At 42.8% G+C, this 144,179-nt stretch overlaps 5 protein-coding genes across 9 annotated transcripts in view; 3 read left to right on the top strand and 2 right to left on the bottom strand.

Moving 5' to 3' along the window:
- Positions 1 to 13,215, top strand: part of LOC124048485 (DDB1- and CUL4-associated factor 7) — a 21,086-nt gene extending 7,871 nt beyond the window's left edge. Inside the window, exons 3-7 of one of the 2 annotated variants that reach the window (XM_046369326.1) lie at positions 8,659 to 8,770; positions 9,062 to 9,180; positions 9,510 to 9,719; positions 10,335 to 10,452; positions 11,093 to 13,215. In XM_046369326.1, coding sequence (XP_046225282.1) covers positions 8,659 to 8,770; positions 9,062 to 9,180; positions 9,510 to 9,719; positions 10,335 to 10,452; positions 11,093 to 11,268 — 735 coding nt within the window. In that variant the 3' untranslated portion in view covers positions 11,269 to 13,215. The remainder of the gene's footprint in view (positions 1 to 8,658; positions 8,771 to 9,061; positions 9,181 to 9,509; positions 9,720 to 10,334; positions 10,453 to 11,092) is intronic. The other variant, XM_046369327.1, reaches the window with a different exon arrangement.
- Positions 13,216 to 24,160: 10,945 nt separating this feature from the next.
- Positions 24,161 to 57,813, bottom strand: kcnh6b (potassium voltage-gated channel, subfamily H (eag-related), member 6b). Its single transcript, XM_046369319.1, has 12 exons — positions 57,387 to 57,813; positions 56,043 to 56,236; positions 31,199 to 31,624; positions 30,337 to 30,730; positions 29,941 to 30,140; positions 29,251 to 29,503; positions 28,194 to 28,387; positions 27,896 to 28,007; positions 27,546 to 27,806; positions 27,220 to 27,409; positions 25,360 to 25,552; positions 24,161 to 25,229 (listed from the first exon to the last, which is right to left on the bottom strand). Exons 1-12 carry the CDS (start codon positions 57,433 to 57,435, stop codon positions 24,945 to 24,947), a joined length of 2,751 nt encoding a protein of 916 aa, XP_046225275.1. The 5' UTR covers positions 57,436 to 57,813; the 3' UTR covers positions 24,161 to 24,944.
- On the top strand, positions 49,785 to 69,153 carry LOC124048483 (mitochondrial amidoxime-reducing component 1-like). Of its 2 annotated transcripts, none has more exons than XM_046369321.1 (2): positions 49,785 to 49,966; positions 68,020 to 69,153. In XM_046369321.1, exons 1-2 carry the CDS (start codon positions 49,923 to 49,925, stop codon positions 68,756 to 68,758), a joined length of 783 nt encoding a protein of 260 aa, XP_046225277.1. In that variant the 5' UTR covers positions 49,785 to 49,922; the 3' UTR covers positions 68,759 to 69,153. The 2 variants fall into 2 exon arrangements, with proteins under 2 accessions (XP_046225277.1, XP_046225276.1); XM_046369320.1 differs by lacking the exon at positions 49,785 to 49,966 and adding an exon at positions 65,232 to 65,855.
- Positions 69,154 to 69,426: 273 nt separating this feature from the next.
- On the bottom strand, positions 69,427 to 73,071 carry LOC124048484 (translational activator of cytochrome c oxidase 1). Of its 3 annotated transcripts, none has more exons than XM_046369323.1 (6): positions 73,003 to 73,071; positions 72,333 to 72,631; positions 72,105 to 72,214; positions 70,747 to 70,880; positions 70,427 to 70,589; positions 69,427 to 70,078 (listed from the first exon to the last, which is right to left on the bottom strand). In XM_046369323.1, the coding sequence occupies exons 2-6, from the start codon at positions 72,625 to 72,627 to the stop codon at positions 69,869 to 69,871; spliced, it is 912 nt and encodes a 303-aa protein (XP_046225279.1). In that variant the 5' UTR covers positions 72,628 to 72,631; positions 73,003 to 73,071; the 3' UTR covers positions 69,427 to 69,868. The 3 variants fall into 3 exon arrangements, with proteins under 3 accessions (XP_046225279.1, XP_046225278.1, XP_046225281.1); XM_046369322.1 differs by having other exon boundaries at positions 72,858 to 73,032; XM_046369325.1 differs by lacking the exon at positions 73,003 to 73,071 and adding an exon at positions 71,557 to 71,880 and having other exon boundaries at positions 72,333 to 72,353.
- A 1,125-nt stretch (positions 73,072 to 74,196) lies between these two features.
- Positions 74,197 to 140,338, top strand: pth3r (parathyroid hormone 3 receptor). The gene is made up of 13 exons (XM_046368067.1): positions 74,197 to 74,542; positions 108,886 to 108,991; positions 111,114 to 111,224; positions 113,023 to 113,147; positions 114,835 to 114,929; positions 123,632 to 123,785; positions 126,904 to 127,057; positions 132,108 to 132,168; positions 132,255 to 132,321; positions 132,623 to 132,717; positions 133,131 to 133,272; positions 134,741 to 134,782; positions 138,997 to 140,338. Exons 1-13 carry the CDS (start codon positions 74,480 to 74,482, stop codon positions 139,522 to 139,524), a joined length of 1,743 nt encoding a protein of 580 aa, XP_046224023.1. The 5' UTR covers positions 74,197 to 74,479; the 3' UTR covers positions 139,525 to 140,338.
- Positions 140,339 to 144,179: the final 3,841 nt, after the last annotated feature.

The following is a 144,179-nucleotide window of genomic DNA, read 5'->3' as shown; positions in this document are numbered from 1 at the left end:
TGATGATGGTGTTGGAGTCGTGCCTGGCCATGCAGTCATGAGTGAACAAGGAGTAAAGGTGGAGACTGAGCATGCACCCCTGAGGGGCCCCTGTGTTGAGGATCAGAGCAGTGGATGTGTTACCTACCCTTACCACATGGGGAGGCCCCTCAGGAAGTCTACAATCTAGTTGCAGAGGTGTTTAGTCCCAGGGTCCTGAGCATAGTGATGAGCTTTGAGGGCACTATGGTGTTGACCGCTGAGCTGCAGTCAATGAATAGCATTCTCACATAGGTGTTCCTTTTGTCCAGGTGGGAAAGGGCAGTGTGGAGTAGAGGTTGACCGATTATGATTTTTCAACGCCGATACCGATTATTGGAGGACCCCAAAAAAAAAACCATGCCGATTTAAATAAAACATTTTTTATTTTTTTTTTTTTATAATGAGAACATATGAAAGCTGGTGGTTCCTTTTTAACATGAGTCTTCAATATTCCCAGGTAGGAAGTGTTAGGTGGTTAAGAGAGGTAACAATTTCACCTGGTTAATATTGACTGCTAATCCTGGATTTCTTTTAGCTAAATATGCAGGTTTAAAAATATATACTTCTGTGTATTGATTTTAAGAAAGGCCTTGATGTTTATGGTCAGGAAGAAATTGTAGCAACGATACGCAACGCATCGATTATATGCAACGCAGGACACGCTAGATAAACTAGTAATATCATCAACCATGTGTAGTTAACTAGTGATTATAAATGATTGTCTTTTTGTAAGATAAGTTAATGCTAGCTAGCAACTTACTTTGGCTTACTGCATTCGCGTAACAGGTTGTCTCCTCGTGGAGTGCAATGTAATCAGGTGGTTAGAGCATTGGATTAGTTAACTGTAAGGTTGCAAAATTGAATCCCCCGAGCTGGCAAGGTAAAAACCTGACTTGCCTAGTTAAATAAAGATTAAATAAAGGTGTAAAAAAAAACAGCAAATCTGCGTCCAAAATACCGATTTCCGATTTGTTATGAAAACCTTGAATCGGCCACACCTCTAGTGTGGAGTGCAATAGAGATTGCATCATTTGTGGATCTGTTTGGGCGGTATGCAAATTGGAGTGGGTCTCGGGTTTCTCGATAATGGTGTTGATGTGAGCCATGACCATCCTTTCAAAGCACTTCATGGCTACAGATGTGAGTGCTACAGGTCGGTAGTCATTTAGGCAGGTTATCTTAGTGTTATTGGGCACAGGCACTGTGGTGGTCTGCTTGAAACATGATGATATTACAGAATCTGTCAGGGAGAGGTTGAAAATGACAGTGAAGACACTTGACAGTTGGTCACCGCATACTCGCAGTACATGTCCTGGTAATCTGTCTGGCCCTGCGGCCTTGTGAATGTTGACTTGTTTAATGGTCTTACTCACATTGTCTACGGAGAGCGTGATCACAGTCATCAGGAACAGCTGATGCGCTCATGCATGCTTCAGTGCCTCGAACTGAGCATAGAAGTCATTTAGCTCGTCTTTTACTTTTCTGGTAAGCCAAGAACTTGAGTAGAACATATCTTCCTCAGTGGACTATCCCGAAGCTGTGTGCCAGAATAGGAAAGAACTTATTCCAGCCATTAAAGCTGCCAGGGCGCGTGGGGACATTCCGCTATGACAGGCATTAGGTTTTGATGTTGGTGTGCTGTGCCTTTTTTTCCCTCCACTCATAGTGTTGTGTGTCCTTTCCTATCAACTTTAGTTTAATCTGTCCACAGAATATTTTGCCAGAATGTCTGTGGATCATCCAAGTGCTCTTTTAAGAACTTCAGACGTACAGCAATGTTTTGTTTGGACAGCAATGGTTTCTTCTGTGGTGTCCTCCATGAACACCATTCTTGTTTAGTGTTTTATGTATCATATACCTGTCAACAGAGATGTTAGCATGTTCCAGAGATTTCTGTAAGTCTTTAGCTGACACTCTAGGATTCTTCTTAACATTGTTGGACATTCTGCACTGTGCTCTTGTAGTTGTCTTTGAAGGATGGCCACTCCTATGGAGAGTAGCAACAGTGCTGAACTTTCTCCATTTACAGCCAATTTGTCTTACTGTGGACTGATGGACATCGAGGCTTTTAGAGATACTTTTGTAACCCTTTACAGCTTAATGCAAGTCAATAAGTCTTAATCTAAGGTCTTCTCCCCAATTTTGTGGTATCCAATTGGTAGTCTTGTCTCATCGGTGCAACTCGCGTATGGATTCGGGGGAAGCGACGGTCGAGAGCCGTGCATCCTCCAAAACACAGCCCAACCAAGCTGCACTGCTTCTTGACACAATGCCCACTTAACCCGGAAGCCAGCCGCACCAATGTGTTGGAGGAAACACCGTACACCTGGTGAGTGTCAGCGTGCATTGCACCAGGCTTGCCACAGGAGTCGCTAGTGCACGATGGGACAAGGAATCCTTGACGGCCAAACCCTCCCCTAACCCGGACAACGCTGGGCCAGTTGTGCGCTGCTCCATGGGTCTCCAGGTCGTGGCCGGCTGTGACAGAGCCTGGACTCCAACCCAGAATCTCTAGTGGCACAGCTAGTACTGCGATGCAGTGCCTTGCGCCACTCGGGAGGCCATCACATACTTTTTCTTGACACTATGTAGCTTTAGAACTAAGTTACTTGAAATCAATAACTTGCTAACATCAGAATATATTAGCCTTTTCAGAGACTCACAAAGATGATTAATTTGATGATCCAGCAGTAGCAATTCAAGGATATAACATCTATAGAAGAGACAGAAATGCTTATGCGGGAGGCGTTGCTGTATGTATTTAGAGCCATAACCCTGTAATGCTTAGAGAAGATCTGATGTCAAGTGTTATTGAGGAGTTGTGGTTGTAGGTTCAATTGGCACATCTGAAGCCAATATTTTGCGGTGTTGTAATAGGCCACCAAGCGCTAACAGCCACTGCTTCTTCCAATTATTGATAAACATGCACCTGTTAAGAAACTGACTTGGAACTGTTAAGGCTCCATGGATTGATGAGGAACTGAAAAACTATGGATGAAAGAGATGGGGCAAAAGGAGTGTCTAAGTCTGGCTGCACTTCCCGACTTACTGCAAATTGAGAAATTGTGACTAAACGCAACAACAAAAAAGAAGAACCTGTGTTATGAAGCCTAGATCAATAATATAAAAAAACGTTGGTGTACTTTAAATGAAAGACATTCAACCACAACTTTTATCGTATCAGATGGCTCATCACAAAACCATTTGATGTTGACAATGTTTTTAATGATTACTTCATTGGCAAATTGGGCAAACTTAGGCAGGAAATGCCAACCACGAACAGTGAGCCATTGTATTCATGCACAAAAATAAATTTGAATTTTGAAGTTAGTGGCAGAGGTGGAAAAATTATTAACGATCAATTATGACAAACCTGGCATTGACAACTTCGATGGAAAGCTACTGAGGATGGTAGGGGACTCAACTGCTATATGTCATATCTTTAATCTGTCCCTAGAGGGAAGTATTTGTCCTCAGGCCTGGAGGGAAGCTAGTCATTCCACTACCCAAGAGTGGTAAAGCAGCCTTTACTGGTTCAAACAACATACCTATCAGTTTGCTGCCAGCTCTAAGCAAATCGTTGGGAAAAAATTGTTTGACCAAATAAATGCTATTAATCTGTAAACAAATTCGCAACATACTTTCAGCATGCTTATAGAGAAGGGCACTCAACATTAACTGCACTGACACTAATGACTGATGATTGGTTGAAAGAAATTGATAAGAAGATTGTGGGAGTTGTACTTTTGGATTTCATTGCATCCTTTGATATTATTGACCATAACCTGTTGAAAACTTATGGCTTTTCAACCTCTGCCATATTGGGGATTCAGAGCTTTCTATCTAATATAACTCAAAGGGTTTTCTTTAATGGACGCTTCTCTAATGTCATATGTCAAATATTTACCAATGACCTACCACTGGCATTAAACAATGCATGTGTGTCCATGTATGCTGATGATTCAACCATACATGCATCAGCAACCACAGCCAATGAAGTCACCTGAAACGCTTAATAAAAAGTTGCAGTCTGTTTTGTAATGTGTGGCCAGTAATAAACTGGTCCTGAACATCTAAGAGTATTGTATTTGGTACAAATCATTCCCTAAGAACAAGACCTCAGCTGAATCTGGTCATGAATGGTGTGGCTGTTGAACAAGTTGAGGAGACTAAATTACTTGGCGTTACCTTAGTTTACAATCTAGCATAGTCAAAACAGATTCAATGGTTGTAAAGACGGGGAGAGGTCTGTCCGTAATAGAGATGCTCTGCTTTTTTGACACCACATTCCAAAAAGTAAGTCCTGCAGGCTCTAGTTTTGTCTTATCTTGATTATTGTCCAGTCATGTGGTCGACTGCTGCAAGGAAAGACCTAGTTAAGCTGCAGTTGGCCCAGAACAGAGCGGCACGTCTTGCTCTTCATTGTAATCAGAGGGCTGATATAAATACTACGCATGCAAGTCACTCTTGGCTAAGAGTTGAAGAGTGACTGACTGCACCACTTCGTTTTATAAGAAATGGTTAAATCCCAAACTGTTTGCATAGTCAACGTACACACACACACTTACCCCACCAGACATGCCACCAGGGGTCTTTTAACAGTCCCCAAATTAAGAACAAATTCAAGAAAGCGTACAGCATTATATAGTCATTATTGCATGGAACTCCGTTCCATATCATATTGCTCAAATGAACAGCAACTATTCTGCCCTTGAGTTGCGTTCCCATGCAAAACTAGACAGATAGCTAACAACTAAGTCTTCAATAAAACTCCCAAGGCGTGACTTTTCTTGAAGAGTTAGTTGTTAGCTATCTGTCTAGTTTTGCATGGGACCGCAACTCAAGGGCAGAATAGTGAAAAAACAAATATTTTTCCAAGGCTGAAGCGTGAAGAAATAACTACATTGAAAGACCTGCACCGTAGCGTTGTTTGTAGCTGCTTCTTTGCGTGCAAAACAAATTCTGAACTTCCTGTTTGCGTCGTCTCTCTAAGTACCAGAAAGCGCCACTAGGGGGCAAATAACACCATTGAACACAATGAAAATCCAATTTAACCATTGTAATAAAATAATCTGTTATCTTCTAACAGGATGGCAGCACAGCAACTCTGGTTTAAAAAACACATAAAGCAACTAGGGATGTACGATATATCAGTGAACATATCGGAGTCGGCGGATGTCTAGTTCAACAGCGATTTGAAAGCCGATGTGCATACCTATATAATGACGTAATGACGCCACGTAAAATTATGCACTACACGTGCCACACGGCATTCCTAACTTGGCCCACAATGTTTGCTGTGTGGATTGAGCAGTCAACAAGTCGACCAGTCATTTGAAAGAGTAAGAGCATTTTGGCGAGACAACTCAAAGGCGAAATCCATTAAAGCCAAGACAATGGAATTAATTTCCCTTGACAATCAACCGTTCTCTGTCGTGGGTGATGTTCGCTTTCGCCGACTGGTCGAGCACTGGTACACACTACCAAGTGCGCTATTCTTTTCAGATGTTGCCCTACTGGAGTTACACAGTAATAGCGTCACTGCTATTAGCTTCACAACATACATACTATGGAATGCTGTTTGGGTTTTTGTGTCAAAAAAATACAGTAGCACTGTCAAAGCTGTTCAAAAGTCTGCAAACACCGGCCACGAACAATGTGTTTTCAATACCGCATTGGTAATAAAGCATCTGTTAGACCGCAACTTCTGGGGTAGCTAGCTTTAGCTTGGTACCTAGCTAGCACCAATACAACCAGCCAGAAAAAATTACAAGTAGAAACTGCTGTCATTTTCATTATTCTTTGCAATGATTTAGGAATCCGTGTAAGGATTAGCTAGGTTGCCACTTGTTCTTCGCAAATTGAATTTAACTTAAATAAATAGCTAGCCAGCTACTTAACCCTGTTGCCCAAAGCTAACGTTATAAACAGCCAGCTAGCGTCATCTGGCCAGTGAAGCTCAACCTGGTCCGGTCGAGCTATCTGTTGTGAAGCTAGCCACAAAATGGATTAGGCACAATAGCGGAATTTGCAGTTTGCTTTCAAAATAAAGGTATGCCATTGACAGTGGTGCAAATTAATACAAATTGTATAATTATTCATGCAGAAGGCTAACTGCAAAGTCCACTGTTGTGGCTAATGCTTATAGTGGATAGCTTCACATAGATGGGTCCGACCACCCTTATTCAAATAAGAACGGTCTTATAAATTAGGGTTATTTTAGATGACACCTAGCTATATAGTTAGCTAGCTAAGTATAGCTACTGAAACGGATGTAGTTTCGCTATGTTTTTGGGGAAGAACATTGTTTGCATCCATGAGCTAGCTAGCTTTTTTTATGACCAGCACTGTAGGTGCACGAGACAACTTTAGCTGTTAGATGAATCGTCGTGACATATGAAATACGAGTGATGGGTAATCTGTGTAATAACTACGCAAAAATTAATGAACGCGTTAAATTATTGTGTGACGTGCAGTCATTTTCAGGTCCTGATTTGGTCAACAAGCTTAATTGACATGTCAAATAGTACAGTTAAATCCTAAACCAGGATTTCTATGGAACGTCGTTTGTCTTTGCCTGTCAAAAATATATACTATTTAACACGAATTGACATGTCAAATAACTATTTGTCAAGTCAAATAATGTTAAATAGTATATTTTTTTGACATGCAAAGACACAAATGACGTTCCATAGAAATCCTGGTTGAGAATGAAACGAATGAACAATGAAACTGCACAGGAAGTAAGTGCAAGAAATATAGATTTGGTAATGGGGCCATAAGTGCCCAAACGTTTTGGTGTGTGTGTAACCTTTAACTAGGCCAGTCAGTTAATTAAGAACAAATTCTTATTTACAATGATGGCCAAACCCAGATGACACTGGGCCAAATGTGCGCCGCCCTATGGGACTCCCAATCACGGCCGGATATGATAAAGCCTGGATTCGAACCAAGGACTGTAGTAATGCCTTTTGCACTGAGATGCAGTGCCTTAAACTGCTTCGTGTGTGTTAACTATTTAACTGTACTAGAATGCTTAAAAGGCTGCTAAAATTTCTAATATAGTTATAGTCGGTATATTTTTTTTGGCAAGGGAAATATCGGATATTGATATCGGCCAAAAATGACATATCGGTGCATCACAAAAAGCAACACCAAGGCACAACGCCTCTCCCCTATTTGATCTAGATAGTTTGTATGTATTGATATGTACTGGAAGCTATGGGTGCCTTTAAAAAATATATATATATATATATATACTTAAAAAAAAATTGTATGTAGTTTTGCTGTTATCGTCTGTTCTGTATTATGTCATGTTTTTTGTGGACCCTAGGAAAAGTAGCTGCTGCTTTTACAACCGCTAATGGGATCCTAATTTTATACCCAATACCTAGTGACTTTGAAGAGGTTCGGATCAATTGGCGCAACCGCTAAGGTGTTGGGTTGACAGTCACTTTGCCCGGGTTCGAGTCCCGGCTGGGACTACCCTCTTTGGGGAAATAATTTTATTGCAACTAGTATATGGATATTGGTCTCTGCTTTCTTGCTTTATCTCTGTACAACTGTCAAAAGCTCATAGCTGCATGTTGGCGTTATTTATAGGCTTGGCATATAAAGCAAAAAAGGGGAGGGTGGAGCAGGGTATTGGTGTTTCTGCTGCATTCAGTTGCCGCCAGGACCCCCCCAAAACTTTGGAGATGCTAAAACAGTCCACATTTGATTTTTTTTTTTAAACGAGCAATGAATTAGAAAAATCTGAACACCCCATAGCTGATCTATTTACCTAGTCGGCTTGTTGTGTGTTCTATGTGAGAGAAACATGCATTCTGACACGCATTCAATGCATACCAAATCTTGCAATCACCGGTGAAAACAAGTCTTACCTTTTTTTTAAAGTGGGGGATCCCAGCTTTCCACTTCTACTTTATTTATTTCTCAACTCCTAAATATACGTGAACTGCACCAATTTTAAATCTAGAGACCCCATTTGGGGTCTGTCTAGTGTTTCGCCCAATAGGTTAAATGCAGATGGGCAACCCCATGCTTCCGCCTATTTAATTATAGCCATAATGCTGCATCAGTTGGTCTACATATAATATAATAATAATAATAATAAGATAATAATAATATATGCCATTTAGCAGACGCTTTTATCCAAAGCGACTTACAGTCATGTGTGCATACATTCTACGTATGGGTGGTCCCGGGGATTGAACCCACTACCCTGGTGTTACAAGCGCCATGCTCTACCAACTGAGCTACACAGGACCACAGGTGATAATGCTTATTGCTAATGGCATACCTGATAATATAGACCAAGCATAGTCTAGATGTATGGTCCAATATCTATAAATATTTGTAACAAATCATTTTTCCAATATGTTGTGCTCATTTCTGGAGTTGGAAATGTATCTTTTAGATGGTGTCAGCATAATTACATTTTCATTCATTTTAGAGTAGAATGCCCTTTTTGAAAAGTTACCAGAACTGAGCTCCGCAGTCTTTCTACATAAAACTTATCCAGGGTGGACATACAAATTATCCAGGGGGGAACACTGGGGGGGGGGGGGGGGGTATAAATATGTCTGCTTCATTTGATGAGGTGATTTAAAAACAAACTTTTGTTGTTCCTGACAGGTGAGTGACACTGAGACTCGTCTGGAATGCCTGCTCAACAACAACAAAAACTCTGACTTCTGTGCACCGCTGACATCCTTTGACTGGAATGAGGTGGACCCTAACCTGCTGGGTGAGAATAACTTTATCCTTTTTTTTTTTATGGACAGACTACCTTACCAGATTCTCTGGATGCCTCTTCCAGATCGCCATTGACATTTAGTGTTAAAAATAAGCTAAACAATTGAGTCTTGAGCAAGTATGAGCTCCTGACGCCTCTTCACAAACAAGAGACAATAGCATATACCATTAGCTCTCCAGGTGTCATTGTTATACAGCCTTGGTTGGTCTCATTGAAAAATAAAATGGGGAAAAAAACGTGCTTAAGATCCCGTTCAATAAATCTTGTGTTTCTTCTCTGTAGGTACCTCCAGTATTGACACAACCTGCACTATCTGGGGCCTGGAGACAGGTCAGGTACTGGGCAGGGTCAACCTGGTGTCTGGCCATGTCAAGACTCAGCTCATCGCCCATGACAAAGAGGTAAAGACACTGCAGGGGTTAGGCCAGAGCTGAATTAAATTAAGTTCCAATATCCACACTTGCATACTATAAATATGTGGTAACGTATTGGCCATTCATGCTAAGTAGTGTGGATATTGGGCATGTAATGTCCAATATGTAATGGTCAATGTAATGTTCCAAGTGATCAATTAAATTACCGCCTCCACCCATTGTCAGTTGTACTTTAGGCAAGTATGGCTAAAATATCTGTCAAATCAGTAGACTATGAACAAACCATATTTTCTATCGGAACAGTAGATGTCACCTGATATTTCACCAAATGTCTGTCGTGTGTGTCCTTGTCGCAGGTCTACGACATCGCTTTCAGCCGAGCCGGTGGTGGCCGGGACATGTTTGCGTCGGTGGGGGCAGATGGCTCTGTGCGCATGTTTGACTTGCGCCACCTGGAGCACAGCACCATCATCTACGAGGACCCCCAGCACCACCCGCTGCTCCGCCTCTGCTGGAACAAACAAGACCCCAACTACCTGGCCACCATGGCGATGGATGGAATGGAGGTCAGCCCTGAATCTGTATGCCTGTCCGTCTGCATGACTGTCCCATACTTCATTGTACTGTATGTGATTGGATCAATGCTAATCTCCCTCACTAGCTTTAAGCACCAACTGTCAGAGCAGCTCACAGATTACTGCACCTGTACATAGCCCACCTATAATTTAGCCCAAACAACTACCTCTTTCCCTACTGGATTTAATTAATTAATAGATTTAGCTCCTTTGCACCCCATTATTTTTATTTCTACTTTGCCACCATGCCCTTTTTTTGCCTTTACCTTTCTTATCTCACCTCATTTGCTCACATCGTGTTTATACTGTATTATTGACTGTATGTTTGTTTTACTCCATGTGTAACTCTGTCGTTGTATGTGTCGAACCTGCTTGGCCAGGTCGCAATTGTAAATGAGAACTTGTTCTCAACTTGCCTACCTGGTTAAATAAAGGTGAAATAAAATAAATAAAATGCTACAGCAATTCAAATAATGCATGTTTGGTTATCTGGCTACAATATTGGACCAGTAAAAGTCAGTCAATTATGCTAAACAAAAATTCTAGTGGTCTATGATTATATGTATTCTACCTTAGCAGGTGCATTTTTCTCTCGGTCTGTCCCAGGTGGTGATCTTGGACGTCCGTGTGCCATGCACCCCAGTGGCCAGACTCAACAACCACCGTGCCTGTGTCAACGGCATCGCCTGGGCGCCCCACTCCTCCTGCCACATTTGTACAGCAGGTAAGCCCTCTGTTTCCTCCCGCTTATCTTATACAGTATTATCCATGTGCAAATGTGCCAACCAGCCATGTGCTAACCTTCCAAGTTAAAAAAAAAAAAAAAAATCCCTTTTCTTTTTTTCTTTAAAAAAAAAAGCAGTATATGGAAAATGCCAAAGACTTTGGGATTATTTGTACTTGAAAATGAAAACATAATAATATAGGATACATTTACTTAAATTGGTTTTTGGTTATAAAATGCAAAAGTTTGCGGATGGTGGCAGTGGCTAGGGGAACAAACTCAACTTGCAATGCACTCCGTCCTTCAATAGAGTGCTTACAAGGTATGGAAACATATGTTAATTTGTAATTTTGATGTATATTATTGATTAAATAATCCATAAGATTCTGTTGACACAAACATCTGACATTCTCAGAAAATATTAATATAAATGAAATGGCACATCTGCATCGCTGGTGAGATTTGATTTTATAAATCATTGTTCCATAACATCCCCATGGAATTATTTAGTGAAACTAGAGCACAGGGCTGAAAAAATATATACCATTGATTATCAAATCTGCCCTCGAGTAGCCCAGAACACAAGCATTGATTTCAGTCTACAATACACTAACTACTGTCCCCTTTCCTGTCCGGAAAGTAGCGGATGACCATCAGGCGCTGATCTGGGACATCCAGCAGATGCCCAGAGCCATCGAGGACCCCATCCTGGCCTACACGGCCGAAGGCGAGATCAATAACGTCCAGTGGGCATCCACCCAGCCTGACTGGATCGCAATCTGCTACAACAACTGCCTAGAGATTCTCCGCGTCTGACATAACCTGGGCTCAGCTCTTAGCGGGACAGTCTGAGGTGATCCTTGGAATCTGATCTGATCTGAGCTCAGTGTCGATGTCCTATTTTAATACAGTTGGTAAACATAGAGGGATAGTTTAACTCCGGCCCGCTCAAGAACGGACATGGCAACTTCATTTTTATGATCTGACGTCAACAGGGACTCCTGTTCATGTAGGACTGAACTGTATGATACTGGATTGTGTATGTGTTGCCCTTTTCATTTGAGGATAATGTTATAGATGCCCTTTACATTCAAAGGGGGGCGACAACGTTACCCACAGACAATGTTTACACCCTTCTGAGTAATTTACGGAAATGCTCAAGACTCCCTCTGGCTGCCTCTCAATTTAGAATTTTCTCAGAAGCTGTTATTTTTTTGACAGACATATGTTTGAATAAGATGCAGTTCATTGTGAGATTTTATGTTTGTGAAGGAAAAACAAGAACACAAATCAAGAGTAGCCAAAAGACTCATCACAATTATACCCACACTTACCAGGGCACTTTGTTTAAATCTGAGACTTTTCAGCATGTTGTTTGATAAGTGTATAGGCTTTAACATGTGAATGGATCTGTTTCTTGAAAGTGGTCTTTGGTAGAATCAGCAGTTGCTACATCCATTTTTGGACGTATACATTTAATGATGTGTACGTACCCATTTGATTCTTGAAGAATATAACTTATAAATGCTTCATGAGCTTAGTTCAAAGTCGTTCCAAATCAGAACCCAAAATATAAGCTCATGTTTGTAAACAAAGTAAATGTAAACACCGTATAGCCTCAAAACATGGTAAAACGATAGTTTTGATATCATGAATGGTCAGTACTTGCATCCATAGCAGTCTACGAATTTGAGTGGTTCGATTTCTCCAGCCCCAACCCCTCAGCTTTTGACCGAAGCGGGGGGCGGGGAGTCTCTCTTGTTATTGTTTCTACTGCCAATTCCGCTTTTAAGCTCTTAAAATGTTTAAATGCAGTATAATGTACGTAGTTATTAGTTGAGTGTGGCCATTGTAATTTACAATATCTTTATTCTCTTAACACCCCATTATGTCTGAATCACATAGTTTCAGATCATATGGTTATATTTAAAACGGGACTGAATTCAACTATTCAGGTATTCAAGTGTTTTTATCTTCACATTTACAGTTTTGCAATTGAACATAGTAACAATTGTGATATGAAAAACATCTTTATTTAATACAAACTACAGTAAATTTCTCCATTGAACTTATTTATCCACTACTTCATTACAGCTTTGCTATTCGTCTTCCTTGGTTCTGCCTGTAAAATATTGTAAAAAATGATCTTATTGCTAAAGGTAACCCTAAACACTTTGTGTATAAGCTAGATTAGGTAAATGTATATGAATTGTTGTAATGTACAGATGGGGATATTGTATTGTTGAGGTGCAAATGTCATATCAAGAAGTGGTTCTTCTTTTTACATTGTACTTCAAGCCTCTGTTGTAAGGGCTACCTACATAACACCGTCACAATGACATAAACAGCCATGTCAGCTGGTGTCAACCTTTTAAAAATGACACAAACCATTTAATATGTTTAGTCAGTGGTGGTGGGGAATAAGGGAGGGTTGTCAAAAATAGTTGCTTTATTAGTTTTTATTGGGCACGGGGGAGGGTAGTGCTTTTTGTTCTGTTTACATTCACTCTTTTTTGCAGGTTTTACTATATAATTTATTCTATCCTAGACAGATTTCCTCATCTGCTTGCGTGCACCCCCATATAGGTTGTTATCAATAAAACGTCACAATACGGTGCAGAGCGTTCGATTTGGCTGCTCTGGGTCAAGGAGAACCCCAGCTCTGCTAAAACCATTGACGGCTAAGCCTACGTGCTGTTTTCAAGGGATTGTTAAATAAATATGAACTGCACTGAACAAAAATAAATGCAACATGCAACAATTTCAAAGATTTTGATTTACAGTTCATATAAGGTAATCAGTCAATTTAAATTCATTTATTAGGCCCTAATCTATGGATTTCACATGACTGGGAATACAGATATGCATCTGTTGGTCACAGATGGGAAAAAAGAAGAGGGTCGTGGATCTGAAAACCAGTCAGTATCTGGTGTGACCACTATGTGCATCATACAGTGCGACACATCTCCTTCACATAGAGTTGTGGATTGCTGTCCCACTCCTCTTCAATGGCTGTGCGAGGTTGCGGGACATCCAGAGCATCCCAAACAGGCTCAATGGGGGACATGTCTGGTGAGTATGCAGGCCATGGAAGAACTGGGACATTATCAGCTCCCAGGAATTGTGTACAGATATTTGTGACATGGGGCCGTGCATTATCATACTGAGATGAGGTGATGGCGGCGGATAAATGGGCTTCAGGATCTCGTCACGGTATCGCCTTCAATAAAATGCAATCGTGTTCATTGTCAATAGTTTATGCCTGCCCATACCATAACCCCACCACCACGGGGCACTCTGTTCACAATGTTGACATTAGCAAACCGCTCTCCCACACAACGCCATAGATGCGGTCTGCCATCTGCCCGGTACAGTTGAAACCGGGATTCATTCAGTGAAGAGCACACTTCTCCAGCGGCCATCGAAGGTGAGCATTTGCTCACTGAAGTCGGTTACGATGCCGAACTGCAGTCAGGTCAAGAACTCAGTGAGGATGAAGAGCACGCAGATGAGCTTCCCATGATAGGCTTTTTGGCAGTTTGGGCTGAAATGATTTGTTTTTGCATACCCACAGTTTCATCAGTTGTCCGGGTGGCTGGTTTCAGACAATCTCGCATGTGAAGAAGCTGGATGTGGAGGTCCTGGCTGGCGTGGTTACACGTGGTCTGCGGTTGTGAGGCCCGGTTTGACGTACTGCCAAATTCTCTAAAATGACTGGAGGCGGCTTATGGTAGAGAAATTAACATTAATTTCTGGCTACAGCTCTGGTGAACATTCCTGCAGTCAGCATGCCAATTACTCAACTTGAGACATCTGTGGCATTGTGTTGTGTGACAAAGCTTCACATTTTTGTGGCCTTTTTATTGCCCCCAGCACAAGATGCACCTGTTTGAGCATGCTGTTTAATCAGCTTCTTGATATGCCACTCCTGTAAAGTGGATGGATTATCTTGGCAAACTGTAAATGCTGACTTAACAGTGATGTAAACAAAATTTGTGAACAACATTTGAGATAATTAAGATCCCAGAAATGCTGTTTCAGCTCATGAAACATAGCACTAACACTTAACATGTTGCGTTTTTAATTAAAAAAATTCAGCGTGCTTTGTTTGATTAAATATCATCACCTCTTGAAGCGCATAGAACTACACATTTCCGAATATTCCACGTTTGGCCACATCAGTTATGCAGCAAGTAATTGCATGCTTCTCATACTCAGTAAACATCATTTGATCATGTATTTTCATCTTATCCATTTGGCATGTTAGCTAGCTAGTAGATTAGGCTTTTGGAAAGAGGTTGACATCGGCAAGTCCTCGTCCTGGTAAAGTTGTCACTCGGACTACTGTCGTCAAACCAAAAAAATATAACCATCTAGTTTATCACCTGACAGTTTGTTAACAAGCCATATTGACGTGATCTGTTATTAGCTAGCTCATTTGATGTGGCCTATACAGTCAATGTAACTTGTCTGTCAGCAGAAATCGTGCTTAAACACACTTAAAGAAACATTTTGAAAAAGGGGATAATTTTAGCTAACTTCACTAGGTTGTTTGGAGGAAAAGGTACATTGGGTCTACTTACCACTATGTTTACCCGAACTGAACAACATTTCTACTGGTAGCTTGCAAAGTAAGCATTACAGCTAATAGGACATCGGCAAATACGCCCTTCTGCTGCTTGACATGCAAGAGCCCACAAAGAATGGGAAATTAACCTAAACCACTCATGCTTGTCAGGTAAAGTTACTTAAATCCAATTTATGGTGACTAATATTGAGCGATCTTGAGGCTTCTGTATCTGAAATTACATGATTAGTTGAGCATGAAGTCTCCTTGTCCCCCAGTAGGCAAATTAAACACCCTGCAACTTGTCATTTTTCCTTGATAACAACCTGTATCAAGGTGTTTTGGTACTTCCCTTATGCCTTACACTTTTCCATGCGCAATCTATACCACAGGTCAATAATAGTCTACCCGGCCCTCTATCTAGCCACCATTCATAGTGACAGTAACAAAATCATTCAAAGCTGCACCAATGTTCAATATAAGCAGAGGCCAGGTGCATCATTGAGCATGAAAGCACAGTGAAGACATGAGACAGGCAGTTTAGGGACGATACAATTATCTTACCTAGACTAGCCTATAACACCGCAATGCAATCAATAATTATGTTGTTTTCAAGGGAGTACATAATTATACTCTAGGCTGTAAACTGAAGTGACAATGTCATTTGAATAACGGCGCAAAAGCGTTATGAAAGGTAGAAAGGTGCAGTAGCAAGCCAGTCTGGCTGTATTTTAAGTTCTGATACTGAGATGCGCTGTCTGTTGCTGATCCTTATTTTCCCAAGTTTAAATATAATCGTGTGCCACATACAGTGCATTCTGAAAGTATTCAGACTCCTTTGACTTTTTCCACATTTTGTTACGTTACAGCCTTATTCTGAAATGGATTCAATTGTTTTTTTTCTTCATCAATCTACACACAATACCCCATGACGAAGAAAAAACACGGTTTTAGAGATGTTTGCCAATGTATATAAGAAACGATCACATTTTAAAAACAATATTCAGACCCTTTATCCAGTACTTTGTAGCACATTTTGGCAGCAATTACAGCATTGAGTCTTCTTGGGTATGATGCTACAATTTTGGCACACCTGTATTTGGCGAGTTTCCCCCATTCTTCTCTGCAGAGCCTCTCAAGCTCTGTCAGGTTGGATGGGGAGCGTCACTGCACAGCTATTTTCAAGGTTCACCAGTCTGAGGTCCTGAGCGCTCTGTAGCAGGTTTTCATCAAAGAACTCTGTACTTTGCTTCGTTAGTCTCCCAGTCCCTGCCGCTGAAAAACATCCCCACGCATGATGCTGCCGCCACCATGATGGTGCCCGGTTTCCTTCAGATGTGACACTTGGTATTCAGTCCAAAGAGTTCAATATTGGTTTCATCAGACCAGAGAATATTGTCTCTCGTGGTCTGAGAGTACTTTAGGTGCCTTTTGACAAACTCCAAGCAGGCTGTTGTGCCTTTTACTGAGTGGCTTCTGTCTGGCCACTCTACCATAAAGGCCTTATTGGTGGAGTGCTTCTAGAAGGTTCTCCCATCTCAGAGGAACTCCGGAGCTCTGTCAGAGTGACAGGCTCTTGGTCACCTCCCTGACCAAGGTCTTTTTTTTTTACCCCATTTTCTCCCCAATTTCATGGTATCCAATTGTACTATCCTGTCTCATCGCTACAACTCCCGTACGGGCTCGGGAGAGACGAAGGATGAAAGTCACGCGTCCTCAGATACACAACCCAACCAAGCCGCACTGCTTCTTAACACAGTGCGCATCCAACCCGGAAGCCAGCCGCACCAATGTGTCGGAGGAAACACTGTGCACCTGGCAACCTTGGTTAGCGCGCACTGTGCCCGGCCTGCCACAGGAGTCGCTGGTGCAAGATGAGACAAGGATATCCCTACCGGCCAACCCCTCCCTAACCCGGACGACACTAGGCCAAGGTCAGTGCGTGGCCCCACTGACCTCCCGGTCGCGGCCGGTTACGACAGAGCCTGGGCGGGAACCCAGAGTCTCTGGTTGCACAGCTGGCACTGCAGTACAGCGCCCTTAACCACTGCGCCACCCGGGAGGCCCCGACCAAGGCCCTTCTTACTCGACTCTCAGTTTGGCCGGGTGGCCTGCTCTAGGAAGAGTCTTGGTGGTTCCAAACTTCTTCCGTTTAAGAATGATGGAGGCCACTGTGTTCTTTTGGACCTTCAATGTTACGGTTACCTTCCCAAGATCTGAGCATCAAAACAATCCTGTCTCGGAGCTCTACGGACAATTTCTTTGACCTCATGGCTTGCTCTGACGTACACTGTCAACTGTGGGATCTTATATAGAGAGTTGTGTGCCTTTTAAAAAAAAATGTCAAATCAGTTGAATTTACCCCAGGTGGACTCCAATCAAGTTGTAGAAACATCTCGAGGATAATCAATGGAAGCAGGATACACCGGAGCTCAATTTCGAGTCTCATAGCAAAGGGTCTGAATACTTATGAAAATTAGGTATTTCTGTGTATTTTTTATAATTTAGTCAACATTTCTAAAAACCTGTTTTTGCTTTGTCATTGTGGGGGTGAAAAACTAATGCATCCATTTTATAATAAGGCTGTTGATGGGGGTCATGATAGGGGCTGCACCAAATGATTGATGTATTATAATAATTGATTATGCTTATGTTGTATTAATAGAAGGAAGGGCTGTAAGACCCCTCCCCCTACATTTATAGGGCCCTGGACTACAGATTAGCAATATATGCATTACAAGGTTTAATATTATTCCACAGTTCCACTTTTCTAGTCTCTGCTTCTTATAAGAAATGGTCTGAGAGATGTGTTATTGCAGTCAAAACAGGGTGTCTGTGAGAAAGCACCTCAAGGCTAAAAGAGATTCATAGACACAGAACCCTGCAAGGGAGTGAAAGAGACAAGTCAGACATACCACTATAAAGCAACTTAGGGAGTGGACAATTACTGCTGAGCCCTTAAACACTGGAACAATTGTTCTCTCCTGCAAGTTTATGTAACTGTATATGCATAGGCTTGGTCTCATGGGTAGAAGGTGTTGACATAGGTAGTTACATTACTAGGGGTTGACTGCAAGCATATTAAAGCAACTTGGACCCTTTCCTATTTTGCAGAACTTATTCGGAAAAATGTGTGCATTCCCGTTGTCAACTTCTGTCTGCAATTGCATTAATAAATAAATGAAGGATTGACTGATTTACTTAAAGATATTGTCTGATTACTGATTTCACCAATAAGCAAATAATTGACAAGGAACAAGGAACCTACCCCAACACTGTAACAAAATGTGAATTAAGTCCAGGGGTCTGAATACTTTCCGAATGCACTGAATACTCCCAGCAGGCCCAGTTATTCAGGAAAGCTTAACGTGCTCTGCCTCCTCTCCAATCCGAGCGGCTATTCCTCACACACCCAGAACTTATCTCTTTAAAGTATTAAAGTATCATTTAACTTGTAAAATGTTTGACCTTTTTATATGTGGCATAAACACAACCAGTCAATGTTTTCATCTGATTTAGGCTACTTCAAAAGCATTCTGTGCACATTTTCATTCAAAATATAATTCCATCATCCAAACTGTGTAGAATGGGGAAAAATACATCTGTTACCAAACACCAAGATTGCCAACCCTTTGATACTGGGTAGGCCTACAAGATGGGGAGGGATGTAGCCCTGTTCTGTTTGTCGAGATTGACAGTAGTCTATTTGATTGTGGTGTTCAAAACACACCACGATATTGAAGCGCCCGAAGTCTGTATGCTTTGCTTATTGGTTGTGTAGTACATTGGCACAGAAACCTGTTGTTGGAAAATTAATTGTGTATATTTTATATCATTATAGATGTAGCATCAGTGTTGAACCTGCCAAGCTGATCATTTTCTGCAGTTGACTCTGATTGTAGTCTAATGAAACATGCAGGGAAGAGTTGGCTCATCCGGAGGTCAGTGGAACCCCCCCCACCCCCGCACCCACCCCTCAAAGTGGATTATAGCACAAAGTGACAAAGGCTTTTGAAGGATAAGTGGAAATCATGTTAATTTTTTGTACTTTGAGAACTATCCCTTCAAGGTACATCAACTTCACCAACACTTCAGTTTAGCTGGATAGATGGGTTGGCTACATGGAAAAGTGATGGAAGACCATGGAGGTCAGTACAGGAAGGAAGAGAATGGACTCGATAAGCCACTTCCATCTTGCAGTCTGTATTTAACAGAGAAATAGCAGACGAAAAAGAGAGGATTGTGGTGTCAGATCATCAGTGATTCCCAAACCAGCCCCTCGACCTTACCAACTTACCCAGTGGGGCCTCCGTTGTCACGTGTTGATGACTAGAGGTTTGACTTCAAAAGTGGCTATTGTATCAAATAAACCCATCAACTTTGGGACCAATGACTGTATACATTGTGTACAAAATGTTAATGATCCACCACCGAAAGGACATCCATCCAACTAGACACAACTGTGGGAAGCATTGGGGTCAACATGGGCCAGTATCCCTGTGGAACACATTCGAACACCTTGACCCAACTAATTGAGGCTGTTCTGAGGGCAAAAGGGGATGCAACTCAATATAAAGGAAGGCGTTCTTTATGTTTTGTGCACTCAGTGTATATGAGTGGATAAAGCCATTGATCACATAACATGATTCATTCATATGTGAAGACTCAATAGTGCATTTGAAACCCAGGAAGTCGGTTAAGGTGGGAGATTTCGGTAGACAGGGAGAATCTCAATTCCATTCTCCCCGTGTCCTCACTCCCCACCTCAAATAAAATATTTTTTAATTTGTCATGCTTCATAAACAGCCGGTGTAGACTAACTGTGAATTGCTTACTTTCGGGCCATTCCCAACAATGTAGAGAAACATGGAAAAATAAGAGAACTCAAATAAATACACATTGAGTAACGATAACTTTGCTATGCGCAGGGGTACGAGGTAATTGAGGTAGATACGTACATAGGGGTAAAGTGACTAGGCAACAGGATAAATCATAAGCAGTAGCAGCAGCGTATGTGATGAGTCTAAAGAGTTAGTGAAAAGGGGTCAATACAGATAGTCCGGGTTGCTAATTGGTTAACTACACTGAACAAAAACATAAACGCAACATGTGAAGTGTTTGCCCCATGTTTCATGAGCTAAAATAAAATATCACAGAAATGTTCTATTTTCACAAAGCTTATTTCTCTAATTTTGTGCATAAATTTCTCAGTTGCTGCGATAGTCCATTCACCTGACAGATGTGGCATATCAAGAAGCTGATTAAGCGGCATGATCGTTACACATTGTTAATGTGCTGGGGACAATAAAAGTCCACTCTAAAATGTGAAGTTTTGTCACCCAACACAATGCCACAGGTATCTCAAGTTTTGAGGGAGCGTGCAATTGACATGCTATACTGCAGGAATGTCCACCAGAGCTTTTGCCAGAGAATTGACTATTAATTTCTCATAAGCCACCTCCGTCATTTTAGAGAATTTGGCAGTACGTTCCACCAGCCCCAGAACTGCAGACTACGTGTATGGCATTGTGTGGGCCAGCGGTTTGCTGAGTGCCCCACGGTGATATGGCTATGGATGGGCAGGGTAAGCTAAGGCCAACGAACACAATTGCCTGATCAGCTTTATGCTAAGGAGATATGGCAAATGGTGGTCACGGACCAATTTTCTGATCCGTGCCCCAACTTTTTTTTACATTTTAAGGTACTGTACTGTGACAGATGCATATCTGTATTCCCAGTTGTGAAATCTATAGATTAGGATTTATTTTTTCAATTGACTGACTGACTTGTATGAACTGTAGCTCAGTAAAATCTTTGAAATTGTTGCACCAGCTGTGACGCTCGTCGCATGTGGCAGGGTTTGCAAACTATTATGGACTACAAAGAAAACCCAGCCGCGAGCTGCCCAGTGACATGAGCCTACCAGGCGAGCTAAATGCCTATCATTCTCGTTTCGAGACAAGAAACACGGAAGCATGCATGAGAGCAACAGCTGTTCCGGAGGACTGTGTGATCACGCTCTCTGTAGCTGATTTGAGCAAGATCTTTTAAACAGGACCGCCTGTCCAGACGGATTACTAGGACGTGTACTCCGAGCATACGTGGATAATCAGGCAAGTGTCTTCACTGACATCTTCAACCTTTGCCTGACCAAGTCTGTAATACCTACATGTTTCAAGCAGACCACCATAGTCCCTATGCCCAAGAAAGCGAAGGTAACCTGCCTAAATGACTATCGGGGCGGTAGTCATGAAGTGCTTTTAAAGGCTGGTCATGACTCACATCATCCCGGAAAACCTAGACCCACTCCAATTCACATACCACCCCAACGGATCCACAGATAAGATCACATAGTTACCCGGAACAGCTGGTTCTCTCATACATGGTTCACTGTTGCTTGCCTCGACGCAAGCATTGAAGTCATTTAGCTCATCTGGCGTACCACTGGGCAGCTCGCTGCTGTGTTTCCCTTTCGTAATCCGTGATAGTTTGCTTGCCTCATCCAACGAGTGTCAGAGCTGGCCTCGGGCTCTGGGATGGGCCTCTGGCTTTCTCATCTAATGGGTTTTAAGAAGGCGAGGACGCGAGGAGTATGTATTGAGATTCTCCCATAACATGCGCAGTTTGAGCTAGTCCAGGAAGTGTCGTTGCAGGCTAGCTCAGTGCCTCCCCCTCTCATTGAGTATGTCAAGTTGAAGGCCAACCGGGGTACTGCAGGCTATTGGCTACGACGTTAAAATCATCAGTTCAAGGACATACATCTGTTGTAGTAGTTATTATTGGTAATAATAGGTACCATTATTCTCTTAAATTTGTATTTATTTTTTACACAAAGATTGCCATTTTCCCCTTCTCTATAATGGGGGATCGTGTTTTCTGCAAATAATGCCTGCAGTACTGCGATCAGCCTTGAACTTTGTGGCTTCAATGAGAGAGAGCAGTCATTCTCCCCTGTTTGGGAGACACTGGTGACTTGAATGATGCGGTTCATGTTCCACATTTAAATAAGAAGATTAGCATGAAATAATTTCTTATAATTTTACAAAAAACAAACTCTAACAGTTAAACATTTAATTTGGGAGGTATTTCAAATGTTACATGTGTCAATTCTCAATCAGACACCAACAAATAAAGGTGGCTCATAATTAAGCATGCCTCAATTATTTTATGTAAAACCCACAAAATAAAGTGGGGCGTTATGGTATGCCAGGTTTATATGCTCGGCTATGAAAAGCCAACAGACTTGTTTCTAAGGTGTTGACCTGTTGTGACCTCTTTAACCAGTGTGATTATTATTTGACCCTGCTGGTCATCTATGAAAGTTCTTCAAAATGTTCAAAACAATCTGGCCTTAATGGCTATGTATCTCCACCCGGCCCAGTCAGAAGATGACTGGTCACCCCTCAGAGCCTGGTTCCTCTCTAGGTTTCTTCCTAGGTTCCTGCCTTTCTAGGGAGTTTTTCCTAGCTGCTGTGCTTCTGCATTGCTTGCTGTTTGGGGTTTTAGGCTGGGTTTCACTTTATGACATCTGAGGATGTAAAAAGGGCTTTATAAATACATTTGATACCGCTTTGCTCTGAAGCCGCAGCTGACTTCGCCGACTTTGAGGCTAACACAGTGCCACCAACATGGCCCGCAACCATGGACTGTGGGCTCTCCTTCTCCATGGCCGACGTGAGTAAGACATTTAAGCTTGTTAACCCTCGCAGGGCTGCTGGCCCAGACGGCATTCCTAGCCGCATCCTCAGAGCATGCGCAGACCAGCAGGCTGGAGTGTTAACAGACATATTCAATCTCTCCCGATCCCACTCTGTTTTCCCCACATGCTTGAAGATGTCCACCACTGTTCCTGTACCCAAGAAAGCAAAGGTAACTGAACTAATTGCTATCGCCCCGTAGCACTCACTTCTGTCATCATGAAGTGCTTTGAAAGACTAGTCAAGGATCATATCACCTATGACCTACTTCAATTTCCTTATCGCCCAATAGATTCACAGACGATGCCATCGCACTGCACACTGCCCTATCCCATCTGGACAAGAGGAATACCTATGTAAGAATGTTGATCATTGACTGTAGCTCAGCATTCAACACCATAGTACCCTCCAAGCTCATCATTAAGCTCGAGACCCTGGGTCTGAACCCCGCCCTGTGCAACTGGGTCCTGGACTTCCTGACGGGCTGCCCCCCAGGTGGTGAAGGTAGGAAACAACACCTCCACTTTGCTGATCCTCAACACTGGGACCCCACAAGCATGCATGCCCTCTTGTACTCACTGTTCACCTATGAATGCGTGGCCACGCACGCCTCCAACTCAATCAAGTTTTCAGATGACAACAATAGCGGGCCTGATTACCAACAATGATGAGACAGCCTACAGGGAGGTGGTGAGGGCCCTGGGAGTGTGGTGCCAGGTAAATAACCTCACCCAAGGTCAACAAAACTAAAGCTCTGATCGTGGACTTCAGGAAACAGCAGAGAGATCACCCCACCACCCCATCCACAGATGGGACCGCAGTGGAAAAGGTGGAAAGCTTCAAGTTCCTCGCCTTACACATCACTGACAAACTGAAATGGTCTACCCACATAGACAGTGTGGTGGAGAAGGCAAACTTTTACAGATGTACAATTGAAAACATTCTGTTGCGCTGTATCACTGCCTGGTACAGCAACTGCACCGCCCGCAACCACAGAGCTCTCCAGAGGGTGGTGCGGTCTGTTTAACGCATCACCGGGGGCAAGCTACCTGCCCTCCAGGACAGCTACAGCACTCGATGTCACTGGAAGGTCAAAAAGATCAAGGACTACAACCACCTGAGCCACTGCCTGTTCACCTCGTTATCATCCATTAGGTGATGTCAGTACAGGTGCATTAAAGCTGGGACCGAGAGACTGGAAAAACAGCTATCTCAAGGCCATCAGACTGTTAAATAGCCATCACTAGCACATTAGAGGCTGCTGCCCTATATACATAGACTTGAAATCACTGGCCAGTTAAATAATGGAACACTAGTCACTTTAATGTTTATATATTTTGCATTACTCATCTCATATTTGTATATACTGTATTCTATCCTATTCTACTGTATCTTAGTCGATGTTGCTCGTCCAAATATTTATTTAGTCTTAATTCCATTCCTTTACTTTAGATTGTGTATATTGTTAGATATTACTGCACTGTTGGAGCTAGAAACAAGCATTTCGCTACACCCACAATAACATCTGCTAAACATGTATGTGACATATACATTTGATTTGAAGTGGCTATTTGAGGGTCTAATTAGCCCCTACACCCACTAATTTTCACTCCCTCTGCTTTGGGACATTTGCATATGTCGGAGGAGCGCGTGAATGCGCAAATGGAAGGACAAGGGGAAGGGGGTGACATGGAATTCAGCCTTTCCATAAACAACCTCAACCCCCTCCCCTAGGCACTTAATCTTAAAGGGGAAGTTCAGTGTTTTTCAACTTAAGGTTTTTCACCCTGAAAGTATTGTATGAGCCATGAGAATCGTATTCACGGTTCGGTTTTCTCTGAACAGCCATTAGTCTTCAGCTAAACCTAGCCGACGCTAGCAAAAAATCTAGGAAAGTGATGGGGGCATTCAGTACTTGTATAAACATGGCCAAAACAACTGTAATCAACTCATTATTTGGTTTGACGTTACCTGATTTAACCTTTTTTGTACAGTTCCGCATGTCATGTCCCCATCAATTTCAGATTTTTTTGGCTAGTGGTGGCTAAGGTTAGCAGGACTTTAACGGCTGTTTAAGCTCATCCACCTACTCCGATCTCAGTACATAGGGGTTAGGGGCTGTTAAAGGGCAGGGCCTGGAAAGACATGTTTTGCTACTATCTTGTAATCTGTATATGAGTGGAAGCAGTCTGTAGGATCCCAGGTTTGGGGAACTAGGGACAGGGGTCTCAGGTCACAGAAAGAACAGGATCTGAGCGATGTTTCTGGATCTCCGCCTGCCCTGAGGCGTCCAGGTTCCCGGGCAACGAGGGGAAGCGGAGGCTGCCACTTAGTCTGGACGTTTCCATGAGAGACAGTGACCGCTTGACCATCGGCTGGGAGGAGAGTGGCACGGTCGGCTCCATCTCCGGGGTGGCGGACATGGTGTCGTCGGACTCTACAGTCAGATGGATACCGCTGGACAGCGACTCCTGGGATTTCAGGGGTAACTTGAGGTCAGGCTGGGCAGAGCTCTACAACAAAACAATCAAGGGTGAGTAATTCAGTCACAGGTTGGAGGTTTAACTGCAGTAACACAGCTTCTGTGAATGTTTCAGGTGCTTTGACAGATTTTGTTTTTGTGTTCACCATCAGAATTCCTACCTGCGTGGATGCTTGGTTGTCTATCTGTATGGGTGGGATCTGGTACATGGTGTGCAACACTGGCGCTCCCGTCCCATATAGGCCAGGTGAGTCTATGGCTGACACAGTGCTGTAAGCGGGCGGTACCGGCGTTATCTGCCTTTGGAGCAGCTGCAGGATGACGTTGATATCGGCAGTCATTTGAATCTCCAGTCTGGTATTGGAGGGATAAAGGGGGCAGAAAGAGGGAAGGAAAAGGAGGATTACTAAGTAGCCATGTATTCACTGTTGCCATTAAAGACCTTCCAGATAACGACCTTCCAAGATAACTGGAATGTCTCTCTTGTCAAAGTTAGTCTAACTCCATAAGCTCCAGTTTGTTAATGTGGGGAGTGGGGGTACAGGAACTGCTTTTGTTTGAATTGGAAATTGTCCCTTTGAAGGTAAAGTATAAATGAAAACATTTTACTGAGTTACAGTTCATAAATCAGTCAGATTTCGTATGACTGAGAATACAGATATGCATCTGTTGGTCACATACCTTTAAAAAAAAGTAAGGGTGTGGATCTGCGAACAAGTCAGTATCTGGTATGACCACCATTTGTCTCCTATAGCGCTACATCTCCTTTGCATAAAGTTGACTGTGGCCTGCGGAATGTTGTCCCACTCCTCTTCAATGGCTCTGCAAACTTGCAAGATATTGGCAGGAACTGGAACACGCTGTTGTACACATTGAACCAGAACATCCCAAACGTGCTCAATGGGTGACATGTCTGGTGCGTATACAGGCCATGGAAGAACTGGGACATTTTCAGGCTCTAGGAATTGTATACAGCTGCTTGCAACGTCGGCTGTGCATTATCATGCTGAAACATGAGGTGACGGTGGCGGATAAATGGCACGACAATGGGCCTCAGGATATCGTCACGGTATCTCTGTGCATTCAAATTGCCATGGATAAAATGCAATTTTGTTCATTGACTGTAGCTTATGCCTGCCCATACCATAACCCCACTGCCACCATGCGTCACTGTTCACAACAGCAAATCGCTCACCCACACAAGGACATTCATCTGTGACATCTGCCCGGTACATGTGAAACTGGGATTCATTCATGAAGTGTATACTTCTCCAGCGTGACAGTGGCCATCCAAGGTGAGCATTTGCCCACTGAAGTCGGTTACGATGCCGAACTGCAGTCAGGTCAAGACCCTGGTGAGGACGACCACGCAAATTAGCTTCCCTGAGACAGTTTCTTCAGTTGTGCAAAACCCACAGTTTCATCAGCTAGGTGAAGAAGGTGAAGAAGCAGGATGTGGAGAACCTGGGCTGGCGTGGTTACACATGGTCTGCGGTTGTGAGACCGGTTGGACATACTGCCAAATTGTCTAAAAGACATTGGAGGTGGCTTACGGTAGAGAAATTAACATTCAATTCTCTGGCAACAGCTCTGGTGGACATTCCTGCAGTCAGAATGCCAATTGCATGCTCCCTCAATTTGAGACATGTGTGGCATTGTGTTATGGCTTTTATTGTCCCCAGCACAAGGAGCAACTGTGTAATGATCATGCTGTTTAACCAGTTTCTTGATATGCCACACCTGTCAGCTGGCTAGATTATCTTGGCAAAGGAGAAATTCTCACTAACAGGGATGTAAACAAATTAGTGCACAAAATGTGAGCTAAATAAATAAAAAATGATGCATATGGAACATTTCTGGAATCTTTTATTTCAGCTCAGGAAACATTTGATTTCAGATGGTATCAGCCAGCGTTGCACCCTAGGTAAGTTGAAAATAAGCTAAAACGTGCAGGCTCAACTGTTTGTCTGGCTCAACTGTTGAAAATAGTTTTGTAATAGTAAGCGTGTTGTTCCTCGCACCTGTTGAGCTGTGACTGTAGTAGTTCCAGTCGGGACTCCAGCTCACTGGGCCTCTCCTCTATGAACGGGGGCGGGTGGTATGAGGTCCGAACCGAAGAGGAGCGCCACTGCCTGTTGGAGTACTGGACCGACTGCCTCTCTGGCCAGTATTGAACATACCCAGACATGTTCGGTGAGAGGTTAGAGGTGGCTGGAAACATTTACAGTGTTGTTGATCAACTGATGTCTTTTTGAATCTTTTGGGATTTTGAATCCGCAACCCTCCGGTCCAGTAATGCTACATAACATACAATTGAAATGGAGGTACCATACTGCTCATACTGTACCTGGTTGAGACCTGTCCATGGGGGCCCCTCTGCCCACTGTGGCGCCACTAGGGGGCTTCAGCTGCACCACTGAGGGGGAGTATTCCAGCCAATCGTCGTCTGGAGGGTACAGCTCCACCTTGCCCCCTTGGGTTAGGGGCTTGTTTAGGTCCTCGCTGGACTGGGAGCAAGGCGACTCACAGCTGCAGCCCTCCTCCCAGTGGGGCTGTGGGACCGAATGGCGTTGGCGGTAGGGGTACGGGTCATCTTGGTCCATGCCGTCTGTCCAAATGTGAATGTTAAAAAAATGTCCATACAGCTAGCTTGCTTGATACATACAGACCCTGATTCAACTAATCAACTTAACTTACCAGGACCGTTGCGACAGTCCAGGGAGTGTCCCCTGTGTCGTGGCTTACTACGACTGTATCCACAATCATCACCAGAATCATCAGCCAACAGTAATGGTGGGACCTGGTCAGCCTGACATACAGAAATAGCAAGACACAAACTGAACACATCCCAATACACTGATACAGTGCCAACAATCCCATTTCATTGGACACAGTGAACCAAAAGGATCTTATTCACCAATACCATAAATATCCCAAATAAAAGTGTACATTTTCTCAGTTTAGCCACGTGTGTGTGTGTGTTTTTTCTTCTTACGTCTCTTAGGTCAAAGGTGAACTCCAAGTTTGCCCAAAAGTTGTCGGCAAAGCCTGGATAAATGTCTAGAACTTCGAGCAGGTCATCCCTCTGAATCCGGTGCAGGTCACAGTAAGTGATGGCGCGCACGTCAGAGTTGGACTTGCCTGGCTCTGCATACATGTGGATAGGCTCCCCAAAGATGTCATTCTTCCCTACAGGATAGAGGAAGGGAGACAGTGAGAGTAAATGAAGGGGGGTGGCATCACTTATCTCATCACAGATGGCTGTTATTTGAAAGAATTCCGATCTATAGGATGTAGTTACTGTATATAATTCACATCTGTTTAAGAGGAAACTATTTAGCTGTGGCCTGGCTGGTCTAGTGGCAATGCCGCAGCCTCCAGCACACGTCTACGGTGTCGGCATAGGTTCGAGTCTGGCCTACGGCCCTTTGACAACTTCACTATCCTTCCCCCACTGTCATTCTATATCTGTTCAATAAAATCAGAAAATACCTTAAATAGAATAGAGCATGATCTTTAGAAACTACATTTACATTTCTAAAATAGTTTGAAAGACATCAATGACTAACATATAGCTAAAGTCAATGCAGCAGATCTGACACTTATTTTTTTAAACTAGGCAAGTAGGTTAAGAAGAAATTATTATCTACAATGACGGACTACCAAAAGGCAAAAGGCTTCTTGCGGGGACGTGGGGCTGGAATTTAATTTTTTTTTTTATATAGGACAAAACACACATCACTTCGAGAACACAACACTACATAAAGAGAGACCTAAGACAACAACATAGCATGGCAGAAACACGAAAACTCAGCATGGTAGCAGCACACAACATGGTACAAACATTATTGGGCACAGACAACAGCACAAAGGGCAAGAAGGTAGAGACAACAATATCACGCCAAGCAGCCACAAGTGTCAGGAAGAGTGTCCACGATTGAGTCTGTGAATGAAGAGATTGCGATGAAACTGTCCAGTTTGAGTGTTTGTTGCAGCTCGTTCAAGTCACCAGCTGCAGCGAACTGAACAATAGATTGCATAGCCTTCCTTACCCAGTATGGCCACCACGACATCATCATGAGTGACCTGGATGGTACCGCGAGTGATGAAGAAGAGAGAATTGAGGATGTCTCCAGAGTGGATGAGTGTATCCCCTGGTGGGGCATGCACAGTCTTGAAGCACATTGCCAGAGCTCGCAGACAGGCCTTGCTGCCCCCCCGGAAAGCCTTGCAGTTTTGCAGCAGACTGCGGTTCAGGTGCAGACATATATCAGCCTGCAAGCACTCTGGAAAACCCTTCAGCACCTTGGGAGGAAGATGGAAAGTCAACATAAATGTCAAAATCAGTCATTTTGCAATAGGGCATTCTCACTGTAAACTGAGTTTTCAGCACTGCAGTTTATTACGCTGGATGCCTTGGGGATTTGAATAGATTTGTTGACCAGAAGATAGTCTACAGGTATAATGCTTTATAACATGTTATAAGCACATAGCCTTTATAATTTCTTAAGGCTTATAATATGTTATTTCTCAATGTACTACACCTTAACTGACCGAAAATGGCTGGTGTTTAGTCAGGATCATGATGGCAGGATAATAAGACATAAGGAGGTCATACATGCTCATGATAAGTCTTACAATGCATTATAACTGCATCATAATGCATTATACCTGCAGGTTTTACGTAAAGTGTTACCGAAGAAAGTGTTTCTTACGAGTTTGGTGGCCGGTTTTCTACTCACTGCATTCATGTCAATGCCATTGGTGTAGGACCAGGCGTGCTGGAAGTACTCCTCCAGGCGGTTGCGAAGCCCGCTGGGGATCTGGTGGAAGCGGATAAACTCCTTGACCCGCAGCATCTGGGTGTGGTAGCGCGTCGTCCCTGAGTATAGGCGCTGGATGATGGCCGACACATTTCCAAAGATGCTGGCGTACATGAGAGCTGGAGGATGAGGAGGAGCCAATGGGGCTTAAAAAGGCTTATGTCAACAATTGCACGTTGATAATGCAGTATAAGTGACATAATAAAAATATCTTGCAGTTGTTGACATAAGTATTTATGAAATGTGCTACTTTTGAATGCAGTGTGTATGGATTGTGAATGTTCTTCTGAGTAAATGGAACATTTAGGAACTTACAGCCGATAACCATAACACAGATGGAGAAGAGCTTCTCTGAGTTGGTGTTGGGGGAGACGTTCCCAAAGCCCACACTGGTCAAGCTGCTGAAGGTAAAGTAGAGTGCAGTGATGTAATAGTCCTTAGCGGACGGACCCGAGCCAGGTTCACTTGCGTTGTACGCCTTGCCCAGCTGCTCAGCCAGGTTGTCCAGCCAACCCGTCTCAGTGTAGGGCCTCTCCACGTAGCCAACAGCGTACCAGATACAGGCCAGCCAATGGGCGATGAGCACAAAGGTGCACATGAGCAGGAAGAGGACAGCGGCCCCATACTCCGAGTAGCGGTCGAGCTTCCGCGCCACACGAACCAGCCGAAGTAGCCGCGCTGTTTTCAGCAGGCCAATCAAGGTGGCCATCTTTAGTAGGTGGCCATTTATTGAGAATAGTAGCGAGAAGATGGGAAAATAGATGCAGAATGAATTGATGGGAAATGGCTACAGGTTACTAGCAAATTTGGTTTGAAATAAGTAACACAGGAAATGTTCATGCTTGTTGTCCCTAGTGGGATCTGATACCTGCTCTCCCACGGGAGAAACCAGCATCTTGACCATTAGATCAAAATTCTTTCTTGGACTGATGGCAACTGATTTTTTTTTTAAATTGCAGACATGGTTACCTCATCACGAGACCATGTGACCAACTCATGTCCGCTAAATCAGCTTGAACCTTTATATCGTCTTATAAGGGTTATAATATGTTATGCCTATCTGGTTTGTATTTATTCAGGCTCATTGAGAGATTATCCCACTTTTGATCTCTTATTAAAGGCCTAAAATGCTTCAAGTAAAGGGGTTAATATTCATCCCAACTTGCTTTATTCTCACCTCGTCAGACCCTGAGCGGAAGATAAGCAGGTCGAAGGGTAGCGCGGCAACCAGGTCGATGGCAAACCACCCCTTGAGGTAATTTACAGCGATCTTCCACGGCTGGGTCACCACCTCGTCGTTGGGGTTGACGAACGTTGTGCGAAAGTTGATCCCGATATCCACGACGAACAGCACATCCACCATGAGGTCCACCATGTTTAGTGGATTGCAGGTATAGCCACAACGCCGCCGCAGCGAGTCCCCACGCTCATCCAATAGGAAGGCGGCCGAGTAGGGGGTGAAGAGGGCTGTGTAGAGGACCAGGAGGAGGATGACCCAGTCCCACGCCGCTTTGACGGGGCTGTAGTGCAGCATGGTCCATGCGTGGGTGACCGGGGCCTCGATTTTGTACTCCGGCAGGACGTCAGCACCCAGAGACAGAACCTAACAGAGATCCAAATTATATTTGAGAGTTTCATTAGCATAGAGTGGGGCCAGAGGCATTCAGCAAGTGCTCGCACACCAATTACTAATCAATACTTATTACTTTGTTAATTCGATTTGAATTAGTGCAACCTGCTGTAGCCTATTGATTGATTGTGTATATGTCCACGTATTTCTTTTCTCAGTAAACAGATACGGTGCCTTGAGAAAGTATTCACACCCCGTTACCTTTGCCACATTTTGTGTTACATCCTGAATTTAAAATGGATTCAATTTCGACATTTTTACAATTTAAAAACGGAAATGTTTTTAGTCAATAAGTATTCAACCCCGTTGTCATGGCAAGCCTAAATAAGTTCAGGAGTAAAACTTTGCTGAAGTCACATAAGTTGCATGGACTAACTTTGTGTGCAATAAGTGTTTAACATGATTTGTTTAATGACTACCCCATCTCTGTACCCCCATAAACTAGGCCCCTCAGTCGAGCAGTGAATTTCAACCATAAAGACCAGGGCAGTTTTCCAATATCTTGCAAAGAGGGGTACCTATTGGTAAAATAGTTTTTTTTAAGCAGACATTGAATATCCCCTTTGAGCATGATGAAGATTATTTACACTTTGGATGGTGTATCCAGTCACTACAAAGATGCAGTTGCCAATGTACCCAGTCACTAACTCAGTTGCTGAAGAGGAAAAAGCTCAGGGATTTCACCGAGGCCAATGGTGAATTTAAAACCGTTAGAGGTTAATGGCTGTGATATGAGAAAACTGAGGATGGATCAACAACATTGCAGTTACTCCACAATATTAACCTAATTGGAAGAATGAAAAGAAGGAAGCCTGTACAGAATAGAAATATTCAAACACATGCATCCTTTTTGCAACAAGGCACTAAAGTAACATGCTGACCAGATCGCCATTGCGTGTATGTTGATTTTTTTCCACCCACACCAGACGCGATCGGGACACACAGGTTGAAATATCAAAACAAACTCTGAACCAACTATATTAATTTGGGAACAGGTTGAGAAGTATTAAAAATGTATGACAAAAGCTAGCTAGCTTTCTGTTGCTAGTTAATTTGTCCTCTACTCTGATGATTAATCCACAGATGAAAGGGTAACGTTAAACTGAGTTAGTTTCTAGTAATCTTCTACAGGCTTGTTCTTTGGACTTTATATGGTGGTTGGCAACCAGCTAAGGTGCATTGCCACAACAGACTGGAGTGTGGACCTCAGTTCAGCTTCCAATCACTCACCTGGGTATATGATCCTAATTACTAATGAGATGGGAGAGGCAGGACTTGCAGCGCGTCACAAATAAAACCAAGTTCTATTTTAGCGCCTGGCTATACAGACGCGCGTGAGCAGTGGGGGTGTAATGATTGAATAACATGTATGTGTAAATGTATTTTGCAGCACATGAGACGTGAGCTGTGTGGTCAGCACACAGTTGCTACGAAATTGCTACGCAAATAACTTTGTCCTGAATAGAAAGTGTTATGTTTGAGTCAAACCAATACAACACATTACTGAGTATCACTCTCCATATTTTCAAGCATAATGGTGGCTGCATCATGTTATGGGTATGCTTGTATCGTTAAGGATTTGAGTTTTGAGGATAAAAAGAAACAGAATGGTGCTCGGCACAGAAAAAACCTAGACAACCTGGTTCAGTCTGCTTTCCATCAGTAGGACAATAACCTAAAACACAAGGCCAAATCTACACGAGTTGCTTACCAAGAAGACCGTGAATGTTCCTGAGTGGCCAGGTTACAGTTTGGACTTAAATCTACTTCAAATCTATGGCAAGACCTGAAAATGGTTCTCTAACAATGATCAACAACCAATTTGACAGAGCTTGAATATTTTTTAAAATAGTAAATAGCCAAATGTTGCCCAATCCAAGTGTGGAAAGCTCTTAGAGACTTACCCAGAAAGACACAACTGTAAGTCAAGTGGTATAAATACTTTCTAAAGGGACATGTTACATAGAGGGTGAGATTGAAATAGGCTCATTTATACTCACATTGATGTACATTTCTGTCTATTGTATTCACTATTCAAAAACATTCAAATATATATTCAAGCACTTCCTCCACCATGTACTACATAACAAACACACACAAAAACAACAGTTCATAAAGAACAAGTTTAAAAGTTTTTACTTGTTACTTAAAATGTTTAATCTTACCTTGTTGTTTCCCCATTTATCCTATTGTGTTTTTGGTTAGCCATGGCTAAAGTTAGTTGAAGTTGGTGGTTTAAACCAACACTGGATTACAGTTTCTCCTAGCCCACTTTAAGGGTCAAAATAAATGTAAATATATATTAAAAAAAAATATATTGTCCTTTAAAGGTCTAATGCAGCTGTTTTTATCTCAATATCAAATGATTTCTGGGTAACAATTAAGTACCTTACTGTGATTGTTTTTCAATTAAAATGGTCAAAAAGAAACAATAGCTTCTTAGCAAAGAGCAATTTCTCAGGCAAGAATTTTGCTAGGACTGTCAGTGGTCTGAGTGGCGAGGGGAGAACTAGTTTTTAGTTGCAGAGTTTTGGAACTCTTTCTTTTTGGTCTACTAACTAATTGACCGCCTTAACAAAGCCATCCAGACCAGTTCTTATGGACAAAGTAGTCAACTATTGTCTATCACAACCCCAGCATAGCAATAGTGTCGCTGATGAACTCCAGATCACATAGAAAAGACAACAGATAGCTAGCTGTAAGGTATTTTCTCCCTTTCACATTTATAGTTGGAGAGGAATAAGCGATATTGCTGTCTGATAACCTTGTCTGTGATTATGTTCATAATCAATCAGGCGTGAGATCGGGGGAACACCTGTGTTTACAAACTGACTCTAGTCCTGAAATACTGTCCCATCTGGTGGACGTCTGTGAACTGACTAATTTGCATAAACTGTTGTTCAAAGCAGCATGTGGTCCTGCCTCTCATGAGTGCCGCACCCCGACAAACACACAATACTGATTAGTGATGTTCGGGTTGATTCATAACCCACTGTCCCAACAGTTTAACTGCGGGCCCAGCCTGGACTCAGACTAGACATAGTAACATAGTAAACGTAAATTGTTTGGTATGGTTACATAAGACAGATGGTTACTTACTTACAAATGTACATTTCTATATCATAACACTATATATGTTGACATCAAAGTTAAAGTTTCTGGCGCAGGCGTTCCGCAAGCGACCCACCTCAAAAACATCCGGTGAAATTGCAGAGCACCAAATTCAAAATACAGAAATAGTCATAATAAACATTCATAAAAAATACAAGTGTTATACATTGGTTTAATGAATAACTTCTTGTTAATCCAGCCACTTTGTCAGATTTCAAAAATGCTTTACGGCAAAAGCAAACCATGCGATTAACCCTAACCCTAACCCTAACCCTAACCCCTAACCCTAACCCCTAACCCTAACCCCTAACCCTAACCCTAACCCTAACCCTAACCCTAGCGACCGCAAGCGACCCACCTCAAAAACATCCGGTGAAATTGCAGAGCACCAAATTCAAAATACAGAAATAGTCATAATAAACATTCATAAAAAATACAAGTGTTATACATTGGTTTAATGAATAACTTCTTGTTAATCCAGCCACTTTGTCAGATTTCAAAAATGCTTTACGGCAAAAGCAAACCATGCGATTATCTGTGGACAGCGCCCCGCTTACAAAAGCATACACACATTTTACAACCAAGTAAAGGAATTACAAAAGTCAGAAATAGCGATAAAATTAATCACTTACCTTTGAAGATCTTCATATGGTTGCAGACACAAGAATCCCAGCTACACAATAAATGTTTGTTTTGTTCAATAAAGTCCCTCTTTATATCCCAAACACTCAGTTTTGTTGGCGCGTTTTGTTGGCACATTTTGCTCAGTAATCCACTGGCTCCAAGGCGGTCAAAACATGCAGACGAATACATCCTAATAGTACCGGTAAAGTTCATCGAAACATGTCAAACGATGTTTATAATTAATCCTCAAGTTGTCAATTGTCTAAATAATCGATAATATATCACCCGGACAATAATGTATTCAATAGAAAGGAAAAACAACGAAGGGCGCACAATCGGTCACGTGCGCAAACCAGCTCTGCATTCTTCCTCAGTCCACTGACAAAAATAGTCTCATTCTTCTTCATTTTTCAGAAAACAAGCCTGAAATAATGTCTAAAGACTGTTGTCATCTAGTGGAAGCCATGGGAACTGCAATCTGGGTCCTAACCCATTAGATACTGTATAGGCATTCAATTGAAAATACCCACATCAAAAAAATCCCACTTCCTGGATGGATTTTCCTCAGGTTTTCGCCTGCCATATCAGTTCTGTTATACTCACAGACATTATTTTAACAGTTTTGCAAACTTTAGAGTGTTTTCCATCCAAATCTATGCATATCCTAGCTTCTGGGCCTGAGTAACAGGCTGTTTACTTTGGGTACGCTTCTCATCCAGATGTCAAAATACTGCCCCCATGCCATAAGAAGTTAAGAAACTGTTAGTTTCAACCTTTGATTCAGTGTCATTTTGATTATGTCTACTCTGCTTGGTATAGTGGGCTATCAAAAAAAGCTGGAAAAGACAATTCAGGTCATGCAAAAATAATGTTCAGGTATATCCTGAATGTCCCCCCCTAGGACCCACATAGGGGTACAGGAGTTACACGAGATGGGCTTGTTGCCTTTAGTCTAGAGTGGACCTTTAAACTTAATCATATGTTTGACATCTTAAATGATAGTGTCCCAGGTTATATGAAAAAACACATTGATATGGTCTATAACCAACACAGTTACAATACCAGAGCTAGTGTTATGTCTTGTAAAATCCCAAGAGTAAACAGTATTGCATGGGAGCACGTTTTTCTGTACAGGCATTTGTCTATGGAATAGCATCCCCTGGGAGATCAAGCAAGTAGAAATAGCTTTAAAAAAGCAGGCAAAGGTGTTAATTGTGACAAGGTTGTCAAAGTAAGAGAAACAACTCCACTGCCCCTTGTGCCCCCTACTGCTGGTCAAGTGTATTTATTTGAATGATAGGTATATAATAATAATAATAATAATAATATATGCCATTTAGCAGATGCTTTTATCCAAAGCGACTTACAGTCATGTGTGCATACATTCTACGAAATGAATAGATTGTTTTCATGTGAAATGAATATGCCTACCTCCTCATGCCTTTTGCACACAATGTATATAGACTCTTTCTTTCTTTTTCTACTGTGTTATTGATTTGTTTATTGTTTACTCCATGTGTAACTCTGTGTTGTTGTCTGTTCACACTGCTATGCTTTATCTTGGCCAGGTCGCAGTTGTAAATGAGAACTTGATCTGAACTAGCCTATCTGGTTAAATAAAGGTGAAGTTAAAAAAAATATGGTTGATTTAAGGTTAGGGAAACGTGCAGTGAATAATGTATTTATGGTTGTTTGTAAAATTGAGGACCACTTTGGAAACCGGCGTTTTAATTAATGCAGTCAAGTGATATGATATACTCTGGGTCCACATTGTATCATTTATTGTATATGTCTGTTACCCAAAATAAATTAAATTCGACGTCTAGAAACCCAAAGGTTGACTTTGAATCTCATCACGGAGAACTTTAGCATTTTAGTCAATTAGCAGCTTTAACTACTTACTACTTTTTAAGTTACTTTGCCACTACTTAGCATGTTAGCTAACCCTAACTCTTTTAGCTAACCCAAGCCTTAACCCTTTAATCTAATTGATAAACTTAACCTTAACCCTAACTCCAACCTAGCTAATGTTAGCCACCTAGCTAGAATTCATAATTTATCATACATTTAGCAAATTACAAATCATTGTACGTTTTGCAAACTCCTAACATATAATATGAATTGTAATTTATAACATATCATAAGAAATGGGTGATGGACATCCACAAATGAATACATACCCTACCAAATGGAGTGTCCCAGATTTACATACAGAATAATACAAAATACTCAGACCAGTTTGGCGGGCCGGTGGGTTTAGGGTCATGAAATATTATTGTGTGGATGAAGAGAGTGCTGGGCGGGATGAATAACGAGAAAACAATACATGAAAAAAATATATCAAATGTATAATTGTTGTGCAATTTATATCCATCATTTTGGTTTTTCTTTCATTATTTTTAGGCTATCTAGCATTACTGCATAAGCTTTAGGGCCTAACTTTACATGTGCCAAATAGCCTACATGCCAATCGCTAAACATTTACATTTTTTTACATTTAAGTCATTTAGCAGACGCTCTTATCCAGAGCGACTTACCTTATGACATCCAGTGGAACAGCCACTTTACAATAGTGCATCTACATATTTTAAGGGGGGGGGGTGAGAAGGATTACTTTATCCTATCCTAGGTATTCCTTAAAGAGGTGGGGTTTCAGGTGTCTCCGGAAGGTGGTGATTGACTCCGCTGTCCTGGCGTCGTGAGGGAGTTTGTTCCACCATTGGGGAGCCAGAGCAGCGAACAGTTTTGACTGGGCTGAGCGGGAACTGTACTTCCTCAGTGGTAGGGAGGCGAGCAGGCCAGAGGTGGATGAACGCAGTGCCCTTATTTGGGTGTAGGGCCTGATCAGAGCCTGGAGGTACTGAGGTGCCGTTCCCCTCACAGCTCCGTAGGCAAGCACCATGGTCTTGTAGCGGATGCGAGCTTCAACTGGAAGCCAGTGGAGAGAGCGGAGGAGCGGGGTGACGTGAGAGAACTTGGGAAGGTTGAACACCAGACGGGCTGCGGCGTTCTGGATGAGTTGTAGGGGTTTAATGGCACAGGCAGGGAGCCCAGCCAACAGCGAGTTGCAGTAATCCAGACGGGAGATGACAAGTGCCTGGATTAGGACCTGTGCCGCTTCCTGTGTGAGGCAGGGTCGTACTCTGCGGATGTTGTAGAGCATGAACCTACAGGAACGGGCCACCGCCTTGATGTTAGTTGAGAACGACAGGGTGTTGTCCAGGATCACGCCAAGGTTCTTAGCGCTCTGGGAGGAGGACACAATGGAGTTGTCAACCGTGATGGCGAGATCATGGAACGGGCAGTCCTTCCCCGGGAGGAAGAGCAGCTCCATCTTGCCGAAGTTCAGCTTGAGGTGGTGATCCGTCATCCACACTGATATGTCTGCCAGACATGCAGAGATGCAATTCGCCACCTGGTCATCAGAAGGGGGAAAGGAGAAGATTAATTGTGTGTCGTCTGCATAGCAATGATAGGAGAGACCATGTGAGGTTATGACAGAGCCAAGTGACTTGGTGTATAGCGAGAATAGGAGAGGGCCTAGAACAGAGCCCTGGGGGACACCAGTGGTGAGAGCGCATGGTGAGGAGACAGATTCTCGCCACGCCACCTGGTAGGAGCGACCTGTCAGGTAGGACGCAATCCAAGCGTGGGCCACGCCGGAGATGCCCAACTCGGAGAGGGTGGAGAGGAGGATCTGATGGTTCACAGTATCGAAGGCAGCCGATAGGTCTAGAAGGATGAGAGCAGAGGAGAGAGAGTTAGCTTTAGCGGTGCGGAGCGCCTCCGTGATACAGAGAAGAGCAGTCTCAGTTGAATGACTAGTCTTGAAACCTGACTGATTTGGATCAAGAAGGTCATTCTGAGAGAGATAGCGGGAGAGCTGACCAAGGACGGCACGTTCAAGAGTTTTGGAGAGAAAAGAAAGAAGGGATACTGGTCTGTAGTTGTTGACATCGGAGGGATCGAGTGTAGGTTTTTTCAGAAGGGGTGCAACTCTCGCTCTCTTGAAGACAGAAGGGACGTAGCCAGCGGTCAGGGATGAGTTGATGAGCGAGGTGAGGTAAGGGAGAAGGTCTCCGGAAATGGTCTGGAGAAGAGAGGAGGGGATAGGGTCAAGCGGGCAGGTTGTTGGGCGGCCGGCCGTCACAAGACGCGAGATTTCATCTGGAGAGAGAGGGGAGAAAGAGGTCAGAGCACAGGGTAGGGCACTGTGAGCAGAACCAGCGGTGTCGTTTGACTTAGCAAACGAGGATCGGATGTCGTCGACCTTCTTTTCAAAATGGTTGACGAAGTCATCTGCAGAGAGGGAGGAGGGGGGGGGGGGAGGAGGATTCAGGAGGGAGGAGAAGGTGGCAAAGAGCTTCCTAGGGTTAGAGGCAGATGCTTGGAATTTAGAGTGGTAGAAAGTGGCTTTAGCAGCAGAGACAGAGGAGGAAAATGTAGAGAGGAGGGAGTGAAAGGATGCCAGGTCCGCAGGGAGGCGAGTTTTCCTCCATTTCCGCTCGGCTGCCCGGAGCCCTGTTCTGTGAGCTCGCAATGAGTCGTCAAGCCACGGAGTGGGAGGGGAGGACCGAGCCGGCCTGGAAGATAGGGGACATAGAGAGTCAAAGGATGCAGAAAGGGAGGAGAGGAGGGTTGAGGAGGCAGAATCAGGAGATAGGTTGGAGAAGGTTTGAGCAGAGGGAAGAGATGATAGGATGGAAGAGGAGAGAGTAGCGGGGGAGAGAGAGCGAAGGTTGGGATGGCGCGATACCATCCGAGTAGGGGCAGTGTGGGAAGTGTTGGATGAGAGCGAGAGGGAAAAGGATACAAGGTAGTGGTCGGAGACTTGGAGGGGAGTTGCAATGAGGTTAGTGGAAAAACAGCATCTAGTAAAGATGAGGTCGAGCGTATTGCCTGCCTTGTGAGTAGGGGGGGAAGGTGAGAGGGTGAGGTCAAAAGAGGAGAGGAGTGGAAAGAAGGAGGCAGAGAGGAATGAGTCAAAGGTAGATGTGGGGAGGTTAAAGTCGCCCAGAACTGTGAGAGGTGAGCCATCCTCAGGAAAAACGCTTTTAGGAACCGTCAGAAAAAGTTAACCTTGATCCAATGAAGCAAAAAGGACAATGTTTGAGTTTAATTCAGTAAGGGAAAAGCTGTGAAATAGAGAGTTGAAAATAAAGAAAAGGGAGGGCCAGAAAAGTAAGGTTTGGGAAAGATTTGGCGTAATGGAAATAGAGGATGATAGCAATGCCTATGTTACAGTATGTGTGATGATTGTGAGGCGCTATACACATTCGACTGTCACAAGATTGGGACTTCAAATAGGCCTAAGGCACGCCACGGTAGCTTTAGCCTACTGTTCAAATAGGTTAAATGGAAACTGACATCTGAACACTGACTGCATGTCTATAACCTATCCTTAATATTAATTCCTGCAGAATTAACTATTTCTTGCAGTAAAATGATACACCAAATGTAAAAAATTTGACTCGGAATAAGAATGTGCAGTTAGCACCTCTAAAGATGTATATATCTTTATCAGCATCATAAAAGCTAATAGTATTTTAACCACATAGGATTTCAGTTGGGCCTAGATGCATATTTTATTAGAAACATGTCATTTTCACGGCTTACTGTTTCATATTATTTTGTTGTTATTTATTGCATTTTCTCCCTGGTTCCTAAATGTCTTTGCTCCATGAAAGAAGCAGAGATGACAAAGTTTTTTCTGATGTTAACTAAATTGAAGCATTCATTCATATCATTTATGACACTATTCTGGTAGGCAAGGGTTTATTAGTCTCCTACACTCTACAAATTAGGGGTTCAACAAATGTTCTTCTAAGATCTAAGGTCCTCAACGTTCTTGTCACTGAAAATAGCCCCAAAAAGGTTCTTCCAAGAACACCATAGGAGGTGAGATTCATTGAGGAACTGCCTTAGTTGGTGGGGGTTCTTGCAGGACACTAACTGCACAACTGAAATTTTGGAATTGAAATTGAAAGGACAGCAGGTGTAGGCACTTAACTGAAACAATTGAATATCTCAATTTAAGTGAATGCACCGGCTGTCCTTTCAAATTCAAATCCAAAAATGTTCAGTTGGGCGGTCCTGTAAGAACCCCCACCAACTAAGGCGCAACACAATTCAACAGATGTATTTGGCATGCTGACTGCAGGAATGTCCACCAGAGCTGTTGCCAGATAATTGAATGTCGTTTTAGAGAATTTGGCAGTACGGCCAACCGGCCTCACAATCTGCAGACCGTGTTCAAACACGCCAGCCCATGACCTCCACATCCAACATCTTCACCTGCAAGATCATCTGAGACCAGCCACCTGGATAGCTGATGAAACTGAGGAGTATTTCTGTCTGTAATAAAGCCTGTTTGTGGGGGAAAACTCATTCTGATAGGCCCACCCACTGCGGAGCAAGGCCCAGCCTATGTCCTCCCAGGCCCACCCATGGCTGCGTCCCTGCACAGTCATGTGGATGTATTTCAAGGCCTACCTTCAAACTCAGTGCCTCTTTGATTGACATCATGGGAAAATCTAAATAAATCAGCCAAGACCTCAACAAAAAAATTGTGGACCTCCACAAGTCTGGTTCATCCTTCGGAGCAATTTCCAAACGCCTGAAGGTACCACATTCCTCTGTACAAACAATAGCACGGAAGTATAAACACCATGGGACCACGTAGCCATCATACTACTCAGGAAGGAGACGCATTCTGTCTCCTAGAGATTTACGTACTTTGGTGCGAAAAGTGCAAATCAATCCCAGAACAACAGCAAAGGACCTTGTGAAGATGCTGGAGGAAACAGGTACCAAAGTATCTATATCCACAGTAAAACAAGTCCTATTAACGACATAACCCGAAAGGCCGCTCAGCAAGAAAAAGCCACTGCTCTAAAACCGCCATAAAAAAGCCAGACTATGGTTTGTATCTGCACATGGGGACAAGGATCATACTTTTTAGAGAAATGTTCTTTGGTCTGATGACACAAAAATATCACTGTTTGGCCATAATGACCATTATCATGTTTGGGGGGAAAAGGGTGAAGCTTGCAAGCCGAAGAACACCATCCCAACCGTGAAGCACGGGGGTGGCAGCATCATGTTGTGAGGGTGCTTTGCTGCAGGAGGGACTGGTGCACTTCACAAAATAGATGGCATCATGAGGAAGGAAAATTATGTGGATATATTGAAGCAACATCTCAAGACATTAGTCAGGAAGTTAAAGTTTGGTCGCAAACTTCCAAATGGACAATGACCCCAAGCATACTTCCAAAGTTGTGGCAAAATGGCATAAGGACAGCAAAGTCAATGTATTGGAGTGGCATCACAAAGCCCTGACCTCAGTCCTATAGAATATGTGGCCAGAACTGAAAAAGGGTGTGCTAGCAAGGAGGCCTACAAAACTGACTCAGTTACGCCAGCTCTGTCAGGAGGAATGGGCCAAAATTTCCCCCAACTTACTGTGGGAAGCTTGTGGAAGTCTACTTGCAACTTTTGACCCAAGTTAAACCATTTAAAGGCAATGCTACCAAATACTAATTGAGTGTATGTAAACTTCTGACCCACTGGGAATGTGATGAAATAAATAAAAATAGGAAAAATAAATCATTCTCTATTATTATTCTGACATTTCACATTCTTAAAATAAAAGGTTTACCCTAAGACAGGGAATTTTTATTAGGTTTAAATGTCAGGAATTGTGAAAAACGGAGTTTCAATGTATTTGGCTGAGGTGTATGTAAACTTCAACTGTATTTTTGTTCATTATATAAGCAGAAACATATCTAAATTAGGCCCCCTTGTCCCAAAAAAATCTGATGTCTCTGAATGTAGCCTACAGCACAATTTCTATAAGCCAGCAGCATACCATCCTGCATCCTACTGCTGGCTTGCTTTTGAAGCTAAGCAGGGTTGGTCCTGGATGTGAGACCAAATGCTGCTGGAAGTGGTGGTGGCCAGTAGGAGGCACCCTTTCCACTGGTCAACAAAAATAATAACATATAAATATCCCATTCCCCCAGGCCTGCGATTGGGGACATTGCCCTATGTAGGATGCCGTCTTTGTCTCTATTTTTGGGAATGTTAAACAGGTGTCTTGACTCTCTGTGGTCACTAAAGATCCCATGACACTTACCATAAGAGTAGGAGTGTTAACCCCGGTTTCCTGGCAAAATTCCCAATCTGGCCCTCTAACCATCACGGTTACCTAATCATCCCCCTCCTCTCCCCTGTATCTATTCCCCAGGTTGTTGCAGTAAATGAGAATGTGTTCTTCGTCAACTTATCTGGTAAAATAAAATGTAAAAAATATTTGCGGGTTGGTGTAAGCCTCAGATTTTCACTTTATCACATATAGTCAGGCTTGCGGCAGCAGTGTGCATTCATGGATGCCAAGGGGAGGCAGGCTTCCCCAAATATTTCACCAATAAAAATGATGAAATAATTAATTTTGTCTGTGTGGCTGAATCTCACAGGAGAAATCATCAGAGCGCCCCTGTCTGTGTAGGCCAAAATGTGATGCTGTCTGGAACAAAAGATTATGACATGTTTCCACCGTAGCGCTTGATAGATTCCAGCAAGCATTTGGCCTCCCTTTATATAAAAAAATCTAATAATTTGACAATTAGAGTTGACCTGTGCCCAACTGTGGGTCGTCCTGGAGCAGTAAAACAACGTTATGGATTTGGCTTCACACCAATCAAATCACATCTTTGAGCAAATGTCATTATTGTCAGAAAAACATGTCCATTTCTGATCTGCTTGTGTTGATGTTCTGCGTCGCTAGCTTGCTGAAATGGTCCCTTTCCTAAAACCTTGGATGGAGATGGGGATTTGGACTTGTGGTTTTGACTTAATTCTCTGTACATAAGAATGATTATGATGGCGATTCTGATCCAACCATAAATTCATATATTGTTCGAATGGCCTGAGACAAAGTTTGATATGTAGCTGTCATGACGTTGAACTGGGTTATAGGTTTATGACAGTCATAAATACCTCTTCCCCCCTTTTTCCTCTCTCTACCCTACTGAGGTTACATTTAAAAAAAACTTGGTTAATATAGAGATTCTGGGAACATCAGTAGGTGGGGGGAAATTAACTATATTCTGGTAATCCGAACAATTGAACATATGCGGTGGTACTCTACAGTGGAAAGTCTACACATCAGAGTTATCGGATTCACATGGAATTGCTGTTCAATTTAAATGTTTGAATACAAAATTATTTCTGACAGGATGAAATGTGATTTTAGCTTCTAAAATGTGAGATGTGGGTTTCATAAGTTAGGGCTGCTCACTCAGTGGCCCGCCCACGTGAAGAGACAGATGTTGTAAACTATGAAACACACCCCTTTCTCCCTTCCTATATAAAGCCTTGACGACAACATAACTTTCTGTTTTGGGAATGTAGGACGACGGTCCTATGTCAGAATGGTTCAGATAATAACTACAGAACGAAGCCAACATTAGCGTGAGCGTTGGTTGCGAATGGTATGAACTTTGAAATGTATTCATTACTTGTTTACTACGAGCCAGCGGGACATGCAGGAAAATGGCGGACGGAAGACAGGGTGGTGCGGCAGGTGCTGCTTCTCATTCGAATGCTGTAATTTTATCTAAACCATCAGGTGTACGCCGACCCCAGCTAAGTAACTCACGCAAAGAGTTAAAGCGCAATTATGTGTTTTATCTCCAGTACTCTGCCATGATTGTCAGTTATGTAGCTGCTCTACTGATAATCTCAGTGCGTCCTTGCTGGGATGACACAATCAGTCTACTACCGGAGAATACCAACACCAAACACATTGGTTCACCGTTCCACGGGAGCGGACAGTACACAGCATACCATAATGTTCTGAATAATGGCCAAGTCTACCTCGCTCCTTATTATACTGAACCGCTTAGGCGTAACAAACACAAGTCCAACATTTATCGGAAACTGTTAAACTACCTGTTCACTACCCTCCTGCTCTCCGGGGATGTACAACTCAATCCTGGGCCCAATATCACCGAGCCAGTGATACGCACCGGAGTGGAGAGCGGTGGAAGGCCTCGTCCACTGGTCGTCGCCGCTGTGGAAGTGGGTGAGTGCTATGGTCCTATGGTTTCTCTCGACTCACCCGGCTCCAGGATAGATTTTGACTCTTCAAACATACCAGAGTCGCTATATGCGATCCCTGACTCTGCTTCTGGTACGCAAGCTATTTTAATTAGTTCCCCGCATCCAGTGCAGGCGGGAGGGATTGTTAATTGCGCCACCGAACTGCCCCTAATCAAAACGAAACAAAACGGCCTAAACCCAGCCGTCAGAAAACACAGAAAATTGTACTTTTTTCAATGTGTCAATCACTCTCGAGTCATCTGGGACCCACGAGCTAAGCCCAAGGGACTACTAGGGGGGCACTTGAACATTCGTAGTGTCATTCCAAAAAGTGATCAAATTCAACATCTACTCACAGACTCCAACCTTGACTTTCTCTGCCTCTCAGAGACATGGCTCCATAAACACTCTCCATATGCTGCTTTGATTGTGCCTGGCTACAATGTTTTCAGGAGAGACAGGATTGAAGGAAGAGGAGGGGGTGTGATGATTTACATTAAAGAACATATCCGATGTAAACAAATTGAGTGGTCATGTGATAATGAACTAGAATGTATCGGCCTGAACGTTACACTGTCTCCCCAAATGTCTTTTACCCTCATTGGAATGTATAGGCCACCTTCCACCAAAAGTGTGTTTTTTGATCAGTTTAATACCATGCTTAGGGAATGTGATTTTGGGAAAGAGGTCATCTTAATGGGAGATTTTAACATTAATTATGAAGACAAGTGTTGTAGGAAAACGCTCAAACGGATCACTAATACCTTTGACCTTACACAGCTAGTTAAAGGGCCAACCAGGGTGACTTGTTGCTCTAAAACACAGATTGATTTGGTGTTCAGTAATAAACCAGAGAGAGTGACTAAATCATTCAATATGGTTACTGGGCTGTCTGATCATAATCTGACACTTATAGCCAGAAAGCTGTCTAAGAGCAGGTTTAACCTCTACTTTTAGAAAGCCGGATCAACTCAGAATACCTAAGAGTGAATTAAACTATTTTGAAAAAGCAATTAAGGGAATAAACTGGAATGATCTCTTGTCCTATACAGACGTGGAAGCTGATAGTCAGGTTTTTCTATCCACAATCCAGACTACAATAAATGGCTTCCTAAAGAAAATCAAATCCAAACCTGGCCAAAAGAGCACTCTTCCTTGGCTAAATGGAGAAATCTGGAAATTGATGAAAGAACGAGATTATGCTCTAAAAATAGCCCTAAAATCTAAATTAGAGCATGGCAGACGTAGGTTTACCATGTTGAGAAATAAGGTGATAAAAGAAATCAGACAGGCCAAGGCAAACTTTTTTATTAACATAATTGGTGAAGCAAAGGGAAATTCTAAATTGATATGGGAGAATTTTAAAAAGTTAACAGGGAAAGACCATAGTAACACTGCAAAAAGACTAGAAATCATGGTGAATAACAATCTAACACAGGATGCAGTTGAAATAGCAACAGCCTTCAATTCCTACTTTATTGACTCTGTCAGGTTACTGACACAGAACCCCTCCACTGATTTCTTGGGCTCAGTGCTAGTGAATGACACTCAACCTGTCTTCATCATAAGGGAGGTTTCTGAGTCAAAGGTGAACAAGGTGATTAGCTCACTAAAGAACTCTAAAGCCAAAGATGTGTTTGGGATGGACTCTACCTTTCTTAAAAACTACAAAGAGTCACTCATTGGCCCCATTACTAAGGTCACCAACACATCTATTGGTCTCGGTGTGTTTCCAAGGGTATGGAAGTCGGCCATAATAACGGCCATCTTTAAATCAGGCGACTGACGTGAGTAACTACAGGCCCATTAGTATACTACCTGTGGTGTCAAAGGTTGTTGAAAAGTGTGTAGCAGAACAACTGATTGCCCACCTCAACAACAGCCCCTTCACATTACACTCCATGCAGTTTGGCTTCAGAGCGAAACACTCCACAGAAACGGCCAACTGCTTTCTTCTGGAAAATGTGAAGTCCAAGATGGACAAAGGGGGTGCTGTTGGGGCTGTGTTTCTGGACCTAAGGAAGGCTTTTGATACTGTTAACCATGAGATTCTCATCACAAAATTGTCCAAGTTCAACTTTTCCCCTGATGCCTTGAGATGGATGAAATCATACCTTGAAGGCAGAACTCAGTGTGTCAGAGTGAGCAATGAGCGGTCGCCCACTCGTAGCTATGATGTGGGCGTGCCCCAAGGGTCAATACTGGGGCCCCTCCTGTTCAGCCTGTACATTAATGATCTGCCTTCTGTCTGTATTGGGTCTGAAGTTCAAATGTATGCAGATGATACAGTGATATATGTGCATGCAAAGAGCAAACAACAAGCTGCACAAGAACTCACTACTGTAATGGTCCAGGTTACAAAGTGGCTCAGTGACTCGTGTTTGCATCTCAATGTGAAAAAAACTGTTTGCATGTTCTTCACAAAGAGGGCAACAGATGCTACTGAGCCAGATGTCTATGTGTCAGGGGAGAAGCTCCAGGTGGTATCCGATTTTAAGTACCTTGGCATCATACTTGATTCCAACCTCTCTTTTAAAAAGCATGTGAAAAAGGTAATTCAAATAACCAAATTTAACCTAGCTAATTTCCGATTTATACGAAATTGTTTGACTACAGAGGTAGCAAAACTGTACTTCAATTCTATGATACTCCCCCACTTAACATACTGCTTGACTAGTTGGGCCCAAGCTTGCTGTACAACATTAAAACCTATTCAGTCTGTCTACAAACAGGCTCTCAAAGTGCTTGATAGGACACCCAATAGCCATCATCATTGTCACATCCTTAGAAAGCATGAGCTCTTGAGTTGGGAAAATCTTGTGCAATACACCGACGCATGTCTTGTATTCAAGATCCTTAATGGCCTGGCTCCCCCTCCACTCAATATTTTTGTTAAACAGAAAACCCAGACATGTGGCAGCAGATCCACAAGGTCTGCCATGAGAGGTGACTGTATAGTTCCCCTAAGGAAAAGCACCTTTAGTAAATCTGCATTCTCTGTGAGAGCTTCCCATGTCTGGAATACACTGCCATCAGACACACATAACTGCACCACATATCACACTTTCACAAAATGCTTGAAGACCTGGCTAAAGGTCAATCAGATTTGTGAACATGGTCCCTAGCTGTGTGTTGCCACTTTCCATGTTGTCTGTAGCTTGTGAGGTGTGGGAACACTTTGTTGCTTTTATGAATTTTGTTTTGCTGCTTGTTGTTCTATGTTGCTCTGTCTGTATGCTATGTCTTGCTTGTCCTATGTTGCTATGTCTTGCTTGTTCTATGGTGCTATTGTCTATATTGTAATTGTTTTTAATAACCTTCCCAGGGACTGCGGTTGAAAATTAGCCGGCTGGCTAAAACCGGCACTTTTACTGAAACGTTGATTAATGTGCACTGTCCCTGTAAAAATAAAATAAACTAAACTAAACTACAGACGTAATATCTCCTAGCCGTTGTGTTAGCAACCGCAGGTGCAAACGCAGGTTAGGAAGGAACAGACAGAGTATCCCGTCTACCACACAACGACGTTACTACAACGTATACAAATGACCACCAGAGACATTCTTCAAAGGACAAAGGACTCGGTATGGCAACCCGGCCTTCCATCTACCACCAACCTACCGAAGCTCAGAGTAAATATTTATTGCATTTTCCTTTTCCAAATGGGCGGTAATTTAGAATGCATAAGATACTGTATTTACGATAGCACAACTTTTTCCCTTTGTTCCTCGGTCTCCCGCCTTTTACTCAACCCAGACCCCTTTCCTTTGTGAAACAAGCTGTCAAATCTGTTCCGCCCGCTAGGGACGTTTTCCTTCATGACGTAATTTGTAATCAAGTTATGATTAATTGTGTGTATGTGTGATTCGTTAGGTATTTAGTAAATAAATCATTCAACCCAATTTTGTATTGCTGATTCAACTGCAGATAAAAGGATTTACAACTTCAGATGAGACTGAATTAAGGTGACGATTGATATGGACGGCTATTGATGTAAAATATTACTAGGTCTTTAAGAGTTTATTCGAAAGATAACAGCTCCATAAATATTATTTTGTGGTGCCCGACTCTCTAGTTAAATTATTTTATAGAATAGCAGGTCCTTCTGTAGCTCAGTTGGTAGAGCATGGCGCTTGTAATGCTAGGGTAGTGGGTTCGATCCCCGGGACGTAGAATGTATGCACACATGACTGTAAGTCGCTTTGGATAAAAGCGTCTGCTAAATGGCATATATTATTATATTATTATATTATATCACTTAATCCGGCATAGCCAAAGACACGACATAGCCTAGGAGGCTCACGTTAACTAGCTAGCCAATTTAGCTGGTTCATTGTTGCCCATATGAGGAAGTTAGCCTACCAAGGTAAAATGCTTCTTGCTAGCCTATGAAAACAAAAACAAAGCGTACAAAGCCATATATTGTTTTGCCAACATGAGAGAAGGATGGCATTGGTGTTCAAGTAGTCTACAAGTAGGGTGAGTCCCCAATTTATAACAAAAGGTTTTTGGTATCTTTAAGTTTGTTTTCAGAGTATTAAACTAAGCATATATAGCCTTGTTGATTTGATGATGTTTTAAATGTTGAAGTTGAAATTGTCCTGGAATAGCGGAGGCAGTACTCCAATTGTCTTTGTGCTGACTTGTGATAACTGTGGTTTAAAATCAGTAGTTGTTTAGTAAACTGTCAAACATGAACTTGCTTGAACATGCTGCAGGTTATATAACTGTTTGTTACATGCAATATTTGCTTTGTTGTTGCTCTCCGGATGTTGCTCTCCGGTTTTGTGATGAAACAAACTTATGTATAGTTGAATTTATTCCGCCACTGTGTGATTTGTCTTTTTATTGTCACAGCCTTATTGTATATCACAGTGGAGTATGAATGAATAGGTTATAGAGTAAACAACGCAAATATCACAACAAAAGTTGCAATATGGCTTTTTTTATTGGCTTTGCTTCCCCAGCGATTTTAATGAGCAATTGTGGGCAGTTGCAGGTGAAAAAGCAGCTGACCCCGCGCACCACTAATACTGACCCCATTTGAATAAAAATAGAACGTAAGAGAAAGGAAGAAAGAGGGACACAGTAAGAGAAACCAAAAGGTGGAAAAGGTTGCAAAGAAACCAGAGACAAAGGAAGCCTTCATAAATTATTTATAAGGTCTACATGCTTCAGATATCATTAATAAGCATAAAAAGAGTGGGAAAAGGTTTTTGGCCCATATGGAAAAGCATCAGATGTAATGACATTTTAGGCTACATCACCTTCTACTATGACCTTGTTTATGCATGATTTGTGAAGCATCTACACTGAACAAAAATATAAAATGCAACATGCTAAGTTTTGGTCCCATGTTTCATGAGCTGGAATAAAAGATCCCAGAAATGTTCAATACACACAAAAACCTTATTTCTCTCAAATTTTGTGCACAAATTTGTTTGCATCCATGTTAGTCAGCATTTATACTTTGCCAAGATAATCCATCTATCTGACAGGTGTGGCATATCAAGAAGCTGATTAAACAACATGATCAATACACATGTGCACCTTGTGCTGGGGACAATAAAGGCCACTAAAATGTGCAGTTGTCACACAACCCAATGCCACAGATGTCTCAAGTTGAGGGAGCGTGCAATCGGCATACTGACTGTAGGAATGTTCACCAGAGCTGTTGCCAGAGAATTTAATGTTAATTTCTCTACCATAAGCCACCTCCAACGTCATTTTAGAGAATTTGGCAGTATGTCCAACAGGCGGCACAACCTCAGACTACAAGTAAGGTGTTGTGTGGGCGTGCCGTATGATGATGTCAATGTTTTGAACATCGTATCCCATGGTGGCGGTGGGGTTATGGTATGAGCATGCATAAGCTACGCACAACGAACACAATTGCATTTTATGGAAGGACATTTGAATGCAGAGAGATACCCTGACGAAACACTGAGGCCCATTGTCGTGCCATTCATCCGCCCCATCACCTCATGTTTCAGCATGAAAATGCATGGCCCCATGTCGCAAGGATCTGTACCCAATTCCTGAAAGCTGAAAATGTCCCAGTTCTTCTATGGCCTTCTTCCTCACCAGACAGGTCACCCATTGAGCATGTTTGGGATGCTCTGGATTGACGTGTACGACAGCGTGTTTCCATTTCCCACCAATATCCAGCAACTTTGCACAGCCATTGAAGAGGAGTAGGACAACATTCCACAGGACACAATCAACAGCCTGATCAACTCTATGCGAATCCATGAGGCAAATGGTGGTCATACAAGAAACTGACTGGTTTTCTGATCCAAGCCCCTACCTTGTTTTTTAAGGTATCTGTGACCAACAGATGCATGTCTTGATTCATAGTCATGTGAAAATCGATAGATTAGGGCCTATTTCATTTATTTCAATTGACTGATTCCGTTATATGAACTGTAAAACTTTGAAATTGTTTTATATTGTTTTACATTTTTGTTCAATATACAGTACCAGTCAAACGCTGACACACCTACTCATTCCAGGGTTTTTATTTATTTTGACTATTTCCTACATTGTAGAATAACAGTGAAGACATCAAATCTATGAAATAACACATGGAATCATGTAGTAACCAAAGAAGTGTTAAACAAATGAAAATGAACAAGTGTGCCTTGTTAAAAGTTAACTTGTGGAATTTCTTTCCTTAATTAATGCATTTGAGCCAATCAGTTGTGTTGTGACAAGGTAGGGTTGGTATACAGAACATTGCCCTATTTGTTAAAAGACCAAGTCCATATTATGGCAAGTAAAGCTCAAATAAACAAAGGGAAATGACAGTCCATCCTTACTTTAAGACATGAAGGTCAGTCAATACGGAACATTTTAAGAACTTTAAAAGTTTATTTGAGTGCAGTCGCAAAAACCATCAAGCGCTATGATGAAACTGGCTATCATGAGGATGCCACAGGAAAGGAAGACCCAGAGTTACCTCTGCTGCAGAGGATAAGTTCATTAGAGTTACCAGCCTCATAAATTGCAGCCCAAATAAATGCTTCACTTAGTTCAAGTAACAGACATCTCAACATCAACTGTTCAGAGGAGACTACTTCACTGAACCACCACTAAAGTACACCAATAACAAGAAGAGACTTGCTTGGGCCAAGAAACACAAGCAATGGACATTAGACCAGTGTAAATCTGTCCTTTGGTCTGATGAGTCCAAATCTGAGATTTTTGGTTCCAACCACCATGTCTTTGTGAGATGCAGAGTAGGTGAACGGAGGATCTCTTCATCTGGTTCCCACTGTGAAGCATGGAGGAGGAGTTGTGATGGTGCTTTGCTGGTGACATTGTCTGTGATTTATTTAGATTTCATGGCACACTTAACCAGCATGGCTACCAAAGCATTCTGCAGCAATATGCCATACCATCTGGTTTGCGCTTACTGGGACTATCATTTGTTTTTTAACAGGACAATGACCCAAAACACACCTCCAGGCTGTGTAAGGGCTATTTGACCAAGAAGGAGATTGATGCAGTGCTGCATCAGATGACCTGGCCTCCACAATCACCCAACCCAACTGATATGATTTGGACCACAGAGTGAAGGAAAAGCAGCCAACAAGTGCTCAGCATATGTGGGAACTCCTTCAAGACTGTTGGAAAAGCATTCCTCATGAAGCTGGTTGAGAGAATGCCAAGACTGTGCAAAGCTGTCATCAAGATTACTTTAAAGATTTTATAAAACATATTGATTTAACACTTTTTGGGTAACTACATGATCCAATATGTGTTATTTCATAGTTAAGTCTTCACTATTATTCTGCAATGTAGAAAATAGTAATAAATAAATAAAAACCCTGGAATGAGTAGGTGTCTCCAAACTTTTGACTGGTACTGTATATAGGGCTCATGAAGACAATGAATGCTCTATGAAGCCTTTAAGTTGATGTCCATTTCAATTGGATTCAATTAAATGTGCTCAGCACCTTTTGACAGACAGGTCAACAGTCATGGCCATGGGTCCCATACATGCATTATAGAATGCACAGTACAAAACTACACCCTGTTGTCCTTCACTGATATCAAACACACATTATACCATGGCACTGGACCAGGATACTGTCCCTGGGGCTCCAGCAGGCATAGATTGGACAGTGGCAGCCAGCCATTCTCCACACCCAGGAGACATAACATCTATTCAACCCCTGTAGTGATTTTTCCACTAGCGGGTCAACCACATTGCCGCCCACGTGCCCTAATACTGATACCAGGCATCAATGATTTCCCTGTAGGGTGCCAAGTCAGTATGAGTCACGGGTTAGAGGACAAATCTCAATACACCAACAAAGCACCGCATTGAGCATATAAATTCAGTGAGCGTTCGGAGACAGCTCTGTGCAAGTTGTGTAACTTTGATTAGAAATGTGTGTGTGGAGAGGTGGAGACCTTCCCCTGTTTTGCCTTTCTATGCTAATTTATGGCATTTCTACACTAGTTTCTACATGTCTACACGATTCCCCTGTTCCTATAGTGGAAATGATGCCTACTATTGATATGATGAAATATGATATGACTAACTAGACGAATTGACTGCTATGTGTGACATCATATGGAATTAAGATGTTCATGATGACAATAATTCCAAGTGCTTACGCTGTCTCACAATACCAAACTCTGATAAACCAACTCAAATGTTGCTATCTGAGATATACAAACACAGCGAGACTGAATCCTGAGGAATACTTAAATATAATATGCTTAAATATAATATACACTACCGTTTAAAAGTCTGGGGTCACAACTTCCTTGTTTTTTAAAGAAAGAAAAATTAGCTTTTGTCCATTAAAATAACATCAAATTGGTCAGAAATACAGTGTATACATTAATGTTAGAAATGACTATTGTAGCTGGAAACGGCAGATTTTTTATGGAATATCTACATAGGCGTACAGAGGCCCATTATCATCAACCATCGCTCCTGTGTTCCAATAGCACGTTGTGTTAGCTAATCCAAGTTTATCATTTTAAAAGGCTAATTGACCATTAGAAAGCCTGTTTGCAATTATGTTAGCACAGCTGAAAGCTGTTGTTCTGATCAAAGAAGCAATAAAACTTCTTTAGACTAGTTGAGTATCTGGAGCATCAGCATTTAAGGGTTCGATTACAGGCTACAATAGTCGTTTACAACAGTAACAATGTCTACACTGTATTGCTGATAAATTTGATTTTATATTAATAGACAAAAAATGTGTTTTTCTTGCAAAAACAAGGACATTTCTAAGTGACCCAAACTTTTGAATGGTAATGTACAAGCCCTTAACCAACAATGCAGTTTTAAGAAAATGGTTTAAAATGGCTGTTTAGAAGCCTCTTGGACCGAGACTTGGCACTCCGGTACCGCTTGCCATGCTGTAGCAGTCTATGACTAGGGTGGCTGGAATCTGACAATTTTTAGTTCCTTCCTCTGACACCACCTGGAATAGAGGTCCTGGATGGCAGGAAGCTTGGCCCCGGTGATGTACTGGGCCGTACGCACTACCCTCTGTAGTGCCTTGCGGTCGGAGGCCGAGCGAGCAGTTGTCATGCCATACCAGGCATACCAGGTTTTCTTCTATTGGATTTTGTCTGTGCTTGGCTCTATAACATTTATTTTTATCCCAAAAAACTCCCTAGTCCTTGCCGATTACAAGCATACCCATAACATGATGCAGCCCCCACCATGCTTGAAAATTTGAAGAGTGGTACTCAGTGATGTGTTCTGTTGGATTTACCACAAACATAGCATTTCATATTCAGGACATGAAGTTATTTTCTTTTTGCAGTTTTACTTTAGGGCCAAACAGGATGCATGTTTTGGAGTATTCGCTACAGGCTTCCTTCTTTTCATTCTGTCATTTAGGTTAGCATTTAGGTCATGTTGTTGATCCATCCTCAGTTCTCTCTTAGTCACCATTTCACCATGGTGAAATCCCTGGGCAGTTTCCTTCCTCTATGGAAGCTGAGTTAGGAAGGACATCTGTATCTTTGCAGTGGCTGGGTGCATTGATACACCATCCAAAGTGTAAATATTAACTTCAAAATGCTCAAAGGGCTATTCAATGTCTTTTTTTTTACCCATCTACCAATAGGTGCCCTTCTTTGCGAGGCATTGGAAAACCTCCCTTGTCGTTATCGTTGAATCTGTGTTTGAAATTCACTGCTCAACTGAGGGACTTTATAGATAATTGTATGTGTGGGGTACAGAGAGGAGGAAGTCATTCAAAAATCATGTTAAACACTACTTGCACACAGAGAGTCCAGGCAACTTATTATGTGACTTGTTAAGCAAATGTTTCCCCCTGAACTTATTTAGGCTTGCCGTATAACAAAGGGGATGACTACTTACTGAATCAAGACATTTCAGCTTGACATTTTTTTAATGAACATAATTCCACTTTGACATTATTGGGCATTGTGTGTAGGCCAGTGACACAAACATTTAATAAACTTGAATTCAGGCTGTAACACAAAATATGGAAAAGGGGTGTGAATACACTGTATACATTTTTATACTATTCTTATGTATACACACACACCACCCTACCTGTGTGACCTTGTCTGTGACGTTCTGTGTGCGCTCCTTCACCTTAGCTGGAGCAAGGAGCTCCACCCTGGAGGCCGGGGGGGACAGCATGTCAGGTTTGAAGGGAGGGGGGGCCCGGTTGGCTGTTCCCCAAGTCTTCATTAGGTCCGAGTCGGACGTGGAGTTCAGCTGGCAAAGCTGGAGGTCTGATGGAGCTCCAATGTTCCCACCAGACAGGTAATTCGGGGCCAATGACAGGAGACAAAGAAAAACAGGCACCCGTGTTTAGTTAAAGAGACAATGACATGAGACCCAATGTGGTTATGTATGCATTTGCTTATTAATATTTTGATGAAGAACCAAAATGTGATTTCTTATCTTGACCCAGAACCAAGTTTGTCTCAAGAGACTAGAATTTATGAATATGCTATAAAAGAGTGACTATTGTTGCAGAATTCAACCTTTCAGCTCCCCTTCTCTTTTCAAAAATCCCCACAAGTTTGGAGTGTTGTGATGCTTATTAAAATCCATATAATTACCTAAATTAAGGTGCATATCTCCCCTCCCCTAATTTGTGGCAGCTAAATGAGGTAATGGGGGGTGTTTCCCCATCACACCATTTTCTTGTTGATGTAGATGCATACCAGAATACACAAACATACCTATTTTCACGGCCTCCGGTCGGAATCATTCAAGGTACGTTGTAGAATGTCAGGGAAATAGCCTTTTAAAAGGCACATTGTCTGTAGCGCCATAACACTCCTTTGAATTAATTCCGACCTCCATTTTAGTAGGGGGAGGAAATGTTTGACTATATTTGACTTGATTTCAGGACTAGAATTCATGTACATTACTATAACAAACATTTGAAAAATGGCTTTTAAAAAGGAAACTTTATTATTATTATGTTGTGAACAAAAGACCTGGGTTCAAATATGTGTGTATTTTAATATCTGGTATTTCAAATCATTTCTGTGTACACATCCCAAAACAAATACTTTTATTTGATTACTTAAATGGTTATTTGTCAAAACCAACTAGTTTGTTCAAATACTTATTTCAAATACTATTTTGAAATACCTGAGTTAAATGCATGGGAGTGTATTTGAGTTACTTGTCTTGTCAAATAAAATATATCTGAATACATACTTCAAAATGTATGTGAAAGTAATTGAGAGTTTTGAAATAGTATTTGAACACAGGTCTGTTGAGCAAGCACAAAATTGATTTTGAATGTATTTTAACACTGACAGAGGGAATGTCTGAAATGGCACCCTATTCCCTACGTATGCTACTTTTGCCCATAAAAAAACATTATACAAGTAAAACAAGTGTACTACATATGGAATAGGTTGCAGGACTTACTGGTGGTGACGTGCACTTCCCCACCCTGGGCTCCCCAATCCGCCCTCATGTCCCTGGGAGAGACAGAAAGGATATCCCCTCAGGATACTAGTTCCACTAAGATGGTCCTCCACAGAATGTTCCAACAAGCAACTGGTTCAGCAACTTGTTCCACCACAAATATAAGCCAGAGACAGTTTTAAAAATATATCTCCTCTGAGAAAATGTCCTCGGTTGGTCTTCCTCTCCTCCAACAAAAACTTTACCGGTATAAAACCAGTTCCCTCAGAAAATGTCTGCCAAAATTGATTTGAGTAAATACTTTGAAGAGATTTCGTCAAAGTGTTTGCCAGTTGTTTTCTGGTTCCTTTTTTGCTCATAATATGCATTAGAATGCTCTCCTTTAAACTGTGCAGATGACAACCTCTCTTAGGGTCATCCCCTCCGGAGTCTGACTCCCACAGGCCAGTGAACTGGGTTAGCGTTAACACGTGGCTATGCCTCTATGCCTCATTCACTAACACAGTGAACTGATCAATGACTACAGCAGAGAGCTGCCGACAACTAAAATCAATCCCAAATCACGGATAACAACAGGAAATGGGCTCAATGTTATTACATTGGACATTCCTGTCACTGCATTCAAAGGACCCTTTCAGTTTTGCTGTAAGTATCACGCAGTCACCGAAAGATGTTGTGATGTGTGGGGAACTCAACCTCAAAAACAGCACGTAAAACACATTTGACTTTTCCTAGAGTGACCCCAACATTAGAAAAAGTGAAACATCGCCTTTGTTCATATTTCCATGAAAGCTGCACACCACCAGGGTACAAAGATTGTCTTAGGGTTATTTTTGACCCTGCAGTTATAAAATCATTTACACACCACAAAAACCACAAAGGCACACACACACAATGAGAAATTGAGATTATGTGTGCTACTTATTGAACTCAGACAAAACTAAAACTTTCTTGTGTATGTGCAGCATCTCATCCTACATGAGGCGCTGTTGCGCCTTCTTCAACACGCTGTCTGTGTGGGTGGACTATTTCAGCTTGTCCGTGATGTGTATGCCGAGGAACTTAACATTTTCCACAGCTCTGCACCCCCCGCAGTAACTGACCCCAAGGCTTTCGACTCTGTCAATCACTGTATTCTTATTGGCAGACTCAACAGTCTTGGTTTCTCTAATGACTGCCTAGCCTGTTTCACTAACTGCTTCTCAGAGTTCAGTGTGTCAAATTGGAGTGCCTGTTGTCCGGACCTCTGGCAGTCTCTATGGGGGTACCACAGAGTTCAATTCTCAGGCCGACTATTTTCTCTGTAAATTTCAATGATGTCGCTCTTGCTGCGGGTGATTATTTGATCCACCTCTACGCAGACAACACCATTCTGCATACATCTGGCCCTTTTTTGGACTCTGTGATAACAAACCTCCAAACGATCTTTAGTGCCATACAACACTCCTTATGTGGCCTCCAACTGCTCTTAAATGCTAGTAAAACAAAATGCATGCTCTTCAACTGATCGCTGCCCGCACCCGCCCGCCCACCTAGCATCACTACTCTGGACGGTTCTGACTTGGAATATTTGGAAAACTACAAATACCTAGGTGTCTGGATAGACTGTAAACTCTCCTTCCAGACTCATATTAAGCATCTCCAATCCAAAATTAAATCTAGAATCGGCTTCCAATTTCGCAACAAAGCCTCCTTCACTCATGCTGCCAAACATACCCTCATAAAACTGACTATCCTGCTGATCCTTGACTTCGGTGATGTCATTTACAAAATAGCCTCCAACACTCTATTCAGCAAATTGAATGCAATCTATCACAGTGCCATCCGTTTTGTCACCAAAGCCCCATATACTACCCACCATTGCGACCTGTCTGCTCTCGTTGGCTGGTCCTCGCTACATATTCCATATTCATGCCCCACCTTATCTCAGCTCACTGATCACCATAGCAACACCTACCCATAGCACGTGCTCCAGAAGGTATATTTCACTGGTCATCCCCAAAGCCAACACCTCATTTGGCTGCCTTTCCTTCCAGTTTTTTGCTGCCAATGAGTTGAACGGATTGCAAAAGTCACTGAAGTTGGAGACTTACAGTTGAAGTCAAAAGTTTAAAAGTTTGGAGTCATTAAAAACTTGTTTTTCAACCACTCCACAAATGTCTTGTTAACAAACTATAGTTTTGGCCAGTCGGTTAGGACACAAGTAATTTTTCCAACAATTGTTTGCAGACAGATTATTTTACTTATCATTCACTGTATCACAATTCAGAAGTTTACATACACTAAGTTGACTGTGACTTTAAACAGCTTGGAAAATTCCAGAAAATGATGTCATGGCTTTAGAAGCTTCTGATAGGCTAATTGACATCATTTGAGTCAATTGGAGGTGTACCTGTGGATGTATTTCAAGTCCTACCTTCAAACTCAGTGCCTCTTTGCTTGACATCATGGGAAAAGCTAAAGAAATCATCCAAGACCTCCAAATGGCTGAAGGTGCCACATTCATCTGTACAAACAATAGTACGCAAGTATAAACACCATGGGACCACGCAGCTGTCATACCGCTCAGGAAGGAGACGCATTCTGTGTCCTAGAGATGAATGTACGTTGGTGCAAGAAGTGCAAATCAATCCCAGAACAACAGCAAAGGACACTGTGAAGATGCTTGAGGAAACAGGTACAAAAGTATCTATATCCATAGGAAAACGAGTCCTATATCGACATCACCTGAAAGGCCGCTCAGCAAGAAAGACGTCACTGCTCCAAAACAGCCATTAAAAAGCCAGACTGCAGTTTGCATCTGCACATGGGGACAAAGATCATACTATTTGTAGAAATGTCCTCTGGTCTGATGAAACAAAATATAACTGTTTGGCCATATTGTCCATCATCATGTTTGGAGGGAAAAGGGTAAGGCTGCAAGCCGAAGATCACCATCCCAACTGTGAAGCATGGGGGTGGCAGCATCATGTTGTGGGGGTGGCAGCATCATGTTGTGGGGGTGCTTTGCTGCAGGAGGGACTGGTGCACTTCACAAAATAGATGGCATCACGAGGGAGGAATATTATGTGGATATATTGAAGCAACATCTCAAGACATCAGTCAGGAAAAAGCTTGGTCGCAAATGGGTCTTCCAAATGTACAATGACCCCAAGCATACTTCCAAAGTTGTGGCACAATGGCTTAATGGACAACAAAGTCTAGGTATCGGAGTGGCCATCACAAGCCCTGACCTTAATCTTATAGATCATTTGTGGACAGAACTGAATAAAAGTGTGCGAGCAAGGAGGCCGACAAACCTGACTCAGTTACACTAGCTCTGTCAGGAGGAATGGGCCAGAATTCATCCAACTTATTGTGGGAAGCTTGTGGAAGTCTACCTGAAATGTTTTACCCACGTTTAAATGGTTTAAGTCAATGCTGCCAAATACCAATTGAGTGTATGTAAACATCTGACCCACTGGGAATGTGATGAAAGAAATAGAAGGTGAAATAAATAATTCTCTACTATTATTCTGACATTTCATATTCTTAAAATAAAGTGGTGATCCTAACTGACCTAAGACGGGGAATTCTTTACTAGGATTATATGTCAGGAATTGTGAAAAACTGAGTTTAAATGTATTTGGCTAAGGTGTATGTAAACTTCCGACTTCAATTATTTATCTCCCTCACTAACATCAAGCATCGGCTGTCAGATTACCGATCGCTGCAGCTGTACACAGCCCATCTGTAAATAGCCCATCCAACCAACTACCTCATTCATGCAATAAAATGCTAATTAAATACTTAAAAATCATACAATGTGACTTTCTGGATTTTTGTTTTAGATTCCGTCTCTCACAGTTGAAGTGTACCTATGATAAAAATGACAGACCTCTACATGCTTTGTAAGTAGGAAAACTTGCTAAATTGGCAGTGTATCAAATACTTGTTCTCCCCACTGTGTGTGTATATATATATATATATATATATATATATAGTGCCTTGCGAAAGTATTCGGCCCCCTTGAACTTTGACCTTTTGCCACATTTCAGGCTTCAAACATAAAGACATAAAACTGTATTTTTTGTGAAGAATCAACAACAAGTGGGACACAATCATGAAGTGGAACGACATTTATTGGATTTTTCAAACTTTTTTAACAAATCAAAAACTGAAAAATTGGGCGTGCAAAATTATTCAGCCCCCTTAAGTTAATACTTTGTAGCGCCACCTTTTGCTGTGATTACAGCTGTAAGTCGCTTGGGGTATGTCTCTATCAGTTTTGCACACCGAGAGACTGAAATGTTTTCCCATTCCTCCTTGCAAAACAGCTCGAGCTCAGTGAGGTGGATGAGAGCATTTGTGAACAGCAGATTTCAGTTCTTTCCACAGATTCTCGATTGGATTCAGGTCTGGACTTTGACTTGGCCATTCTAACACCTGGATATGTTTATTTTTGAACCATTCCATTGTAGATTTTGCTTTATGTTTTGGATCATTGTCTTGTTGGAAGACAAATCTCCGTCCCAGTCTCAGGTCTTTTGCAGACTCCATCAGGTTTTCTTCCAGAATGGTCCTGTATTTGGCTCCATCCATCTTCCCATCAATTTTAACCATCTTCCCTGTCCATGCTGAAGAAAAGCAGGCCCAAACCATGATGCTGCCACCACCATGTTTGACAGTGGGAATGGTGTTCAGGGTGATGAGCTGTGTTGCTTTTACGCCAAACATAACGTTTTGCATTGTTGCCAAAAAGTTCAATTTTGGTTTCATCTGACGAGAGCACCTTCTTCCACATGTTTGGTGTGTCTCCCAGGTGGCTTCTGGCAAACTTTAAACGACACTTTTTATGGATATCTTTAAGAAATGGCTTTCTTCTTGCCACTCGTCCATAAAGGCCAGATTTGTGCAATATACGACTGATTGTTGTCCTATGGACAGAGTCTCCCACCTCAGCTGTAGATCTCTGCAGTTCATCCAGAGTGATCATGGGCCTCTTGGCTGCATCTCTGATCAGTCTTCTCCTTGTATGAGCTGAAAGTTTAGAGGGACGGCCAGGTCTTGGTAGATTTGCAGTGGTCTGATACTCCTTCCATTTCAATATTATCGCTTGCACAGTGCTCCTTGGGATGTTTAAAGCTTGGGAAATCTTTTTGTATCCAAATCCGGCTTTAAACTTCTTCACAACAGTATCTCGGACCTGCCTGGTGTGTTCCTTGTTCTTCATGATACTCTCTGCGCTTTTAACGGACCTCTGAGACTATCACAGTGCAGGTGCATTTATACGGAGACTTGATTACACACAGGTGGATTGTATTTATCATTAGTCATTTAGGTCAACATTGGATCATTCAGAGATCCTCACTTAACTTCTGGAGAGAGTTTGCTGCACTGAAAGTAAAGGTACTGAATAATTTTGCACGCCCAATTTTTCCGTTTTTGATTTGTTAAAAAAGTTTGAAATATCTAATAAATGTCGTTCCACTTCATGATTGTGTCCCACTTGTCGTTGATTCTTCGCAAAAAAATACAGTTTAATATCCTTATGTTTGAAGCCTGAAATGTGGTAAAAGGTCGCAAAGTTCAAGGGGGCCGAATACTTTCGCAAGGCACTGTACACACCATACACATGGTTCCATTTCAGCCATCATCATGAGCCACCCACCCCTCAGCAGCCTCCACTGGTGTGGGTGTCTGTGTGTTTGGGTGTCAGTGTAAGTATGTGTGTGTGTGTGGGGGGTGGGGGGGGGGTAGTAGTAGAGTTCAGTGTGTGTGTGTACAGAGTCAGTGCAATAGAGTTCGTTCAAAAAAGGGTCAATGCAGATAGTCCAGGTAACTTTTTGATTAGCTATTTAGCAGCCTTGTTTAGCAGTCATGGCTTGGGGGTAGAATCGATTCAGGGTCCAATTGGTTCTAGACTTGGTGCACTGGTACCGCTTGTTATGCGGTTGCAGAGAGAACAGTCCATGGATTGTGTGGCTGGAGTCTTGGGGCTTTCCACTGACACGGCCTGGTATAGAGGTCTTGTATGGAACTTCTTGACTTATTCTACAGTTTGTCAGCTTTTCATTTGTATCAGCCTACTCGACACCCACAGAACACAACTATGTAGAGTTTACATAAATATTAGCATCCTAGTTCTTATTGCAGGACTCTGAATCCACTGTGAAATGAGCCACATTAGGCCAAAAGGCCATCTTAGCATGGGCAGTGCCATTGAGGGCTTCCACCATTTTAATGTAATCAACTAGTTGGGAACTAGGGAACTCTGACATGTCTGACTTTCTAAATGGTTAAACGCGGCACCTATATACAGTTGAAGTCGGAAGTTTACATACACCTTAGCCAAATACATTTAAACTCAGTTTTTCACAATTCCTGACATTTAATCCTAGTAAAAATCCCTAATAGTAGAGAGAATGATTTATTTCAGCTTTTATTTATTTCATCACATTCCCAGTGGGTCAGAAGTTTACAAACACTCAATTAGTAATTGGTAGCATTGCCTTTCAATTATTTAACTTGGGTCAAACAGTTCAGGTAGCCTTCCACAAGCTTCCCACAATAAGTTGGGTGTATTTTGGCCCATTCCTTCTGACAGAGCTGGTGTAATTGAGTCAGGTTTGTATGCCTCCTTGCTCGAACACACTTTTTCATTTCTGCCCACACATTTTCTGTAGGATTGAGGTCAGGGCTTGTGATGGCCACTCCAATACCTTGACTTTGTTGTCCTTAATCCATTCTGCCACAACTTTGGAAGTATGCTTGGGGTCATTGTCCATTTGGAAGACCCATTTGTGACCAAGCTTTAACTTCCTGACTGATGTCTTCAGATGTTGCTTCAATATATCCATATAATTTTCCTGCCTCATGATGCCATCCATTTTGTGAAGTGCACCAGTCCCTCCTGCAGCAAAGCACCCCCACAACATGATGCTGCACCCCGTGCTTCACGGTTGGGATGGTGTTCATCAGCTTGCAAGCCTCCCCATTTATCCTCCAAACATAATGATGGTCATTATGGCCAAACAGTTCTATTTTTGTTTCATCAGACCAGAGGACATTTCTCCAAAAAGAACAATCTTTGTCCCCATGTGCAGTTGCAAACCCTAGTCTGGCTTTTTTTATGGCTATTTTGGAGCAGTGGCTTCTTCCTTGCTTAGCCGCCTTTCAGGTTATGTCGATATAGGACTCGTTTTTACTGTGAATATAGATATTTTTGTACCCGTTTCCTTCAGCATCTTCACAAGGTCCTTTGCTGTTGTTCTGGGATTGGTTTGCACTTTTCGCACCAAAGTACATTCTTCTCGAGGAGACAGAACACTTCTCCTTCCTGAGCGGTATGACAGCTGCGTGGTCCCATGGTGTTTATACTTGCGTACTATTGTTTGTACAGATGAACGTGGTACCTTCAGGCGTTTGGATATTGCTCCTAAGGACGAACCAGACTTGTGGAGGTCTACAATTTTTTTTCTGGGGGTCTTGGCTGATTTCTTTAAGATTTTCCCATGATGTCAAGCAAAGAGGCACTGAGTTTGAAGGAAGGCCTTGAAATACATCCACAGGTACACCTCCAATTGACTCAAATTATGTCAATTAGCCTATCAGAAGCTTCTAAAGCCATGACATAATTTTCTGAAATTTTCCAAGCTGTTTAAAGGCACAGTCAATTTAGTGTATGTAAACTTCTGGCTCACTGGAATTGTGATACAGTGAATGATAAGTAAAATCATCTGTCTCTAAACAATTGTTGTGTAATGCGCAAAGTAGAAGTCCTAACCGACTTGTCAAAACTAGAAGTTTGTGGAGTGGTTGAAAAACGCGTTTTTAATGACTCCAACCTAAGTTATTTTGAGCTTCCCGACTTCAACTAACCCCTGCCAGTTATCAAGTCGGACATATCAGAGTTTCCTAGTTCCAACTAGCGCATGAACACAGCATTAATGCTGAGTTCAAAATAACCAGGTTCTCGAGTTGGAATTCCTTGTTGGATGTCTTTTCACATCGATTTTTCCCAGTTGGAGCTCTTTTTTTTCCGAGTTCGCAGTTGTTTTGAAAGCACGGAAGTCAAAAGTCTGAGGTTTCCGATTTCCCAGTTCCCGAGTTGTTTTGAACGCGGCAATATGCCCTAATTTGCCGTTCTCCGACGCCATCACAGACCAGCCCCCTTTACTGAGGTGTTATTTTTGTCAAGTTCAATGTATATCTGTTGCGCCTTCTAAGAGTAAAGATGAACTTAGTAGATGTGTTGAGAAATGCGTTTACATTTATATATAAGAAAGCCCAGCTCTGGGCTGTAGGTGGTGGTATTACTGTTGTCGCACTTGGTCTTGGATATAAGTTTTTACTAAGGCCTAATAAACTTAACCGTGTGGGAGTTGTGTCACAGCTACTCATTCACCCACTGAAGTCGGGTAGAGCTGTGTCCGTGGCCCTTGCAGAATGTCAACCGATCGGGTTGAAGTACGGTGAACTTCGAGATCGGTTAGTAACATTTTATTCGGACTTTTTCCTCATATATTATTGCAATATGTTTTTTACAAGTCGCTAATGCACTCCTTGTACTGGTCCCAAACGTTACATAAGCCATGTCAACAGCAACTGTATTTTATGTTGTCATCATCCTTTCTTACATTTATTGCTCGAAGTTATTGCATGTTGCCTAACCCTAACAATAACAAATAGTATATTTAAGTAAAAGATCAGAACATGCCATGGAAATGTTGTGGTGGTGATTCTGATGAGGTACCACTTAACAATGTACAGATCCGGTCAAATATATTGGCACCTTGCACTTTTTAAATTGAGGTCAATGAGGCAGAATGTTCTGTTCTGTAAAATAGGCTACTAAAATCGTTCCAATCCTGATTTTAAAAGGCAAATGCAGTCTAGACGCTGATTTTAGGGCCATGCGGACCTCTGGGAGGGAGGGAGGGAGGGAGGGAGGAAGGAAACGCTCTTTGTTTGGCTGGCTGGCATTATGGAGAGCCAATGATGACTATAAATGAATATAAACCCTCCATGGCAGATGTGAGCCACGGTCGGCCATAGTGGCATTCCTCAGAAAAGCAGTCCTCCATAGGAAAGAATGGGCAGATTCGATTATGCTGTGCCACACGCAGAGCACCGGGTGGCACAGTGGTGTAATGCAATGCATCTCAGTGCAAGAAGTGTCACTACAGTCCCTGGTTCAAATCCAGGCTGTGTCATATCCGGCCGTGATTGGGAGTCTCATTGGGCAGCACACAATTGGCCAAGTGTCGTCCGGGCTAGGCCGTCATTGTAAATAAGATTGATTTATTTCTTAACTGACTTGCCTAGTTAAATTACATTTATAAAAGGCCTGTTACGTCATCAGACAAAAGAGGGGAGGAGCGCCCTTCTCAAATCAAACAGTAATCTGTGCCATTTTGTCAACAAGGCTGCATAGTGCATCATCCAGAATCCAATCTCTTTTCCATAAAATAAATGTTAGAATTTTCTTACTCGTTTTGATTGAGAAGGCTGATAAAGCTTAAAAGCAATCACTTTTCCATGTGAAAACACATACATCTACTCATTACTCTACGTGCTCCTACTTCACATTGTTTTTAGCTGACTTTGCTATGGGTTTTGAACGGGGCACCTGGCTCACGCCCGGGAGGCAGCTCGGTTCCAAAACGAGTGGAATCAATATAATAATAATATAGGCCATTTAGCAGACGCTTTTATCCAAAGCGACTTACAGTCATGTGTGCATACATTCTACGTATGGGTGGTCCCGGGAATCGAACCCACTACCCTGGCGTTACAAGCGCCATGCTCTACCAACTGAGCTACAACTTTAACCCATTGCAAAACCTGCCTACATGGGCTCCGTGTGAGAGTAATTGAACCCACAACATGTAGTTCCATAGTATTTAATTTAAATGTTTCAAGGAGAAATTGTATGTATTTAAGTATTTGTTGTTGTTGTAGTGGGGACAGTAACATTAATACTTGAAAAAAAATACTTTAAATAAATCGTTTTTAGATTAAAAAATATATTTGTATGTTTAGCTCCCATAATATAATTTAAGAGTATGCATTAAGGTGTCTGTAATTTAATACATGAGGCAAAAACAAATGTAGACATTAATAAATGCATCTCTTTAGCTTCCAAAATAATCTTTTACAGTGGTGGGGGAGTTGGGTAACTGCTGTTGTCTTGACATGAAACTAGAGTTTTAATACCATACTGAGCTCGTGCATAGCAGCGAATTCTTGCATAACATGTGTTTTGTAGAATGTTAAATCAAATAAAATGTTATTGGTCGCATGCGCCAAATACAACAGGTGTAGACATTACAGAATTAAAAAGACAAATATTTGCTAAATAAAAAAGGAAATAGTAACACAATAAGACTATATACAAGGAGTACTAGTACTGAGTCAATGTGCAGGGGTACGAGGTAATTGAGCTAATACAGTATTTACATGTGGGTAGGGGGAAAAGTTGACTAGGCAATCAGGAAATATAATAGAGTAGCTGTGTATTTGATTTGTGAGCGTATGTAGTGTGCTGGACTGTCCGTGTATGAATCTGAGTGTGCATAGAAAAGAAAGTCCCCTATTGACTGAGGTGACTGAAGCGAGGTGATAATGGCTGCCCCCCTTTGTTTTAATGCAGGCACTGGCTGGTGATCACTGAGGATGGCCACATGGTGACGGGAAGGCAAGAGCCTCGCCTGGTGCTGGTGTCGTTGACCAGTAAGGGGGGACAGATGTGTCTGAATGGACCCGACATGAAGCAGCTGAGGTTCCCTGTTCTGCAGCCTGACAATCCCATCATCAACTGCAGGGTGTTTAGCAGTGACATCCAAGGCAGGGACTGTGGCGACGAAGTGTCTCACTGGCTCACCAGCTACCTGGCTGCTGGAAAAACCTTTCGCTTGGTGCACTTTGAGCCCCACATGAAGCCCAGGAGGCCAGCAGAGACAGAGTCTCTCTATCCTCAGTGGGAAAAGATTGCGTACCCCGATTGTGGCCCGATAATGTTGCTGTCTGAAGCCTCTGTGAAGGATCTAAACAGCAGGCTGGAGAATGACGTCACAGTTGCACGCTTTCGACCAAATGTCATTGTGAGCAGTTGCGAAGCCTTTGATGAGGATTCTTGGGAAGACATCCAGATTGGTGATGTGCGGATGCACCGCGTGATGGCGTGCGGAAGGTGCATCTTCACCACGGTCGACCCTGAAACAGGGGTCATCAGTAGGAAACAGCCACTGGAGACACTAAAAAACTACAGGCTGTGTGATGAAGCCGAGAAGCACATCTATAAGACATCGCCACTGTTTGGACAGATGTACACCGTCAGCAAGACTGGGATCCTGCAGGTTGGAGATGTGGTGTACAAGATGAGCCACTGAGATGGATGGAGGACTTATCCACAGTTCCAGTCTGTTTGTGCTATCATGACAATTCCTTGTCATGTCTGGCTTGACAAGGACATCAATGGAGTGGGGAAAAAGCACACACATATCTGGGAGCAGCCTTTGTAAAGGTCACAGTGTTTCCTGTCACAAAATAAAGTAAAGGTTAAAATAAGCCTTTTTTGCCAGATCAGATATGATTATTAAATGTTAATAGAAATATGAAAAATAAATTCCGCACACTTTGAACATTATAGATGGGTTTTACGTTCTATATTGTATGAGCACAAATACTTGCAACATTTATCATGAGTCTGATGAAGGCCATTGACTGCCAAGATGTCACAATTTGTAATATTTAGAAAAATAAAGTACCACATTTTTAATTGCGAGCGAGAGTTGCGCCTTTTCCTTCCTGATGTAATGTTTATCACGGAAAACAATAAAACCAAACGGACATTTGTTGATCTTTAACACCTATCAAATGCATTTTGTTCAGAAATAGTTTATCGTCATATTTGTTCCAAGAAAGGCTGAAATTATTAAGTGATGATTTACCATATCAACAGTGCTGAAACAAACAGTATCAGATAAAGTGTGTTTGATAACTTCATATTCATGCAGTGACATTGTAGCCAAGTCCTTTCAGAGTTCTGAGCAGTTAACACAGGAATTAAATAGTTTTATTTGGACATGATAGTTGTTTTCACATTCATAGCCAAAATATCCTTTAAGCAGGTACAGTGTTACGTGGTTTCCTGACACAAACTCCTTTTTCCTCACAGATTCAGTCTGGCTAGTCACAATCGGGACGATTCAGAGTTGAAATAAGCACCTGCAACTCGGACTTGGGAGACTTGGGTGAGAATTTGAGTTAAGCACACAGATCTCAAGTCTGAATCCTGTCCAACTTCTCTTGCTCCCGAGCTTCCAGATAAATGCATTTTTCTTAGCACTGAAACGCAATGTCTTAAAATAACTGCAACCATGACTTTTGTACAGTGCATAAGATGAGCAGATCTGGTGTTAAGATTTGTCTGCTCAATTCAAATTTCCAAACGTGCAATATATCCTAACGTGAAATGTCCATAATATGTAATATGACTGTCAGTCATGGGCCTGGATGTTGTCCCAGACCCGCACCACGTCTAGGCAGTCGCTCAGGGCTTCTATCAGAGATAAGGCTGCCTCCAGCTGGGCTTGTGGAAGCTGCGTGGGTGTGTGGGACACAAACTCCAGGCCAGCGGACACAGTGCGCACACCCAGTTCTTCCAGCGAGGTCCGCACCTTCTTCAGCTCTGTCATGTCACACACAAACTGACAGAGAGAGAGAGAAAGTAATGTATTGATGCTGGATAGGACACTAGTTCAAGGGTGTACAACTCAGACCCTCGAGGTCAGGTTTTAATTTGTCCCTGGCACAAGGTTTCCTTGTTCAACTTATGTTATACATTGACATGAAAACCCCTAGGTTGTGTTCATTAGGGTGTTCTAAAATGGTTTGCAATGGAATAATCATCCAGGTAGCCCCTATTTCAATCAATTTCCCCCCATGTTTGGTGGCTAATGAACACAGCCCTGGATTTTCCATAGTCCAGCAGGTCTGCAGCCCTCGAGGGCCAAATCAGTGCTCTCCTGCATGTATTGACCCTAACCACGTCTCACCTGTAGGAGGGACTTATCATCCTCATCCTCTGTTTCTTGGACGTCCTCGGCTCCCGCCTCGATGGCCAGTTCCAGAGCTCGTTCGGACGACACACCCTGCCCATGTGCCACCACCACCCCCTTCCTGCTGAAGTTATGACGCACCCCGTCACACAGCGCTGCCCTGTGGACAAACACAGAAAAATAAACTATGGATCAGTAAACAGACTCTGGCTCTCTGACATAGTTTTCATTATGTTGCGAGTAATTGCATTATCTAAACTGAACATAAGAAACACTTAAAAACATTTACCAACACCCCCCCCAGTCCCTGGTCTGACCCATGTTTGCTGAGCAGATGTTTGAGATCCTGGTGACTTCGGGTGTTGTTGTCAGTTAGCATATCGATGAGCAGCATGCAGCCACCAGGCCCCCTGGCTTCATACGTGTGCTGGGTTCCTGCCTTGGACTTTTCCTGAGAAGAGGACAAAAGCAGAGGTGTGGACTCGAGTCACACGACTTGGACTTGAGTATGATTCGAATCACAAATGTTTCATGAGCTGAAATAAAAGATCACAGAAATGTTCCATATGCACAAAAGATTATTTGTCTCAAATTTGTTTACATCCCTATTAGTGAGCATTTCTCCTTTGCAAAGATAATTCATCCACCTGACAGGTGTGGCATATCAAGAAGTGATCGTTACACAGGTGGACATTGTGCTGGGGACAATAAAAGGCTACTCTTAAATGTGCAGTTTTGTCACACAACACAATGCCACAGATGTCTCAAGTTGAGGGAGCATGCAATTGGCATGCTGATTGCAGGAATGTTCACAAGAGCTGTTGCAAGAAAATTGAATGTTTATTTCGCTACCATAAGCTGCCTCCAACATCTATTTAGAGAATTTGGCAGTACGTCCAACAGGCCTCAACCGCAGACCACGTGTAACCATGCCAGCCCAGGACCTCCACATCCAGCTTCATCACCTGTGGGATCGTCTGAGACCAGCCACCCGGACAGCTAATGAAACTGTGGATTTGCACAACTTAAGAATTTCTGCACAAACTGTAAGAAATCTTTAGACACACCAGGGTCTTGACCTGACTGCAGTTCAGCGTCTTAACCATCTTCAGTGGGCAAATGCTCACCTTTGATGGCCACTGGCACATTGGAGAAGTGTGCTCTTCATGGATGAATCCCGGTTTCAACGACGTCAGCGTGTATGTTGTCGTGTGGTTGAGCGGTTTGCTGACGTGAATAGAGTCCCCCATGGTGGAGGTGGGGTAGTTCCTGCCAATATCCAGCAACTTGAACAGCACAGCCATTGAAGAGGAGTGGGACAACATTCCACTGGCCACAATCAACAGCCTGATGAACTCGATGTGAAGGAGATATCGGGCTGCTTGAGGCAAATGGTGGTCACACCAGATACTGACTGGTTTTCTATCCATGCCCCTACTTTTTTAAGGTATCTGTGACCAAAAGATACACATCTTTATTCCCATTCATGTGAAATCCATAAATTAGGCCCTAATGAATTGATTTAAATTGACTGATTTCCTTACATTAAACGCAGTAAAATCTTTGAAATTGTTGCATTTATATTTTTGCTCAGTGTAATTGTATCATAATGCATTATATCCGAGTGTTACAAGTGTTACAAAAACATTTCACTTGAATCATTCCGTCAACTTACTGCTCCCTTGATGGCAGCTTCTATGGACACTTTGGGCATGTTCTTGCCTCGGCATTGCTCCACTACATTTGCCAATGCTAGATTGAATTCTGGATTACTAGATCCTCCTTCTGTAGAAAACAGAATTAACAAGCAAATCTGGTTGATGCAGCACCAGTCAAAGCATTCCACATAATGCTCACATATAGTGCATTGAATTGGAGCAAACAAGTTGTCAGTCAAGCTTACCTTTGACTGCAATTCTTATCATCATCCCAAACTTCATGAACATTCGACTCCGGGCTGCATCTTTGGGTCCTTTTATATTTTTCACCTTAGACCACTTATTATGACCAGCACACAAGTTAGAGCACAGATGTAGTGTTCTCACAGGATGGGTTGTCCAAAGAGGGTAGCGACATGACACCGTCAGGTTTGTGCGGACTGGACGAATCCTTGCGCCCGTGTAATTGATGGCGGTCAAGCGGGCAAGTCGACGTAAACACAGAGGCAAGAAACCCCTCAACACCACTGCCCATCCCATTGCCCTGAGTCAGAAAATGAAAATGTAAGGGCATTGCATTGACAAACAGTAGTATGTTTGGTATACATGCGAGAACCAGAAGAAACACGTGGACGTATGTTCAAATGAAAAAATTGCTTATGACAGTTGCCTCGCTTTTATGTAACACAAAAAAAACTACATTTGTTAAGCTTAGCTAGCTAGCTAACGTTACTACTTGCTGCTAAGAAGACCACATAAAAAGTACCTACATTTGATAAGCTTAGCTAGCTGACGTTACTACTTGCTGCTAAGAATACCACATAACAGTATGTCTGCTATCTTACTAGCTATAATGCCTGTTCCTAATGGAAAACGTATGAATTATTGAATGTATCACATTTTCCGTAAACGTACACTTTATAAAGAGTAAGTGTTGGTGTCCTTTGAGGTCAAATTGACGCTTCCGGGTTGTCTAGTGACGAAAGAAGCGGACCTTTCAAAATAAAAGTCTGCCATTTAAAGCTTTACTGTTGCCACAAGAGGGCGACAGACAATATTTCCAACAGTAAATGTTATCGTCAGCATGTGTATAGACATTATTTAAAGGGTGTCTTTTGGTTGTAAAAAAACAAGTCAACATTTCTTACAGACTCTCAAAATGTCGTTGTGATAAAATTAGAGGTAAAGTGATGCACATTGTTTTGTTATAATCATGTTAACGCCAGTTTCTAAGATTTAATTTCCATTAAATACATAGATTTTGAGTGATATAAAAAACAAGAACCATCTTCATTGTTAATGTTTTTGTTGTAGAGAACTTTAAAAGCGAATTATTTGCATGACTACAAATCTTTTTTCAGAGTAATACATTGTTCTCATTGAATGACATTGTTGTTTTAAGCATGTGAAAATGTAATGGGATGCATTTGCTCCATGGTGTATGTTTTTGGTGCGTGGCCCCCGTCTTTGATGGACTATGGCTGTTCTGATGATATACATTCTAAGAGATAACTATGGCCTTTTGAACAGAGCCTATTTAGAGAAGGAGAAAAATAGATACTGAGGGAATAGAGAACAAACCTGAGATACTGAGTCACCCGGAGAGGCAGCTAGGGAGAGTAGTCTACACAGCAGAAAAGGAGGTGTGGAGGGAGAGAGAAACACAGAGAGAGATACATGATGGGGATTGTTGGCTGCACCAGGCAAGCAAAGAGTTAACTGAGGTGGAACGCCAAGAGGACAGCCCATTCCCACAGTCAACAATGGAAGGAGCTGCAGTAGATGAGCAGCTCTCCTACTCTTCCCTCCTCCCCTTACTAACTAATATCATGCTCACACAAAGGAACATGGCAAAGGTACTCATCCCTGAGATACATGAGGAATTCCATACCTAGTCACTGGGACCTGACCTTACCAATGGTCATTGTTCACAAGAGAAGCACTACATGCAGAAGATTGCAAAAAGAGAAGAGAGTTCGCATTGGAAGACTACCAGTGGTTAAAGAGAATCCTTTACTTAACTTCCACAACTGATTCTATTTTCACTCTCAGCTGTGCGGGAGAAGCTGGACGTTTTGATTAAATAACTTCCCATCCAACAATGCCATGGTTCACGTGGTGCCATTCATGAGAAGGATAGAAGGACCACCTCCTGCCTAAGCGTTTAGCCTCTTTGTGAAACAAAGTCACGACATCATCATCACTGTCAGTGAGACGTGTGCAGGCACCAAGGTAATAGGAGCGGCAATGGGACACAGCCTCGGGGACGACCACTCTACATGTTTCGGGGGACGTTTCCCTTCGCTGCACCCTAGAGAGGATAAGGAGTTGTGAGCAGGGGGTGTCTTGGTGATTAAAAGTTTTGGTTCAGGTTGAAGGTCAAAAGGAAGTCATGGTGTCCATGGGGAGAATCAGAATTGTTCTCTGCTGCGTATTGATGAATGTCAGTGCAGTGGTAAGTATCCTACCCATCTAACTGCTAAATCATTTGTATTGATTAATTGAATTGATTGATCGATTCATTCATTCATGTATTAGCAATTTTTAAGAAAGCATTCAATGTATTTCGGCAACACTTTATAATATGAGTAAGACGTTATAAATGCTTTATATATTACCACATGCTCACATTATCAAACGCTTATTAATGTTTCCAAGTAATGAAATACATATTTATTAATAGGAAGCTTATTAGGCCTAATTTGTTTTTCTCCTGTAAGACACTGATCATGTGTGATATTAACTGATTATCTACAACGCACATGAGATGGAGATAGACCTATGTTGGATATGCTTTTACAAATATTCAGATAGCTGCCACTGTATAATTGAGAAGTGCCTCATTGTTGAAACAATGTAGTCAGTGATCATACTGTATTATGCCACAGGCTGCACGTTGCTGCTGTTCCACTTTTGACAAACCTCTTATGAAAGGACTTTTCAAGTTTTCACCCAACCTCTTCCATTCACAACTATGACAGAAAATATCATGCATATTTCACACCATGTTTGAATGCCATAAAATGGTAAGTAGCTACGTTGCATTTGATGACCTGTGTGGCTCAGTTGGTAGAGCAGGGTGCTTGCAACGCCAGCGTTGTGGGTTTGATTCCCACGGCAGACCAGTATGAAAAATGTACGCTCCGGATAAGAGCGTCTGCTAAATGACCAAATTTAAATGACATAAAAAATAATAAGTGCATTAAATTTGATGTGTAATACCGTTGCTGAGGCATTTCATCTTCTGAGTATATCATATGTGATGACTGGGAAGCCAGTCATCAATAAGACAAAAAATCAATAACTCACATAATTGATGTGGATTGATATTAAAATAAATAGTCAATTGAGTAGTTATCCATGCAAACATGGATAAATAGTCAATTGACTTACTAGTTAGTTATCCATGCAAACAAAGAGAGTGCTGCGGCTCTTTTTTGTGCTAAGCCTAAACACAGATTTGTAGTGAAGTGTGTATTTTCACACAGATGACTGTAAGGAAAGGTGGCAAATCACTTTTCAGAATCAAAAATCCCTGAAGTGCAGCGTTGACCTTTGAGTTTCTACTCTTTACATTGCTAATATTTCTTTATCCAACATGATTTACATGGCTAACTGTGTAAATGGGGGCTTGGAACAGAACTATAAGGACCTTGAATAACAATGAAATGGCTGGATTTCCAGTATTTTACAGTTAGCTAAATTTGCTACAGTATGTTAGCATTTGGCCACAAGGCTAGTCCATTGCCAATCATTGCTTTAAAGTCACAATCATGATACATAAACAAGTACAAATTCATGATTCCTGTGCTTATACACAGTGTTGACCTTATATAGTGCCGTCAGAAAGTATTCACACCCCTAGAATTTTCCCAAATGATGTTGGGTTACAAAGTGAGATTAAAATGGATTTAATTGTAATTTTTGTCAACTATCAACACACAGTAATCTGTCATGTGAAAGTGGAAGAAAAAAATCTAATATTTTTTAAGCATTTATGGAAAATAAAACACCAATATGTCTTGATTAGGAAAGTATTCAACCCCCTGAGTCAATACATGCTAGAATCACCATTGGCAGTGATTACAGCTGTGAGTCATTTGGGGTAAGTCTCTAAGAGCTTTGCACACTTGGATTGTACAATATTTGGCCCTTATTCTTTTAACAATTCTTCAAGCTCTGTCAAGTTGGTTGTTGATCAATGTTAGACAGCTATGTTCACGTCTTTCCATAGATTTTCAAGCTCATTTAAGTCAAAACTTAGGCCAAACTTAGGCCACTCAGGAACATTCAATATCGTCTTGGTAAGAAACCCCAGTGTATATTTGGCCTTGTGTTTGAGGTTATTGTCTTGCAGAAAGGTGCATTTATCTCCAAGTGGCTGTTGGACAGTAAACTGAACCAGGTTTTCCTCTAGGATTTTGCCTGTCCTTAGCTCTAATACATATTTTTTGTACCTCCTTTTTCTCCCCAATTTCGTGATATCCAATTGCGATCCAATTATGATCTTGTCTCATCGCTGCAGCTCCCCAACGGGTTTGGGAGAAGCAAAGGTTGATTGAGTAATGCGTCCTCCGAAACATGACCCGCCAAACCGTACTTCTTAACACCCACCCACTTAACCCAGAAGCCAGCTGCACCAATGTGTCGGAGGAAACACAGTTCAACTGATGACTGATACAAGCTTCCTTATTTCACTCTTAGGTTAGTATTGTGGAGTACAATGTTGTTGATCCATCCTCAGTTGTTTCCTATCAGAGCCATTAAACTCTTTATCTGTTTTAAAATCACCATTGGCCTCATGGCGAAATCCCTGAGTGGTTTCCTTCCTCTCCGGCAACTGAGTTAGGAAGTATGCCTGTATTTTTTGTAGTGACTGGGTGTACTGATACACCATCAAAAACATAATTGATAACTTCACCATGCTCAAAGGGATATTCAATATTTGCTTGTTTTTATCTATCAATAGGTGCCCTTCTTTGCGATGCATTGGAAAACCTCCCTGGTCTTTGTGGTTGAATTTGTGCTTGAAATTCACTACTCGACTGAAGGACCTTACAATTATCAGTATGTGTGGGCTCCGGAGCTGGAGTAGTCATTCAAAAATAAACCACTAATATTGCACACAGAGTGAATCCATGTAACTTATTATGTGACTTGTTTAAGCAACATTTTTACTCCTGAACGTATTTAGGTTTATAATAAAATAAGTTGAATACTTTTTGACTCAAGACATTTGAGCTTGTCATTTTTTATTAATGTAAGGGTTTTCCTGTGGTGAAGGAGAAGTGGACCAAAATTCAGCGTGGTGGTTATTCATGTTCTTTAATAAAGGAACTAGACATGAAATAACTAACAAAACAATAAATGTGCGAAAACCTAAACAGTCCTATCTGGTGCAAACACAGAGACAGGAACAATCATCCAACAAACAGACAGTGAAACCCAGGCTACCTAAGTATGATTCTCAATCAGAGACAACAATGACACCTGCCTCTGATTGAGAACCATACTAGGCCGAAACATAGAAATACCCAAAACGTAGAAAAACAAACATAGACTGCCCACCCAACTCATGCCCTGACCATACTAAATAAATACAAAACAAAGGAAATAAAGGTCAGAACGTGACAATTAATTTGTAAACATTTCTAAAAATAAAATTCCACTGTCATATTATGGGGTATTGTGTGTAGATCAGTAACACAACATTTCAATGTAATCCATTTTATATCCAGGCTGTAACAACAAAATGTGGAAAAAGTCAAGGGGTGTGAATTCTGTCTGAAGGCACTGCATAAATGCTTATATTATGGTGCCTGTGTTTTTACACAGTGCTTATGTCATAGTGTTTGTGCTTATACTCCCCTGTCAATATTCACGTAATAAGAAGGAATTTCCCTAAACCACCCACACCTTGGCGGAAAAAAATCTGTCTTCCCTATTGACCCCCGTTATAAAATAACCAATTTCTTCTCCTGCAAGGAGAGCCCTGTGGCTTCAGGCTATTCATTGAGGGAGAGTGGGGAAGTACACATAGCTATGTGTGTGGAAAACATATAATCACAAGTAAGACATTCACTACTTGAAGCTGTATAGAACGTTTGCTTGTGTTGTTGGCCATGGCTGGATTGCTAATGTTGTGGTCGGTAGCTACCTAGCACTCATTCACGTGGCTAACGCCGTCATTAAAATGGTTAATCAGGGACAGGGTAGCCCTACAATATTAAGATTTTGTAAGTAGCGGGAGCGCTGGGGAGCTAGCAATGTTGAAAAGTCATCTTTAGACATTGTACTTTTCTTACATTAATTTGACTAAAACAAAGCAGACAACAAGAAAGTTGTGTTTGAAAAAGGTCAAGTTTTTTTGCTATGAGCTGATGGAGTAACCAAGGTAACCACAGGTTGTTTTCCCAATGGGAGAACAACTGTCTGCTCTCATTGAAGCCACGGAAGTACAAGGCCGAACGCATTACGGCAGGCATTGTTATTTTATTTTAGGGGGTAGATCAGCTTTAATATTGCAGATGGTTTGTAGCTTCCATTAATGTAATTGTTTGCATAATTTTCAATCCCCATTTATTGTTTTGTAAATATACACTACCATTCAAAAGTTTGGGGTCACTTAGAAATGTCCTTGTTTTTGTACATTAAAATAACATCAAATTGATCCAGAAATACAGTGTAGACATTGTTTATGTTGTAAATGACTGTTATAGCTGGAAACGGCAGATTTTTTATGGAATATCGACATAGGCGTACAGAGGCCCATTATCAGCAACCATCACTCCTGTGTTCCAATGGCAGGTTGCGTTAGCTTCATCAATTTCTACCTTCCTCTTAGTTTATCATTTTAAAAGGGTAATTGATCATTAGAAACCCCTTTTGCAATTATGTTAGCCTAGCTGAAAACTGTTGTCCTGATTAAAGAAGCAATAAAACTAGCCTTCTTTAGACTAGTTGAGTATCTGGAGCATAAGCATTTGCGAAACATTTTGTTTACCTTCATTAGGCAACTTTGTTCCAATATTTCTGTAATTCACATAGTTATTCATTATGGATCCATAACTAAAAGAAACATCGTCATTTTTATAGAGTATTTTTATCATTATTTTATTAAGGAAAGCATAAAGATGCCACTATTAGTTACATTGTTTTAGTTTGAATGTGCAGACTGGCACTAAGAACAGAACAGTGGGAACGTTTCCCTACTCTATTCCCTCGCCATTATTAGTGCAATGCCCCTTAAATATTTTGGAGATGATTTTGTTTTCAAATAATGTCAAATGAGCAAGAAAAAGGCCATTCTTGAAATTTGGGTGAGACATTGTTACTCATTTGTTAATAAAGCCTGTTTGTTTTGTAGAATTATTTATTTCTGTTTTTAGAGGGAGAAAAACCAAAAATCATGTCACGGGTCTCCCAGTTGAGGCCAGCATAGATATTGAACCAGCATCTGTAGCAACGCAGCTTGCACTGCTATGCAGTGACTTAGACCATTGCACCACTCAGACACTGTACAATGCAACCGGTCAGGAGTGGCCTACAGTACTACAGTAAGACCAAAATAATCCTAGCAAAATAAAAAATAATAAAAACCTTACTAAAACTGTTGTTACACTGAGTAATACTGAAGTTGTGCACAATTATCAGTTTCTATTTAGGTTTGTGTTGCCCATTCAGAGACACAATAGGACCCAAAAGCATAATCAGTGCTCTAGCTCCCCCTTGCGCTGGTCTGGAGCAATGAAGTGGTGACGCAGGGTACCGTACTAAACCACAAATGACCTCTAAGTCTCATGGCGTAAGCTCTGCAACTTTAAAGGATGAACCACTTGTCACGCCTTGGTCATTGTATCTTGTGTTTTTGTTATATGTTTGGGTAGGACAGGGTGTGACATGGGTTTATATGTTGTATTTCGTATTGGGGTTGTATTAATTGGGAGTGTGTATTATTAGGGGTGTGTCTAGTTTGGCTTGGCTGCCTGAGGCAATTCCTAATTGGAGTCAGCTGATTCTCGTTGTCTCGGATTGGGAACCGTATTTAGGCAGCTTGAGTGCGCGTTGTATTTCGTGGGCGATTGTACCTGTCTTAGTGTTAGTCACCAGATAGGCTGTATTTGTTTCACTCGTTTGTTGTTTTCGTATTTTCAGTTATCTCATGTACCGCATTATTCTTCATTAAAAGTCATGAGTAACCTACACGCTGCTTTTCGGTCTGACTCTCTACAAACAACAGACAAAGTTCATTACAGAATCACCCACCATTCACAGACTGAGCAGCGTGTGAACTGGCAGGACCTAAAGGAGGACGTTATGGACAACAGAAGCAAGGAGTATACTACGTGGGAGGAAATCGACAGGTGGGCGGCCGACCCAGAGCGAGTGCAGGAGCCCGCCTGGGATTCCCTACAGCAATGCGAAGAGGGCTATACACGTATGGAATCGAGAAGGAAAGCATTGCTATACAGAGCGAAAACCGAAGGTAAAGGGGGAAAGCGCAGAGAGAGAGTGGCTGAGAGAATAGACCTGAGCCTACTCTCCCTGTTAATCGTGAAGAGCAGTTGCAATGGGAGAGACTGCATCATTTGGAGATTTGGACATGGGAGGAGGAATTAGACGGTCAAGGACCCTGGGAGCAGCCGGGAGAATATCGCCGTCCCAAGGAGGAAATAGAGGCAGCTAAAGCGGAGAGGCGCATGTATGAGGAGGCAGCACGGCGACGCGGTTGGAAACCGGAAAGTCACCCCCCAAAAAATATTGGGGGGGGCTAAAAGGGAGAATAATTATGCCAGGTAGGAAACCTGCGCATACTCCCTGTGCTCACCGTTGGGCTAGAGAGACCGGGCAGGCACCGTGTTATGCTATGGAGCGCACGGTGTTTCCAGTGCGGGTGCAGAGCCAGCTGCGACACATACCAGCCCTTCCTATTGGCCGGGCTAGAGCGGGCATCGAGCCAGGTAAGCTTGGGCAGGCTCGGTGCTCAAGAGCTCCAGTGCGCCTGCACGGTCCGGTCTATCCAGAGCCACCTCTACACACCAGTCCTCCGGTAGCAGCTCCCCGCACCAGGCTTCCTGTGCGTGTCCTCGCGCCAGTACCACCAGTTCCAGCACCACGCACCAGGCCTCCAGTGCGCCTCGCCTGTTCAGCACAGCCGGTGCTTTTCTCCCCTCCTGTGCTATCGGAGTCTCCAGCCTGTTCAGCGCAGCCAGAGCCTTTCTCCTCTCCTGCGCTGCCGGAGTCTCCTGTCTGTCCAGCGCCACCAGTGCTACCAGTCGGCCCAGCGCGTCCAGTGCGCCTCGCCTGTTCAGCGCAGCCAGAGCTTTTCTCCTCTCCTGCACTGTTGGAGTCTCCCGCCTGTTCAGCTCAGCCAGAGCCTTTCTCCTCTCTTGCGCTGCCGGAGTCTCCTGTCTGTCCAGCGCCACCAGTGCTCCCAGTCGGCCCAGCGCGTCCAGTGCGCATCGCCTGTTCAGCACAGCCAGTGCTTTTCTCCCCTCCTGTGCTATCGGAGTCTCCAGCCTGTTTAGCGCAGCCAGAGCCTTTCTCCTCTCCTGTGCTGCCGGAGTCTCCTGTCTGTCAAGCGCCACCAGTGCTACCAGTCGGCCCAGCGCGTCCAGTGCGCCTCGCCTGTTCAGCGCAGCCAGAGCCTTTCTCCTCTCCTGCGCTGTTGGAGTCTCCCGCCTGTTTAGCGCAGCCAGAGCCTTTCTCCTCTCCTGCGCTGCCGGAGTCTCCTGTCTGCTCAGCGCCGCCAGTCGGCCCAGCGTCACCAGTCTGCCAGGATCCACCAGAAGTGCCAGTCTGCCAGGATCCGCCAGAAGTGCCAGTCTGCCAAGATCTTCTAGATTGGCCAGACAACCTGAATCATCCAGGTCCACCAGCCAGCCAGGATTTACCGGAGCCTAATACCTGCCTGAGCTTCCTCTCAGTACTGAGCTTCCTTTCAGTACTAGGCTTCCTCTCTGTACTGGGCTTCCTCTCAGTACCGGGCTTCCCCTCAGTACTGGGCTGCTTCGGTCCCGGGCTGCCCCTCTGTCCCGGGCTGCCCCTCTGTCCTGAGATGCCCCTCTGTCCTGAGATGCCCTGCTGTCCTGAGCTGCCCTGCTGTCCTGAGATGCCCCTCTATCCTGAGTTGCCCCTCTGTCCCGAGCTGCCCCTCTGTCCCGAGCTGCCCCTCTGTCCCGAGCTGCCCCTCAGTTATGTGGGGATCAGGGTGAGGACTATTAGGCCATGGTCGGCGGAGAAGGTGGATTATCCTAGGACGCGGAGGGGAGGAACTAGGACATTTATGGAGTGGGGTCCACGTCCCGAGCCAGAACCGCCACCATGGACAGACGCCCACCCGGACCCTCCCTATGCTCTTGAGGTGCGTCCCGGAGTCCGCACCTTAGGGGGGGGGGGGTTCTGTCACACCTTGGTCATTGTATCTTGTGTTTTTGTTATATGTTTGGGTAGGCCAGGGTGTGACATGGGTTTATATGTTGTATTTCGTATTGGGGTTGTATTAATTGGGAGTGTGTATTATTAGGGGTGTGTCTAGTTTGGCTTGGCTGCCTGAGGCGATTCCTAATTGGAGTCAGCTGATTCTCGTTGTCTTGGATTGGGAACCGTATTTAAGGCAGCTTGAGTGCGCGTTGTATCTCATGGCGATTGTACCTGACTTAGTGTTAGTCACCAGATAGGCTGTATTTGTTTCACTCGTTTGTTGTTTTCGTATTTTCAGTTATCTCATGTACCGCATTATTCTTCATTAAAAGTCATGAGTAACCTACACGCTGCTTTTCGGTCTGACTCTCTACAAACAACAGACAAAGTTCATTACACCACTGCACAGATAAGGACTTAGTGTATAGGTCGCTCAGGTGGGTGTCAAGGGTTTAGGGTTGGGGACTGTTCCATCACGATAGCACAATAAATAAACCAACTAAACTATATTTATAATTGACTTAAAAAGGTATATCCCATACCTGCACAGAATTGAAATCACTCTCTTACAATCCCTGTTCACAAATACACATGGGCTCTGGGATTTGCAACCGTGTTCCTTTTTCACTCACTTAACTCCACACTTTTCCAAACACAAAAGCACACACCCCACCTTCCATCACAATGAATCCGCACACACCCATGTACTGTGCCTTCTATGTCCTCTGTTTGCTGTGTTTCAACCTCTACCGTGTTGATGGAGTACTTTTGTGTTCCAGATGTATTATTTGACAAATGATCCTTTCTTCTAATGCTGTCTGTTATCTATTTATAAATACTATAAATGGATATTCTAACACTAATTATTTTACAAACACTCCCTATTTAGAATGGTATAGTGTAGTTGGAGTTTATTTCTTTAACAATTGTTGTAATTTTATTGCTTTTCTATTTCTTTATTACAATCCCTACCATGGCTAGTATTGGGTGTTCCATGATTTGACTCCTCTATAGGAACTTTGTAATATTCAGAATAGCTATAGAGTAGTCTTGTGTCTCGGAACATTTGTTTATCTATATACAGTGAGGGGAAAAAGTATTTGATCCCCTGCTGATTTTGTACGTTTGCCCACTGACAAAGAAATGATCAGTCTATAATTTTAATTGTAGGTTTATTTGAACAGTGAGAATCAGAATAACAACAAAAAAATCCAGAAAAGCGCGTCAAAAATGTTATAAATGGATTTGCATTTAAATGAGGGAAATAAGTATTTGACCACTCTGCAAAACATGACTTAGTACTTGGTGGCAAAACCCTTGTTGGCAATCACAGAGGTCAGACATTTCTTGTAGTTGGCCACCAGGTTTGCACACATCTCAGGAGGGATTTTGTCCCACTTCTCTTTGCAGATCTTCTCCAAGTCATTAAAGTTTTGAGGCTGACGTTTGGCAACTCGAACATAGCGCTCCCTCCACAGATTTTCTATGGGATTATGGTCTGGAGACTGGCTAGGCCACTCCAGGACCTTAATGTGCTTCTTCTTGAGCCACTCCTTTGTTGCCTTGGCCATGTGTTTTGGGTCATTGTCATGCTGGAATACCCATTCATGACCCATTTTCAATGCCTTGGCTGAGGGAAGGAAGTTCTCACCCAAGATTTGACAGTACATGGCCCCGTCCATCGTCCCTTTGATGCGGTGAAGTTGTCCTGTCCCCTTCGCAGAACCCCCCCCCCCAAAAGCCTAATGTTTCCACCCCCATGTTTGACGGTGGGGATGATGTTCTTGGGATCATAGGCAGCATTCCTCCTCCTCCAAACACGGCGAGTTGAGTTGATGCCAAAGAGCTCCATTTTGGTTTTATCCGACCACAACACTTTCACCCAGTTGTCCTCTGAATCATTCAGATGTTCATTGGCAAACTTCAGACGGGCATGTATATGTACTTTTTTGAGCAGGGGGACCTTGCAGGTGCTGCAGAATTTCAGTCCTTCACGGCGTAGTGTGTTACCAAATGTTTTCTTGGTGACTATGTTCCCAGCTGCCTTGAGATCATTGACAAGATCCTCCTCATGTAGTTCTGGGCTGATTCCTCACCGTAAGGTGATCATTGCAACTCCACGAGGTGAGATCTTGCATGGAACCCCAGGCCAAGGGAGATTGACAGTTCTTTTGTGTTTCTTCCATTTGCGAATAATCACACCAACTGTTGTCACCTTATCACCAAGCTGCTTGGCGATGGTCTTGTAGCCCATTCCAGCCGTGTGTAGGTCTACAATCTTGTCCCTGACATCCTTGGAGAGCTCTTTGGTCTTGGCTATGGTGGAGAATTTGGAATCTGATTGATTGATTGCTTCTGTGGACAGGTGTCTTTTATAGAGGTTACAAACTGAGATTAGGAGCACTATCTTTAAGAGTGTGCTCCTAATCTCAGCTCGTTACCCGTATAAAAGACACCTGGGAGACAGAAATCTCTCTGATTCAGAGGGGGTCAAATACTTACTTCCCTCATTAAAATGCAAATCAATTTATAACATTTTTGACATGCGTTTTTCTGTATTTTTTTCTTTGTCAGTGGGCAAATGTACAAAATCAGCAGGGCATCAAATACTTTTTTCCCTCACTGTACAGTTTTTAGACTACGAGAGCTACACATTTTATCTTTAAAAGAAAGCAAATTTGGCAATAAATATATGCCATTTAGCAGACGCTTTTATCCAAAGCGACTTACAGTCATGTGTGCATACATTCTACGTATGGGTGGTCCCGGGGATCGAACCCACTACCCTGGCGTTACAAGCGCCATGCTCTACCAACTGAGCTACAGAAGGACCAATGATTGGGCGCTCATATCTCTGTCCTCTCTGTCCGAAACGGTGTACACATTCGAGTTGGATTTTGTCGACAGCTTCGTGTGGGATCTGAAGCACTGTACGAAAGAATTCCTTCACCACACTTTCAGGAACTTGTCCTTCTTTTTCTTGGATACCGGTAAGTACCCGATTTTCTCTCATAGATCTAGTCTGTATGTCAAGTAAGGCTTCTCTCAGAAAGACGTTCTCCTTTTTAAGTTCTTTCACATCCATTTCAATCTTAGTGACTGTTCCTTTTAGCTATTTTTTCTCCATTGTCGCAGCCTTTTCGTCACTCATCTTGAGGCTTGCTTTCAACTCCTTTATATCTTTACTAATTCAAGTATGCTCAGTTTGTCATTTATCGATTTTAACAGATCCGTTTATCACCCTTACCATTCCCGCTGGTGAAAAGCATAAATCGTCCATCAAGGAGTCACTTGGAGTCATTTGTAGATTGGTTCTCCTTGTTTTACTCTCCGTCATGTTTGGGTGTTGCTGTTTTCGTAATATTTGTCGATAAATTTCTCCAGCCTAATGATTTGTTTTGTGTTGTTATCCAGATTGAAGGTTATTACCCACGAGTATGTGAAGTGCTAATATTTACTCTATTTTACAGATATTGAATGTTATGTTTTTATCTTGATACGATCTGCACCACTGTGTTCAGTCCGCCATCTTGGTTAGGTCCTGCTATTGTTAATCCCTGCAGGGATTGTTAAAAGAAAACAAGATCCCACATCATAGTGAATGGAAAAATGTCAATCTTCATAAAAATAAAAAAAAGACACATGGTACCAATAATTGCATGTACTGTATGTCCTTGAACTGATTATATTAAAATCAAACACAAAAGAAGTAATGCTAATGGTACCTGCAGTACCCCAGTCGGTCCTCAACTTGAGAGAGAGCAGCACTGAGCTAGTCTGCAAAGTCACTTCCTGAAGTAGCTCAAACTGCGCATGTTATGTCTCCATGAGACGCCATCTTAACCGACTGCATTTGACTTCAATGCGCTATATCTTTACATAGGAATGAAAAGTGTCACGGGATTGATTGCTTTGTCCATGCATATACAGTCATTGGTTTTCTCCCAAAGTGGACGTTCTATCTAATACCGACTGGGAGTATAAACAGTGCTTATGCTATTACACAGTGCTTATGCCATGGTGTCTGTGCTTATCGTAGTGCCTATGTCATTGTGAATAGTCAATATCCCTGTTATGAGTGATCCATCAATTCAACACAACATTTCCTAATAGAACCCTTGCGACTGTTCTTAACGAGTCATTGGTCTTAATTTTTTGTTTTGACTGCTGGTTTCCCCCCATCACAAATGCCTTTTAGACATAGCCATCGATATCCCCAAAGCTCTTGAAGTCTGGCTTACCTCAGAATCAAACCACAGAGCAGCTCTGAAATGACCTCTCATCCCTGACCTCTAACCCCTTCTGTAATTGATGTCTGTACCACTAATTTATGCTCCATCCTCTCTTCATCACCTGAAGTCGATCAGTGTCAACCTGAGGCAGACGTACAGCCAGCCGTATGCTGCTCAGCCAACCTGAAAATCACTTGGGTTGGAAAAAAAACTAATTAAGAGACAATGCCAAAGAGAGGTCCTGCACTAATTGCTTTTGAAACACATCCTTCCTGTCAGCAAAAATACCACACTGACAATGACAGAAAATGAATGGTCTATATTGAGATCAATGCACTGTATATGTACATACACTATATATACAAAAGTATGTGGACATCCCTTGAAATTAGTGGATTCAGCTTTTTCAGCCACACCCATTGCTGACAGGTGTATAAAATCGAGCCACAGCCATGCGATCTCCATAGACAAACATTGTAGAATGGCCTTACTGAAGAGTTCAGTGACTTTCAACATGACACCGTCATAGGATGCCACCTTCCCAACAAGTCAATTCATCAAATTTCTGCCCTGCTAGAGCTTCCCCGGTCAACTGTAAGGGGCTGTTATTTTGAAGTCGAAATGCCTACGAACAACAATGGCTCAGCCACGAAGTGGTAGGCCACACAAGCTCACACAACGGGACCGCCAAGTACTGAAAATCGTAGCACGTAAAACATGTCTGTCCTCGATTGCAACACTCACTGCCGAGTTCCAAACTGCCTTTGGAAGCAACATCAGCACAATAAATGTTTGTCGGAAGCTTCATTAAATGGGTTCCATGGCCGAGCAGGCGCACACAAGCCTAAGATCACGTTGAGCAATTGCAAACGTAGGTTGGAGTGGTGTAAAGCTAGCCGCCATTGGACTCTGGAGCAGTGGAAACGCGTTCTCTGGAGTGATAAATCACACTTCACTATCTGGCAGTCCGATGGATGAATCTGGGTTTGGCAGATGTCAGGAGAACGCTACCTGCCCCAATGCATAGCGCCAACTGTAAATTTGGTGGAGGAGAAATAATGGTCTGGGGCTGTTTTCATGGTTTGGGCTAGGCCTCTTAGTTCCAGTGACGGGAAATCTTAATGCTACAGCATACAATGACATTCTAGATGATTCGGTGGTTCCAACTTTGTGGGAACAGTTTGGGGAAGGCCCTTTTCTGTTTCAGCATGACAATGCCCCCATTCACAGCGAGGTCCATACAGAAATTGTTTGTTGAGATCAGTGTGGAAGAACCTGACTGGCCTGCACAGAGCCCTGACCTCAAACCCATCGAACACCTTTGGGATGAATTGGAATACCAACTGCCAGCAAGGCCTAATTGCCCAACATTAGTGCCGACCTCACTATTGCTCGTGGCTGAATGGAAGCAAATCCCTTCAGCAATGTTCCAACATCTAGTGGAAAGCTTTCCCAGAATAGTGGAGGCTGTTATAGCAGCAAAGAGGGGACCAACTCCATTTTAATGCCCATGATTATGGAATGAGATGTTCAACGAGCAGGTGTCCACATACTTTTGGGCATGTAGTGTACATTATGCCTGCAGAGTCGAAGGGTTTAATAGGTTCTATGCATTTGATTTATTTTTATCATTCACTGAGTATACAAGACATTAAGGACACTTGCTCTTTCCAAGACAGACTCACCAGGTGAATCCAGATGAAAGCTAAGATCCCTTATTGATGTCACTTGTTATATCCACTTCAATCAGTGTTAAAGGCATTTTTTTAAGCCTTGAGACAATCGGGGGGTGGGGGTTCAGTACACACACACACACACACTGACAAGGGTGGTGTGCACCATACGCGCACACATGCACGCCCATACACACAGCAGAGGATTAGTCAGCATTGCAATGTCAACACTTCCAGTATGTGTCTACAGTTAACGGTAAAACAGTAAAACTCTCACAGTAACGTAGGTGTCTGTGTTGACTTTGGCTTGACCGGGATGTAAAAGTAACATTGAGGCCTCTCCAACATCAAGTCATGCGTTGAGATGATATCACTGTTGGTGATATTGATTATTATGTGCTCTATGCTGTATCTAAGCTACAATTCACTCCCAGGCAGTTGGTTAATGTCAATTATGAAAATAATTTGCCTGGTCACACTTGGAGATGATATCGTGTAAACATATTTTGGTTGATATTGATCATGTGCTCTATATCTAAAATACTGTTCCCACACAGGCAGTTTGTTTATGCGAATTACGCGTAGAATGTGATTGTCACATTTTTGCATTTATGAGTTGTTCCAGTTGGTCTTGGTTTGTTCGAGTTGGTCTTGGCTGCCTCCTTTTGTGGGAGGCAGCCATTATAGTGCTGTGAAATGTATGTATATGTCTTGTAGAAAGAAACTACACTATATACACAAAATTCCCTACTCCCAAGTTGACGTAGTTGATGAAAATATGCGCACTGGTGTATCTACAGTACCTCCTCTTCCCATCTCCCACTCTTCTAATGTCTGTTTACCATAATAGCTTGTGATGACCTCTCTCTCACTCTAGTCGGAGTGCATGCTGGAGTGAGTCGGGAAGCAGGAGCGATTGTGGGAGCGACTGAATCTTTTTCACTCTATTGGGTTTTGGTGTTTTCAGTGTGTGTGTGTGTGTGCGTGTGTGTGTATACATATTGATTCAATTAGTTGTTTTAAGGTTATCTTGTCTCACTGTAAGCACGTATAGGGGATTGTGATCGTTGAGGTTGTTTTTCCTTCTTTTTTAAAAACTCTGTTTATTAAGTTTTACACACACACACACAGCCAAGACAAAGCAATATAAATAATATACTCAACTAGAAAAAAAATACCAATAAAAAAATAGCTTTAAAGATACCATACTTTAGACAAGTTAAACACACCAGGCAGAAGGCTACAGAGGTTAAAGGGCAATCTATAGTACAGGGACAGAGCAAACACCTCACCATTGTTCCTGTAAACAGTCAAGGGATAAGGGTGTAGAAATGCAACCACTCACAGAGAGTCATGGCCACAGACCGACCATCCACTGGACAGAAAAAAAGTTTACAATGCTTTAAAATAAAAAAATAAAATGATTATTCATGTAGGCGTGAACAAAATGTAAAAATAACTGGGAAAAACAAGCTCACACTTCAGTCTCTGCCTGGGCAAGATGAACAAGGCATCTGCGGATCACAATCAATAAGCACATGGACCTTAATGCCCCCCCCCCAGCAAAAACACAGAGAGAAGATCCTCCAACCCTTAAGTCACAGACTTATTTGAGTATTAATTGGAATGCCATCAGAGGATGGACTGTTTAAAGTAAGACCGGAATGGAGCCCAAGCCTCATCAAACAGTTTGGGGTTCCCACGTGAATTGAATTGAATTTTTTCTAGTTTCAGAGAGCACAACACATCCCTCACCCAATATTTATAAGATGGGGGAGCTGCCATCTTCCAGTTCTGTAGTATTAGCCGTCTAGCTAAAAGAGTTGTATAAGCAACAGTGTCTGACTGGATTCTTGATAGGGGGGTACCCATGGACTGTACTCCAAAAAGGGCTGTAAGGGGAGACGGATCTATAACAGTGTCATATATATCAGAGAAACATTTAAAAATTAATTCCCAGAAACCTGACAGTTTATGACAGCCCCAAAACATATGCAACAGTGTGGCTGGTTCCACTTTACATCTGACACAGGTAGGATCAAAATCAGAGAACATTCTTCCAAGTTTGGCCCCCGACCAGTGGATACGGTGAACCACCTTGAATTGAATGAGGCTGTGTCTAGTGCTAAAAGAGGACGAGTGCACCCTGTGCAGCACAGATTCCCAGGCGTCTTCCCCAAGATCCTCCCCCAATTCCTTTTCCCATCGAGTCTTTAAAGGCACCAAAGAAGGGTTCTGTAAGTCATGAATGATTGCATATACATCTGAAATTGCGCCCCTAGGAAGCTTGTTCAGCTCCAAGATGCTCTCTATAGCTGTATTCGCAGGCCTATTGGGAAATCCAGGTGTGTTAGCCCTGACAAAGTTTCTAGTCTGGAGATAAAAAGGTGGGTTTGGCGGAAAAAGTGGGATTGGGGGAGATTGAACTTTTCCTGCAGCTGAGAAAAAGAGGCAAATGTATCATCAAAGAATAATTGGGCTAGCGAGGAGAGGCCTAGTGAGTGCCAAATGCCAAAAGCCCCATCATTCAAAGATGGAGGAAATAAAATGTTCTGATTGATTGGGCCTGATAGAGAAAAGCCTCGGAGGCTAAAGGCTAAACGGAACTGATTCCAAATTTTAAGAGACTGCTTTACAATTGGGTTGACACACCTTTTGCCGAGGGACACTGGGAGAGACGAGCACAGCACAGAGGAAAGTGCTGCAGGTTTACACGATTCAGACTCCATCTGGACCCAGAGTGGTCTAGGGCCAGTAGGATCAGTCTGCAGCCAGTACAGAACGGCTCTGAAATTTGCAGCCCAGTATGTCTGAAAATTTGGTAGAGCAAAACCCCCCAATGACCTAGGCTTCTGTAAATGTTTTCTACCAATCCGTGGTACCTTGCCATCCCAAATAAAATGCATGAATGTTTGATCCAGTGAAATAAAAAAAGATTTTGGAATAAAAATGGGTAAACATTGAAATAAATATTAAAATTTGGGCAACACATTCATTTTTTAATGACATTAATCCTTCCGATAAGAGAAAGGGGTAGCGAATTCCAAAAAGTAAAAGATTGTTTCAATCTGTCTGCTAGAGCAACAAAGTTTCCCTGTCACTTTTACTCCCAAGTAAGTGAATTGATCCCGGACAATCCTAAACTGAGAACTTGTAAAAGAGCACTTTAAAGCAGCCTTGTTTACCGGAAAAAGCTCACTCTTGCCTAGATTCAGCTTGCACCCTGAGATTGATCCAAACTTTTTAAGAACAGATAGGGCACGTGGCAATGAGGTATCGGGGTTGGAGATAAACAAAAGGAGGTCGTCAGCATATAGCGAGACTTTCTGCTCCCAGCCCGCCCTGATTATGCCTTGAATCATTAGAGCGTAGTGCAATGGCGAGAGGCTCGATTGCCAAAGCAAACAACAAGGGGGAGAGTGGGCAACCCTGTCTGGATCCGCGGTGCAAGGGAAAATAGTCAGAGGACAAGTTATTAGTCCGTACCAAAGCCATGGGGGAAAAATAATGAATCTTTATCCACACAATGAATTTGGGGCCAAAGCCAAATCTATAAAGGGCAGCTGTTAGGTAATCCCACTCAACGCGGTCAAACGCTTTTTCGGCATCAAGTGAGACCACCACCTCCAGGTCCTCTGACGCTGGGGAGTACAGTATATTTATAAGGCGCCTAATATTGAAAAATAAATGCCTATTTCTCACAAAGCCAGTCTGGTCAGAGTGTATTACTTGGTGCAGCAAGCCTTTCATACAGATGGCTAAAAGCTTAGCTAGGATTTTGTAATCACAGTTTAAAAGCGAGATTGGGCGATAGGATCCACATTCCAGGGGGTATTTGTTTTTCTTTAGTAGTAATGAAATTGAAGCCTGATAAAAGACTAGGCGGTAGCTTTGAAGTATTGAGGCACTCTGCAAATAGTCGAGACAAGAATGGGCAAAGCAGACCAGAAAACGTCCTGTAAAATTCGGTTGGAAAACCGTCCGGACCCGGTGATTTACCACGTTTCATTGCGGACACTGCTGTTGTAATCTCCTCAAGTGTAAATTCTTCTTCTAGAGAGTCATGGGAGTCTGTATCAATTGAAGGCATATTCAAGCCATTAAAGAAGGAGTCAATCAGCAAGGGGTCTTGAGGGGATTCAGAGGTGTATAGCGCAGAGTAAAATTGTTTAAATTGATCATTGATCTCTTTATGTATAACTGTGGTGGCACCAGACGGGGTCTTTATTTGTGGGATTAAATGTGAGGCCTCAGATTTACGGATCTGATGCGCAAGGAGTTTACTGGCCTTGTCGACTTGTTCATAGATGTTGTATCGAGCACGCAAGAGTAACGGTTCAGCTTGCCTGGTAGAAAGCTCATCAAATTCAGATTGGAGTAGTTGGCGCTCTTTATGCAGATCAGAGGAAGGATCCGTAGCATACTTCTCATCCAGTGTGGCTATGGACTCGCTCAGGTCCCGAAGTCGCTGGAAGCGAACTCTGTTTTGGTTGGCTGTATAAGAAATAATTTGGCCACGTAGGTATGCTTTGAGACTCCTATATGGTAGAGCAGGACATACCTGGTGTTGAATTAGTTTCTAGGAATAAGGTGATTTCAGAAGAAATGAAATTGACAAAATCCTTATTTGAGAGTAAAATGGGGATGAGACGCCATTGATAACACATAGGAGGTCGCTGGGGAAACTCTAGTTCAAGCACTAATGGTGAATGGTCAGAGATAACAATACTCTCGTAAGTACACTGCCAAAGGTTAGGCGGAAGTTTTTTGTCCAAAAAGAAGTAATCAATCCGGGAGTATGTTTGATGAACATGAGAATAAAAGGAATACTGTCTATCTGTAGGATGTAGGAAACGCCAGGCCTCAAACATAGCATATTTCTGAAGAAAGGATTGAATAAGTAGGGCACATTTAGATGGGCCTGTATTTGTTTGTGAGCACTTGTCAAGAACTGGGGACATTTTACAGTTGACATCCCCCCCTAAAATCAACAAATGAGAATCTAAATTGGGAATAGCAGACAGAAAGGAAGAAATGAAACTTGTGTCATCCCAATTGGGTGCATAAACACTAGCCAAAACAAGAGGGGTAGAAAACAGTTCACCGGTTACTATGACGTATCGTCGCTTAGGATCAGCAATAACCTCAGAAGCTACAAAGGGAGTAGCTTTATCAACCAGAATAGCAGCACCTCTTGATTTACTATGAAAGTTTGAGTGGAACACTTGACCAACCCAGTCCTTACGCATCCTAAAATGCTCACCAGTCCTCAAGTGAGTCTCTTGTAGAAATGCAATATTTGCATTCAAACCCTTTAAGTGTGTCAACGCCCTCTTACGCTTCACCGGGTTGTTAACCCCTTTGGTATTCCAAGAAATGTACTTGATCGTATTATTACTCTGTCTCAGAGTAATAATGTACGGTGGTAAATGTTTGGAAAAAGTACAGAAAAAAAACAGAAAAAAATAAAAAGACAAAATGACAACATTAGAACTGAACAATTCAACCTGCCCCCCCACTCCCTCCCCCCATCCCAGACAATACCTCCCCAAACGAGGTACAAGCCTAAATCGAACATGTTCTCTTTGCACAGTATGTCTGTGAGAGTGCGGTCTTAAACCTAAACCCACAGTCCCACTCTTTAAAGTCGCGTTTTGTTAGTGGATCAAGCAGCAAAAAGAAAGATTTGTATGTATTTTTTCAACCAAAAAAAAGGCGAATCCCGCAGGATGGTTAAATCTGCTTTTAAAGTATCAGAAACCTCCTGTATTCTGGCCTCAATCGTAGCAACCACCTGTGTTTTCATTTCAACTATCTCAGAGCGTAGTAGTTTGATGGCCTCGATAATGTTCATTTCAGCGCCGCCAGGCCAAGCCGCGCCCCCGGGTAAAGTGTGCGTCCCCGGGCCCTCAGACTCAGGAGAGGGCAGTGATGAGTCTTGTAGGCCGGGTTTTCTCAAAGTCATGCTTTTGGCCTTATGTTTGGTCGACATGCTGACATTCGGAAGCAAAGTAGTCTTGGTTTTTACGGAAAGGGATCACCAAATTAATATTTGAAAATAAATACGGTTCTGCTGCAGAATTCACATGAACTTTAAGAATACCACGGGAGCAAACGGAAAACACGTCAGTCGCACATGGCGTCCCCTACCATCCTGAGGTTGTTTTTCTCGTGGGTGCAACCAGCAGGTGGTTCTGGTAGCAATGGTCACTCGCGGAGGTTTGGGGTTTGAAAAACATAGTTGGCAGCGTGGAGTAAAGATTCCTGTTGCGGCGGGGTGTTAGTTGGAAGAATTCAGCTTAGCAGTTGACGCTATCATTGGGTATGATATCATAAAATCAGCCTCGAGTATGAATAGCACTGTAGTGATATTCTTAGATTCCATTGAAAAGGTGAATACGATAGTTGAGAGCGGTGTTGTATTGCGGGATACACAGACGTCGGTATATCCTCGAATGAATCCATCGAAGGAAGTTAGAAGGTCTAACGTGCCACCATTTGTTAGAGATGAAGTGTTAGGGCGAGAATTCCCTCGTCATAGTCAACTTGTGTCTACAATCAAAGGTTATTTTTGGATGCAAATCTCTTTGCTGAAACATGTGCATATGATTTTAAAGAAGGATACTGACAAAACTGAATTTCGCATTCAGTTTTAAGATTGACGGATTTGATTACGTGTTCAACACTTCTACTGAATCAATGAAATGCTTTGGCTGCGGAAGAGAGTCGGAAGAACGAGCGCGCAGAGCCCTGTGTTATCTCTAGCGCTGGTGCAGCTAATGCACCACTGCGAAGGGATGAACATGCTAAGGGTTCAGGGGAAGGGAGAAGGTGGGCAGATATGGTTGGAAAAGTAGGGAAGGAAAGCAGTGTGGCTACAGGGGGCAATTGTGGTGGAGCAGAACAAAGAGGGAGGGGAAACAGCCAGTGAGACAGCGACTGGGGGTTGCTGAGTCGGTGCTGGAAAATGAATTTGGAGCTCAAGAGGAGATTGGAACAATGGAAAATGAAGCAGCTGTTTTAAAAGTACCGAGGAGTAAAAGGATTAATTTAAGTGGTGATGAAAGTTCTAATTCTAAGAGGAAGGTAAAAATTGATAAATCAGTTGAGGATAATCAGGTTATAGTGATGGTGGAGTTTTCCTCTGGGGAGGATAGAGAGAGTCATCTGACGCATCACAACAAAACAGCGAGAGAAATGGGGTGGAAGGGAGGTATGGGATTGAGAAGGTACGTCAATTTTTGAAATTTACAAAAGGGAGGAACTATATGCAGGATTATAATGTTTAGTGAATTTTTACAAATGAAAAAAAATGGGGGGGGTTTGACAAGGCCTGAAATCACTAGACTCAAGAAAGTTGTCACAAGAGTGACAAGTGATTTAAATTCTAAGGGAAATGAAAGAGTTCAGTTGCAGCCTTAAATCTGTAAAAAGATGTGGTTTCTGTCTCTTCCTCTGTATTTTTTCCCAGTCTTGAGCAGTTTTAAGATTTCTTCTTTAAACGTAAATGGGGCAAGAGATGTTAAAAAAAAGAGCCGTGGTGAATGAGTTAATGAAGGAAAGGGAAGTGACATAAGTTTTATACAAGACACACAAAGTAATATTGAAAATGTAATTATGTGGCATCAGGAGTGTGTGTGTGTTTTTTTTTGCCTTTGTCATATGAAGTTGAAGATGTAGTTGAGGGGAGGTTATTACAAGTTAGAGCGAGGTATGAAAACATATATATATGTGTTTAATAAATGTATATGCCCCAGAAACCACAAAGAACCTCATATAGCCTCAAGGACTTTTTAAAAATGCCTTATTTTAACACATGAACTGTGTGATATTTGGCGGAGCCAACATGGAGGTTCTATGCTGAGCTCTACGGGTGTGAGTACACAGAGGATAAAACAGTGACACAGCAGTTCCTTGATGGGCTCCCACAGGTGGTTGCAGAAGTTCAGGTTGAGCTAGAGCAATCATGGTCTTTGCAGGAGCTATACACTGCATTAAAATAAACGACCCTGCCTCACACAGGAAGCGGCGCAGGTCCTAATCCAGGCACTTGTCATCTCCCGTCTGGATTACTGCAACTCGCTGTTGGCTGGGCTCCCTACCTGTGCCATTAAACCCCTACAACTCATCCAGAACGCCGCAGCCCGTCTAGTGTTCAACCTTCCCAAGTTCTCTCACGTCACCCCGCTCCTCCGCTCTCTCCACTGGCTTCCAGTTGAAGCTCGCATCCGCTACAAGACCATGGTGCTTGCCTACGGAGCTGTGAGGGGAACGGCACCTCAGTACCTCCAGGCTCTGATCAGGCCCTACACCCAAATAAGGGCACTGCGTTCATCCACCTCTGGCCTGCTCGTCTCCCTACCACTGAGGAAGTACAGTTCCCGCTCAGCCCAGTCAAAACTGTTCGCTGCTCTGGCTCCCCAATGGTGGAACAAACTCCCTCACGACGCCAGGACAGCGGAGTCAATCACCACCTTCCGGAGACACCTGAAACCCCACCTCTTTAAGGAATACTTAGGATAGGATAAAGTAATCCTTCTCACCCCCCCTTAAAATATTTAGATGCACTATTGTAAAGTGGCTGTTCCACTGGATGTCATAAGGTGAATGCACCAATTTGTAAGTCGCTCTGGATAAGAGCGTCTGCTAAATGACTTAAATGTAAATGTAAATGTAAAATGCATGGAAAATGGAAGGGCATCAGGCTTTGATGGGTTTCCCGTTGACTTTCTGGGGAGAGGATTGGCTAGCAGTAGTTAATAATACTTTGACCGGAGGGCTACTACCGATAAGCTGATGGAGGGCTGTCCTCACCTTACTGCCAAAAAAGGGTGACCCTAGGGAGGTGAAGAACTGCAGGCCGGTAACTTTATTGTGCAAGGCTTTGTCCAACAGGCTGAGGGAGTTGATGGGGCAAATCATACATACGGACCATTCCTACTGTGTTCTCAGCAGGCAGATAGGGGAAAACATTTATCTGATTCAGTTTTTTGGACATCTCTAGGGCTATTAGGTTGGATACTGGTCTAATTTCGATTGACCTGGAAAAGACATTTGACAGAGTTGAACACTTTTGAGGTGTTTGGTTTCAGCTCTGGTTTTATTGCCATGATCAGAGTGATATATGGTGACATTGAAAGTGAACTGAAAGTTAACGGTGGCTTGAGTGCTCCTTTTAAAGTTTGTAGAGGTATTAGACAGGGGTGTTCTTTGTCAGGAATGTTATATGCCACCGCTATAGAGCCACTGCTACCATTAGAAGTCACATTGAAGGGGTGTACCTTTCAGAGGATATTCCTCCTATTCGTCTCTGGGGGAATATCCTCTGCAAAGATACATTGGGAAAAATAGTTGTGCTTTACAGATTGGAAAATGGTCTGGAGGGATCATTGCTTTGCCAGGGGGGCTGGAATGGTATAAGGGAGGGTTTAAGTATCTTGGAGTGTACCTAGTGGGTGTGGGGACAATGGAAAAAAAATGAACGGGGTGCTTGAAATGGTGGGAGGGAGGATGAGGATATGTTATTGTTAACAATGTGCGCACTATTATTGTTAACAATGTGGTTGGTCTGCACTGTGGCATTGGTTGTCATGTATAGAGCCACCATCTGGCCTTCTGGCTAAGATACAGGTGATTATTGCAGATTTATTTTGGGATAAATACCATTGGGTTCGACAAAGTGTTTTGTATTTGTCAAAAGAGGAGGGAGGACAAGATCTTGTATATCTTGCTAGTAGTTTAGTTTAGTTTAGTTTATTTTATTTTTACAGGGACAGTGCACATTAATCAACGTTTCAGTAAAAGTGCCGGTTTTAGCCAGCCGGCTAATTTTCAACCGCAGTCCCTGGGCAGGTTATTAAAAACAATTACAATATAGACAATAGCACCATAGCAACATAGGACAAGCAAGACATAGCATACAGACAGAGCAACATAGAACAAAAAGCAGCAAGACAAAATTCATAAAAGCAACAAAGTGTTTCCATACCTCACAAGCTACAGACAACATGGAAAGCGGCAGCACACAGCTAGGGACCATGTTCACAAATCTGATTGACCTTTAGCCATGTCTTCAAGCATTTTGTGAAAGTGTGATATGTGGTGCAGTTATGTGTGTCTGTTGGCAGTGTATTCCAGACATGCGAAGCTCTCACAGAGAATGCAGATTTACTAAAGGTGCTTTTCCTTAGGGGAACTATACAGTCACCTCTCATGGCAGACCTTGTGGATCTGCTGCCATATGTCTGGGTTTTCTGTTTAACAAAAATATTGAGTGGAGGGGGAGCCAGGCCATTAAGGATCTTGAATACAAGACATGCGTCGGTGTATTGCACAAGATTTTCCCAACTCAAGAGCTCATGTTTTCTAAGGATGTGACAATGATGATGGCTATTGGGCTTCCTATCAAGCACTTTGAGAGCCTGTTTGTAGACAGACTGAATAGGTTTTAATGTTGTACAGCAAGCTTGGGCCCAACTAGTCAAGCAGTATGTTAAGTGGGGGAGTATCATAGATTTGAAGTACAGTTTTGCTACCTCTGTAGTCAAACAATTTCGTATAAATCGGAAATTAGCTAGATTGAATTTAGTTATTTGAATTACCTTTTTCACATGCTTTTTAAAAGAGAGATTGGAATCAAGTATGATGCCAAAGTACTTAAAATCGGATACCACCTGGAGCTTCTCCCCTGACACATAGACATCTGGCTCAGTAGCATCTGTTGCCCTCTTTGTGAAGAACATGCAAACAGTTTTTTTCACATTGAGATGCAAACACGAGTCACTGAGCCACTTTGTAACCTGGACCATTACAGTAGTGAGTTCTTGTGCAGCTTGTTGTTTGCTCTTTGCATGCACATATATCACTGTATCATCTGCATACATTTGAACTTCAGACCCAGTACAGACAGAAGGCAGATCATTAATGTACAGGCTGAACAGGAGGGGCCCCAGTATTGACCCTTGGGGCACGCCCACATCATAGCTACGAGTGGGCGACAGCTCATTGCTCACTCTGACACACTGAGTTCTGCCTTCAAGGTATGATTTCATCCATCTCAAGGCATCAGGGGAAAAGTTGAACTTGGACAATTTTGTGATGAGAATCTCATGGTTAACAGTATCAAAAGCCTTCCTTAGGTCCAGAAACACAGCCCCAACAGCACCCCCTTTGTCCATCTTGGACTTAGGGCTGCTGCTTTCCGGTTTAAGTTTATTCAAAGGTTGCTTTATGGTCCGGAACATGTGGTTTGGAGAGGGGTGGCAGGTTGTTGTAATACAGCAGGTCGGGGTATTAGGTTTAAAGAAGGCTTTATTTTTGGTTGATAGTAGACATATTTCTAGGGAGGGATTACCTCAATTTTACAGAGGCATTCTTAGGGTTTGGAGCATAATGAAGGTGTCCAGATGCACTCCAGCAGCAATCCAAGACTGGATTGTACAACTGCAGCTGTTCCACATTTCTCCAAGATTCTGGTGAAGGGCAAAATCATCACCCTAAAACAGTTGATGGTCATGGCTGGGCCCACCTTAATGGATGGAGGATGAGTGGCTGAATATTTGGGGTTGAGGTCAAAAAGGATTACCAGACAACTGCTGGGAAGTTACAGGTAGGCTTTGTCAGTAGAAGAGTGGTTCATGCTTAATAAGAAGAAGGTACAAAAAGAAGGTACAAGATGAAAACGTCCCATTTCCAAGACTAGGGATTACACCCAATATCCCAGAGTCAGAAAGAAAGGTGTTATTATTAGATTTGAGAGGGTTGGAAGAAGTGGGTTTGGATGAGGTGAATGGGATATACTTATATCAAGATTTTGAATAAAGATAAATTGAAGAATAGAAAAGAAAACTCCTTGGAGGGTAAAACTGGGCATTGGTGACAAGGTAAAGCCAGCATGGAGAGTAATTGTACAAGCCACCATTACAAAAGGGCACTGGTGGCATGCAATGCAGGGTTTTGCATGGCATCATTGCAGTTCATGCTTTTCTGTCTGTTATTATTTCAGATTTTGGAGATGGTTTTTTCCTTTTTGTAACATAAGAGAAACAATTTTCACTAGTGGTTAGACTAGTGGTTAGACTGTTACAATTCATTTTTTTGGACAAGCTAAGATGAGTTGGAAACAAAATAGACACAGGATATTGGCAGGATGTAAGACGTGTTTTGAAAGGATTGCCAGAATAAAAGTGGATTTTGAGATCTTCTCGGCTGTAAAAGATCTCCCCATTGTTTGAGGAGAAGTGGGCTTACGAAGGAGCAGTTTGTTTTGTGTAGGAGGGAAAACTATTTTTTGTTGAGGAAATTAGTTGTGTAGATATATATTGTTTTTTTAGGAATGACAACTTTGTTGTTTATTTTCTGAAAAGGCACAGTGTGCCATTATTTGTGTTAATAATTCAGTATAAAATTAAATGTATTATAAAAACTCAACAAAAAACACTCAATTCAATTCAAGAGGCTTTTTTGGCATGGGAAATATGTGTACATTGCCATAGCAAGTGCAATAAACAATAAACAAAAGTGAGAAGACAAAACAACATAAACGAAAAACTATTAGAATTTAACAGTAAATATTGCTCTCAAAAAGGTTTCATAAAGATAAAGACATTTCAAGTGTTATATTATCAGCTACAGAGCATTTGGAAAGTAGTCAGACCCTTGACTTTTCCACATTTTGTTACGTTACAGAGTAACAAAAACAAAAAAGTTTTTTTACATAAGTATTCAGACCCATTACTCAGTACTTTGTTTAAGCACCTTTGGCAGTGACGACAATCTTAAGTCTTCTTGGTTATGACGCTACAAGCTTGGCACACTTGTATTTGAGGAATTTCTCCCATTTTTCTCTGTAGATCCTCTCAAGCTCTGTCAGGTTGGATGGGGAGCGTCGCTGCACAGCTATTTTCAGGTCTCCAGAGATGTTCGATCTGGTTCAAGTCTGGGCTCTGGCTGAGCCTCTCAAGGACATTCAGAGACTTGTCCCGAAGCCTCTCCTGCATTGTCTTGGCTGTGTGCTTAGGGTCATTGTCCTGTTTAAAGGTGAACCTTCGCCTCAGTACGAGGTTCTGAGCACGCTGGAGCAGATTTTCTTCAAGGATCTCTGTTTTCTTTGCTCCGTTGATCTTTTCCTCGATCCTGACTAGTCTCTCAGTCCCTGCCGCTGAAAAACATCCCAACAGCATGATGCTGCCACCACCACCATGCTTCACCGCAGGGATGGTGCCTGGTTTCCTCCAGACGTGACACTTGGCATTTAGGCAAATAGTTCAATCTTCGTTTCATCAGATCAGAGACTCTTGTTTCTCATGGCCAGAGTCCTTTAGGTGCCGTTTCGCATACTCATTGCGGGCTGTCATGTGCCTTTTACTGAGGAGTGGTTTCAGCCACTCTACCATAAAGGTCTGATTGGTGGAGTACTGCAGAGAAGGTTCTCCCATCTCCACAGAGGAACTCTGGAGCTCTGTCAGAGTGACCATCAGGTTCTTGGTCACCTCCCTGACCAAGGCCCTTCTCCCCCGATTGCTCAGTTTGGCCAGGCAGCCAGCTCTAGGAAGAGTCTTGGTGGTTCTAAACTTCTTGCATTTAGGAATGATGTAGGCCACTGTGTTCTTGGGGACCTTCAATGCCGCAGACATTTTTTGTTACCCTTCCCCAGATCTGTGCCTCGACACAATCATGTCTCGGGCTCTACGGGCAATTCCTTCGACCTCCTGGCTTGGTTTTTGCTCCGGCATGCATTGTCAACTGTAGGACCTTGTATAGACAGGTGTGTGCCTTTTCATGTCCAATCAATTTAATTTTCCACAGGTGGTCTCCAATCAAGTTGAAAAACAACAAGGATAATCAATGGAAACAGGATGCACCTGAGCTCAATTTTGAGTCTCATAGCACAGGGTCTGAATACTTATGTAAATAAGATATTTTTGTATTTATTTTAATTTTTGTACGTGCAAAAATGTCTAAAAAACTTTTTTTGCATTGTCATATGTTATGGGGAATTATTTGTAGATTGATTAGAAATATATTTTTTTGTAGTTTAATCCATTTTAGAATAAGGCTGGAACATAACAAAATGCGGGAAAAGGGAAGGGGTCTGAATACTTTCCGAATAGACTGTATATCTCTCTCTGTCAATAACTCTCTCTTGCTCTCTCTCAGATGGCTAGTATAGCTAGTCTTTGCTAGCTGACTAGCTGCTAGTTTTGCTGTGTGGTTGTGAAATGTATCGGGCTCACAAAGCGTCTTTGTTTTTGCGCTTGCCCATCACTCGCAAGGCAAGGGCCCTGAGGACAAGGCACCCAGGAGCCACAGAAAAAAAGGGTTCAAGAGGGATCGACACATACTGCACCCCAGTACAACTATTTCACAACACCTGGAGGCAGCACATCAGCTCCTTGGGAGCATGGCTCTAAAGTGCGATATAAACCACATATGGAAACAGGAAGTTTTGGTTACAATTTTTATAATTGCCGACAGATAATTTGTTCATTCGACATGGTGTGATCTTTTTGTGTCTGTAAAATGTATCGGGCGAGAAATGGTGGTGGAAATAATTTTATGCGCAAATACTGATAGGGTGAGTATTGGTAAAGTGGGACACTTTCTGAAAATGTGCTTTCCGGAACACCTTACAGAATCATCCCATTGACTCCCATCATGATACCATTCTAAACAGTTTTGGAACTCTACTACACTATACAAAAGAAAGAGAAATTAAACACAGGATGAATGACTCTTCTACAAACACAAACTGTCCTTTTCAGTTGATACTGGTAAATCGGGACACCTTGATTGACAAAGTGGGACACTTAATTCTTTATTGTAAAGAAGGATACATGAATGAGTATGAGTAATTTCAATACTTTAATGATTAACTTAAATTATAATTACAAATTAAATGTATTAAAACATTTAGGTATTTTTGTGGAACATTAAGAATGATCAATTATTATTATCATCATCATACTTGATTATAATTATATGATGTAGCCTATATGTAAATGTATAGCCTATAAATAAAATCAAATGAACTTCATCTAGGCCTATCAGCTCAGCACTTTCAACACTACACTCTAGTGGACCTCGACCCTCAACAATTTCAATGACTGTTTAATTGTCACCAGAGTTGAATACAGAAAACTATAATCTTTTTGTCATCATATACCTATGAATATACCCGTAGCTTGCTATGATGTTCTATCTGCTATGATGTTCTAATCTGCATTAAAATGGCCTAGAGGAGAGTCCCAGTTTAACACCAACAGGGTGTCCCAGTTTGACAGTAGGCGATTGGCAACTGGAACACAGTCAAAATGTCAATGTTCTAAAAAGGTGAAAGTAGTAAGCAAACCATTTAGAGTAATTATTTTACAATTACATCCCATTACAAAATATTGTATGCTGTAATGAAACGTTGAATATCCTTCTTTTTATTTATTTATATAAACCTACGTTATTTTCCTCAGAACCCTATGTCATTTTACTTACAATTATGCCTCAAGAGACATGTGTTATTACACGGGATGCCACGCCCACAATGATGACTTCATAACGTTTGAACCCATTTCTTATCATCACATACTTCACTAACACACAGGCATAGATTTTTGGGTATGTTATTGTACACAATTGAATATATCCATTACACAGCTGAAGTATCCCACTTTACCAATACTCCCCCTAATAACCATCATATCTAAGTAAACTTGGAGTCACGTGATATGGTGTGTGGTCCTCCCACTATGACTCGGGAAACCATGTAATTTAAGGCTAAAGATGAAGTAAATTATGAGGAACTTCACAGGGTGTTTGTTGCAAGCTATGAGCTTCATGCTCCTTTCCAATAAATATCAAGGGTCTTATTCTGGTGACATGATGATTGACGCTTGACTGTTGTTTGACAAATATAAATATTCCTTCTCTTATCCATAATCTCATCATGTAAACTAGAGCTTCTTAGAGCTTTATAGGTTTGATAAATTCACCTCTGAAGATGAAATGTGTACTTACACATTTACACTTAATATTGCTCTAATTTATCATCCAAAGGGTCCCAGAGATAAGATGAAGTGTCATTTTATTAGATACCCTTTTCATATCCTAAAAATGTCCATATAGCATGCACAACAGATTTTGTATTTCCAGTGATTCAATTTGCAAAGAAAGGAATCTGTGAAAATCTAACCCTAAACGTTGTTTCAACCAGTCAAATCATGTCTGTATGTATTCCTCAGAGATCCTAGAACGTAACCAGACTTCACTATATCATTATATATATTTGGTCATAGAGCGACGCCATCATGGCACGCCGATGACGCAGGCAGTATTCACTTAAACGACTCTAACTTTGTCAAATAAGCACCAATCGGGGTCAAACAAAGCTAGCTAGATAGCCAATGAGTGAGCTGGGCTTTACTTTATTTGATATATGTAGATTTTAGAATATTTGCATGAAAATCTGTTGACAGATGGAAAACTAGCTAAATGTGACAAAATATTTTGCTGTGAGACCAGGAGTTTTATTTTTGGAGCACTGTGCAACTATGAAAAAAATCTCCCAGATAATAATTAATGCAGGCTAATGATAAGGCTTTCCAAGTGCCCTAGTGAAACACGATTTGTGCAGATTCATTAGCGTCATGAACCACGTTTCCATTCACAGTTTCTATGTGAGTAAAATCACACCTTATATAAAATAAAATCGTCATGATATCTAGGATGGAAACAGGACATTTCTGTACAATTTTTTAAATGCTGACAGAATTTTTTCTTCAACACGGTGGGATCATTTTGTGTTGGTAAATTTCATTTAAAAAATGCCGGTAGAAACTCCAATGTGCAAATATTGATATAATAACCATCATATCAAAGTAAACTTGGAGTCACGCGGTGATATGGTGTGTGTGGTCCTTCTACTATGACTCGGGAAACCATGCAGTTTATTGGGATAAACTTCACAGGGTGGTGAAAGTGCATGGCGATCTCGATGCAACTTTCCAATAAATATCTAAGGTCTTGATGATCAATGCATGACTGATCAATACTCTTAGGCTATTCATAATAATCTCATCATTTAGACTGGCCTACGCACAGCCTACCCGCACTGTATCAGCAAGCTGTTGGTTACAGCACACATGCAAGACAATAAGTAGGGACGCTCATCCCCTCTGTCGGCGCTCTTCCCCCCTGTCGGCGCTCATCCCCTCTGTCGGCGCTCTTCCCCTCTGTCGGCGCTCATCCCCTCTGTCGGCGCTCTTCCCCTCTGTCGGCGCTCTTCCCCCCTGTCGGCGCTCATCCCCTCTGTCGGCGCTCTTCCCCCCTGTCGGCGCTCATCCCCTCTGTCGGGCGCTCTTCCCCTCTGTCGGCGCTCTTCCCCTCTGTCGGCGCTCTTCCCCCTGTCGGCGCTCTTCCCCCTGTCGGCGCTCATCCCCTCTGTCGGCGCTCTTCCCCCTGTCGGGCGCTCATCCCCTCTGTCGGCGCTCTTCCCCTCTGTCGGGCGCTCTTCCCCTCTGTCGGCGCTCTTCCCCTCTGTCGGCGCTCTTCCCCTCTGTCTGCGCTCTTCCCCTCTGTCGGTGCTCTTCCCCTCTGTCGGGCGCTCTTCCCTCTGTCGGCGCTCTTCCCCCTGTCGGCGCTCTTCCCCCTGTCGGGCGCTCTTCCCCTCTGTCGGCGCTCTTCCCCCTGTCGGGCGCTCTTCCCCTCTGTCGGCGCTCTTCCCCCTGTCGGCGCTCTTCCCCTCTGTCGGCGCTCTTCCCCCTGTCGGCGCTCTTCCCCCTGTCGGCGCTCTTCCCCCTGTCGGCGCTCTTCCCCCTGTCGGCGCTCTTCCCCCTGTCGGCGCTCTTCCCCCTGTCGGCACTCTTCCCCCTGTCGGCGCTCATCCCCTCTGTCGGCGCTCTTCCCCTCTGTCGGCGCTCTTCCCCCCTGTCGGCGCTCATCCCCTCTGTCGGCGCTCATCCCCTCTGTCGGCGCTCATCCCCTCTGTCGGCGCTCTTCCCCTCTGTCGGCGCTCTTCTCCTCTGCGAGCCCACCAGACCAGACCACAACAAGAGAAACACCAATCACACTGGGCACCACAGGAGAGAGATATATAAGGAGCTTCCCCAAATCCTACAATAACTCAACCCGAGCCTTTGTGCGGATTTGCGGTGGACAATTAGGCGCTGTAGCCCGCTGGCAAGGAAAACACCCCCAGCATGCTGGCAGATTCCCCCAAGCCACGGATGTGCCCCCGAGACAACTGCTCAGTCCACAGACACCACACAAAAATAACGAAATAACCATGCCGAACGTATTCCAAAGTGAAACACGTCGCTAAGCCTAACGGGGAAAAGAAAGGCTATAGGTCCAGATAGCAAATGACACTGCCATACCCACTGAGGTACACAGCAGATTGCACTCACCTCAGACTGATGTCCCAACAGCGAGTAGAGCAAAAGTTGCCAGCCTGGGCAGAGGCCTGGAAACTAACCAATGTTACTCTTTCCAATGCAGCACAGAACCAACTATCCACCACAGTGGTAAGTTTACCAAACAAACAAAGGCAACCAACACTGGGCCTAACAAATATTACAACTCAAAAAAGATGCACACAAAGCACCTACAGAGTTTATCGAACAATAACATTTTCTCCAAAACAAAATACTCATATCAGTTAGCTTAATGACACTTGTATTGGTCCTACTGGAATACTTTTACAGGCAACACATTGATGACATCACCGAACAACCAGAATCAACTCTAAGGCACTATACCAAAACATTTATAAGACTATGCAGTGAATACCAACCAAAGCACATCCCAATTAGCATTGGGGAAAAGTGGGGAATTTGGGAAAGGTGAATTTATCCCTGGACACACTCGGCCCAGATGTGTCCCATTTCGATGATGACCCAGCTCGATCCACCGACACCCCACTAAGGAAAACAAGAGCAAAGAGAAAGAATTCGGCAGACAGAGAGGGAGGGTCGTCACAGGACCTATAGATAGCTTTAGCAAGAAAACCCAAATGCTGAATTTATTTTTGGGGATCCCCATTAGATTTTACTATAACATTGGCTGGTCAATTATCATGGGCAAGTCATATTGACAAAATTGTTTTGAAGTTGGGGTGGGGGTATGTCTGTTATAAAAAGATGTCATGAATTTTTTACACAAAAATCAACTGTACTAGTTATTCACGCTCTGGATTTGTCCCATATTGATTACTGTCCGGTAATATGGTCAACTGCAGAAAATAAAGATCTGCACGCCTTTCCCTTAACTGCACATACTTAACTAACATCAACAACATGCATGCCAGTCTTTCCGAGTTGAGGGTTGACGAGAGGTTAACTTCTAGTTTTTATGAGAAATATCACTGTGCTGAAAATGCCAGATTGTCTGCATAGTCAAATAACATTCAGCTCAGACACCCATACATACTTCACAAGACATACCACCAGGGGTTTCTTCACAGTCCCCAAGTCCAAAACAATTTCACAGCAATGCACAGTTTTATACAGAACCATGATCACATGGAACTCCCTTCCATCTGCAATTGCTCAAGCAAACAGCAAAATAGCCTTTAAAAAACGGACAAGAGAAACGATTCATGGAACGGCGGAGACTGTGAGGGGACACACACGTGAACACAGGCACACCCAGACACTAACACACACATTTTGTTGCGCTGTATTGTTTGCATAATTTTTTAGTTGCATTGTGTGTATCTAGCTATATATTTGACATTTGTGTGACTTTCCTTGTTTATCAGTTCATCAGTGTTTTGTTTCTGGTCATGTTTTGTGTTTTTGTGGACTCCGGGCAGAGTAGCTGCTGCTTCTGCAAAAGCGAATGGGGATCCAAATAAACAATCACAACAGCTGCTCTTCCAGGAGCCCAACAGATTTGGATTAGATTGTTTTCTGATTGGTTAAAGGTGATCCAATCACTGACAAATTAGTTTTGAACAATGCCGCTCTTTACAGGCACACACGGTTGTAATGAAAAGACCGCCATACTGAATCAGTGAAGTAAAAACAACTGTGAAACAGAGCGATTCAGTTTGGATTCCCAGGCTCGGATTGAGGGGTAAATTGTCCCTCAGATTTCATTGGTGAAGGTCTTGGACATAAGGGCACGATCAGACAAAGGAGAAGGTAAGAAGAAGATAGACTTCACACCTGAAGGACAAAACAAAAGTTGCCCTGTCTGCACACAATCCTACATGTTAAACAAACACGACACAATGCAATGATTCATGAACACGACATGACAACCCTCCTTCGAGAGCCACATCATTTGAGACAAACAACTTTTTAATGTCATAATGTCATGTCACACACAGCGGTGGACAGTCTGACCATTGACTGGTCGATACCGCTGGCTGCTAGCCAACTGTCTCGCCTAAATCATGGCATGTGTCACGTTGGTGTCAAGTCATCAGTCCTGACCTGGTAATATGATCTTCTTCTTCTTCTCCTGTCCCTCTACCATAGATAGACTCTGATGATGTCATCACACGAGACGAGCAGATTTACCTCCTGATTGGTCCCCGTGCCAAGTGTGAGAGGATAATCCATTCCCAGCTGGCCATAGTCAAAGGTGTGTTAACTACTTCAACCCCATCGCAAGTCATAGGACAGTGTATACCTAGGTATACTTCCAGAATACATCAAATACATGCAACGTCTGGTTGTATTGGAGGAGAGGTATGGGAAACACTGTTACAGGACATAGCCTATACTTTTTTATGATTTCATTGGGATCCCCTTTTGCACCCAACTGAAGATCAAGGGACAGAAAAGGTTTCTGGTGCAGTGGTTGTCCAGATTATGAATGATTTGTTAAAGTGTCAAATCAGCTTGTCTTGTGTCAACCACCATCAGTCCAATATGGGATGAAGTGTAATTGATGACAAATAAGATTGTTCGTCACTTCCTCCTGTTCAAGTACAGTCAAAAGCGCTATCAATCCAATATCCTGGAGTGAAGTATTTCCACAGTGACGGGAGGTTAGATATGAGATGAATGATAGGAAAAACCCGCTCGACTCACGGTCACGTGGCATAGAGTTATGATGCAGAGTCTTGATACAGATTGTGAATGGCCATCTGTTAGAAATGTCATTACAGATGCATCGTATCATCTGAGATACAGTGCATTCAGAAAGTGTCTCCACATTGTGTTATGTTACAGCCTTATACTAAAATGGATTAAATAAAAAAAAAATCCTAATCAATCTTCACACAATACCCCATAATGACAAAGGCAAAAATAGGTTTTCAGAAATGTTTGCACATTTATTACAAATAAAAACAGAAATACCTTATTTACATAAGTATTCAGACCTTTTGCTATGAGATGTGATATTGAGCTCAGGTGCATCCTGTTTCCATTGATCATCCTTCAGATGTTTCTACAACTTGATTGGAGTCCAACTGTGGTAAATTCAATTGATTGGACATGATTTGGAAAGGCACACACCTGTCTATAATAAGGGTACAAAAAAATCTGCAGCATTGAAGGTCCCCAAGAATACAGTGGTCTACATCATTGTTAAACGGAAATAGGTTTGGAACCCCCAAGACTCTTCCTAGAGCTGGCCACCTGGCCAAACTGAGCAATAGGGGGAGAAGGGCCTTGGTCAGGGAGGTGACCAAGAACCCAATGATCACTCTGACAGAGCTCCAGAGTGCCTCTGTGGCAATGGGAGAATGACAACCATCTCTGCAGCACTCCACCAATCAGGCCTTTATGGTAGAGTGGCCAGATGGAAACCACTCCTCAAGAAAAGGCACATGACAGCCCACTTGGAGTTTGCCAAAAGGCACCTAAAGGACTTTCAGACCACTCTCAGACCAAGATTCTGATGAAACCAAGATTGAACTCTTTGGCCTGAATGCCAAGCATCACATCTGGAGGAAACCTGGCACCATCCCTATGGTGAAGCATGGTGGCGGCAGCATCATGCTGTGGAGATGTTTTTCAGCAGCAGGGAGACTAGTCAGGATCGAGGGAAAGATGAACAGAGCAAAGTACAGAGAGATCCATGATGAAAACCTGCTCCAGAGCACTAAGGACCTCAGACTGTGGTGACGGTTCACCTTCCAACAGGACAACAACCCTAAGCACACAGCCAAGACATCGCAGGAATGGCTTCGGGACAAGTCTCTGAATGTCCTTGAGTGGCCTAGCCAGAGCCTGGGAATGATCCTGATCAAACATCTCTGGAGAGACTTGAAAATAACTGTGCATCAACGCTCCCCATCCAACCTGACAGAGCCTTAGAGGATCTGCAGTGAAGAATGGGAGAAACTCCCCAAATACAGGTGTGCCAAGCTTGTAGTGTCATACTCAAGAAGATTCAAGGCTGTAATCGTTTCCAAAGGTGCTTCAACAAAGGACTGAGTAAAGAGTCTGAATACTTACAGTATGTAAATGTGATATTTCTGTTTTTAATTTTTTATAAATTTGCAAAATGTATAAAATACTGTTTTTGTTTGGTCATTATGAGGTGTTGTGTGTAGATTGATGAGGGAAAAAAACATTTAATCAATTGTAGTATAAGGCTGTAACGTAACAAAATGTGGAAAAAGTCAAGGGGTCTGAGTTTTTCCGAATGCATTGTATATTATGAAATGAAATGTCGGTTGAATTTTCTACTGATTAAGAAAGAGCACAATGACTCATACAAAATGGCCATCTGTGCTGTTGTATTTTTGCAGAAGATGACTGTGTACCGGAGTGGGATGGGATTATCTGCTGGCCCAGAGGGAAGCCTAGTCAGCTGGTCTCGGTTCTATGTCCAGAATACATCTACGACTTCAACCACAGAGGTGGGCTGGCTCATGACAAGATCATTAACCTAAAGCTCAATAGCTGCTTTGTTCTTTTTACATACACTAATGGACAAACCCCATACAGTAGAAGGAAATACAGTACATTGTCCACATACATCTGTCCATAATCATGACAAGTCAGTGATAGATTGTGTTTACCAGCAGACACTGGCCTTCAGGTTTTGTAAATGTAAAATGTATTGTGTTACGAAACCAACAACTAGCTTACGGATATTGTTGCACTCGCTTTGTCCAAGGGTCATAGGCCGAGATACATTATGTAACTTGAATGAATTATGTGCGTCTATGTGAGAAATCAGCGCATAAGCCTAAGTGTTGAATGTACTTTTTCCCAGGGAAACAGTAAGCTAACCTTGGCCAGCTCTGTCTCTCTTGAGCTTTTGGTCGGCTAGTCCAAGCTGATTATTCTTTGTTAAATTGGTGACAAAACATAAATATGTACGAAAAAGGAAAAATACCAAAGGGATGCCCAAACTAAAAACCAAAAAACTAACGAAAGGCCTCATGGCCACCAAACAAAACCAGCAGCCTCACGGCTGGCAAGCTGGGAAACAGACCCTTTCACCCAACCTTCTAATCACAGTCGATTCCTTATAAAGTGCACCTTGCGAAAAGCAAATTCAGTTCATGCAGTTCACCAGTCTCAAATCGAGTACTCTTTTTGCACAGTGCTTACAGACATCTGCATGCATACTCAAGTTTGTTCATGTGTTTACAACAGTCCCAAGCTATACTGTAGAGGAGTCTTAACTCCACATTACATTAGATGTAGCACGTATCGGCCTTGCTTTGAATATGCAGTATGGAAGTTTAGTAGCTACAGTAGTTGTTAATATCACACTCTGGCTTGAATGTTGTCTGTATGGTTCATACACATAAGATACAACAGAAGCACACAATCCTCGGTTTTAGCCTAACAATATACACTGAGTGTACAAAGCATTAAGAACACCTGCTCTTTCTTTTATTGTTTGTATCTTTATTTAACTAGGCAAGTCAGTTAAGAACAAATTATTAATTTCAATGACAGCCTAGGAACAGTTCAGGGGCAGATTTGTACCTTGTCAGCTCGGGGATTTGAACTTGCAACCTTCACGGTTACTAGTCCAACGCTCTAACCACTAGGCCACCCTGCCGGCCCAAAATGCCTTTCCATGACATACACTGACCAGATGAATCAAGGTGAAAGTTATGAACCTTTATTGATGTCACCGGTTAAATAGATGAAGGAAGCAGACAGGTTAGCAGAAGGATGTTTAAGCCTTGAGACCATTGAGACATGGATTCAATGTTCACCATGTGTGCCATTCAGAGGGTGAATGGGCTAGACATAAGACTGAAGTGCCTTTAGAACGGGGGTATGGTATTAAGGTGCAAGGCAACACTGCTGGGTTTCTCCAGCTCAACAATTTACCATTAGTCCACCACCCAAAGGATATCCAGCCAATTTGACACAACTGCGGGAAGCATTGGACATGGACCAGCATCCCTGTGGAACGCTTTCGACACCTTGTGCCCCAATGAATTGAGGTTGTTCTGAGGGCAAACGGTGTCCAACTCAATATTAGGAAGGTGTTCCTAATGTTTTATACACTCAGTGTATGCTTTTGCTCATGAGCTTGGGAGGTGAGTCTTTTTCATTTCTGGGCAATATTTCTGTGGCATTTAAGGGATCTATTTTGGCTCAAGAGCCCCTCCTGAGACAAAAGCTCTGTTTTGCCCCTTTTAAGGTTATTGTACTAATGATGGTATCCCTCTTCTCCCCATCCCACAGGTCAGGCCTATCGTCAGTGTGATGCCTCAGGGAACTGGGAGCAGGTGCCTAGCATCAACCGCACCTGGGCCAACTACACTGAGTGTACCACCTACCTATTGTCTAGCCATAGAAGCCAAGAAGAGGTGTGTGTGTGTGTGTGTGTGTGTGTGTGTGTGTGTGTGTGTGTGTGTGTGTGTGTGTGTGTGTGTGTGTGTGTGTGTGTGTGTGTGTGTGTGTGTGTGTGTGTGTGTGTGTGTGTGTGTGTGTGTGTGTGTGTGTGTGTGTGTGTGTGTGTGTGTGTGTGTGTGTGTGTGTGTGTGTGTGTGTAGAATAGTAAACGGACACAAATTTGACCTACTGTGGAGATTTTGTTAGTCTCCACAAGGTCAAATGCTATTTCTTAATCGGGTTAAGGTTAGAATTGGGGTTAGGTTTAAGATGATTTCTGTTTTTGCTGGTATCAAACTTTGGGTTGCACGGGCCTATTGCAGCTTTCTGCCCTGTTTCTATATTGTACATCAGACTGGTTAGGAGAAGGTGAGAGAACATGAAAGTCCGAGAGCTCCGAGGGGTCACCCATGACAGTTCAACAACAGGAGGAAGACAATTGTTGATAAAGTGGTGGGGGTAAACAAGTCTAATTTTAAAACAAATGTTATATAATTCATCATAATAAAACATACAAACTGGATCAATAAATGAATAGATAAACAATTAAGTAAGTAAGTAAATAATTGGAACTCACACCAAGGGATGAAGGGATTAAGTGCGACAAAGATAAGTGCTATGTTAATGTGCTTTATATATATAATACAATTAAATATAAAAATATACAAAACCAGATTGAGCTGGTCTGGAGAGGGTTAGGTTTAGGGTTAGGGTTAGGGTTAGGGTTAGAGTTAGAGTTAGGGGTTAGGGAAAATAGGATTTTGAATGGGACTGAATTGTGTGTCCCCACAAGATTAGCTGTACAAGACTGTGTGTGTGTGTGTGTGTGTGTGTGTGTGTGTGTGTGTGTGTGTGTGTGTGTGTGTGTGTGTGTGTGTGTGTGTGTGTGTGTGTGTGTGTGTGTGTGTGTGTGTGTGTGTGTGTGTGTGTGTGTGTGTGTGTGTGTGTGTGTGTGGTTGTGCTGTGCGTGTGTGGGCACATTTGTGCGCTTATGTGTGTGTCAGTCCTGTGTGGCTCATTGCGCTTGCAATGCCAGGGTTGGATGTTTGATTCCCACGGGATATCAGTAAGGAAAAAGTATGAAAAGGCATAAGAGTGGCTGCTAAATGACTAAAATGGTAGTGTGTGTTATTTTTTAAGGGGGATTTTCACCTGAACAAAGCCCTCTCTGTCTATTTAAAGTGAACAGTTATCACAGTGTCAACCACAATGCATGAATTAGTAACCCTGTGTTGACCAAGCATTTTGCTTGTGGCAAGAATCTTTTTCAGGCATAAAAAAATAATCACATCAAAACCCTATGTGGAATTCATCAGTCCATCATGATACTCACCCACTACGAGCTGTGGTCTTCAGCAGTGGACCGTAACCATTTGTGAACAGCATGTTCTTGACTTTGTTCCTGTTCACACGCACACTCACAAGCACGTACACACATTCACACACACACATGCAGAGACAAGTATGCACAATTACACACACACACACACACACACACACACACACACACACACACACACACACACACACACACACACACACACACACACACACACACACACACACACACACACACACACACACACACACACACACACACACACACACACACACACACACACACACGCTCATTTGCTGAGTGTATTTGTTCTCCATTTTTAGGAGGTGTTTGAGCGGCTTCACTTGATGTACACCATTGGCTACTCCATCTCTCTGGTATCCCTACTGGTGGCTGTCTCGATTCTCTGCTACTTCAAGTAAGACCCCTTTAATGCTCCTCTTCAGTAGTATTACTATAGTAATACCAATACACTAGTCCACCATTCATGAAAATCTAAAAGACTCAGTTAAGACAGAGGTGATTTATTGCACGTGTAATACCAAAAAAAAAACATTTGGTAAGTAGAAAGTAAATAATAGCACTTTACTTAATAATGGTATATGGCATTATGATGTGGTTATAATTAGTTGCGGTGACATATGCACAATTAGAACCCCCTTGTAAAGACCAGTATTTCCAGTTTGTTTACTGTCATGATATCAGATGAATCTGCCACACTGGTATGCAATGTTCCCTCTAAACTGCGCCCGTACATGGCAGCACACTTTCTCCAGGATTGCCTCGCAGAATAAATGCCATGCTGTGCAGAGATGCAAGAGATTGAACTTCACTGAGTTCGCCCCATTAGTTTGCACTATATACAGTGCATTCGTAAAGTTTTCAGACCCCTTGACTTTTTCCACATTTTGTTACGTTACAGCCTTTTTATAAAATTGATGAAATAGTTCTTTCCCCTCATCCATCTACACACAATACCCCATAATGACAAAGCAAACATTTTGCTAATTTATTCTAAATAAAAACATATCACATTTACATAAGTATTCAGACCCTTTACTCAGTACTTTGTTGAAGCACCTTTGGCAGTGATTACAGCTTCGAGTCTTCTTGGGTATGACACTACAAGCTTGGCACACCTGTATTTTGGGAGTTTCTCCAACTCTTCTCTGCAGATCCTCTCAAGCTCCTTCAGGTTGGATCGGGAGCGTCGCTGCACAGCTGTTTTCAGGAATCTCAAAGATGTTTGATCAGGTTCAAGTCCGGGCTCTGGCTGGGCCACTCAAGGACATTCACAGACTTGTCCCGAAGCCACTCCTGCGCAGTCTTGGCTGTGTGCTCAGGGTTGTTGTCATGTTTTCATCAAGGATCTCTCTGTACTTTGCTCCGTTCATCTTCCCTCGATCCTGATTAGTCTCCCAGTCCCTGCCGCTGAAAAACATACCCACAGCATGATGCTGCCACCACCATGCATCTGTTATGCAGGTGAATGAGGACCCAAAAGCGACTTGGCGAAAACAGAGTTTTTAATCCAGTAAAGTAACTTTACAATCAAAAGGCATAATTCTACTCGTAATGACGAGAACAGACTGGAGACTTGATCAAGAACTGCAGGTTGCCTCGGGAAGGCACTTGAACGCAGCAGACTCAGACACCTGCTCACCACGCAGCATCTGAGGGAAACACGACACGACAGGGCGATACATAGACACAGCACGGTGAACAATAGACAAGGATCCGACAGGACAGGAACGGAAAACAAGGGAAGAAATAGGGACTCTAATCAGGGGAAAAGATAAGGAACAGGTGTGGGAAGACTAAATGATTGATTAGGGGAATAGGAACAGCTGGGAGCAGGAACGGAACGATAGAGAGAAGAGAGAGAGGAAGGGAGAGAGAAAAAGGGGAACGAACCTAAAAAGACCAGCAGGGGGGAAAACGAACAGAAGGAAAAGCAAAATGACAAGATGATATAAGACAAAACATGACAGTACCCCCCCACTCACCGAGCGCCTCCTGGCGCTCTCGAGGAGGAATCCTGGCGGCAACGGAGGAAATCATCAATAAGTGAACGGTCCAGCACGTCCCGAGACGGAACCCAACTCCTCTCCTCAGGACCGTAACCCTCCCAATCCACTAAGTATTGGTGACCCCGTCCCCGAGAACGCATGTCCATGATCCTACGTACCTTGTAAATAGGTGCGCTCTCGACAAGGACGGGAGGGGGGGGGAGGGAAGACGAACGGGGGTGCGAAGAAAGGGCTTGACACAGGAGACATGGAAGACAGGATGGACGCGACGAAGATGTCGCAGAAGAAGCAGTCGCACAGCGACAGGATTGACGACCTGGGAGACACGGAACGGACCAATGAACCGCGGAGTCAACTTACGAGAAGCTGTCGTAAGAGGAAGGTTGCGAGTGGAAAGCCACACTCTCTGGCCGCAACAATACCTTGGACTCTTAATCCTGCGTTTATTGGCGGCTCTCACAGTCTGTGCCCTGTAACGGCAAAGTGCAGACCTCACCCTCCTCCAGGTGCGCTCACAACGTTGGACAAACGCTTGAGCGGAGGGAACGCTGGACTCGGCAAGCTGGGATGAGAACAGAGGAGGCTGGTAACCCAGACTACTCTGAAACGGAGATAACCCGGTAGCAGACGAAGGAAGCGAGTTGTGAGCGTATTCTGCCCAGGGGAGCTGTTCTGCCCAAGACGCAGGGTTTCTGAAAGAAAGACTGCGTAGTATGCGACCAATCGTCTGATTGGCCCTCTCTGCTTGACCGTTAGACTGGGGATGAAACCCGGAAGAGAGACTGACGGACGCACCAATCAAACGACAGAACTCCCTCCAAAACTGTGACGTGAATTGCGGGCCTCTGTCTGAAACGGCGTCTAACGGGAGGCCATGAATTCTGAACACATTCTCGATGATGATTTGTGCCGTCTCCTTAGCGGAAGGAAGTTTAGCGAGGGGAATGAAATGTGCCGCCTTAGAGAACCTATCGACAACCGTAAGAATCACAGTCTTCCCCGCAGACAAAGGCAGACCGGTAATGAAGTCTAGGGCGATGTGAGACCATGGTCGAGAAGGAATGGGGAGCGGTCTGAGACGACCGGCAGGAGGAGAGTTACCCGACTTAGTCTGCGCGCAGTCCGAACAAGCAGCCACGAAACGGCGCGTGTCACGCTCCTGAGTCGGCCACCAAAAGCGCTGGCGAATAGACGCAAGAGTGCCTCGAACACCGGGATGACCAGCTAACTTGGCAGAGTGAGCCCACTGAAGAACAGCCAGACGAGTGGAAACAGGAACGAAAAGGAGGTTACTAGGACAAGCGCGCGGCGACGCAGTGTGCGTGAGTGCTTGCTTAACCTGTCTTTCAATTCCCCAGACTGTCAACCCGACAACACGCCCATAAGGAAGAATCCCCTCGGGATCAGTAGAAGCCACAGAAGAACTAAACAGACGGGATAAGGCATCAGGCTTGGTGTTTTTGCTACCCGGACGGTAAGAAATCACAAACTCGAAACGAGCGAAAAACAACGCCCAACGAGCTTGACGGGCATTAAGTCGTTTGGCAGAACGGATGTACTCAAGGTTCTTATGGTCTGTCCAAACGACAAAAGGAACGGTCGCCCCCTCCAACCACTGTCGCCATTCGCCTAGGGCTAAGCGGATGGCGAGCAGTTCGCGGTTACCCACATCATAGTTGCGCTCAGATGGCGACAGGCGATGAGAAAAATAAGCGCAAGGATGAACCTTATCGTCAGACTGGAAGCGCTGGGATAGAATGGCTCCCACGCCTACCTCTGAAGCGTCAACCTCGACAATGAATTGTCTAGTGACGTCAGGAGTAACGAGGATAGGAGCGGACGTAAAACGTTCTTTTAGAAGATCAAAAGCTCCCTGGGCGGAACCGGACCACTTAAAACACGTCTTGACAGAAGTAAGAGCTGTGAGAGGGGCAGCAACTTGACCGAAATTACGAATGAAACGCCGATAGAAATGAGCGAAACCTAAAAAGCGCTGCAACTCGACACGTGACCTTGGAACGGGCCAATCACTGACAGCTTGGACCTTAGCGGAATCCATCTGAATGCCTTCAGCGGAAATAACGGAACCGAGAAAAGTAACGGAGGAGACATGAAAAGAGCACTTCTCAGCCTTCACGTAGAGACAATTCTCTAAAAGGCGCTGTAGAACACGTCGAACGTGCTGAACATGAATCTCGAGTGACGGTGAAAAAATCAGGATATCGTCAAGATAGACAAAAACAAAGATGTTCAGCATGTCTCTCAGAACATCATTAACTAATGCCTGAAAAACAGCTGGCGCATTGGCGAGACCAAACGGCAGAACCCGGTAATCAAAATGCCCTAACGGAGTGTTAAACGCCGTTTTCCACTCGTCCCCCTCTCTGATGCGCACGAGATGGTAAGCGTTACGAAGGTCCAACTTAGTAAAGCACCTGGCTCCCTGCAGAATCTCGAAGGCTGATGACATAAGGGGAAGCGGATAACGATTCTTAACCGTTATGTCATTCAGCCCTCGATAATCCACGCAGGGGCGCAGAGTACCGTCCTTCTTCTTAACAAAAAAGAACCCCGCCCCGGCCGGAGAGGAAGAAGGCACTATGGTACCGGCGTCAAGAGACACAGATAAATAATCCTCGAGAGCCTTACGTTCGGGAGCCGACAGAGAGTATAGTCTACCCCGAGGAGGAGTGGTCCCCGGAAGGAGATCAATACTACAATCATACGACCGGTGAGGAGGAAGGGAGTTGGCTCGGGACCGACTGAAGACCGTGCGCAGATCATGATATTCCTCCGGCACTCCTGTCAAATCGCCAGGTTCCTCCTGAGAAGTGGGGACAGAAGAAATGGGAGGGATGGCAGACATTAAACACTTCACATGACAAGAAACGTTCCAGGATAGGATAGAATTACTAGACCAATTAATAGAAGGATTATGACATACTAGCCAGGGATGACCCAAAACAACAGGTGTAAAAGGTGAACGAAAAATCAAAAAAGAAATAGTCTCACTGTGGTTACCAGATACTGTGAGAGTTAAAGGTAGTGTCTCAAATCTGATACTGGGAAGATGACTACCATCTAAGGCAAACATGGGCGTAGGCTTGTCTAACTGTCTGAAAGGAATGTCATGTTTCCGAGCCCATGCTTCGTCCATGAAACAACCCTCAGCCCCAGAGTCAATCAAGGCACTGCATGTAGCACCCGAACCGGTCCAGCGTAGATGGACCGACATAGTAGTACAGGATCTAGATGAAGAGACCTGAGTAGTAGCGCTCACCAGTAGCCCTCCGCTTACTGATGAGCTCTGGCCTTTTACTGGACATGAATTGACAAAATGTCCATCAAATCCGCAATAGAGACACAGGCGGTTGGTGATCCTCCGTTCCCTCTCCTTGGTCGAGATGCGAATACCTCCCAGCTGCATGGGCTCAGTCTCTGAGCCAGAGGAGGGAGATGGTTGCGATGCGGAGCAGGGAAACACCGTTGACGCGAGCTCTCTTCCACGAGCTTGGTGACGAATATCTACCCGTCGTTCTATGCGGATGGCGAGAGCAATCAAAGAGTCCACACTGGAAGGAACCTCCCGAGAGAGAATCTCATCTTTGACCACTGCGTGGAGTCCCTCCAGAAAACGAGCGAGCAGCGCCGGCTCGTTCCAGTCACTAGAGGCAGCAAGAGTGCGAAACTCTATAGAGTAATCCGTTATGGATCGATCACCTTGGCATAGGGAAGCCAGGGCCCTAGAAGCCTCCCTACCAAAAACTGAACGGTCAAAAACCCGAATCATCTCCTCTTTAAAGTTCTGGTAATTGTTAGAACAATCAGCCCTTGCCTCCCAGATAGCTGTGCCCCACTCTCGAGCCCGGCCAGTAAGGAGTGAAATGACGTAAGCAACCCGAGCTCTCTCGCTAGAGTATGTGTTGGGTTGGAGAGAGAACACAATATCACACTGGGTGAGAAAGGAGCGGCACTCCGTGGGCTGCCCGGAGTAGCAAGGTGGGTTATTAACCCTAGGTTCCGGAGGCTCGGCAGGCCAGGAAGTAACAGGTGGCACGAGACGAAGACTCTGGAACTGTCCAGAGAGGTCGGAAACCTGAGCGGCCAGGTTCTCCACGGCATGGCGAGCAGCAGACAATTCCTGCTCGTGTCTGCCGAGCATGGCTCCTTGGATCTCGACGGCAGTGTTACGAGCATCTGTAGTCGCTGGGTCCATTCCTTGGTCGGATCCTTCTGTTATGCAGGTGAATGAGGACCCAAAAGCGACTTGGCGAAAACAGAGTTTTTAATCCAGTAAAGTAACTTTACAATCAAAAGGCATAATTCTACTCGTAATGACGAGAACAGACTGGAGACTTGATCAAGAACTGCAGGTTGCCTCGGGAAGGCACTTGAACGCAGCAGACTCAGACACCTGCTCACCACGCAGCATCTGAGGGAAACACGACACGACAGGGCGATACATAGACACAGCACGGTGAACAATAGACAAGGATCCGACAGGACAGGAACGGAAAACAAGGGAAGAAATAGGGACTCTAATCAGGGGAAAAGATAAGGAACAGGTGTGGGAAGACTAAATGATTGATTAGGGGAATAGGAACAGCTGGGAGCAGGAACGGAACGATAGAGAGAAGAGAGAGAGGAAGGGAGAGAGAAAAAGGGGAACGAACCTAAAAAGACCAGCAGGGGGAAAACGAACAGAAGGAAAAGCAAAATGACAAGATGATATAAGACAAAACATGACAGCATCACCATAGGGATGGTGCCAGGTTTTGTCCAGATGTGATGCTTGGTATTCAGGCCAAAGAGTTCAATCTTGGATTCATCAGAACAGAGAATATTGTTTCTCATGGTTTGAGAGATCTTTAGGTGCCTTTTGGCAAACTCCCAATGGACTGTCATGTGCCTTTTACTGAGGAGTGGCTTCCGCCTGATGGAGTGCTACAGAGATGGTTGATCTTCTGGAAGGTTATCCCATTGCCACAGAGGCACTCTGGATGTGTGTCAGAGTGACTATCGGGTTCTTGGTCACCTCCCTGACCAATGCTCTTCTCCCGCTATTGCTCAGTTTGGCCAGGTGGCCAGCTCTAGGAAGAGTCTTGGCGGTTCCAAACTTCTTCCATTTAAGAGTGAGGGAGGCCACTGTGTTCTTGGGGAACTTCAATGCTGCAGAATTTATTACTACCCTTCCCCTGATATGGGACCTTATATAGACAGTTGTCTGCCTTTCCAAATCATGTCCAATCAATTTAATTTACTACAGGTGGACTCCAATCAAGTTGTAGAAACATCTCAAGGATGATCAATGGAAACAGCATGCACCTGAGCTTAATTTCAAGTCTCAGAACAAATGGTCTGAATACTTACACTAACATTCAAAAGTTTGGGGTCACTAAGAAATGTCGTTGTTTTTGAAAGAAAATCACATTTTTGTCTATTAAAAGAACATAAAATTGATCAGAAATACAGTGTAGACATAATTAATGTTGTAAATGACTATTGTAGCTGGAAACGACAGATTATTTATGGAATATCTAAATAGACATACAAAGGCCCATTATCAGCAACCATCACTCCTGTGTTCCAATGGCACTTTGTGTTAGCTAATCCAAGTTTATAATTTTAAAAGGCTAATTGATCATTAGAAAACCCTTTTGCAATTATGTTATTCTAGCTGAACACTGTTGTCCTGATTAAAGAAGCAATGAAACTGGCCTTCTTTAGACTAGTTGAGTATCTGGAGCATCAGCATTTGTGGGTTTGATTACAGGATCAAAACGGCTAGAAACAAATAACTTTCTTCTGAAACTCGTCAGTCTATTCTTGTTCTGAGAAATGAAGGCTATTCCATCTGAGAAATTGCCAAGAAACTGAAGATATCGTACAACGCTGTGCACCATTGCCTTCGCAGAACAGCGCAAACTGTCTCTAACCATAATTTAAGAGGAGTGGGAGGCCCCGGTGCACAACTGAGCAAGAGGACAAGTACATTACAGTGTCTAGTTTGAGAAACAGACGCCTCACAAGTCCTCAAGTGGCAGCTTCATTAAATAGTACCTGCAAAACACCAGTCTCAACATCAACAGTGAAGAGGCGACTCCAGGATGCTGGCCTTCTAGGCAGCGTTTATCTGTCCAGTGTCTGTGTTCTGTTGCCCATCTTAATATTAGATTTTTATTGTCCAGTCTGAGATATGGCTTTTTCTTTGCAACTCTGCCTAGATGGCCAGCATCCCAGAGTCACCTCTTCACTGTCGACTTTGAGACTGGTGTTTTATGTGTCTGTTGTGGGTGTAACTACCCATTTAGTGGGGGATATTCAAAACTGACCTAAGCGTTAGCTAGTGAGCCAGCCAGCTAACGTTAGCTAGCTAAAGGTACACTTTTACTTGAAATGAAACTACTTTCTTCCCTGTGTACATCATAGATGGACGCGTCTCCTTTCACGGGTGCCATGGTTGTCCTTAGTTGAAGATGTAATCCGGAGACAGGTGTTTTCTCCATCTCCTTAGCTAGCATACTCTAATTCCACTGAACTCAGGTTCTCCAGAAAGTGGAGAGCAACACTTATGCAGTTTTACTACGTGATACATAAAAAAGCCACGTTAGACAGGATTACCAACAAATGCTGACCAGCTCAAATAGACAGAAGCGCGCGCTGCATGGTAGACCAATCCAAACTCATCTCTTGGGATGTCCAGCCCACTCATTATCTCAGCCAATCATGGCTAGCGGGAAGGTTGCTGACTTTTTCTGTGGCTGAACCAAGTAGGCTCATAATTTAACAATGCACACTAAGATACCTATCTGTTTTTCATGTGATGAGCATGTGGCAAGTGTAGGCCTCATAGGTAGCTGTTGGGGTCTCTGAACCTATTGTAATCTGCACTGGAATTACTGCTCAACAATGTTATCAGACAGATGAGATCTGATGTGTCTTCAGTGGGTGGTTTTGTATGATTCTTTTTCTTGTTTGTTTCACATGTTCTGGATGGTTACTATGACAAAAGTTTATTTGAGCTGTTGTTTGATTTAGTGAAAGAAGCATTGCAAACATTACTATCTCCCGCTCTCTCTCTTCCCTCCAGGCGTCTCCACTGTACACGGAACTACATCCACATTCACCTCTTCACCTCCTTTGTGTTTCGGGCCATCAGTATCTTTGTGAAGGATGCTGTCCTCTATGCCATGTCTGACGACGGAAAGACTGAAGCAGAGGAATTGGCAGAGAGACCCCATATGGTACTGTGCACTTCTGTACTGACTAAAATTAGATTAGATTAAAGTTTATTGTCCTACACGAGGAACATCTTCCCACAGCTCACACATACATAAACCACATATAAAATCACAGCAGGAAACAAACAACAGTAAACAGTAAGATATAATTAGTACCCCCACACCTGCACATATAGGAGGAAGCTACATAGAATTCTTCTTCGTGTGGCTGAACTTTTCCCGTGGCTTTTCTGCTGCTTATTAAGAAATGCGGTTCAATGTGGGTGTGTTATGTTTGCTATTGTTGTTTGTCCCTCTTGAATCACAATAGACCACCTTTACTCCACACAGATGCGTACAAAGCTCTCCCTCGCCCTCCTTTTTGAAAATCTGAACATAATTCTATCCTCCCGATTCCTGCTTAAAAGCAAAAACTAAAGCAAGAAGTACCAGTGACTCACTCAATATGAAATGGTCAGATGACACGGATGCTACGCTACAGGACTGTTTTGCTAGCAAAGACTGAAAAATGTTCCGCGATTCATGCAATGGCATTGAGAAGTATACCACCTCCGTCACTGACTTCATCAATAAGTGCATCAATGATGTGGTCCCCACAGTGACTGTACGTACATATCCCAACCAGAAGCTATGGATTACAGGCAAATTCCACACCGAGCTAAAGGTTAGAGCTGCCGCTTTCAAGTAGCGAGACACTAATCCAGACGCTTATAAGATATCCTGCTATACCCTCAGACGAACCATCAAACTGTCAAAGCGTCAATACAGGACTAAGATCGAATCCTACTTCACCGGCTCTGACACTCGTTGGATGTGACAGGGCTTTCAAACTATTACGGACTACAAAGGGAAACCCAGCCGCAAGCTGCCCAGTGACACGAGCCTACCAGATGAGCTAAATGCCTTTTATGTGTGGTGCCAGGACAACAACCTCTCCCTCAACATGAGCAAGACAAAGGAGATGATCGTGGCCTACAGGAAAAGGAGGGCTGAACACGACCCCATTCACATCGACTGGGCTATAGTGGAGTGGGCGACAGTTTCAAATTCCTTGGTGTCCACATCACCAACAAACTATCATGGTCAAAACACACCAAGAATGTCTTGAAGAGGGCACGACAACACCTTTTCCCTTCAGGAGACTGAAAAGATTTGGCATGGGTCCCCAGATCCTAAAAAAGTTGTACAGCTGCACCTTCGAGAGCATCCTGACTGGTTGCATCACCATCTGGTATGGCAACTGCTCGGCATCCTGTAAGGCGCTACAGAGGGTAGTGCGTACTGCCCAGTACATCACTGGGGCAAAGCTTCCTGCCATCCAGGACCTACAGTGGGGCAAAAAAGTATTTAGTCACCCACCAATTGTGCAAGTTCTCCCACTTAAAAAGATGAGAGAGGCCTGTCATTTTCATCATAGGTACACTTCAACTATGACAGACAAAATTGGAAAAAAAATCCAGAAAATCACATTATAGGATTTTTAATTAATTTTATTTGCAAATTATGGTGGAAAATAAGTATTTGGATTTTCTGGAAAAAAATTGTCTCATTTTGTCTGTCATAGTTGAAGTGTACCTATGATGAAAATTACAGGCCTCTCATATTTTTAAGTGGGAGAACTTGCACAATTGCTGGCTGACTAAATACTTTTTTGCCCTACTGTATATACTAGGCGGGGTGTCAGAGGAAGGACAAAAAAATTGTCAAAGACTCCAGCCACCCAAGTCGTAGACTGTTCTCTCTGCCACAGCATGGCAAGCGGTACCAGAGTGCCAAGTCTAGGTCCAAAAGGCTCCTTAACACCTTCTACCCCCAAGCCATAAGACTGCTGAACATTTAATCAAATGGCTACCCAGGCTATTTGCATTGACACCCCCCCCCCTCTTTGTTTTTTACACTGCTGCTACTTGCTGTTTATTATCGACACAGTCACTTTACCCTTGACTACATGTACAAATTACCTCGACTAACCTGTACCCCGCACATTGACTTGTTTCCCCCTGTATACAGTCAAGTCCATAAATATTTGGACATTGACCAAGTTATTATTATTTTTTTCTACCACAGCATATTGGAGTTGAAATTAAATAATGAATATGAGCTGAAAGTGCAGACTTTCAGCTTTAATTTGAGGGCATTTATAACCAAATTGGATGCTCGCCAATAGGTTTTGAATTTAGAAATATTGACAAGTGGCAGTTGGGATGCGCATTGTCTCAATTCTCATTTTTCCTAAAACAGTGGGAGACTTGAGTGATCACCATCAAACACATCAGCAGTGGCCACTCCATCACGAGCTTAGGGACCAAGTGTTCTTTTAACATAACATTGGCAATGTGTTGTCTTATCTAAACAAGTCTGAGGCGCTGCGTAATGTGGGCAGGTCTGTCTCACTGTCTGTAGGTTCTGCCATACGATTGGATAGTGTGCAAACTCTGTGCATGACAATTCTCCCTAGGCGTTACCATCCTGTGTTAGTGGGCAAGTGGGAATGATCCAAATCAAAACCCTGCCCTCATGTAAGTCGTTGCATTTACACTAATCTCACAAAATATATTGGAATATATTGACTTCATGACCAACGTTATCCTACTTACACTTTTTTGTCAGTTTTGGCACTGGAATAAATGTTTCTGACCAATATCGATGACACAGTTTTCAACTAGAGATGTTGGTTTTTGTGTTCAAGTTCCCTTGTTGATAGGCCCTGTAATGAAACTCCTCGCAAGTCTTGATGTCTCTGAAAATGTCAAGTAAAAATAAGATATTCATTTAGCAGAGGATTTTATCCAAAGTTAATTACAGAAATGTCAACATTGACAGTGACACAAACATTCAGTATATGTGGCCCATGCGGGATTCAATCCCACAATTCGATGTTCCTTACACCGTGCTCTATCCCAGGGGGCCAGAAAAAGGGCAGTTATTGGAAAATATATAGGTCCATTATAATTTCGACATACTTTATATGTAGTTTAAGCTACGGATTGAAACCGTAGTTTGCCCCACCTGCTCTAACCCATTGATCCATTGGAACCATTATCTGATGATATGTTGAATGTCCCAAGTCCCTTATAAACAATATGAACATGACACCTCTCTTCTCTCTGGCACCCTATAGGTGGGCTGTAAGGTGGCCGTTACTCTCTTCCTGTATTTCCTGGCGACCAATCACTACTGGATCCTGGTGGAGGGGCTGTACCTGCACAGCCTCATCTTCATGGCCTTCCTCTCAGACAAGAACTACCTGTGGGCGCTCACCATCATCGGCTGGGGTGAGTTTTTCTACACACCCTGCAGGATACAACTTTCTGGTTCCAGGTAGGACCATTTTACCTAACGAGGTACCCTCAAAAAACTCTTTATGATGAAACGGTTTTTACCTTGAACCTAAAAAGGTTCTAGAACCAAAAAGGGTTCTACTATGGAACCATAAAATGGTTCTCCAGGGATAGCCAAAGTATCCTTTAAGGTTTAATGGTACCTTTTTTTTCTAAGAGTGTAGACCAGTGATTCAGCTCATTGACTTTTCAAGTTGTCTTTTTTGCAGCCATTTCATAAGATTGATTTATCGTATGAATTGGGTTCCTGGGGCGTTAAAGTGGCAATCTGCAGTATAAAACAATAACGAAGCGTGCACCCCATCACTGTTTCAGTAAACTGCTGGGGATGGTGCTGGAGAAATGTAACCACTCTCAAAATCATAGACAGAGCTAAGGCTGCAGGGACAGGCCATACTAAGGCCTGGCCGTCCATGATTTCAAAATTATAGTTTGAGTCATGTCTTGAGGCAATACAGTGTTTGTTCACATTTACATTGTATACAAAAAAAATGGTAAAGCAAGCTTACTGTATATGTTGGGATCTGACGGGGAATGACAGTTGAACTAAACTAATGAGGCATTTATTAGTGATATTCTTCAAAAATCAATGGGTATATACAGTGGGTGATTTTAGCATGTAAATGTTGGTGGGCAAAAAAAAAGAAAGTGGAATGCATGTCAGCAAAGCCACTAAACTATATATTCATTGCACTATAACAGTGGAAAACGGTGCCCAAAAACGGTTAGGGTCTACATAAAGCTGTTCCAACAGCAGTCCCAACATCTTACCACTGTTACACCTGGCTAACAGCGGAGCCTTGTCTGGCAGCAAAACAGTTCATTCAGCCTCATTTACTGTCTTTAAAAAAACATAGCTGATATGGCTGACTTGCTTAAACAAATGTGGTTTCTAATGACAATTGAGATGTACAAACTATGGCATAAGGGGACGACAAGTGGATAAGAGGCAATCCATAATTTCGATTAAGACAACGACCGAGCTAGGACTGTTTATTTGTCAATATAACTACCTGTTTAGCACTTCTGAAATGTACAATAACAGAATTCAGAACATGGGCCGTTCTTACAGTGCTCTCCCTGTACACCAAGTTAGAACCGTAGGATAAATAAAGGGGGCATATAAGCAGACAATGAAAGCTCTTACAATATTTGATGATTACATTTCTCTAATACAGGTTGTAGACTACAGTAGAACAGTCAGAACAGTGGGCTACTAACATCTTACTACACAACATACACTTAGCATTACTTTCTTAGTTACAGTATACATAACTCCCTGGCACATTACATCATTTATGAAGCAACAAACAATATATTTTTGGACTCACATTGTTGTGCTCGGCTCACTTGAACAGGAAGGGGGTGTGGTAGTCCTTTGAGTTAACAGTTGTTCTGAGCGCGGCACAAATCATGCTTCATTGATAGCATGGCCAATGTTAGATCTTTATCATTATAAACTTGGAAAATAACCCCTTAATCCCAGATTTGGGATCACAGAGCCACTGTCACTGATTCCTTCCAAATTGTTGAATTTGCGATTTCCAACTTGTGAAATGTTAATGTCCAATGGCCGATGAGCACCGATATGTATGTATCTATAATTTCTCTTCATTATTTCTCTTCATATGACAAGGATTAAAAAGGATTTGCCAGTAGATTGTCGACTTGATTCATGATGATGACTGCTCGCTAAAATTGTGAAAGTATGATGTTGACATGATCAGTCCAATCAAAGCTACTGTACATATAACGTGATTTGACGTAATTTTATCTGTGGCCAATGACCTTGAGCCTTCTTTGATGGGCACTTCCATGGCAGCAGCCGAAGGGCTAGAAGGGTCTGCTCTTACACTTGGCAGTGAAGTGAAGTCCCCAGTGACAGAACACTGAGCCAATCACAGTGCAACATTTTCTGCTGGCCTGCCCCACCACCAAAGAAAGCACTGCGCTAGACTGAAACACCTGCATTTTGGAGCTGGCTTACTCAAGAAATCAAAAACGAGACCCTGTTTGTATGCAGCTTTATTAACTCAATGATATATATTACTCCGATGTTAACAACTACAGACCAGTATCCCTTCTTTCTTTTCTCTCCAAAACTCTTGAACGTGCCGTCCTTGGTCAGCTCTCCCGCTATCTCTCTCAGAATGACCTGCTTGATCCAAATCAGTCAGGTTTCAAGACTAGTCATTCAACTGAGACTGCTCTTCTCTGTATCACGGAGGCGCTCCGCACCGCTAAAGCTAACTCTCTCTCCTCTGCTCTCATCCTTCTAGACCTATCGGCTGCCTTCGATACTGTGAACCATCAGATCCTCCTCTCCACCCTCTCCGAGTTGGGCATCTCTGGCGCGGCCCACGCTTGGATTGCGTCCTACCTGACAGGTCGCTCCTACCAGGTGGCGTGGCGAGAATCTGTCTCCTCACCACGCGCTCTCACCACTGGTGTCCCCAGGGCTCTGTTCTAGGCCCTCTCCTATTCTCGCTATACACCAAGTCACTTGGCTCTGTCATAACCTCACATGGTCTCTCCTATCATTGCTATGCAGACGACACACAATTAATCTTCTCCTTTCCCCCTTCTGATGACCAGGTGGCGAATCGCATCTCTGCATGTCTGGCAGACATATCAGTGTGGATGACGGATCACCACCTCAAGCTGAACTTCGGCAAGACGGAGCTGCTCTTCCTCCCGGGGAAGGACTGCCCGTTCCATGATCTCGCCATCACGGTTGACAACTCCATTGTGTCCTCCTCCCAGAGCGCTAAGAACCTTGGTGTGATCCTGGACAACACCCTGTCGTTCTCAACTAACATCAAGACGGTGGCACGTTCCTGTAGGTTCATGCTCTACAACATCCGCAGAGTACGACCCTGCCTCACACAGGAAGCGGCGCAGGTCCTAATCCAGGCACTTGTCATCTCCCGTCTGGATTACTGCAACTCGCTGTTGGCTGGGCTCCCTGCCTGTGCCATTAAACCCCTACAACTCATCCAGAACGCCGCAGCCCGTCTAGTGTTCAACCTTCCCAAGTTCTCTCACGTCACCCCGCTCCTCCGCTCTCTCCACTGGCTTCCAGTTGAAGCTCGCATCCGCTACAAGACCATGGTGCTTGCCTACGGAGCTGTGAGGGGAACGGCACCTCAGTACCTCCAGGCTCTGATCAGGCCCTACACCCAAATAAGGGCACTGCGTTCATCCACCTCTGGCCTGCTCGTCTCCCTACCACTGAGGAAGTACAGTTCCCGCTCAGCCCAGTCAAAACTGTTCGCTGCTCTGGCTCCCCAATGGTGGAACAAACTCCCTCACGACGCCAGGACAGCGGAGTCAATCACCACCTTCCGGAGACACCTGAAACCCCACCTCTTTAAGGAATACTTAGGATAGGATAAAGTAATCCTTCTCACCCCCTCCCCCCTTAAAATATTTAGATGCACTATTGTAAAGTGGCTGTTCCACTGGATGTCATAAGGTGAATGCACCAATTTGTAAGTCGCTCTGGATAAGAGCGTCTGCTAAATGACTTAAATGTAAATGTAAATGTAAATATTATTTTTGACATTGTTTGTAAACTGATATGTGACATGTATTAATGCCAAAAGAACATGCAAAACACGTTAATGCTCAAATGTGGGGCTCAAAACAACTGCTCTGAATGACTGGTCGCCACTGGGTATATATCATTCATCTAAAAATCCCAAAACGGGTTTAAAAGCAGCCACAGATTGCCTCTTTAAACACTCCTCCATGTGTTGCGAGATCAGATTACGTGAGTAGTGCACCTGCAGGAAAAGACCAGAGATGTAAAGTACTTGAGTAAAAAAATACTTGAAAGTACTACTGAAGTAGTTTTTTTTAGGTATCTGTACTGAACTTTACTATTCATATTTTTAACTACTTTTACTTCACTACATTCCTAAAGACAATTATGTACTTTTTACTTCACACATTTCCCTGACACCCAAAAGTACTTGTTACATTTGGAATGTGTAATGATCCTCGTCTGTTGTTTGTAGAAAGTCAGACCGAAATGCAGCGTGTAGGTTACTCATGACTTTTAATGAACCTAATACGGTACATGAAATAACGGAAGAAGAAAACAACAAACGAATGAAACTAATACAGCCTATCTGGTGACTAACACTAAGACAGGTACAATCACCCACGAAATACAACACGCACTCAAGCTACCTAAATACGGTTCCCAATCCGAGACAACTAGAATCAGCTGACTCCAATTAGGAATCGCCTCAGGCAGCCAAGCCTAACTAGACACACCCCTAATAATACACACTCCCAATTAATACAAACCCAATACGAAATAACAACATATAAACCCATGTCACACCCTGGCCTACCCAAACATATAACAAAAACACAAGATACAATGACCAAGGCGTGACAGAATGCTTTGCAGGACAGGAAGATAGTCTAATTCACACACTTATCAAGAGAACATCCTTTGCCATCTCTACTGCCTCTGATCTTTTGCCTAGTTAAATAAAGGTTAAATAAAAAATAACAAAAATATCTGGTGGACTCACTAAACACGTGCTTTGTTTGCTAATTATGTCTGAGTGTTGGAGCATGCCCCTTGCTGTCCGTAAATTAAACAAAACAAATGGTGCAGTCTGGTTTGTTTAATATAAGGAATTTTAAATTATTTTTTACTTTTGACACTTAAGTATATTTTATCAATTCCATTTACTTTCAATACTTAAGTATATTTAAAACCAAATACTTTTAGACTTTTACTCAGGTAGGATTTTACTGGGTGACTTTTACTTTTACTTGAGTCATTTTCTTTTAAAGTGTTTTTCCGTTTACTCAAGTATGACAATTGGGTACTTTTTCCGCCGCTGGAAAAGACCCCCTGGAAAGATACCTTTGTTGTGTATGTAAAATAGCCCAGATGGGAATGCAACATTATTCAACATGAATCTATTTCCCCCACCTACCGCTTTCCCTCCCTCTCTCATAGGTGTCCCTGCAGTGTTTGTGTCCATTTGGGTCAGTGCGCGAGCATCACTGGCAGACACTCAGTGAGTCCCTTTATACATAATTGTGTGTACATCACAATGAAGTGAATAATCACACTTAACAGCAGCTATTCTATACACATTTGCAGGTGCTGGGACATCAGTGCGGGAAATCTGAAGTGGATCTATCAAGTCCCAATTCTTGCAGCCATTGTAGTAAGCAAATATTTCCTTTTCACCTAGACTCATGCACTTCACAAGCATTGGTCTCTTGTCCCTTTTTTATTGTTTGATAGCATCCTTGATTTCACATCAAACATTGTATTTGACACAATCCAAATCAACTCAAACGCTGAAAGGTACTATTTATTGGATGTCTCCGCTTTCCAACTGATCTTCAACTTCATACCATGAATACGGTGTCCGGAGTCAGAGTGACTGTTACACACCAACTCCTTGTGACTCTGAGGCTGTCTTAATATGGACACCTTACATGTATTTCTAACTCTTCCTACAGGTGAACTTCTTCCTGTTCCTCAACATCATACGAGTGTTGGCCTCTAAGCTGTGGGAGACCAACACAGGCAAACTGGACCCCCGTCAACAGTACAGGTGGGGGGCTGCATTAGACTAATAAACAGTAAAAAACTGACAATAGACTAGTAGTAAACTAGTAATGCACTTGTAATAAACAGTACTAGTAGTAGCATGGATCAATTAATGCATACATTCTTTATGCATATGATACAACCCACAATTTCTTCACTTGCGATAGAGCCTCGGCTAGTTTTTCCCGATTGCATGACATGGGACTGTAAATTTGTGTTTTGAAAAATATAATTTGAAATCAGAAATCACCATGCATGGTATGGGAATACAATGGCTGTATTTTGATGGTAAATCCTACGTTGTCTTACATAGCTTCACGTTTCTCTAAATCAAGGCCACTTTATTCAAACATAGATAAATAGCATATTAGACTGCTATAATATTATCTGTAAAATTGTGTCTCCTACTGTCCACAGGAAGCTGTTGAAATCCACCCTTGTCCTGATGCCCTTGTTTGGAGTACACTATATGGTGTTTATGGCTCTACCCTACACTGAGGTGACGGGCCTGTTGTGGCAGGTGCAGATGCACTACGAGATGTTCTTCAACTCTTCCCAGGTCAGACACCCCAAAGGGCAAATACTCCCTGAGAGAAAAACATATATTTTTTAGTGTTTTGATCGTGTTTTGAGGTTGACGTTTATTGTCATGAGTCTTGCCCTGGAGGCAGAACTGAGTGATTTCCCCATAGATAGGGCAGCTGAAAAGTAACAATTGGCTATATTGTAAAAATGTATGAAAACAAACATTTGATTTTTAGTCTTAATTTAATTTTGGGATAGGCGTCCCGCTTCCTGTGAAACTGAAGGGCGCGCAATTCAAATAAATAATCATAAGTTATGGGTATAAACATGTAGGTACATATAAGTGTCTTATATCGGTTGAAAGCTTACATTCTTGTTATTTTAACTGCACTGTCAGATTTACAATAGCTATTACAGCAAAAACATGTCACGCGATTGTTTGAAGATGGCGTCCCACATCAAAATATTTTTCCACCAGCACACGTTTCATAAATTCACAAATAGCGATTAAATATTCACTTACTTTTTGAAAATCTTCCTCTGATTTGTCATCCAAAGGGTTCCAGCTATAACATGTAGTGTCATTTTGTTAGATAAAATCCTTCTTTATATCCCAAAAAGTCTGTTTAGTTAGCACCATCGATTTCAGTAATCCACTTACACATGCAGAGAAAGGAATCCGAAAATATAATATTTGTTTCAACAAGTGAAAATATGTTTCTATTTACTCCTCAGATTGCCTAAAATGTAATCAAACTATAAGATTTCTTACAGAAAGAAGTATGTTCAATAGGTGACCGATTTTAGCAGGTGCGTCCTGTCTTCATGGCACACGCAAACACGCATTTCCAAGACTGTGTTCCGGTACTAAAACTGATATTTTTAAAGTTACAAGCCTGAAACATTGAAAATAGACTGCTGACACCCTGTGGAGACCATAGGAATTGCATTCAGGTAGCTAATTTTCAATATGACCTTATACTTGCCATTCTAGGAGGATGGTCTCGCTCTCAAAAAAAATTCTGGTTGGTTTTTCTTTGGATTTTCTTCTACCATATCTATTGTGTTATTTTCTCCAATAATATTTTAATATTTCTTCAAAATTCAAGGTGTTTTCTTTTCAATGGTACCAATTATATGCATATCCTGGCTTCAGGGCCTGGCGAACAGGCAGTTTACTTTGGGCACGTCATTCAGGCGGAAATTGAGAAAAAATGGGCCTAGCCGTAAAGAAGGGTTAGGGTTAGGCATTATGATTAGCAGTGTGTTTTTTGTGTGGCTGTGTCAGTTAGAAACCACTCTGCAGAGCTGCCTCCAGAACAAAATTCATGACGAAAAAAGGCTAATCTGCCAAATTTATGCAGGCTATATTGTCCATCAACTGTTGATGACTATTAATGACAGATTTATGTTATATCCTAAAAATCTGTTCATAAATGTCGAACAGCACTAAATGTATTTCCTTTATCTAAACTTGACCTTTTTCCCTTTTGTCCTTTCAGGGATTCTTTGTGGCATTCATCTACTGTTTCTGCAATGGGGAGGTAAATGCAGAACTATCTACCTCATTTTGAATATCTACGGAAGTCCATAGAGGAGATATGAATAAAAATAAAAAAATCTCTCGTTATGTCGAGGTCACGACTTATCTCATAATCACTACATAACAAAACTTGTTTTTGTCGAGATCAAGATGTAATCAAAAGTTACACACATCATCTAATCATTTGTTCAGATGCACAACAATCACTTAATCAAGGAGCGCTGTGGCTGCGCTGATGTTTTAAGCCCTGAGCAATGCTTGACAGGCAATTGTCTCCCTGGCTGCGTGCCCCAAAGACTACAGCCAATCGCATGCAAGGAATAACGCAGCTAACTTGGCTAGTCTTGTGAGCTAGCTAGTTAGCTAAGTAGCTTGTTACCTATATTGGTTGTTAGTGTGCATAACTGTGTATAAATATCCTAAACAAATATATAAACACAACATGCAACAATTTCCAAGATTTTACTGAGTTACAGTTCATATAAGGAAATGTAAATAAATAAATTGGGCCCTAATCTATGGATTTCACAGGACTGGAAACACAGATTTGCATCTGTTGGTCACAGATACACTACTTGACCAAAAGTATGTGGACACCTGATCGTCGAACATCTCATTCCAAAATCAGGGGCATTAATATGGAGTTGGTCCCCCCTTTGCTGCTTCAGCAGCCTCCATTCTTTTGGAAAGGCTTTCCACTAGCTGTTGGAACATTGCTGCAGGGACTCCCTTCCGTTCAGCCACAAGAGCATTAGTGATTAGGCCTGGCTCGCAGTTGGCATTCCAATTCATCCCAAAGGTGTTCGGTGGGGTTGAGGTCAGGGCTCTGTACAGACCAGTCAAGTCCTTCCATACCAATCTCGACACACCATTTCTGCATGGACCTCGCTTTGTGCACTGGGGTATTGTTATGATGAAACAGGAAAGGGGCTTCCCCAAACTGTTGCCACAGAGTTGGAAGCATAGAATCGTCTCTCGAATGTCATTGTATGCTGTAGCGTTAAGATTTCCCTTCACGGAACTAAGGCTCCTAGCCCGAACCACTAAACTTTACAGTTTGCACTATTCATTCGGGCAGGTAGCGTTCTCCTGGCATCTGCCAAACCCAGATTTGTTCGTCGGACTGCCAGATGGTGAAGCGTGATTCATCACTCCAGAGAAGATGTTTCCACTGCTCCATAGTCCAATGGCGGCGAGCTTTACACCACTCCAACCGACGCTTGGCATTGCGAATGTTGATCTTAGGCTTGTGTGTTGCTGCTCTGCCATGGAAACCCATTTCATGAAGCTCCCATCGAACAGTTATTGTGCTGAAATGTCTTCCAGAGGCCGTTTGGAACTCGGTAGTGATTGTTTCAACAAAGGACAAACAAAATTTATGCAGTACATGCTTTAGGACTCGGCAGTCCCATTCTGTGAGCTTGTGTGGCCCAAACATCCTCAATGGGAGACATGTCTGGTGAGTATGCAGGCCATGGAAGAACTGGGACATTTTCTGCTTCCAGGAATTGTGTAAAGATCCTTGTCACATGGGGCCGTGCATTATCATGCTGAAACATAAGGTGATGGTGGCAGATAAAATGTCTTCAGGATCCCGTCACAGTATCTCTGTGCATTCAAATTGCCATCGATAAAAGGCAATTGTGTTTGTTTTCCGTAGCTTATGCCTGCCCATATCATAACTCCACTGCCACCATGTTGGGCTCTGTTCACAATGTTGGCACCAGAAAACCTCTTTCCCACACGACACAATACACGTGGTCGGAAGTTGTAGATCGGTTGGACATATTGCCAAATTCTCTAAAACGATGTTGAAGGAGGCTTATGGTAGATGAACATGAACAGTAAATTATCTGGCAACAGTTCTGGTGGACATTCCTGCCGTCAGCATGCCAATTGCATGCTCCCTCAAGACGAGATATCTGTGGCATTGTGTCCTGTGAAAAAACTGCACATTTGAGTGATTTTCTTATTGTCCCAGCACAAGGTGCACCTGTGTAATGATCATGCGGTTAAATCAGCTTCTTGAAATGCCACACCTGTCAGGTGTATGGATTATCTTGGCAAAGGAGAAATGCTCAGTAACAGGGATGAAAACAAATTTGTGAAAAAATGTTGAGATAAATAACCTTTTTGTGCGTATGGAGTGGGTGAGCTCTAATTCCTGGAATGCTCACAGGCTGATGAATCAGGATGCTTCCTTGGAGGTGTTTCATATGTAAGGCTCATATGTAATGCATACAGTGCATTCGGAAAGTATTAAGACCTCTTTACTTTTTCCACATGTTGTTACATTTACAGCCTTATTCTTAAATGGATTACATACATTGTTTTCCTCATCAATCTACACACAATAACCCATAATGACAAAGCGATAACAGGTTTTTAGAAATATTTGCAAATGTATTAAGAATTTTAAAAAACAAAATACCTTTGCTATGAGACTCAAAATTGAGCTCATGTGCATCCTGTTTCCATTGATCATCCTTGAGAGGTTTCTACAGCTTGGTTGGAGTCCACCTGTGGTAAATTCAATTGATTGGACATGATTTGGAAAGGCACACTGTCTATTAATGCCAAGCAAAATCATGTCTCTTTAGCTCATTGTTATGGATGTATCAAAATAAATGTTGCGAGAAAACAGCTTAAACAAATGTAAATGCAGCTACTGTTGTTATTCTGGCTGCACTGCTTGACGTGACTGTAAGGCCGTAGTTGGCTACCTAGCAAACAAGGGATAAGAATGTTGCCAGCCAGTATGGCAATGGAACACTTAGAACAAATGACTGGGTCGCGTCCATAGATACAGAACAAAAAGACTGAACAACTGGGTCGCGTCTCTGGCAACCAAACCAATAGAATGATTGACCAGCCGGCTTGGGAAGCAACCCTACATTTGTGTCGGAACTATATCTTGTGGAAAGGATGAAATAGTATGAATACATTTAACAAAATAAATGTTTTAATGAAAATATGTCAATTATTATTTGAATATGTTGGTGTAACAGTATAATTTTAAACCGTCCCCTTGCCCATACCCGGGCACGAACCAGGGACCTTCTGCACACATCAACAACAGTCACCCACGAAGCATCGTTACCCATCGCTCCACAAAAGCCGCGGCCCTTTATTAGCGCACACCGCTAACTAAGCTAGCCGTTTCACATCCGTTACATTGGTAACCCGTTGTATAAAAGCGATAATGCCGAAGCAGGTGTTTGTCTCGGGCCAAACAACACCTGTGCCAATCTATCTTCCAAACACCGGCTTCTCGGGCATTATCACTTAAGTGTGCAGTCTGAACGCTTGGAGAGCGAAGCGCTCTGAATTTACGAACAGACTATCTGACAATGCTCTGAATTTACGAACAACCCAGATCGCACTCTGACACACCAGAGGCAATTTACAAACGCACACTGTGTTGTCAATCAAATGTATTTGGCATCGATCAAATGGGCGGTCAGGCAAGTTCCCATTCAGTTGTCAAAACGTGGGTTGGGACAAGCATGCATTGGCAGGCAAGCTGCAGAAGGACGAGCAAGCTACTTTTCCCCATCGTTAATCAGTGCAATTTTGATAGCCAACTAGCTGAACATTTTTGAGAGGGTTTATCTAATGTTCCCTTGTTAGATTTGAGCTAATCTTGCTCTTGCTATTAGTATTTGATCTTGTTGTTGATGTGCATAACTGAGGGAGAGAGAGCCTACCTTTTCATGGTTGTTTGATCAATAGGACTGTAAAGTTCCCAAATGCAAGACTCCCGTGATATTTACATATTTTTGTGGCTTTTGCAAAAAATGTGTTCTAATAATCTAAAGTCATGCTATTACTACTGCCTGTAAACACACAGTCCGGTTCAAAGTGAATGATGGCAGGCCTGTGTGGCAAATAGCTTTTTTGCATAAAGGGCTACTGTAGCTCTGATTGGTTATGGTGCACCGGGTCGGCGTAGACTCCGGTCCCGGATGAGACAGATGTTTTTATTAGGTTTTATTTACAGCAGTGTCTATTAATTGTCCAAACACACGGCCGTTTTCTCATTGTTTATTGCTATAGAATTTTCACAATTGTCTTAGTCTGTCATTCCCAAACAATCAATGAATTTATGAAGACGAGAATATCTAAGTGCTCGCTTGTCAGAAAATGTAACAGATTTTTATAAGATTTAATGTTGCTTAAACGCTGTCAGTTCCACTTTAATTCCTGTCTTCCCAGGTGCAGGCGGAGGTAAAGAAGGCATGGCTACGGCGGAGCCTGGCCTTGGACCTCAAACAGAAGACCCGGGTGACCAGCAGTGGGGGCGGGGGCAGCTGCTACTATGGCGGCATGATGTCACACACCACCACCCACAGCGTGAGTCTGACTGTGGCCAATCCCAGAGGAATGTCCCTGAATGGGGCAGGGGCCCCCGGGATGGGAGGAGCTGGGGGAAGCAATGGGGGAGGGGGAAGCAGGCAGCCACGCCTCACCTCCTCCTTCCACCCCCTCACCAACCTGCCAGGTTACGTGCCCAGCAACACGGAGACCCCCAGGCAGAAACTTGTTATTTGGAGGCCTGGGGTGGGGGCCGGAGCTGAGGCCGGTGTTAGTGCCTTTCCCAGGAACCCCAGGGCTGCTAACGAGGGGATCCAAGGGGGTGGTGGTGGAGCCAAGACAGAGCCTGCAGTCTCTGTGCCCCAGCGGTTGGGAGACGAGGACCCCTGCTGCTCTTTGTCTCTAAAGGAACTAGAGACCATCTTGTGAACTGGAACTGTCAGATATATGCCGTCTAACAGTGGGAGCAGCACTGTATCAGATGGCTTTACTTATCCAGATTCCTGCCATGGATCCATATCAAGGCTCCATTCAAGTGATCTCCAATGACCTATTTGAATCTCCCCTGAATCCCTTGTTTGATTGGCCGACGTCTGAAGACTTAGCTAAGTACATTTAGTTGGGGTTAAAGAATCATTGTGTGTAAACTGGTCTGACGACACGATTATCAATAGAACATGTACTTGTAGCATGATTGGTGATTTAATGTATCAGTGGTTGTAATAAAGAACCCAATGACTAGTGAGTTGCTGCACCCATTATGGAATGTGGAGTCCTGCATGCCTTTCTACACGTGCCATATTTGTTTGACAGACCATTGTTTTTCCTTTTATATTTGCCTGTCTGTCTGCTTGTCTGCTTTCTCTGATCTCTTCTCTGTCTGCCTAACAATTCATGCACTATTTGTCTATTGTAGTGAGATGTACATTTTTCATCTGAGAAAAACGTGGAAATGAACCTTTTACAGCAATGAATAAGCAGCAGTAGGCTGCATTTGAAGACTTCCTTACCTGGGGCCCATCGCCCAATGAGCAAAACTGGTGCATTTAAAATCCCAATAGACTTTACCATAAAACAATAATAGATTAATTAAATAACAAAAACACATGTCTGAAACAGTAAAATATCAGCTCAGGATTTACCTTCTTTCCAGATTTACCTTCTTTACAGATGTAAAGAAGTTGTTATTTTGGATAGTGATAGCACACTTGCTATGTACAGTGCATTCGGAAAGTATTCAGACCCCTTCACTTTTTCCACATTTTGTTACCTTACAGCCTTGTTCTAAAATGTATTAAATGTGTTTTCATTTATTTATCAATCTACACAGAATACCTGATAATGACAAAGCAAAAACAGGTTTTCAGGTTTTCAGGTTTTCAATTTTTGCAAATGTATTCAAAATAAAACAAACGTAAATATCACATTTGCTGTGCATAAATATTCAGACCCTTTATTCAGTACTTTGTTGAAGCACCTTTGGCAGCAATTACAGCCTTGAATATTTTTGGTATGACGCTACAAGCTTGGCACACCTGTATTTGGAGAGTTTCTCCCATTCTTCTCTGCAGATCCTCTCAAGCTCTGTCAGGTTGGGTGGGGAAAGTTTCTGCACAGCTGTTTTCAGTTCTCTCCAGAGATACTCAATTGGGTTCAAGTCCAGGCTCTGGCTGGGCCTCTCAAGGACATTCAGAGACTTGTCCCGAAGCCACTCCTGCTTTGTCTTGGCTGTGTGCTTAGTTGTCCTGTTTGAAGGTGAACCTTCGCTCCAGTCTGAGGTCCTGAGCGCTCCGGAGCAGGTTTTCATCAAGGATCTCTCTGTACTTTGCTCTGTTCATCTTTCCCTCTATCCTGACTAGACTCCCAGTCGTTGCTGCTGAAAAACATCCCCACAGCATGATGCTACCACCAACCACCATGCTTCACCGTAGGGATGGTGGCAGGTTTCCTCCAGATGTGATTACTTGGCATTCAGGTCAAAGAATCTTGGTTTCATTAGACCAGAGAATCTTGTTTCTTATGGTCAGAGTCCTTTAGGTGTCTTTTGGCAAACTCCAAGCAGGCTATCATGTGCCTTTTACTGAGGAGTGGCATCCGTCCGGCCACCCTACCAAAAAGGCCTGATTGGTGGAGTGCTGCATAGATGGTTGTCATTCTGGAAGATTCTCCCATCTCCACAGAGGAACTCTGGAGCTCTGTCAGATTTACCATCGGGTTAACTGTCACCTCAATGACCCCCCCCCCCCCCCCCATGGCTTGGTTTATGCTCTGAGATGCACTGTCAACTGTGGGACGTTGTATAGACAGGCGTGTGCTTTTCCAAATCATGTCCAATCAATTTCAAGTTGTAGAAACATCTCAAGGATGATCAATGGAAACAGGATGCATCTGACCTCAATTTTGAGTCTCATAGAAAAGGGTCTGAATTCTTATGTAAAGAAGGTATTTCTGCTTTTTATTATTAATACATGTTCAAAAATTTCAAAAACTATTTTCACTTTGTCATTATGTGGTATTGTTTATAGATTGTGATATGTTTTATTTATTTTTTCATTTTAGAATAAGGCTGTAATGTAACAAAATATGTAAAAAGGTAAGGGGTCTGAATACTTTCTGAATGCACTGTATGTAATAGGCTATATTAGGCAGTCAGGTATGTATTGTAATTTTAAAATAATCAAATTAATAATTGTATATTTCAATCCTTAAAGATCACTCACCCTTTTGTAACACCTATTTTCATTGTTTATCTTTGAGGAAAAGTGTTGACAGATTATGTACGGTATATTGTGGTATTGATAACATAAACCATGCATTGTCAAACTCTTACTCCATAGAATTGCATTTTTGCTCTACAGTCTTGTTCACCTTTCGATGAGCTTGTCAAGGGGTATTCGGGATGTACAGTACAGTTGTGGGCACTACAACGTTTTGGAGAAGATAAAAGTGCCACATTTCTAGTTGTGTGAAGTACTTATGTAAAAATACTTTAAAGTACTACTTAAGTATTTTTTGGGGGTATCTGTACTTTACATTACTATTTCCTCCACTACATTCCCCCCCCCAAAAAAAAATAATGTACTTTTTTTACATACATTTTTCCTGGCACCCAAAAGTACTTGTTACATTTCGAATGCTTAGCTTATCACGAGAACATCCCTGGTCATCCCTACTGCCTCTGATCTGGTGGATTTACTAAACACAAAAATGCTTAATTTGTAAATGATGTCTGTTGGGGTGTGCCCCTGGCTATCCATAAATAAATAAAAACAAGAAAATCGTGCCGTCTGGTTTGCTTAATATAAGGAACGTGAAATGATTTATACTTTTACTTTTGATACTTAAGTATATTTTAGAAAGTACATTTACTTTCGATACTTAAGTATATTTAAAACCAAATACTTTTAGATTTTTTACTAAAGTGGTATTTTACTGGGTGACTTTTACTTGAGTCATTTTCTGTTAAACGTATCTTTCCTTTTGACAATTGTGTAGTTTTTCCACCACTGCACATTGCTGAATGTGTTTTTACTCCACTGTCTAACTCCATGCCAAGGCATGCCAGGCCAGGCTTGGGCAAACAGGGCCAGTGTCTGCACAGATTATGTGCACAAGTAGCCCTAGAGCATTTTCAGTCCTGCTGCCTCAAAAGAGAAGTCAAAAAGAGAGAAAAGAGGCTTTCTTAAAATAACTTATACCCACAGGTTAGGTACTGTTACAGGTGACCCAGAGACTTTCTGTGTCCTTTGTTAGAGTTAGTAAGTAAATGGTAGAAGGGATGGATGAATGGATGGATGGGATGGGGGGATGGGAGGGGGATGGATGCATGGATGGATGGGATGGGGGGATGGATGAATGGATGGATGGAATGTGGGGGATAGATGAATGGATGGATAGGATGGGGGGGGGTGGAGGAATGGATAAATGGTGAATGGGTGGTTAAAGGGCTGAATGGAGCAGATGATGAGGGAAGACATGCATTAAGGTGCATTAGACAGACATGCATTAAGACAGACAGATTGATTAGACAGACATTGCAATTAGTTGCCACTGAAACTTTCCAATGTCAGAACAGCAACACCTTATTCCATTAGCGATCGGAAAGTGCGGCTCCTGAACAGTTGCTCTGATGTGCAAAAAAAGGGAGACTTTATGATTCTTCCTCCCTTGGATCTTCTGTGTTGTCTTTTCCAGGCTGGACTCAGCTGTCTGGTGTAGGGGGGAGGGGAGGAGGAGGGTGGGATGATCGGTTGAGGAGAGCTGACCCTCCCTGGTTGTCTCTTGAAGGTTCTGACTTTGGCTGAATTTCAGAAGGTCCCATTGAGACCAAGGTCTCTTCTGCAAGGGAGCCTTGTATCTCACAATTACAATAACAATTACACAGTCTGGGCATCATAGGAGCATTTGAAAATACTATATATTGCATAATGTGTGTGAGTGACAACTACCATGCCCAATGCTAGCCTTCAACACACACACACACACACACACACACACACACACACACACACACACACACACACACACACACACACACACACACACACACACACACACACACACACACACACACACACACACACACACACACACACACACACACACACACACACACACACTAGTTGAATCAACTCTGTCAATGTATTGTGAATCTATTTGTAAAAATATAGTGGATTTGAAAAAAGTCATCAACTGTTGTTTTGAGGGTGAAATTTCAACCATAGGATTAAGCAGCGGTGTAAAGTTCTTTAAGGAAACAAACTCGAAAGTACAACTTAAGTAATTTGAGGGGGGGGGGGGGTTCAAGACAACTTGGAACTCTGGAAAAACGAGCTACGACTGGGAAAATACTCAGAATTGTAATCAGGATCTCAGGCCTCTTTCTAGAGCTGCGACCTGAAGATCACTGACGTCCTCATGATTCAACTTGTTTTCCATGTTCCCAGTTGTCTTGAAAGCACCATAAATCCAGAGAATTCCAGACTTTTATGACAAAGTTTGATGACAAAATTTGCCCACGAAGGACCGTCGCGCCACCTTCCTGTTCAAGTGAGCACAGCACAACAAGAAGAGTCCAACAATGT

The sequence above is a fragment of the Oncorhynchus gorbuscha genome, linkage group LG11, assembly GCF_021184085.1.
Source record: "Oncorhynchus gorbuscha isolate QuinsamMale2020 ecotype Even-year linkage group LG11, OgorEven_v1.0, whole genome shotgun sequence".
NCBI classification, from domain to species: domain Eukaryota; kingdom Metazoa; phylum Chordata; class Actinopteri; order Salmoniformes; family Salmonidae; genus Oncorhynchus; species Oncorhynchus gorbuscha.
The sequence above is the reverse complement of the archived record's forward strand: the minus strand, read 5'-3'. Positions and strand labels throughout refer to the sequence as shown.

What these genes read in the sequence shown, in the direction of transcription:
- LOC124048484 (XM_046369322.1), bottom strand. An exon ending in CATCTGCTCAGCAAACATGG is followed by an intron (nt 70,590 to 70,746) that starts GTCAGACCAGGG and finishes GTTTGTCCACAG; the next exon opens with GGCAGCGCTGTGTGACGGGG. An exon ending in ATGATAAGTCCCTCCTACAG is followed by an intron (nt 70,079 to 70,426) that starts GTGAGACGTGGT and finishes TCTCTCTGTCAG; the next exon opens with TTTGTGTGTGACATGACAGA.
- LOC124048483 (XM_046369320.1), top strand. Translation starts at nt 65,602, where the DNA reads ATGAACTTAGTAGATGTGTTGAGAAATGCGTTTACATTTATATATAAG. An exon ending in TACGGTGAACTTCGAGATCG is followed by an intron (nt 65,856 to 68,019) that starts GTTAGTAACATT and finishes GTTTTAATGCAG; the next exon opens with GCACTGGCTGGTGATCACTG.
- pth3r (XM_046368067.1), top strand. Translation starts at nt 74,480, where the DNA reads ATGGTGTCCATGGGGAGAATCAGAATTGTTCTCTGCTGCGTATTGATG. An exon ending in CTACGACTTCAACCACAGAG is followed by an intron (nt 111,225 to 113,022) that starts GTGGGCTGGCTC and finishes CCCATCCCACAG; the next exon opens with GTCAGGCCTATCGTCAGTGT. An exon ending in TGTTCTTCAACTCTTCCCAG is followed by an intron (nt 133,273 to 134,740) that starts GTCAGACACCCC and finishes TTGTCCTTTCAG; the next exon opens with GGATTCTTTGTGGCATTCAT.
- kcnh6b (XM_046369319.1), bottom strand. Translation starts at nt 57,435, where the DNA reads ATGAGGGCGGATTGGGGAGCCCAGGGTGGGGAAGTGCACGTCACCACC. An exon ending in GGAAGTGCACGTCACCACCA is followed by an intron (nt 56,237 to 57,386) that starts GTAAGTCCTGCA and finishes GGAACATTGGAG; the next exon opens with CTCCATCAGACCTCCAGCTT. An exon ending in TCCGCTCAGGGTCTGACGAG is followed by an intron (nt 30,731 to 31,198) that starts GTGAGAATAAAG and finishes CACCTACTAAAG; the next exon opens with ATGGCCACCTTGATTGGCCT.